This window comes from Aythya fuligula, chromosome 14 (assembly GCF_009819795.1).
Source record: "Aythya fuligula isolate bAytFul2 chromosome 14, bAytFul2.pri, whole genome shotgun sequence".
Lineage (NCBI taxonomy): Eukaryota > Metazoa > Chordata > Aves > Anseriformes > Anatidae > Aythya > Aythya fuligula.
Genome location: NC_045572.1, coordinates 12,782,051 through 12,919,461, shown reverse-complemented (window position 1 = coordinate 12,919,461; position 137,411 = coordinate 12,782,051). Strand labels below are relative to the sequence as shown.

At 50.5% G+C, this 137,411-nt stretch overlaps 5 protein-coding genes across 14 annotated transcripts; 3 read left to right on the top strand and 2 right to left on the bottom strand.

Annotated features, from left to right (window-relative positions):
• The first annotated feature begins 37,303 nt into the window (after positions 1-37,303).
• LARP1 (La ribonucleoprotein 1, translational regulator) lies at positions 37,304-76,173 on the top strand. 5 transcript variants are annotated; one of them, XM_032196770.1, is made up of 20 exons: positions 37,304-37,779; positions 52,584-52,610; positions 64,161-64,222; positions 65,495-65,560; positions 66,472-66,643; positions 67,375-67,506; positions 67,668-67,811; positions 68,568-68,730; positions 68,965-69,109; positions 69,329-69,503; positions 70,017-70,186; positions 70,350-70,709; positions 71,706-71,829; positions 72,381-72,586; positions 72,685-72,791; positions 73,170-73,321; positions 73,596-73,740; positions 73,882-73,991; positions 74,455-74,582; positions 75,625-76,173. In XM_032196770.1, exons 1-20 carry the CDS (start codon positions 37,365-37,367, stop codon positions 75,844-75,846), a joined length of 3,225 nt encoding a protein of 1,074 aa, XP_032052661.1. In that variant the 5' UTR covers positions 37,304-37,364; the 3' UTR covers positions 75,847-76,173. The 5 variants fall into 5 exon arrangements, with proteins under 5 accessions (XP_032052661.1, XP_032052662.1, XP_032052664.1 ...); XM_032196771.1 differs by lacking the exon at positions 37,304-37,779 and adding an exon at positions 38,381-38,688; XM_032196773.1 differs by lacking the exon at positions 37,304-37,779 and adding an exon at positions 38,663-38,681.
• Positions 76,174-82,205: 6,032 nt separating this feature from the next.
• On the bottom strand, positions 82,206-90,039 carry FAXDC2 (fatty acid hydroxylase domain containing 2). Its single transcript, XM_032196624.1, has 8 exons — positions 89,992-90,039; positions 87,121-87,212; positions 86,915-87,018; positions 86,054-86,175; positions 85,518-85,723; positions 84,708-84,813; positions 83,525-83,691; positions 82,206-82,362 (listed from the first exon to the last, which is right to left on the bottom strand). Exons 1-8 carry the CDS (start codon positions 90,037-90,039, stop codon positions 82,206-82,208), a joined length of 1,002 nt encoding a protein of 333 aa, XP_032052515.1.
• On the top strand, positions 82,705-102,165 carry CNOT8 (CCR4-NOT transcription complex subunit 8). 5 transcript variants are annotated; one of them, XM_032196622.1, is made up of 10 exons: positions 82,705-82,777; positions 82,860-82,918; positions 85,910-86,192; positions 87,081-87,239; positions 96,911-97,112; positions 98,347-98,540; positions 99,245-99,406; positions 99,627-99,771; positions 100,408-100,518; positions 100,841-102,165. In XM_032196622.1, exons 5-10 carry the CDS (start codon positions 96,996-96,998, stop codon positions 100,988-100,990), a joined length of 879 nt encoding a protein of 292 aa, XP_032052513.1. In that variant the 5' UTR covers positions 82,705-82,777; positions 82,860-82,918; positions 85,910-86,192; positions 87,081-87,239; positions 96,911-96,995; the 3' UTR covers positions 100,991-102,165. The 5 variants fall into 5 exon arrangements, with proteins under 5 accessions (XP_032052513.1, XP_032052512.1, XP_032052511.1 ...); XM_032196621.1 differs by lacking the exon at positions 85,910-86,192 and having other exon boundaries at positions 87,081-87,231; XM_032196620.1 differs by lacking the exon at positions 85,910-86,192 and having other exon boundaries at positions 87,081-87,235.
• A 1,188-nt stretch (positions 102,166-103,353) lies between these two features.
• On the bottom strand, positions 103,354-122,400 carry GEMIN5 (gem nuclear organelle associated protein 5). 2 transcript variants are annotated; one of them, XM_032196616.1, is made up of 28 exons: positions 122,233-122,400; positions 121,929-122,083; positions 121,112-121,293; positions 120,190-120,341; positions 119,848-119,967; positions 119,525-119,657; positions 118,909-119,068; positions 118,072-118,284; positions 117,288-117,373; positions 116,748-116,842; positions 115,988-116,121; positions 114,782-114,855; positions 114,207-114,388; positions 113,966-114,105; positions 113,242-113,413; positions 112,760-112,987; positions 112,148-112,258; positions 111,603-111,731; positions 110,883-110,978; positions 110,452-110,589; positions 109,765-109,912; positions 109,096-109,215; positions 108,038-108,248; positions 107,081-107,338; positions 106,264-106,426; positions 105,265-105,841; positions 104,722-104,818; positions 103,354-103,996 (listed from the first exon to the last, which is right to left on the bottom strand). In XM_032196616.1, exons 1-28 carry the CDS (start codon positions 122,387-122,389, stop codon positions 103,841-103,843), a joined length of 4,587 nt encoding a protein of 1,528 aa, XP_032052507.1. In that variant the 5' UTR covers positions 122,390-122,400; the 3' UTR covers positions 103,354-103,840. The 2 variants fall into 2 exon arrangements, with proteins under 2 accessions (XP_032052507.1, XP_032052508.1); XM_032196617.1 differs by having other exon boundaries at positions 119,848-119,964.
• An 85-nt stretch (positions 122,401-122,485) lies between these two features.
• Positions 122,486-131,216, top strand: MRPL22 (mitochondrial ribosomal protein L22). Its single transcript, XM_032196974.1, has 7 exons — positions 122,486-122,524; positions 122,627-122,672; positions 123,936-124,071; positions 125,998-126,063; positions 126,548-126,625; positions 127,413-127,482; positions 128,706-131,216. Exons 1-7 carry the CDS (start codon positions 122,497-122,499, stop codon positions 128,915-128,917), a joined length of 636 nt encoding a protein of 211 aa, XP_032052865.1. The 5' UTR covers positions 122,486-122,496; the 3' UTR covers positions 128,918-131,216.
• Positions 131,217-137,411: the final 6,195 nt, after the last annotated feature.

Below are 137,411 nucleotides of genomic sequence, written 5' to 3'. Positions count from 1 at the left end.
CACCACCCTCCTCACCGAGCCCCTCCCCAGCCCCAAAAAGCCCTGATTCAGCAAACCACCGGGCTGGGGGCTGCCCAAAAACCTCCCATCACCAGAGCCCGGCACTGCACAGCCTGCTGACAACCTCATCCTGCCGGAGCCAGGCGTTACAGCATCGCCTCGGCCCAGCAACACCAGAGGGAAGTGAGCCCAGCCCCAGCCGGGGCGTTATCTTGCTTTATCCCCCCCCAAAAAAGAGGTCCCCGCACCCTGTGCTTTTTGGAGGGGCTCAGCTGAGCAAATAGCGGGACCAGCGTGGTGCTTTTCCTTTGGAAAATCGTTCTAATCTTTTTGCGTTTTAATAAAATAATAAAACCGGAGCCCTTTTCACTCCAACACCTTCTAAATCAAACCAGACTGCCTTTGTCATGGCGTCCAAATTTAGCACGTCTCAAGCTTTTGGTGAGTTTCTTTAATTTCACGTCTCCCCGCTCGCGATTGGGGGGAAACGCCGAGCGTTTCGGATCGGGCGATTTACGGCTCGCATCGCGGAGGAGCCGGGTTTCTCTCCACCTGTTTTCCTTCAAATCCTTCCCGGGGAAAGGCTTCCTGCCCTCGCAGCCGGCCAGGGGCGAGGGGGCCGGTGCCACACATGGCCACGGGGGGAGGTTATCGAGGGTCTCTGCAGCCCCCGGCACCCCGGGAGCCGCCCCGCTCAGCTCCCATCACCTGCCCCATGCGGGGCTGCGGATTCGGCCCCAAACCCTCGGCCACCTCCTTATCAGCGCCCGGCGCGCGGCAGCGCAGGGTGTCCTGTGACTTTGACGCCAGCTCTGCTCCCCCCTCCCCTGCTCCCTTATCTAAATAGGAGCGTAAATCAGGGCCTTGGCAGATGCCCTGGCAGGACAGGGACTCCATAAAAAGGGGCTCTGCTCCAGCTCTGTTTACATTGCGGCCCCGTAAAATATTCCCCTTGTCTTCCCCGCTAGCGTCTCCCTGCAGGGGCGCCGCCGGGAAGGATCCGGCCCCGATGCCCCCCTCCCCATGGGGTTGTGCCCCCCACCCCGGGCAGGCCGTGCCCCCGGGTAGCTCCGCACCCAGCCGTGCCTCCGAGCCCCCCCTGCAGGAGCGGGGCTGAGCCCGGGGCAGCTGGGTTGTGTCTGAAGGTGCCCCCGGGTATTTATAGCACCGGCCTGGAATAATGCAATAATAATCACTCAGCACCTCCCAGCCTGGCTGCTCCTCCGGGCCTCGGGGAACGGCTGCAGAAGGCCTGGGGAAACTGAGGCAGGGCGGGCCGTGGTTCTGGGGAGGGTTTATGGGGTGGAGCGGGGCTGGCTCCAAGCGCTGCAGCTTTGAAACCCTGCCCGGGTGCACAGATGAGTGCTGGAGGCACGGGGGCTGCTTGCACCCAGGCGAGGTGCTGCAGCATCACAGCAGAGCACCGCACAGTCCTTGCAGAGCTGCTGCCTGTCCCTGCTCCGGCTCCAAACCTGCTGCTTGTGGCCCCGCTGCTGCTGTCACGGCACCGGTGAGGCCACCAGGACGTGCCCACACAGCTGGGCTTTTGGAAACGCAGGGCGAAGGACCTGGGGCACAGCACGGCTCTCCCAAAGCTGAACAGGCACAGCCACAGCCCCTCCTCGTCCCGCTGCCTTCCCAACCCCAAATTCTGTCCCTGAGTGCTTGCTGCAGCAAGGTGACAGCAGCACAGAGCTCTCGGCCTCCCTAGACTTCTGGAGAGGACTCCAAAAGGGTTTTCCTTTCCTTCCCAAACTATTAAGCGAGCGCGGGGACAGGCTGCTGCTTGCCAAAGCCCTGCCAAAGGAAAGGGGGGGGAATCTGGGGACAAACCCCGTGGCTCCTCACCCCCAGGCACATCCCGTTGCGGTGGCCGTGGCGTGCCGAGCCCGAGCCCCCCTGTTCCCAGCAGCTATCCCTGGCATCTCCTCTGTATACACGTCTCCCGCGCCTGCCCTCCCCGCCACATAAAGGATGACTGCAACCATTGCCTCTCGAGAAATACAATCTATTTATGGCCAAGCAGCCCCTGCCTTGTCTGGATAAATCAAAAGGAAAACAAAGCTTTATGGAAAAAAGATTATTAAATTTTCCATGTGCTCCTGAAGGGATGCGCCAGGCGCTCGGTGTTTATTTTTTTCCTCTCTCCTCGCGCGTACTGCAAATGACATCGTGTTTACAGAAGTTTTTATGTCATCAGAGCAAAGTCACAGCTCAGCTTCCTCTCCTGTGTATTTTATGTAGATGGATGTGTCTGTGAGGAACAGTCAAGCTAAACAGAGCGCTGGTTTATAGGAAAATGTATTTATTTGAAAAATCGTAACTCACAATTTCGGCAAAACCGGGCTCCACATTTATTGCCGCTAATGGGGTGTGGCGGCCATAAATTAACCTGGAAAATTGCTGCGGCCGTATCAACAACGGCTCATTGTGCTGACGGAGCAGGGCCGATCCCCAAAGACGTCCCGTGTCAATTTGCAGTTGCGTTTGGACGCAAACAATAGGCGGGAGGGGGATTTTGTGGCAGCCTCGGCTCTCCCTGCTATAACCCATCCCCAAATCTCTGCTCTGAGCTGGCGAGGGTGCCCCGAGTCTCGCTTCAGCCAGTGCCGTTCCCTGAGCTGATGCCTAATGAAATCGGTGGAAGGGGTCTCTACCTGCCACAGAGGGGATTTTCTCTTTATTTTCCATTACCTGTTACAGGCACATGGTTGAAAAATATGGAAAAAAGGATCTGTGAGCGCCAGGTCGTGGTACAGGTACCCTGTGCGCATGGAGAGCCGCTCTGGTCAGCTCCAAGTGGCCTGTCCTCATCCAGAAGGAACCTGAGCAATGAAGCAGGAGCCGTGCTGCTGCCCTAAATCCTCAGCCTCCCACCCAAATTCCCTGCTGAGACCTCACTGAGCCCCTCAGGGCAGCTGCAGGAGGTGCCCTGCAGTGGGTTTGGGGCCGCCTGTGGGTTTGGTGGCATCTCCCCGGCTGCAGGGAGAGGCGGCGAGGAGCCACGGGCTGGTGCAGGTCCCTGACAAAAACCAGCGCCCGCCCCTCCTCCGTACTCTTTCCACTCCTGAAGCAAATTTACAAGGGCTCTAAAATGTCATGCTCCAGGGCATAAGCCAACTGCTAATGGCTGGGGATTGGGAAAGACATTTCCTCCATGCGAGAAGGATTGCATAATCGCTTATTAAGGCAGCTCCTGGCGTCTTCGTCTCCAGCATCTGGTTTGGGGCATGGCTGGAGACAAGCTGCTGGATCCGGGTGGGTGAGAGCCGGGCCGGTGCCTCCAACTTTCCCTTCGTCCTGACGGGAGCGCAGGTTTGGGTTGCCTCGCCCGCATGTGCGTGGAAAAAGGCGAGGGGCTGCGGTGTGGGGAGCTTCTTCCCTTCTGTCTGCCCTCCTGGTGGTGCCAGGTGTCTTGCCCATGGTCCCCTAGGCTCAGAGCATTTCTGAGGATTGGGGCTTCCCACCCTCCTCTCCGTACCTAGCCACCGTGGTTTTCTACTACATTTGGACTAGAAGCAGCCTGGAGCAATTCCAGGTCCCTTCGCAGAGCTCCTGGTGCCATGATCTGGGCTAAGCCTTCCCAGCACTACACAGCAATAAGAACAATCTCTGTTTGGGGGCATTATTAGTGTGGATGCTCCTCTCTCCCTGGTGCGGGAATCGCTTCTCCGCTGTCCGGGGACAGAGGGGCTGCTTTCCTACAGGCAGCCCAGCCTCTCCACAACACCCCAAGCCCTGCTCCCTACCAAAATCTGCAGATTTGCCACGGCTGTGCGGCTCAGCTGCAGCCGCCTGCCTCAAATGATCCAGTTGCTGGGGATACTGATGGATGGGAACCAGTGCCCCCACATTAGACCAGCACTAGTGTTATGCCTCCTGATATAAACCCTTCTTGGAGCCTGGTTTATCCCTACAGCTCCTGGTGCAGTTTCACAAGAAGTGTAACAAGAATTGGCTTTATCAGCCCAAACGGACCCGTTCCCCTGCTGCTATCCCGTGAGTGTGAGCGGCTCGTGCGCCTCTTCAAATGTGGTGGGGGAAAAAATGCAGACGAAGCACCCTGCGTTAAGCAGAGAAAAGGCAGATGCCACAAATTTATTAAAGTGGTCAGGAGGCTCCAAAGCCGGAGGCAGGAAATGAAGCTGAGCAAAGATGAAAACCTGAAGGAAACTCGAGGTTTGGGGGGGCGAGATGTAGGGAAAAGGGGGAAAGAGGGGCTGGGATGGAGCTGGGGGTCGGGGAGCACGGGGACCCCGCTGTCCCCAGATTTGTACAGCCACCAGGCTGCTGTAAGGCTGCACCAAGTGGTGCAGGCTGGTTTTTCAAGACCAGGTTCATTTTCTGCCATTTGTGATGATTTTAAAAATTAACAAGCATCTGCTAAGACTTTTTCACAACTGAAAATTATTTGGGGGCTGGGGGTTTTAAATAATTTTAGTGCTTTTTTCCACCCTCCTTTCCCATTTCATAAGCGGGAGATGGCAGAAGCAGGAGCGCAGCCGGGATCAGACCAGGGCTGCAAATATTTTCCTTTTTAGGATGAAAAGCTTGGGGGGAGGAGATGGCGAAGGAGCTGGGGGTCAGTCAGTTTTGTTGTTTCTTTGAGTTTGGGTTTATGACTTAAAAAAATAAAAAATAAAAATGGGGAGAAGTAAAAATCTGGAGAGTTGCAAAGCAACTGTATCTTTGGTTAAAACATTTCAGCACAGAAAATTTGTGTTGATCACTGGTTGTACCCAAGCCTCTGCCTCGCCATCCCGGCTTTTATAGGTGCAAACCTGCACGATAAGGAGGGGGGCAGCAGGAGGGGCTGTCCCGGCTGCCTGGTTCATCCCCATCCCGTCGGAATGTGCTCCCAAAATACCCCATGGGAGAAGCATTGCAGACATGCTGGCCCCACACGGTGCCCAAGGAGGTGGTGAACGTGATGCTGTTATCTGCAGTGGGCAGCCACCCCAGCACCCCATGCATGGCTTTTGGGGTGTCCCAGCTGGGGATGTGCTGGGAATGGAAAAGTAAATCCAGAGCTGTGGAGAATAATGAGTACATTTATTGTATGTTGGTGTCTGAGCCCTCCTAACGTGCTCTGGAAAAAAAAAAAAAAAAAAAAAAAAAGCTTAAAATCTAGCTTATTGGGAGGAAAACACTTCTGTAAAAATGCTGATGTTCCCCACCCCACACTTCTCAAAAATGAAACAAAATACTTTGCTTTGAGCTGAAGATATTTCTGCTCTTGGCTCCTTGTTTCCCAGAAAGTGAACGTGAAGGGAAAACAAGCCATCCCCATTAAAATGTCTTTAATCGAAACTCCAGTTTTCTGTTAAACTTTGCTTGGAAACATTTGGGGCAGCTTCATGCAAACCAGTCCTCCCCTTTTGAGAAACCAGTAAAAGAAAAATAAAATAAATAAAAGCCATTTCTGCAGGAAGCATCTTGTTTGGGCGAAAGAAAGAGGTTTGTTTTACACTATAAATGCCCCGAAACCCGCCCTCTGTCTCGCCGGGGATGTTTTTACAGAATCCAGGCGAGGAGAGGGGCACTGGCGGCGTTTTGCCTTCTCCCTTGCTGCTGCCAGCGCTGGCAGAGGGCAGCAGGAGCCTGGCTCTGGGTTCAGCTGCGTTTGGGGCCTGATTCGTGGGCGAACAAGCAGCCTTTTCCAAGGAGGTGCCGTCAAGACCCCTTCGTAAAATCCTTGTTTTTAGATGATCCACTCCCAAAAAATCCCGGTAATTCCTAAGGCTGCAATTAAAACATCAACAATATCATATACATATATTATATATCTATATATATTGTAGGAATATATTTATATTAATATATATTAAAATATATTTTAATATATTAATATATATATATATTAATATATATTTTAATATATTAATATATATTAATATATATTAAAATACAGAGGGACAAGAACTCAGTTAGCTGGAGGGCCGCCCTCCCAGTGAGTGCCATCAGACCCCAATTTGGGCATAAATGCCTCTCTATGGGGTCTTTGGCTATGTTTGTCATGCAGCTGGCTCCCCAAAACCCAGCCTGATGGCTGAGCTCCCTGCCCTGCCGTCTGGCAAACACCATCAGCACGGATGGGGGCGAACCTGTCCAGCTATAAGGGTGCTGCTCCTCATGTCCCCTCGCCCGGGAGGAGGTGGGGGCCAGGCCTTGCTGCTGCCACATCTCCCTTTTGGAGGGTTGTTGTTGTTTTCTCGAGCCGAAACCGAAAGAAATATCATTTCTGAAGATGACAGGCCTAATTTACAGTGTCATTAACCAGAGCCGAAACCTTAGATGGGCTGGGTCTCCTGTGTGCGGCGGGTTTCCCTCGCATGCCGCAGCTGATCTTTCTCTGATTATGCCAGATAAAGGCCTCTGCCGGTCCCTTTCCCCTGCTCGGTCCTTGGCTTTCTTCATATGGATGTTATTATTCAGCATGTGGGACGAGGAAGCCATTTCTCCCCCTCTCTCACACACATCCCCACCGAATGAAGGTAACTTCCCCACAGCTTCCCGGTGAGCTCGCGCTGCCCCGATGTATTTGTAGGGGTACAAATAGGCACAGAAATGGAGGCCGGAGCAGTGGCTGGGAGCAAAACTGCTGGACACAGAATAAGGCCCCAATGGGCTGCACCAGGCCCACAGTCACTGGCGTTAAATCCAACTAGGATTTGGGGGAGAGCGGTCGCTCTGGGCCTGGAGCAGCAGGAGGCTTATGAGCGGTGCAGCTGAGCGTGCCGTGCTGAGGAAAAAACACCTCACCAGGCAAAGAAACTTCTATTTGCCCCTCTGCCCAAGTTCCTCCTGTGCTGATAATGAGCCCAGTCAGTCTCCCTAGAGCAGCAAGGACATTTTTTCCCCTCCTCCTGCCCTGGCGCCTGGCAGGACAGGGCTGGCCGCACGCCTCTGTCACCGCCGCCCCATGGGGAAATGCCCCGGAGCAGATCAGCCCCCAGCTGGCTGAGCCTCCCCCGGCCCCCTGTGGGAGCAGACAGGAGCTGTCTCCTCGCTAATCGCCCCCCTGCAGCCCTCTGGCCGAGCCCCTTGCTGCTATCTGGGGCCATCGCAGCCGCTGCGGGCTGACTCAGGCGAGATGCAGCCAGAGATGCTGCAGGGCCTGCAGAGCTGTGGTGTGAGGCCGGGGGAGGAAAATCCCAAATATATGTGTCAGAAATGGAGAGCTGGGGCACCGGCTGGTTTCCTGGATGTTGTTTCATGACCAACAATCAGAACCGGACCCCTTTGCTGCCCTGGGGACAGAGGGACAGCCGCCAGACCCGCTCCCGAGCTGCCATGACAAACCACACCTCGCTGAGCTGGGTCCTGGCCCGTCCTCCTCGCCCTGAGCAGCAAACGCCAGTGTTTTTCCTCTTCCTCTGTCAAATCCCCCATAAATTTCCCTTTGCCGGCTCCACCAGCGCCATGTTCCCGTTAAACTTCCAGGCTGATTCCATCCGTCAGTGTCACTGTCTGGAGCTGGAATGTGTCACCCTGCTCCAGAGGAGCCATTTATTTATACGTAGCAGAGCATTTCAGGACAAAGTGCTGGGCTGGATCACGTTGGGAAGGTTTTTTCTGCGGTTGTGAGCGCCGATCCATCTCGCGCAGCAGGAGGAAAGCGCCGCTGCTGGATTCTTTCCTATTTATTTTTCCTAAACAGAAGGCTGAGGAGGGGGAGAGTTGCCTACCGGCGGGATTCTGCGCTTCACAGAGTGCCCTAAGCAGAGTTTGGTTTGTAAAGGCTTCAAAATCCACAGGTCTGCAGGAGGAATTTCTTAGTGACCAGGCATTAGATGCAACCATCAGACCTCAAGGGCTGAAGAATGAAATGAAATGATGCTCCTGCCCTCAATAAGCATACAAACATGCAGCCGAACGGGGAAACCCTGGGTGCTGGGAAATGCTCTGTCCTTTCTACAGCATTCCCATCCCTGCCTGGTGTGTATTTGGGGGATCTGAGTGATGGAGGTGAGGAGCTGAAGGGACAGCTGGGCACTGGGAGGACAGCCACCCATCGGCACCATGTCATCCTCGTGGCAGCAGTGGAGGACTCAGCTGCCTTGTTTTGGACTACCAGGCCCTTAGGTAACAGCATGGCACCAGTAATAGGTTTCCCGTTGCTTTTTCCCAAGCTACCTGTGGTGGCTTCTGCCAGGGGCAGGCTCAGATGCGCTGGAAAAAGCCTCTCCTCGGGGTGCTGCCCGGTGACCTGCATATGGTAGGGGTGGAAGAGACAGTCAGTCTGTATTGCTTTGTTTATAAGAACATATTTGCAGTGATTGATGTCCAAGCTGTGGAAGTATGCTTGCAAGTGGGACTTTAAAACATGAATCAAACGATGTTTGGAATACGTATGCTGCTCTGTCAAACAATTCTCCGCGTTTGGAGTCTGCAGAGCCCGTGCATCCAGAGGTACCGATGCTTGTGCAGAGGTGTCTGGTGGGAGAGCGTCTGCCCTGAGCGTGAGCACGGGCATCCTCCTGCATCCTCCCTCATCCTCAAACATCCTCCTGCATCCTCCCACCCCAAGCATCCCCTCTCCACACTGGCCAAAACAGGCCAGGGAGGCTGCTGGGGCTGGCAGGGTGTGGGGATGCCACCGGGGACGGGGTTGGGGTTTGTGCCCCTGGCCTCTCTGCCGGGCGGTGCGTGCCGAGGTGTCCCATTAAGCCCTGTCCATCAGGGGACATTCCTTTCCACGACGCTCCTTACTGCCAAATCCTCCCTCGGGAACACCGAGGAATGAACATGGCCCTGGAGGACAGAGTCAGCTTTCAGGCTTCCTTCCCCTTTAGATAACCCGCGGAGAGAAGAAAGGTCTGGAAGAGGCGGGCGGTAGCCAGATGTGCACGGAGCGCATGGAGACCTCGGCCGGAGAAGCACATGCTTCAGGTTAAGCCCCTGAGCAGTCCCAGCTGCACTGGTATTAATGAAGTCTTTGCTTAATCGCATGCTGAACGCTCTCCTGATAAGGGCCAGGATGGTTCAGAGGGGATGGGGAAACTGCACGGAGCTTGGCTTTGCGTGTCCCACTCAGGATGTCCCACGTGGGGACGTGCACACGTGGCTGGGTGGCACCAAGCGATGTGCCAGGCTGAGACGAGAGCCCTACCCTGGCCTCCCGGTGTCAGACACCAAAACCACCCTTCCTGGGCAAGGCACTCGTGGGGGATGCCCAGAGGTGTTTGGGTGCCAGCTGGATGCTCTTCCCTAGCCGTAAATGACATTTCCAGTGCCAGATTCAGTGAGGGCATTTGGGACTGAGAGAGACACCAGAACCCAGGCATCCCTCCAGGATGGGCAGAATTTCCTCCCTCCAGGCTTTCTGCTGCCCCTCAGGGACACCGCATCCACCCGCCTCCTTCCTCCACCCATGACTTTTATTTTCCCCCCCCCAGGAGCCCTAAGAAAACCATCGGAAAGAGATTTCCAATCGATGAAAAACAGAAAGCCCTCTGTTCCTCCGCCCAAACGCGCTGCCCTTTCACGAAGCCTCTTTAAGTGCGTGCACGGAAAATGCATCCAGTTAGCAGATCCCCTTCCCTAGCAGGTCAGCTTTCTGTGCCTTTTAGCACAGGGGAGATTTATTCACTTCACGGGTATTTTTAAAAGGTATTTTCTTTATAGCTGGGCTTCTCCTGCTTAGGAGAGATTAGGAGATCGTATTTCATGACTTCTCATGGATTCCCTTTCTGAAGCTCTAATGAACTATGGGTGAGTGAACGCAGTAATCCAGTCTGCGCAGGAGCTTGTTAAAGTCGCTGATTCCATTATAATAACTAGCTGCATCTGATCAGATTACTCCTTTAAACCACCGATTACAGCGGCATATTAGTGCTCCCGGAGCGGTCAGCGGCAGCTGCAGGATGCAGGCGCTGCCCTGCACGGCGGTGGTCGCCCGACCCCTGCCCGCTTTCGTTCCTCATCGAAAGCAGGAGTGAGCAGCTCTGAAACCATCCAGAGCATAAAAAAAAAAAAAAAACAAAAAACAAAAACCAGCCGTGCCTGCAGCCAGACCCATCTGCCGGCGCACAGGCAGAAATGTTTCTTTGTCTTGGGAAGCGTCAGCAAAAGAAATTCCCTTTGAGGATCGGGTTGTGTTTGCAAGCCTTCAAACCCCTCATCTGGACAATAACAGCTTCTGTCTAAGGGAGCCAGTCCCGTAAGGCACCGGCCAAGCCCGCAGTATTATACTTTGGGAGGGTAATTAGGGCTCTGGTGCTGATAAGGCTGCAGACCTCAGCCACCTTCTGCTCTGGCCATGCCGGAGGGATGAGTGTGCGCGGGGCGGCTGCCGGCCGGGCTCCTGGCTGCACGGACAGCGGGGATGGGAGCAGCACAGGCAGGGCTCTGTCCCTATCTCTGCCTCCCAGGTCTCCAAAGCAGCCTCTCGAGCTCCTCCGGGGCTCGCAGAGGTTTCCGTGCTAGCGCCGCGCTGCCCGAGCTGCGGAGGAGGAGGCTGGATGCTCGGGCTCGCAGGGAAAGGCACGCCACCGGGGACTCCTGATGATCTCATTAACTCACGAGAACAGCAGAAAATAATTGCTCGCGGTTCAATGCAGTCCATCTGTGTGGGATTTTCTCGATAATAAGTGCATACGGCCTGGTTTTAATGGTTTTCAATGTTTTTAAACTGAAACATTTACTCGTGCCGGAGCCCGGGCAGAAATCAGTTCCAGCCATCGGTGCAGCGAGGGGATTTGGAGGCACAATTCTCAGGTTGACTTTTTAACAGGGTTCGTACAAACTATCCTGCCCGTAATGCTCGTGTAATTGATGCTTTTGAATACTCGGAGGAGGCCAAGGCCCTGTGAGACTTTGGAAGTATGTTTTACAGTATTTTCTGTTGTGATACATAAAAAAACCATGAGTCAGGCAAGCAAAGCTCCTGAGACCAACTTGAAATTATTTACACACACACAGACACACGTTTTTAAGTGATTGCACTTAAAGCTTTTCAAAATGTACTTTTTTTTTTTTTTTAACAAAAGCTGATTTTTCACATAATCACAGGACTCCAGCAGTTTTGGTGTAAATCCTGCCCTGCAGCCAGGGCTTGCAGCAAAGGCAGGAGGTGCTGGCCAGCCAGGGCTGACTGTGCTGTCCTGCAGCAGAAATGCTCCAAGGAGGAGCTGATTTGTCTAATTTCCCTGGAAATTGGGAAATACAGCAGCTGGCACAAAACAGTGAGGGGCTGCGGGGTGTTTTGGTGGTCAGGGTGGGCAGTGATGGGCTCGGTCCTTTCCAGAGCTGGTGTGTGAGCACCAAGCGGGTACTCGGAGCGATTTCCAGGGAAAAAGGAAACTTTGCAGGCATGTTGCAAACACACACTGACTTTCCTTAAAGTAAATCCTATTTAAATGACGCTCTGCCCCCTGCCAAAAACCTGTCCTAATACTCTCTCCATGTGGTGAAATGCTGGGTGTTTTCTTTGGTTTTACACTGCCACGCTCCCTGAGAACAGAGCACACTGGGGCTCAGCACCACTGGCATCCACTCTGCACCCGGCCAAAACCTTCTCTGGCACCTCCGGGGGGAAAATAACCCCCCTACACCCTTATCTTGTAGGCTTAATCCCTCCTTTAAGTGGCACTGGGTTAGGGGGCTCCTGTTCCAAGGCATTGCTGAGCCGCATCCCCAGGGGAGCGATGCTTTCCTCGGCCCCCTCCGCGCCTGGCCCGCCGCGATGCTCAGTGCTCGCTGCTCGGGTGCTGCCTCCCTGAGACAAAGCAGACCCCGTCCCGCTCGCTCCCGGCCGCTCTTGGAAACCTTGGAGTCCGAATCTGGCCCGAAGCATTTCAAATATGCCCCGTGCAGGCTGGAGCGCGGAGCCTGCCTTAAGTGGGCAAGGGATTTGGTAATCGCAGCCTCCCGCCGCCACCTCGGCCCCACCAAGGGCACGGCAGCCCGGCTCCAGCCTCTGCAAAATGCTGCTGGGAGGCTGGGTTTTGCGTGGTAATAACAGCTCATGTGCAGGGTGTCCCTAAAAATCGTTTAGGCTCGACGGAGCTGGTTTGTGGTGGGGAGTAATGCTGGGGTTATTTGGGTAAGGGCATTTATTTGTTTGCTTTGGAGATGTGCTTCCTTTCCTTTATGGGAACCCAAGAACTGCTGCAATATTCCCTGGGTTTAGCAGTCACAGAGAAAACTGTCATAAGGAAACTGCTGAGAAATAGGATTTTGAAAAAAATAACTCTGTCACAGGCTCCCAGAAGCAGCCCGGGGCTGCTGGGGCACTCTCCACCCACCGGTCTCTGCACAGGCACAATTTCCACACACCCCCGAAGGCCCTCATGGCAAAAGGGGCTGAGCTCGAGCTGCTGCACCTGCCTGAGCTGCAGATCTCCTGGGCACGGGGTTGCCAGGATTTGCAGGGCATGGGAGAGCCTGGGGCTTATCCGGTATTGGGATTACAAGGTCACGGTGCTAACGCCTGCGGAGCTGCTGCAGGTCTTGCATGTGCTCGTGCTGCAGCACCGTGTTCAGGGAAAGGGCCAAGAATTTGGTTTAAAGGTTGAGAAGTGCTGTGGGTGACTCCCGCAGGTTTTTGGTGTTCCAGTTTGGGTTTGGAGGAGCTGCTTTTCAGGTTTTAAATTTTTTTCCTTTTTTTGACCTAACTCCTTGAATTACAGAACGTGAATTCAGTGCAGGGAGGGAACATCTGGGCAAGAATAAAGCCATGTTTTAAATAGCTGAAATGAAGCACCTTGCCGCAATCCCCCCATGTCCCAGGCCTCCCCCTGGCCTCACCAAAGCTGTCTGGAGTTTGACCTGAATTTGTAAATCACTTTGTTTACCCCCAGGTTTACATTTTATTTTATTTTATTTTATTTTATTTTATTTTATTTTATTTTATTTTATTTTATTTTATTTTATTTTATTTTAATTTTATTTTATTTTATTTTATTTTTAATTTGTGAACATTCTTTTACAATCTTTGCTGTTGTTTATCAACGTGATCTTTGCTGGCCAGGCATGGATGGTGGAAATGAGCTGGTGGCAGTGGGGATTTCCCTTTTGCTAAGGCACAGGGACTCCGCAGATATTGATGATTTATCCCAGCACAGCCCAGCCAGCAGCCCTAGGGAATGGGGTGATCCATCCCCAAACAGGGTGACATGTGCAGGAAGGGGCACCGTGTCCTGCCACCGGGGTGACCCCCACCAGGAGGGGCCGACACCTGTCCCAGCCCAGCCACTGCAGGGTGGTTTTTGAGGGCTGGGTCCCAGTTCCTGAGGTTTTGGGAAGGTTTTGGAACATCTTGGCCATCACCGGTGTGTGCCCATGCAGGGCATCCCCGACGAGGAACAATGATGGACAGCGGGGCCGATGCTTTTTTTTACCCACAAACGATACCCGCCACCGGCACTCCGGCTTCGGCTAATGTCCTTTCACCGTGCATTATATAAATAATATAAATAACTCGTCCTCGGACTTCAAACATGCCACTTCAGATGTATGGCGGGAGATTACAGAGTTTGTTAAAGCTCAGGTCTTCAATCATCCGGGCAGCTTCGAAGCTGCTCACTAAAATACAGATCAATGCTTCAATTTTATGGGAGGCCTGTCCCATGTGACCAGACCCAAATCCCTTATTTTATGGCTTGCTTATACATTCCTGGTGAAAAACGGTTTACATTTTGGGCCCCGGGAGCTCTCCTAAATCAGCTGCCAGGTTTTTGCAGCTGGTAGTAAAGGGAAGCGCTGTCATCGGGCTGCCCGGAGGTGAACAAACGAGCCGCCAGGCACGGGACTGACGGCTCGCCCCGCGGCACAGCGGCTCCCAGGGATGCTACCGCGGCGAGGGCCGGGGTCTGGCGAGGGGCAGCACCCCGGGCACCCTCGACCATGCTGGTCCTGCAGCAGCATCTCGCCCCCCAGGAGTCCCCAAAGCTTTGGGGTTTTGGAGATGTGGATGAAAGGGTTAACGCCAGGCTGGACGGCTGGAAAGGGGAGCGCTGCTAATCCTCCGGCTCTGGCCCTGCTAATTATTTGCTGATTCAGCTGCCGAGCTGAGCCCAGCCCCAACGTGGGGCTTTGGCCCGCGCCTGCTATCAGCGCTGGGATGTTCTGGGCTCTGCGCTCGGCTTCGCCTGTTTTCTCTCTGGAGGCAAAGCCAAGCACAGCGCCCCGAGCTGCTGGTCTGCCTTGCATCACGAGCAGGTTTTGCAGGGAAACTGAGGCAGGGTAGGGGCATTCAGGTGGCTGGGCAGACCAAAGGAGTCTTGATCGCATCCTCCCACAGAGCTGCAGAGCTCCATCCTTCCCCATCAGCGCTGAGCAGGCACATGAGAAACAACTGAGGTGCTGTAGGGGGCAAGGGGATTCCCCCACAGCCCACTCAGAGCAGCCCTGGTGGCACGGGGTGCTGGGGAGGCTGCATTAGGGCAGGGAGCCTTTGCAATCCGCATCGCTTCCCTCGCTTAATGAGCAGAACGAGCATCCAGCCTTCTCCATACGACTCAGCGAGAGAAATCCCTGGGGGCACAGCTAACTAAGCCCACTCCAAAGTCCATAAACCCCCTGCTGCCGGCCACTACCCCACTGGGGCGGCCTCGGCGCTGAGTTATGGCCGGGAGGGCTCTCGCCGGCAGCGCGCAGTCGGTAGCAAGCGGTGGCCGTAACTCCTGGCCCTGCGAGCGCATGGGGCCGCCCCTCTCCAGGCTCCTGCCTGGTGGTACGGGACAGAAAGCAGCTGCTCGGCTGCTGGAAGCACCGCGGGCTGCGGCTGGATGAGGTGGAAGGAGCACGGCTGGAAGGAATACGGCAAATGAGGCGTGAACCCAAAGTGATGGTTGGATGTGGTACGTCAGGCACACGGCTTTTCTCCCTGGGTTCTGCTGGCTGAGGCTGCTGGCACGGGGAGCAGAGAGCCCAGCTTCCCTGCACAAGGGGTTTTGTCTCCCGTGGGGTTATTTGTTGCAGGATTTCCCTGATGCGGTCGTTCCCCTGGCCCTGCAGAGTGTGCATTGCCTGCAGCACCGCAGGAAGCAAAGAGAAGGAGCATTCGCTGGTACCCAAAGCTGTGACGGGACGTCTGAACAAGGCAGGTCTGAAATCCCACCGGGCTGAGCTCCTCTGCCTCCTGCCAAATCCACTTCAGTGATACCCCGGAGGCACTCCTACAAAACCCATTTATTGCAGTGACACCACCAATATCCCGCACGGAGGAGAAGTTTCGGGTTGCGTTTGTGCCTTTTGAAACAGCGGGCAGCACAGCTGGGGGGCACGGGGACCCCACAAATGGGGTCCCCCCAATTTGCCCACACAGTTGGCTGAGGGCTCTGAAGCTGCTCGTCAGGTGTTAATTAACAGCAGAGGGATGGAGTCACTCCTGCAGGGGCAGAGGCAGGAGCCAGGGCAAGGATGCTGCTGGAGCTGGATCCAGGCAGGGGCTGAAGCCAAGTTCTGGCCAGGGCAGGGCTTGCAGAGAAATGCCAGGTGATCCTATCGTGCCCTTACTAATCGAAGCTGAATTTCCATCTCAGGGAAAGCAGGCAGCATCCTTCCTCTACCTATTTAGGGGCTGGTTGTTTTTTTCTTTCACAGATGGGTAAGTTTGTTTAAAAAAATAAATAATAATAATAAAAAAGAAATAAAAATAAAAATATTCATCTTGCTTTGAAAACGCTGTAAATAAAGGAGTTCACTCGCAGGGCGAAGCTCTCCCTCTCTCTGCAGTTGCCTCCTGCCAGTGCTAATTGGAGCCAACAGGCACAGCACGAGGGGAGCAGCCCCCTTCGCAGGCAGCGCTGCAGCCCGGAGAGCTTGTTTGCAGCCCGATTTCAGAGCCGTAAGGAGGAGGGACCTGTCATAAACCCTGGCAGCTCTCGCCGAGCGAGCGGTGCTGCTAGAATATTTAAAACCCGGCGTTTGGGTGGAAAATATAGAAAACACGTGTGTTTCCATGCGAGCTCTGCTGCTGCTGCTCCGAGCCGGGGCGGCAGCGGGGGCAAGGGCTCGGCCCAGCTGGGGATGGGGACGGCGCTTTGGCAAGGTGAGAACTTGGGGTGGGGTGGGCACAGCAGGGCCTGGGGGCACTGACAGGGGCTGACGGCCCTAAGCAGCCTCAGCTGGGACCCTCACCCTGCCCACGGGCAGGATCCCTATAAGCTTAGTGTCTGTGTGGGCCCAGGCCCCCCTACAGGCTGTGCTTCTCCTTGTGGACCCCACAGCTCCACACCATGGCTCATCTCCAGCCCCATCTCCTCCAGGGACCTTGGGGAACACCCGAAGCCCCCCAGGGGAGTGGTGCTGCTCCTTGGGGTTTCATCTGGCAGGTGCTGGGGAGGGGAAGAAGTGATTTGGGGAAGGAGTCAGTGTTTCTTGTGGCCTTGCAGGTTTCGGGGAGAACTGTTCTCTGTGCTCATCCTAAAACGTGCCCTCAGGCTTCTGGGGTTCTTGGAGATAATGAGGTAGAAAATGCCTTTCCCAGTTAATGAAACTGGTATTTGTGTCCTTAAAAAATAAAATAAATGTCATGGGGAAATGCTGTAACTTAGTAAAGGTACTTCCAGGATTACTTTCATCAGAAGAAAACAAGAAGAGATTTCCTGCATTGAAGATGTCGGTAAGTTTTTCAGGGAAAAGCGTGGGGGCTGCTGACCTGATGCTGCTCGGGGTGAAGGACCGGTGCTTGGGGGTGTGGTGGGGGCAGCCTGGGGTTGTAGGGGCAGCGGGACCACCCTCAGCACCGGGATGTGGGATGGGCGGTGGGCATCCCACATGGCCTCACCCAACACCAGCATCTCCTCTGTCCCCCAGGGACAAGCTGAGCTCAAGGAACCCAAACCCCGGTGGGGTTGGGACCCCCGTGGGGGCACTGCAGGGAGCAGGAGGCTGGGGGGGCTCCGGCGAGGACTCGGCCATGCCCCAAAGTGGGGCGGCCGCCGGCTCCCCTAATCCCCCGGCTTGGGAGGAGCTGTTTGTTCTCCTCCGGCCTCGAGCGGCTTCAAAGGGGCTCCAGTCTAGACTGTGCCAAGAGAAATTACGGCCCCGCCGCGCTGACATAAAGCACGGGGGAAGGAGTCATTTGCTCTGATGTAATTAAAACAAGATAGCCCCCTGCGCGTCAGCGGGCTCCTCGGGGCTGGGGGCTTCAGCCCCACGCTTTAAGGGGTGCTGCCACGTCCCACCCCCAGCCCCGCCAGCCAGTAGGGTGGGCAGGGAGCCCTAACGTCACCCGCAGGGGTATAAAGGGGAGGGGGGAGCTGGGGGTCTTTGGAGGGGGACAGGGGTTGGGGCAGCCCTGTACAGCCCCGAGGTGAGGCAGAGCGGGCCTTGAAGTGCTTGGAAGTCTCCCGTTGGAGTGAGTCTGGGGGGAGCCTTCCTCCAAGGCTCCTGGGGAGCAAAACTTGGGAAAAGGGTCTTTTCTCCCCCAAAAAAGAACTATCTGAAATCACTGCTTCTTCATTCAGCTGCCATAGGACTCATTCGTCTGATGGTAAAAATAAAATCCTTCCCCTTTCCATTAGATGCAACTGAAATGGAAGATTGTTTCTATTACTGCCCTCACACCACACCTAAATTTTTTTTTTTTTTTTTTTTTTAATGAAAGTGGAGGGACAGGAAAGAAAAGATACAAGGACCAGATATTTAACTTGACTCAATTTCCATTTGCACAAATTTAAGCTAGCAATTCTAATTTTTGAGTGATCTTGTTGGCAAATGAAAGCAAGAGCTTCTGATCAGTACTCAGAATTTAAAAATTATTATTATATTAATATTTTTAAAGACTTTTTAAAAAGTCAGTGATCATTTATTTGTCAGCACGATGACATCCAAACAAAGCTCAATGAAATTTCCTATAAAGACAAGGAAGCAATTATCAGCAAAGCAATTCGAGGCTCTGCTTCAACAGCATTGTTACACTTCGATATGTGAATACAGCTGAGAGGGAACTTGTATAAGCTCTTACAACTGTTTTTTCCTGTTTATTCCCGAAGTGCTGTGCGGCTGCACCTGCCCCAGGGGAGCTCTGAGTGTGGAGGGACCCGATCCCAGCTGATGCTCATGGGGTGTTTCTGAGGCAGGTGGAGCACTTTGTGCCTGGGCTTCTCATTTCCCTGGCAGCAGCCCGAAATCTTCCACCCGGCAGCTGGTCGCTGAAGCTACTTTGGGATGGCTGCGTGTGGACAGCAAACGGCCTTGTTGCTGGTAAATCACTTGGAATAAATGTCTGTGGGAGCTTTGGGAGCCTGTGGGTGCAGGCAGCAGCACTGCCCCAGGGGTGCTCCCATGCAGAGCCATGGGGCATGATCCTGCCTGAAGCTTTTACTGGGTTGTGCCTGGTGCAGGACAACATCCTTCACCCCTTGCCAGCATCCCGATTACACCCCCAGAACTTATCCAAACCGTGGCTCTGCATACATGAACCACAGCAGCGCATCCTACCCGCATCCCCCCCCCAAACCCTGGAGGCTGCCCCCATCTTCCCAGCACCGGCACGGGCTCCGCAGCCACATAAATTTCAGCCGGGCGCTTTGAAGTCTCCGGCCGGGCCAGTTGTTTTTGTTTGTGGCGTGGCTTATCGCCCCGCTGCCTCCTGCCTGTCTCTCGCCGTGCGGCCCCGCTTGCCAGGGCCCGGCGGGCTGCCAGCGGGGCTGATAAGGATGATGGATGGCGAGGGCGCTGGCTCCAGCGCGGCCCGGACGCTTCCTGGGAGCCCCAACCGGCCCAGCTCTCCCCGGGGAATGTGGGTTCGAGGGATGCGGAGCTGCCCCAAGGATGGTGTTGGTGTGAGTGGTTTCCTTGCCCCAATAGCAGGTTTTGGTGCTGCTCGTGCACCAGCCCTGGGAGGGGGCAGGAGATGTCCCCCTGCTCTGCTCCATCACCTCCGGGGTGATGCTGGAGTCCAGCCTGGTCCCCTCCATGGGATGAGAGCAGGGGGTGGCTTTGGTTGGCTGCATTTTGGTTTATGTGGGGTTTTCTGGGGCAGGAGCTTTGCTTAGAGGATTCTGCAAGCCCTGGTCCATGTGGTGTGGTGGCTCCAACACTGAGAGCTCCCTGCTGCGGGGTGTGGGGCATCCCAGCTGGGACACGTTGCTGCATCACACCACTGACCCTTTGGGAAGCTCTCCGCAGTGCTTTTCGGAGCTGAGTGGCTGCTGCAGTACTCGCAGAACTCCCCCTGGGGTCGGCTCTAGTTCCCAACTCGATGCGAGCCAAGGGAAATATTTCCATGCTGCTACCGCAAGGACCACAGAGTCGTTTCTTTGTGGTGCTGTTCTTGCTTCTCTCCCTTGCTAGGATTTTCCTTTGCCTCCTTTTCACCTTCCTCCCTTTTGTATTTATTTCCTATCCCCTTGTTCCCTAACTGTGCCTTGGAGGACTGAAAGCCCCTGCTCCCAGATTTGAGCTGCACAAAGCAGGCATCCCGACCCTTTTACCTAGTAGGATTCTGGATTTGATCCCATCTAAGGGGCGGGTTAAAGCACCACTGTGAGCTCAGGAAGAGCCTGGGGTGTGGAGATTACCGCTAGCCCATTTCCCCAAAGCATCACGAACCGACCTGTGCCAAATGTGAACACGGGATAACACGTGCTAATCGCAGTGCCTCGGTCAGACAATGGAAAACTTGGGTGCCTTTCCACGCCAGCCTCATTACAAGGGTTTCTTAAATGGAGGCTGTGCTTGTAATTAAATAGCCATAGCTTGGCTCCCAAAGACAGGAGGAAAAGGCAATTTAAAAATGTATTAAAACAGGGGTTTTGGCAATTCTCCTGGATTTAGAACAATTCAAGGATTTAAATTGTTCCATTTCAAACATGTCAGCTTGCTTTCAATGGAATTAAATAAAGATGTGCAAGATGGAGGGAAGGCAGGACGCTTTCCTGGACGCTTTCCCTTCTCTGGCTACCAAGGGACAGAGTAAAGAGGGGCTCACAGAGCAGATTCCATAGCACTGGGTTTTCTGTGCTGCTCTGTGGCTGACTCTGCTGATAAGTCCTATTAATATCTAATTTTCCAACATTTTTTAGCCCAGCTTCTGGTTTTACCCTTGCCTCCTGCACTCCCTGTTGTGCACACCTTCCCCTGGAGGGACCGGCTCCGAGCATGAGCTGTGCCTTTCTGGGGATGGACAGAAACCTCTGCAGCTTCCTTTTCTTGCACTGATACCATATTTCAAAGGATGGTCTAAAGGTGGGTTTAAAAAAAAAAAAAAAAAAAAGAAGGCTCCCTGGATGCTGTGCCTTCACACACACCCTTCTGCCTGGCACACAAGGTGGGTAATATTATCATGCCACAACCTTCCACGTCTATAGGGAGAGATGCATCAAACATTTGAGAACCACACGAAAATCTACCACCACTTTTACTTTGGGAGAAAAAGATACAGCCCTTAGTTGCTCTTCAGATAGCAGCTGTTGTACTGGGGAGGCTTATCTCTGCGACAGCAGCCAAAGCTCCTTGCTTGGATACGGGTAGCTGCTGGGGAGGAAGGGTTGAGCAGCCAGCAGCACCCCAAAAACACCCCTAGTGCGTCAGTGGGCAGCTGAGAATGAGCGGGAGGTGCGCTAGGAGATGGCTTACTCAGAGAACAAGGAAATAGAGCAGAGGTTTGAATCCAGCCCAGCTCCTGATCTGCGAGGGCTTGACATAAGTATTTAAGCCTTTGCTCGGGATCTGGTGATAGAAGAGGGCTGGAAAGCACATTTCTTTTGTGGTTAAAGGTCCTTTTGTCGGTCCATAAATTCAGACCGAGGTCTGTTTATTCTGTTTACTGCAGTTACCTAACCTGTGAGCCTCCACATAAATCACGGCGAGCAGTGATTTAGAGGGGAGCTGCTCTCCCCGTGGCGTGTGCACCGCGTCCCCTGCCCAGACCCCCACGCAGCCATCCCACTCCTCCAGAAGCCGGCAGATAAGAGCAATAAAAGCCACAGCTCTCTCCAGCATCACTCCTGCTTAATTCTTTTGGCACGATCAAGCCACTAACTGATGGAAAGGGGAACCTGAGCTGCCTCTTTTTTTTTTTTTTTTTTTTTCCCCTTTATTTTTTAAAGGAAGCAGCAGCTGTATCCCTGGGTTCCTCAACTGCAATGTCCCATTTCCACCCCATCACCCCTGGGGATGTCCAGGCACTGCTATCTGATGGGGTTTTACTAGAAACGGGGCTGGCCAGGTGGATTCCCCTGCGGAGCAGCTCCTGACCAAGCCTCCCTCACCTGAGAGGTGCTGGCTCCCTGCAGCCAAAATGGGAGCCAGATAAGGGAGTGATGCCCAGATAACGGCACCGGCTGCTCCTTGCCAGCACCCCTGGGGAAACCAGTGATACCAGCTATCGGCAGAACGTGGCGGGGTTTGTGGGGGAGAGCAAGGTTTGGGCAACTGATGGGGGGAAAAATCACTTTTATTAGCCCAGCCCCCTGGCACTCCAGGCTCAGACCCTTTGGTGATAGAGGAGGGATGAGCCAGAGCTGCCAGCACACTTGGGAAGAAGGGGGTGAGGCCCCAGCGTGGGGAGATCCCCGCTTCCCACCGCCCAGGCTCCATCCTCTAAGTTCCCTTCAGCCCTTCCTCTGCCTCCTCCCACCCGCCTCACTCAAGCAGCCTCAGGATCCCCTTGGCCTTCCCCGTTGTGGCGTTGCTGCCAGGTTTGATGCTAACCATTGCGCTCCCCTCCCCGAGCCCCCCCGGTTTTCCTGCCTGAGCGGCGCAGAGCTGCATCCTCCGAGAGCCCCAGCTGTCTGCCTGCCCGAGACTCGCCTCCCCGGGGAGCGGGACGGGGGGATCAGCCCGGGTCCTCGCTGTTTAGTCTACCCATCAGCTTGGTGACAAGGAGTCTAGCAGCTGGCAGAAAGCGCTTTTATAATTGCCGGGATGCCGGCTTCGAGCTGTTTGCCCGGTGGCTCTTTCTTGCTTTAAATCATAAGAGAAGGGGGAAGGGGAGGCTGATTGGCAGGGGGTTGGATGAGAAATGCTACACCCCCGGTGTGGAAGTTTTGGCAGCTGGAGACAGCTCTCGGCTGACCCCAGAGGGATGCCGGGTGTTGGTGTTGGGGAAAATAAAGTCAAGAGGCAGCCGGGCAAGGCACAGCATCCTCCGGTCAGGGCATGTTGGCTCTGCCATGGCTGAGGCAAAGCCAACAGGAGAAGCATATCTGCCGTGAGGGCTGATCTTGTCTTATCCTAAAACCCCATTAAATCCCACTAGGGTGCCAATTTACAAAAAATCCTGTCGGCTTTGCTGCATGCGGTCTCAGAGAGAGATGCTCAGAGGCCAAAGGGTGAAGCTCTGATGACCAAAAATCACTCAAAATGTAAAGAGGACCAAGTGACCTGTGTTGGTCTTTGGGATGTGAGGTTTCCTGCCTTTAAGGGTGCCATCAATCCCGCTGCAGGGTCCTGCAGTGCTCTGGCGGATGCAGACGACTCAGAGGAGCCGGCGGAGCAGCAGGGATGACAAAGTGGACGGCACGACCTGGCCAAAGAGACGGGGTTTTGTTTTTCTTTGGCACAGCGAAGGAGGAGGACATGATAAGAGCCTCCCAAGACCTCTGAGATGACAGTGATCAATCGCTCTCCGGAGCTGGAGCTGGGCCAAGATGTAATCAACTTAATTTGCAAGGAGAAAGCTCAAAGGTTAGATATTAAGACAGATGTTTCATGCTCTGCAGGAGGACAGGGAAGCCCGGCCCGGGTTACATGAAGGTTATTCAAAACAAGCCGAGCAGGGCAGCGTGGGAGCAGTCAGGTGCAGACGTGGGGCTCACAAGGACATTAATTCCCTCAGCTCCAGGCAGGGGACATCCCTGTCCCACATCCCCGTTCCTGCAGCTCGCTCTGTCTCCACACTGGCCAGCCAATCTTGATCCCAGACATCTGTCCCCTTGGCCAGGATCCCACATCACAGCACGGCCTGGATCCTACAATGTCCCCACAGCAGCTCCTGCCCTGTGGTGGGACAGGGACCTGGGAGACCTTCCCCAGCCCACCCTCACCCCACTGCACCGCCCTGGAGGTGGCATTTCTGAGCCACAGAGAGGGAAGCCCGGAGGCTTTTAGACACTTACAAGCTATTTTACAGGAATTTTCTAAGCCTTGCTTTGGGCTGGTGCCTCTTGGCATTTTAAGGAGGAAAATTATGAGGGGGCTGAGGCCTATTAAAATCCAAAACTCGACCACTCCTGCAGAAACAACCCTGCTTGTTCCAGGCTGGGTTTTATAGCTGTTATGTGTATGTGATAAAAACTTGCTTGGGCTAGCATTAGAGCAGTGTGGCTATCGCCCTGTTCCAAACCGCATGTTCACGGGCGTGTTCCCGATTTGCTGAGGCGCTCCGAGTTTGGAAACTTTTCACTCCAACAAAGCGGGTGGGGAGCGGCGCCCATTTGGTGTTTTGGTGGTTCTTTCCAAGTGAAGTTAGATCTGGTTAAGAAGCTGTATGAATCGAGATGATGCGTGATTAAAAAGAAAAGCACTTTGCCTCCTTTTTTTTGGAGCTTCCACAAACAAACTGGTGGCTCTGAGGTGCCGGGGCAGCCCAGGCCTTGTGGGGTTTGCCTCTTTGGGCTTCGGGGGGCTGCAAGGATTGGTGCTGGTCCTGCTCTGCCCTTCCAGAGCTCACATCCCTCTTGCCCAAGGTGCTTCAAACAGCTTCCGAGCACCATGGGCCCCCCGGGGACCCCAAATCCTCCATCTCCCTGTCCTACGCCCCCTCCCGCATCCTTTTGGCTGGTGCCCGCCGCCTCCTGCTGAACACGGAGGTCAACCAGCCGGAGTGGCAGGGCTCGCAGCCAAGGTGCTGTGCTAGCCACGGCAGGATGAGGCCCAGAAGGGAAGGAAAATAAATCCCTTGCTATCCTCCTGCCTGCCCCACCAAACGCCGCCACCAGCAGGCCTGCGGGTAATGGCGGAGGAGCCCCGGCCCCGCGGCGCCCATCGCCCGCCTCGGGTCTGCTCCCACACCAGCCCTATTGGGAGCCTGAGGGGACGGCCCCGGCCCCGCAGCCGTCCCCAAAACTTCGGGGCTCAGGTGCAGGGAGCGAGGGGATCCGGCGGGCCGCTGGCACCATCTGTCGGCAGGCGGCTAGAGCAGGCAGCTCCCCTTCCAAGCGGCTGAGGGGGCTCGTGAGGCCACCCTGGGGCCAGCCCTTCAGCCTCCCGTGCCTCATTTTTCACAGAATCACAGAATCACAGAATTTCTAGGTTGGAAGAGACCTCAAGATCATCGAGTCCAACCTCTGACCTAACACTAACAGTCCCCACTTGTGGCACCATACACGGCTCTGCCCCCCATATGGCTTCCATCCCACGGCGATCTGTTTGAAGCTCTTCCCAGTCATGATATTTTTCTGGAAGGCAGGCGCTCCTTCCTCTCCAGCTGCCATTTACACCCTGTGTAACCTCCCTGATCCCCATCCCAGGGCAGGGGTCCATGTCTGGCTGTAGGGTGGGCACTGCTGTTTCTGCAGATCCCCCATTGCTCGTGGCACCGTGCTGGGGTGGACGGGTCCCTGCCGGGCACAGCCTGGCCGTGTCCTGCTCAGACACAGAAAGGACGAGCTGCAGGCTGGTGGCACAGCACTAGAGACACCTCTTCCCTGGCTAAGGGAGCTTTGATGGGAAAGGTCCTCTCTTTGCAGCCCTACATTTCCTTACAGGAGGAGCTGCCCATCCCTGCCCTGTCCGTGAGCCATCCCGCAGGGCACGGGTGCTGCAGACTGAGCTCTCGTGATCCAGGGCCACCCCCTTGGGCTCAGAGGACTGGGAGCCAGAACACCCCGCACCGATGGCCCTGCCCAGCTGGTGGCGGGGAGCCTCTGGCCTCCAGCACACGTCCAGAGTCATCAGCGACTGGGGAGCTCAAGGCTGAGTGCTCAAGGCCAGTGCTTCTGCAGCTTTGTCTTCTCACACATCCCTTAGCGCTCTCCAGTCATGCTGGGGATGCTGCAGAAATGTGACATTTCTCCAGCCTAGGCTGTTTCCATGCCCGCTCAAGCAAGTCATTGCCCCCCAGCTGCAAACTGCTGCTGGTCAGAGCCCCCAGACCCTGGACATGTAACACCATCGGCTCTCACCTCCTGGGACACCTCTCTTGGCTCCATAGCCAGCCAGAGGTGGGGTGAAGGCGGAGATGAAGGCTGCGAGGGGCTGGCTGCAGGGAGTGAAAAGCATTTTACACCCCTGGGACTCAGCGCCCTGCACCGCTTGGGTTGGTGCCAGTGGGGGGAGTTGAACTGAGACTGGGGGGAAGGAATCAGCTCACAACAGCCCTGAAGGCAGAGGACATGGAAACAGCAAAAATGCCTTTCTTGGGAACCCACTGCAAATGGGATTTTATACAAATTTATTGCACGTGTAGATTTATTTGCAGCCGTGTTCATATAAAGGCTGCATCTCTTGCTGAAATGGTGCTGTTGTGCTTGGCACCTGCGCTGTGTGATGCCTGCTCTGGTCGCTGAGATGCTATCTCGGGGACTTGCTGCCAGTCCCGGGCAGAGCCAGGGCGGCTCAACCTGTACTGTGCTGGGGACACCTTGCAGACGTCCGATGTGTTCCCGAGGTGGATTTCTGGGCTGGCGCCAGGCTGGAGGCTTTCTGCAGGTGCCTGCCGGCACACCGGGAGCTTTCCCTGCCCGGGGCTTGCTGCATTTCAAGTAAACCCTTAGTCCCTGCAGGTAAAATACGTCTCTCCTGAAAGAAGGAAAAGGCTTGTGTTCAACATTTTAGATCAGAGGGGATCCCCCGGCTGAGAAAAGCTCTTGGCTGGGTGTCTGACTGAGATGGGCGGCCCGGCTCGGCAGGCGGCAGATGGCAGCAAAGCCGGGCTCAGGCTGTGCCTCCCCTGCCTGAGGCTCCCAAATCCCCTCCTCGCTGTGTCCCGGGTCAGCAGCAGTATTTCTTTCCTAGCAGAGTGTCCTTCCAGGGAGAGGGGCCTTCAGCCAGCCTCTGCACACCCCCAGTGCTTTATCTGCGGGGACCCACGGCTGGGGCAGTGCTGGTGAATTCAGGCCCAAGCCGTATCCCAAAGCAGCCACCTCTGCTTTGCTGCGTCTCTGCAGGATGTGGGGAGGCACAGTCCCAAAACCTCCCTCCTTTACCTGTCCTGGGGTCTTTCCCCTTTGGGGAAGGATTAAACAACTCCCACTGTGCTCCCTGATGCTTTGCTGGGGGTTTCTGATCCCTCTCAAGGGAGATCCTGAGACCTAGAAGAGGGAGGAGCCCCCCCGAAATAAAATAAAATAAAATAAAATAAAATAAAATAAAATAAAATAAAATAAAATAAAATAAAATAAAATAAAATAAAATAAAATAAAATAAAATAAAATAAAATAAAATAAAATAAATAACAACAAAACCAGCAAAGCACCAGGTGGGGCAGCTGTATCAGGTTTGCAGTGTTTGTTCCTGCCCCCAGCCAGCACAGCCAGAGCCACGAGCCCCTCACAGGGTGACCAAGGCACCCCAGAGATGGGGTGAAGGCAGAGGAACAGCTGGGGGGGCGAGGAGACGCCTGTTTGGGGGATTTTGTTGAGTCATGGTTTGGGACTGGCAACCCTCCAGCACTTCACAACCAGCTGGAAGGAGTTTGGGGCTGTGCCACCCTGAAAGAAACAGGAGGGGAAACGAGCTACAGCCCTGACGGGGAGCTGGGAGCATCTTTTCCAGCCCGCCCAGCTCCCACAGCCCCCTGCTCGGTTAAAAGTAAATGGGGAGGGAGCAAAATCTGCTCTGCGGGCGTGCAGCCCCGCTTGTGGGGCAGCTGCCACCGGGAGGGTGGGCACAGGACAGGATCAGGCTGTGCCTGGAGGCATGGGGGGCTGCAAAGAGGCGACAGGCCCTGGCCGCATGATTTTAGGGAACTCAGCCTGTCCATAGGAGCGTAGAAAGGCTGCAGCAGACCTTGTTTGGCTCACTGCAAGCCCATTCTTTGCTAGCACCTGCCCTGGTGGGAAATTCTCCCTGCTCAGACACAGCCCCTCTCTGGGGCACGAGTTATCTCCGGCGCTTGGGTCCTGGGTGCTGGCATCACCCCACCCAGCCTGGCTCGCCTGAGATGCTGTTAAGAGCCAGGGCTGCCCTCTCCTGATTACACACGTGTGTGAAGCTGCGTTTATCGTGGGCAAAGCACTGCTGGCTCATTCATCCCCTCTGGCCGCCGCCTCCGCTGCCGAGAGCCCTGTGCTCGGACCCCGGCTGCGCTATCTCCCCTCTTCACGTGAACTGCACTATTTGCAGCCTGCCTATCTGAAAAGCAGCACCGAGCAGGACGGGGGCCCTGGCCTCTGCCCAAGGCAAGGTGCCATTTCCCACTGCCTGGGGACCTGGCTCCTGCAGGCAAGGACGGATCCTGATTGCTCCCTGCTGGTGCTGCGACCCCCTGGGGGCCAGCAGCTGCTCCTGGGGCAGAAAGACCTCCCAAGTGAGATGAAAAGGGTTAAAAAAAATAAAAAATAAAAAATAAAAATGTGAGCACTCAACCTCACTGCAGTTTCTTTGGGAGTTTTTCTGGTGCTTGGAAGCACCTTGCACTGGGTTGGGCAAGGTCGGTGGCATCCCAAGCGGTCCCCAAAGAGCAGCTGGGGTGCCTGCATCAGTCAGCAGATCCCCTGCTTGGAAAAGGGACAATGTGGAAGTGTTTGGTCCCCCAGTCCATTCAGAGATCATGGGGAGGGGGATGCAGGGACAGGTGCTGGAAGCTGTGGGGAGTTTTTCTCTGTATTTGTCTGAAGGTCACTCAGGTGTGCCTGGGTGCCCCGTGGTCAGCAGGAGCACAAGCAGATCAATGCCCCAGCCTCCACCAACATCGTCAGCTATCGTAGAGTGTTGTCACCATGCACAGAAAGGCAGGAGGCACCTTAACGAGGCTCACTAACGTGCATTAATTAATTAAGAAGTAAGGCAGTACCCAGAGAAATGGCCAGCACAGGAACCGCAGTGCCACATGGCACAGGATGGCTCGTGGCTCCCCAAGGGAGCACAGTGGGCAAAGCAGCCTCAGCACCACCGGGGTGAGAAAACGGAGATTTGGGGCTCTGCTGCTGCCGTGGTGTGGTCCCAGCGTGGCTTTTGGCTTTCCCTCACGTCGCACCAGCTGCAAGCAGCCCCTGCTGCTCCGCAGGCCCTGGCTGCCGGCCTGCTCCATGCTCCAGCTGCCTTCACATGTGCCTCCACGCTCAGATAAACTGCGGGGATGTTTTGGTTTGGCACAGGCTTCAGTTTTGCATCTTTAGGAGAGGAATTACAAAATAATAAGATAAGCCTGCAGACTAGAAACAAGCTCAAGAAAAGCCTTCTCGAGTGTAAAGAAGTCTCCGCTGCCCTGCGGACCTCTGGGGTGAGTGTGATTTGGGGCCATAAATTCCTGCAGAAGGTTTCTGAAAATCTGGAGAGACCTCAGCATTGCCCTGGGGTGGGACTGTGTCGAGCTCAAGCTGGCTGTGCTGAACAGAGAGAAGATTCTGCAGCAGGAGCAGCAGCTTGCAGGGGTGGAGAAGGGAAATATGGGCTTTTCCCCCTGTTTGTTGTCTGTTTGTTTTATTTCATAGGTAGGAGAGGAGAGAAAAGGTGAGGAGGGTGAGTGTGGCAGTGTCTGGCTCCTGGTGTCTCCACTCAGAAGCTCTGGCCCTGCTTGTTGTCAGATGAAAAAGGGTTTAGGAACAAAGGGGGTTAGCTAAGAAGCATGAAAATCTAACAGACTGAAACACCGGCAAGAAATCTTGGCTCTGACTGCACGCAGCCTCACGTTGCATTCATTTTGCTCATGATTTAACTTCAAAGTCTAACAAACACCCTGGCAGGAGGTTGGACTCTTACAAGCCAGCGCCGTCACTCACGCCGGATGATGAAAAGCCCTCAGATCACCACGAAAGCTGGCAAGCAACACAACAAAATCCACCTGCGAATTCTGCTCTTCTGAATCCAAACAGCAGGAAAAATCTTTGGCTGGTGCTGCCGTGTGAGCAGCACTGATCCACAAAGTGCCATGCGGTGAGGTGGCATCCAGAAGTGGCTCGCAGCCCTGTAGCCCCCATCACCTGGAAGAGGAGAGGTGCCACCACCTGGAAGAGGAGAGATGCCATCACTGGAAGGGGAGAGATGCTTCTCCGACGGTGCTGCTGGAGATTGTGAGCAGGGAGAGCCAAGGAGCTGCTTTAGTTGCATTTCTTCCTCTCTGGCAGGGAGAAGAGGCTGAAGCAGACTCCAGTGGGAAGTGTCGCTGCCTACCTGTGCTGTGTCCTCATTTGTCACCATGACGTGCTCAGGAAATCTTTCCCTCCTCTAAAGCAGAACTATTTTACCCAGCCCCTTCAGCATTCCCAGCGCTTACACAGAGGTCAGTGGGATGAACCCATTTTGCAGAGCAGGTAACAGAGGACAGCACCTGTCCTGTGCCCAGGTTCAGCTCCCCGGTGCTGGGAACATCTCCAGTCCCTGGACTGGGTGTCTTCTTCCCTTGTAGCTTGCTTGGCTGCCAAGAACCAGAGCTCGTTTGGAGGTGCAGGGGTAGAAGAGGCAAGGGCCAGAATCAAGGCATAAAACAGAACCTCTCGGCCTGGATTTGTGGTCCCTTCCCTGTGCCTGTGCCAGCTCTCCATGGGCAGTGGATGTAGGAGCCTCCTGGATGCTTTACAGGAGGGTGTCCATGAGCATCCCATGGTCTTGCTTGTCCCCTGGAGCCATGCCATATTCAGAGGCTAAGTAGAAGTGCTGCAGTTCGTGCCTTTGCAGCTCTTGAGGAGCCACCACTTAGGGCTGGCAGCAGTGACATCCGTAAGCCACTGACCAAGCAATCCCTTTCTCCCATCTTCAGGACCAAGTTGAGTTCTCCAGCCCTCCTGAGTGCCCCTGCACAGCCAAGGCATCCTCTACAGCCCCCTGTGCCCTGCAGCACCATTTTACACCCCCAACCCACATCCCTGCAGGCTGGGGAGCAGAGGGACGGCGGGTTTCCCATCGCCCAGCCCCATCCCACTTCGCACTCACCCAGCCACAGCTCGTTCCCATCCCCAGTGACCTCCCTGGGGACAGAGCATGAGCGTGCGCCCTCGTAGCTGTCCTGTTTGTATACACAGGCCCGCTGTTGACACAGATCTCTTAATCCCCCTCTCTGTCCCAGAGACTGTGCTGGTACAATGGGAACCGAGGCTGGGTGCTGGCACTGCACTTTGCTGAAACCCTTTTACCTCTGACTCGCTGATCAGCTGCTGACGAGGTGTTATCGGCAGCTGTGCCCACGTGCTGGCGAAGGGGCCTGTCCCCAGCTCAACTTGGTGGCACCGGGAAGAGGCTCAGTGCAGAAACCTCAGCTGTGGGCCGTGAGAGGAGACCCGAGCACCATGCAGGAACGCTGGATTTCTGCACTGCTTCGTGAGAGCAGGTGGCTCAGCCCCACGTTCAGGACAGATTTTCAGTCGGAATTCCTGTCCTGTTCTTGCGATGCCCATCAGAGCCCAAGTCATATGAACCTGAGGTGTTTGTGCCTGCTGCTGGAGTCAACGTGGCTGCAAAATGGAAACGAAAACGCAGTGGAAGGATGCTTGGTGTCCTTGAAATCCTGGGCCCAGAAGTCTGAACTCGCACACAAAATAATGGGAGAATTTTAACTTTCCACCTCCCTGTTTCCCAGTTCCCTAGCTGTCAAAGAGGGAGAACGGCACTGGCCGGGTCCGTACGCACTGGAGCAGCGCACAGCTCCCAGCACGCTGCCTGCCAGAGAAACACCCGGCAGCAATGTAATTATGTTGTGGTTCAGGGTAAGATTTGAAAGGCAAGGCCCAGGGCTTTGCTTTGACTGCAGAGGGGTAAAACAATATTTAAATAGCTACCAGCCTCTGAAAGCAGCAGGACTCCCATGGGAAAAGAGAGAATCTGCGGCCATGCGCTGCTGATGGGTTTGTCGCGAACACACAACCTGCAAGGGGGGAGAATGAAGCTGCTGGGAGCTGCCCCTGATTTAGTGTTTCATAAGGCTGATGGTCGACTCTGAGCCTTTCGGTTGTTAATTATCCCTAGGTGCTTAGAGAAAAAATATCCCAGGAATCCCAGTCGTAAATCTTATTGATTCTCACCTTGAGTCTTCGGGAGCTTTTAGGGCACCTGCACAAGCTGCCGCCACGTGAATTAACTGAGCTCCGTGGACCAGCTGCTGGCTGGTGTCTCCCTGCACATTGGGCACGAGGCAGCAAGATGCACGTCCCCAGCCAGCTCTAGCACGAGGTGCTTCTGGCAGGAGAAGCGCGGGCTCTTGGGACTCGCAGCCCATTTCCAGCCTGCTTTGTTTCTCGATGTGAATGGCACGTCCTGAGAGGGGGACGCAGGATGTCTCATCCGAAGCACAGAGACCTTGAGGCATTCTGAGAAATGATGGCAAAGCTTTTATAGCTCATCTCTGTTTGTGAAAGCGTCTGAAGGATTTTTGCTGAAATTTCTGAATGTGGAAGAGGTGCAGGGGGAGGAGGAGGCAGTGTCCTTGGCAGGTAAATATCCATTTCAGAAAATAGCAGCCTCAGTGGTCAACTTCGGCTGTGTTTGCCAAAGCACCTGGAAAGAGAAATCACTTAGGGGATAAGTTAAGGCAGCCTCAGGTTAATATATCCACAGCAAAGTATACAAGGTGGGAAATTCTCATCTAGAGGAGGTATGGCTTTCTGCAGCCCATATCATCAATAACAAGGCAGTGGGGGTGTTTTCACGATTCTTCTTGAATAGACAAAGTTATTCATTGACGTTAGTAGAGTGCCACAAGAACGCCGACTTTTGGAGCAAAAAGTTGTGACGATAAAAGCAGTCACCTACCAATAGATACATTTTCCCCACTCGATCTATTTATTAAAAACATGCAAAAGCTGCCGAGCAGCCTTCAGATGATTAATTCTGGGATTTTTACACCCATTTAAATCTCACTTTTTAACACCGGGAATAGACACACGGAGCATTGCCGACACAAACCTGTTTGCCAGGGCATTTTCCAGAGGACTGAAGATGCGCGTGAGCTGAAGAGGAGTTCGGCAGAGCAGATGTGAGCCGGTCTCTGTCCCACTGGTGGGGCACGGGGCCCGAGGAGCACAGTGCTGCCAGGCTGGTCTGCGAGCTCGAGCTGCTGAGCCAAGCCTGTGGGCTGCGGAGTCCTGCTAAGCAAAAGCACTTGGTAATGGGAATGTAATGGAACTCGTTAGTGTCTGCCATTTTATTAGGCGGGTTGAAAATTATTTATCGGTGCAGATGTGCTCAGTCTTCCTGCTGATCGCTCGTATGTTTTGCTAGAAGGGTACAAGCACATTTATCTCAGAGCCAGGGAGTCTCTCCTACCTCTCGGAATCACTTGGCCGCAGATATAAAGGGACCATGGGACTGTCTGGGAGCACTCAGCGTATTCTGATTAAATAGCAGAATAAAAGGTTTGGGGTGTTTCCTTTTAACATACTCAACTTCTTTGGGAATGGCTCCACACCAGCACACCACAGCGCGAGCTTTTTCCTTCACAAATAAGATCTTTGGAAAAATCTTGCCTCGGTGGATGTCAAAGGTAGCCCTGCAATTTGATCGATCATGCTGAATTTGCAAGTCTCAGGGGAGCAGAACAGATATGGCAAATATCTGGGACAGCTGAGCGAGTCAGAGGGCAGCAATGTGAAGGACTGCTGGAGAAGAATTTGCATAACCTTGAGTGTGTCGTCCCGCACAGCGTCCCTGCCCGGCAGAATTCACAGAGCAGCAACAACTACGTAAATAATTCAAAGCATATGACTCAGGATAGGAAGTTTGGGTTTTTCTTGGCAAAATCCCCTTTCTCTTTTCACAAGCTTTAAGGTGCCCGATCCTTAATGTTCTGCTGTTCATGTTTAAAGCATGGGCTTGCAGCTGGTGGCCTCACCAGGGGACAGAGCAATCACCACTCGCTGGTAGCCAGCAAGCGGGGTGAAGGTGCAGGGGAATGGCCACGAGATTCGCTTCGCAAGTGTGCTCCTGGTCCAAACAACCTGCGAGGTTGGCACAGCTTTGGGATGGAGGGAAAAAGGATGCGATGGAGAGCACACCCAGTGTGCTGCAGCTGCTCACGGGCACTGAGGAGCAGATTACAGCTAAAGCAAAACCCTGTAAAACACACTTCACGTTGCTCCTCCGTCTCCAGCGCCTGTCAGGCTCTGCTACTCACTAACGTAGCTGCTGTTGTTTTACGACCCGTGGTGTCTAGCTGGGCTCAGATCTGGTTTTCATGTTGCTGAGGAGGCAACTAGGGTTGGAGAAATGTTTCGTTTTTGCTGTTGTTGTTGTTTTTTTTTAATGTTAGTTATTTACAAACACATCTCTTTCAGGAGAAACATACTCCTGGTTTGGCCACAAATTGCTCGTGGGTGTTGATATCATCTTAAACACCAGGCAGTTCAAAAACTGTTAACATAAAGGTGGGTGTTTGGAGTACATCAGCTGAAAGGTTCAATGCATCAGGAGCTCGGTTTAAAACATCAGCCACCCTGCTGGACCCTTAGCAACTTGCTGTGGGTTTTTTGAGGGCTGGGGGAAAATTCATGGGGCTGAAGGGGAACAGCTCAAACTGCTCAACTCGGGTCAGAACCACACATGGTACTTGTATGAATATAGATAAAATCAGGCAATTGGAATATGCAAAAGGGGGCTGAGCAGGGGGCTCAGCTGGCAGGAACGGGATGGTGTAGCTAAGGGGTACGTCGGTCACGGCTGCTTGGCGCTTTCCCCATGCACACACCCTTAGCAGGAGGCCTAAGTGCTGCCACTGAATTAAAGTGAGTCCCAAAGTGAGGATCGCTGCCCCAGGCAAGGTCGTCAGCCTGGCAGATACAAAGCTGGGGATATTCAGGGTCAGGTGAGACTGAGAAGTGCTCGGAGAGGTTAACGGCCACCATCAAAGCACCTTTAAACCTACAGGCTGGTGTCAAAGCAGCCGAGGTGTCTGTGACAAATACGCAAGCCATGCTTCACTCAGGGAGCAAATAAGTAAGCTGTTGTACTCAGATCAAGGGAGGTTGGGAGCTTCTGCCCAAATCCCAGCTCTGCGGCTGCTGAGGCCGGCAGAGGAGTTTCCCCTGAGACTGCTTCCTCGGGGGCTGGCTGCGCTGCTGCGCTGAGGCGAGGAGCACAGGGCTGGGAGGCAGCCCCGCAGCCGCTCAGCGAGGTCAGGCAGGCACGGGGACACAGCCGGGGTGAAGGATTAGCTGGAGAGGCAGGCTTGGGGATGACGGCTTGGTGCTTTCATCGAATTTGGGGAAAGCGGAGCTGGATTCGTTCCCAGCGCCGCGGAAACGCAGTGACTTCTTGGCTGCTTCTCAGCGCGTCCCTGGAGCCTGGGAAGAGAAAATTCCAGCTACCGCCGCACTAAATGTTGCCTGGTGGGCAGAGGAGGGGGAGAGGGGTCTGGCAGAGGTGAGGACACCGAGGGAGAGCTGGGGTGCCTGAAATTGCTGGACATTGTCAGTCTGTTTAGGCTGACTCAAGTCTGCATGCACGGAGCACAGCCTGCTTGCAGAACTGGGCAGGAGCTTCCCTTCACGTAAGGCTGTCTGAGAGGTGGCCACCAAGGGCAGCAAGGCAATTTGTCCTCTTGGCTGCTGCGTAAAGGCTGTACCTAAGCCCGGCTGCTTGCGTGGATCCCTCTCGCCCATTAATTTATATTTTAGCATTTAAAACCATGACAGCGTTTGGTCTGGCTGGCCACGGGGTGAGCGTGGAGCACGAGACTCACCCGGCTCGCCCCTGCCTCGCAGCCCTTGAGCCACTTTGGCTCTCGCCCACCGCGGGCCGCTTGCTGCTCACGTGGCAGGCAGAGCCCAGGCTGTCATCTGCTGCCCAGCTGGGGCTGGCACCGCGTGTCCCAGGGGGACTGAGCTCAGTAACACTGCACCCGGCTGCGGGAAGGGGAAAGGGACCCCACCAGGCTGCTTGTCCCCCAAAGTGCAGCCAGATGAGGCTCCTCAACCAGCAACGGGTTGTGCTCACCGCCTGGGGACCCGCTCCTTGCAGAGGGCAAATGTGTGAGCCTGGCCCAAATGGCCAGGAGTTGTGTAGTCCCTGAGCTAAGCTCGTGAGAGAGTAGAAACCCCCTGGGAAACATGGGACGGGACTACCAGGAGTGTAGGACACGGCCTTGTTGTTGCAGCTCAGATATGACACCATCCGCTCTGGATCTTCAGCCTGGCAGCAAGGCCAGCAGCCACCTCTCCTAAAGTTATAATCAACTTACATAAATTTCCTTTTGCAATTTTACCGGGCAGATTCTTACACGGTATTTGGGGCCGTGGCACGTGCTGGTGATCCCTGAGGCTGCGGTACGTGGTGACGTTGTGTCACACAAGCGTGCTCTCTAACTCGAGGGTAACCAGGAGGATCCCAAGGGAGAAAACCCTTTTTAAAGCCTGTGTGGGAATGGAAGTTTCCTCAGGCTCCATCCTGGTTTCAGGGCTGGAAACATGAACTGGAGAACTAGGCAATGAGGTTATGGACCTGGAGCTGGCTATCAAGGGATGCAGGAGGCCAAAATGGCCTCAGAGGAGAGCCAAAGACCTCCTGTGGGGGTCTGTCAGACCTTTGATTCTGTCGCCCTCCTGAATGAGATGCTGAGCTACGTTCGCCTCTCCCCTCTCCTTTCCTTCTAATAGCTAAGCTGTGAAATCAGCTTTTCATCCTTCTCCACGCACCGTCAGCTGGAAGCTGCGTTCACGGAGCCTTGTCATGCTGTCAGTTTTCCCGAGGGGTCTGCACAGATGCCTCACTGGAGCTCTATTACAGCCAGGTTTCCCGGATGAGCATCTCCGGGTACGAGCGGAGCACGTGCTCTTTGTCGGAGAGAAGAGGCTGGGGCAAGGCTTGTTGTCAACCAAAGCGTCACCGAGAGGCACCGTGAATCAGGTCTTGCTACACGATAACAACAGCAGCGCAAGTTTGACATCACGCCTTGCTTTTTGTGGGGGGGTAATTTGTGTGTACCTACATGCAGGATTTGGCCTCCCTGCCCGGCCTGCTCTAAGTATTAAGGGATGAGGACTTGAGGACATCAGAGACAATCACGACCGAGCAACATTCCGTCCGCGGGAGATTAATCAGGCATTTTAACCTCCTCAAATGAAAGTGTGCAGGTTTTGCTGGGTACAAAAGCCAGTCCTTTAATCTCCTTCCATGAAACACATTGCATTCCCCAATCATCTTTGTAGTCCTTGCTCCATTTCATCATCCCTGAATGTGGATAACCACAATTACACACACTGCTCCGGAGGAAGGTTCATCAGTGCCGGCTGTAATGGGATAAAGAGCTTCTGATGCACTCGAGGCTCACGCTCGCCTTTTTCATGTCTTTTGACGTGGCGCAGTCAGCCTATGACAAGGACCAAGCCACTCTCCCCCGGTCACCCTCACCAACCGGTCTTTCTCATGGTCACATTGAACCCTCCTGGGCCAGGCGCTGTCCTCAAGGACCTCTGCCTTGTAACCTCTCCCTGACGGCCCCACAACCCGCTCCCATCCCATGCCAGGCCCCGTGTCACCGTGCGGGGTGCAGCCAGGAGCACACCCCTCTTGTGGTGTCAGGTGCAGAGCCCCATCCCAGAGACCCCTCTTATGGTGTCAGGCGTGTAGTCCCATCCTAGAGACCCTTCTTATGGTGTCAGTTGTGTAGTCCCAGCCCAGAGACCCCTCTTATGGTGTCAGGTGTGTAGTCACATCCTAGTGACCCCTCTTGTGGTGTCAGGCGTGGAGCCCCATTGTAGTGACCCCTCTTGTGGTGTCAGGCGCAGATCCCCATCCCAGAGACCTCTCTTATGGTGTCAGGTGTGTAATCCCATCCTAGAGACCCCTCTTATGGTGTCAGGCACGGAACCCCATCCCTGAGACCCCCCCTCTTCATCCTTCCTCCTCACCCCCCCCCCCAACACCCTCACCACCAGCAGCCCCCATTTTAGGGCCGGGCACCCCCAACCCACAGCGGGCGACCCCTTCCCACCTCCCCCAGCCCCACAACAGACACCTTCAGGTCCCTACCTCACCCCCCCCCCACACACCCCAAAAGGGCCCCTTTAAGCACCCCCCTCCCGCCCCCAGCCGTTGCATCAGGCACGTGCGCGCGGCCGGCCCCGCGGGGGCGCGCCCCGCCCCTCTCCTCTCCTCTCCCTCTCTCTCTCCCCGCCCCTCCCCTCCCCTCCCTTTCCCTTTAGCCGCCGGGCGGGCGCGCGCGCGCGCTCTCGGGCACGCGGAGGCCGGGCCGGGGCGGCGCGGTGCGCGCCCCCGCGGCTAGTCGCGTGGTCCCCGCGCGGCTCCATATTGCTGCGGCCGGCCGGGTAAAGGGGGGGGGGGGGGGTAAAAAGAGAGAGAAACCGGGTAATAGGAGCAGGAGCAGCAGCAGCAGCGCTCGGGGGCGCGTTCAGGGGAGTTCCCCCCGCGGGGGCGCGCAGATGGCGACGCAGGTGGAGGCGCTGCTGCCCGGCGCCCCGCTGCTGCCCGCCGAGGAGCGCGCCCTGGTGCTGAAGCCGCCGCAGGACGGCGGCCGGGAGAAGGGCGAGCAGCAGCAGCAGCAGCAGCCCCAAACCCAAACCCAAGCCCAAGCTCAGCCCATGGGCCCCGACGGCGGCCCCGCGGCTCCGCGGCCGCCCAGCGCCAAGCAGCAGAAGGAGGAGAGCAACAACCAGGAGAAGGAGAGCCTGCTGCGGGGCGCCGAGCCCGAGGAAGGAGCCGAGCCCCCCGGGGGAGGAGGAGGAGGAGGAGGAGGAGCGGGGGGGCGCAGGGAGTTCATCGAAGCCCCCCCGCCCAAGGTGAACCCCTGGACCAAGAACGCCGCCGCGCTGGCGGTCAACGGGCAGTCGCCTCCAGGTAGGGGATTTGGGGGTTAGAGGGGATTTGGTTTTTTTTTTTTGGGGGGTGGAGGGGTATGGAAGAGGGGGGGGGGTTGCAGCGCCGACCGCGCCCCGGCCGGCCGCGCCATGCGGCACAGCGTGGGGCCGGCCCCGCCGCGGCCTCCGGGGGGAAAGGGGGCGGCGGAGGGAAAGGGGAGAAAGCGAGGGGGGGAAATAGGGGGCTCAGGGGGAAAAAAGGGGGTCGGGGAGGGTGCCGGGGGTTGGATTTTGGGGGTGCCCGGCGGGGTTGGGGCCGGGCACGCGGCGGCGGCCTCCCCTTCCCAGCATTCCGCCGCCGCGCAGGCAACGTGGTTGCTGCCCCGGCTGGCGGCGAGCATGTGATTTCCCCGAGAGCGCGGCCTCCCTCCTCCTCCTCTTCCTCCTCTTCCTCATCCTCACCCCCCTCCTCTACCCTCACACCCCCCCCTCTCCCAGAGTGGGGCTCCCCGCCCGGCCCTCCCCACGTGCGCGGCTCCTTTCTCTGCCCACCCGCCCCCTCCTCCTCCTTTTTATCCCCCCCCCCCCCTTTCCCCTTCCTCCTTTTTTTTTTTTTTTTTTTTTCCTCCTCCCGGTATTGTGGGGGCCGGGCGCTGCCTCCCAGCCACCATCAGGACCCCCCTCGGGAGCCTTCCTCCCATTTCCACGGCTTCCCCGAGCCCCGGCAGCAGGGCCCTGGCGCGGGGCTGGGATTGCAGAACTCCATTTTCCTCCACGGGCGTCGCCTCCACCGCCGCCACCGCCGCCTCCATCGCTCGCCCCTGCCGAAATCGCCGCCGTTTGAAGCAGGGTGGCGAGCCTGAAGTTTGCACTTTTTCATTCTCCTCGGCCTCCCCGCGAGGCTGCCGGCCAGATCTGACATCAGGCTCCCCGCCGTGTTGGGTAGGGGGTGGGTTATTATTTTTTATTTATTTTCTGCAAGAGCGGCGCGCGGGGCTCGGCCGCGCTGATTCATCGGGAGGGGATCGATCCCCGCCGGGCGCTCGGCGGCTTCCAGCCGGAAAGCTGGCGGCGTAATGGTGGCGAGGAGGAGAAGTTCGGTGTGCCAGGTAAAGGTCTGGGTTTGTCGCCGGCCTGGTGCGCCGTGACACGCAGCTGGCCGCATCGCTCCTTTGTGTGGGAGCCGGGCCCCGCCGCGCTCCCTGGAAATCAACCCGAAGCTGTAGGGACGCAAGAAAAGGTCCCTCAAAATCCCGTGCAGGCGGCTGCAGGCCCTTCGGAGGTCAGGGCTTCGGGGTGGAAGCCAGCACTGTGGTGGCTTTGTGGTCCTCCAGGTGATTTTTGTTGTGGTAGGGTGAGGGGCTGATCCCGCAGCGCACGGGGTTTTGTTGGGCCCGGCCTGATTGTGCCGCTGTTCCCGGAGGTGTTTCAATAATGGAATTGGTTTTGTGACGCTTGGCAGCAGTGCCTGGTTCGTGTGGTGCCCCAGACGCTGCCGTTTGGCTCTCCCGCACTCGGGGCATTGTTTCTTCGGCCGCCTGCTTCGTTAGCAGAGGAGAAGACGTGTCAGGCGAGCACGGCTGGCTTGCTCCCACGAGAGGCAGGGTAACGTAGTGGCCTTTTACCCAAGTGCCTTCTTGGAGGGTTTGCGGGCCCTTGCCAGGTCTGCGTTGCTTTGGGCGGAGGGTTTCTGACAGCAGATATTTGTAAAAAGAGACTCGGACATGAGTTTTTGCAGGAGATGTGCTGGTGAGGTGAGCTCTGGTCTTTCAGTGACCTCCAGGAGATCACCCAAGAAACGTGACTTCTCTGTATGCTTGAAACAGGTTGGGTGCTCATAAATTGTGGAAGGGCATTACTGAATGGTTTTGGTTTTTAAGCATCACATGGAGAACCATGGGTTGTGATCTCTGCACTCCCAGTGCAGTGCTTGTGTGCCGAGATCCGAAATGTTTCCAACCCTGATCCTGCCAGGGGTAGCAAGGAGACCTAGGAGCCAGCGAGTATCAGGTCAGCTCTGTAAAGATGCGGAGATCCCTCTGTGACTCGTTTTACAGGCTTGGAAAGCCCTAATTTTTTTATAATGATTGTATTAATCATAGGCCTGTAGAGCAGATTCAATGGACGAGACATGCTCCTGAAGGTGTTCACCCGATGTGTGTTGGAAGTAGTGCTTGTAAAAGTGAAAGGATGGAGCTCTGCCGTGTTCAAGATCATCCTGAGCTGCTGCTGCCCGTGTCTGAACACAGATGTGGAAAAGCTTGGAAGTCCATGGGATTGTGCAGGTTTCTGAGCCGCTTGACTCCCTGCTGCTGAATGCCACCGGGGAAGGTTGGCTGCACGGCGGGGGCTGATGCTGGGGAGCTGTCTGGATTCGGTGGGCCAGGCTTGATCCTCGGAGTCGGGTGGCTCGCGTACCAAGTCTTGGGGTACGCCGAGGGCTGGCAGCGAGGTCTGCAGTGGGAAGTTGGAGTTAACCTTCCTGCCTGCTCAGGGAGGTGGACTGCTGAAGCGAAGCCTCTCCTCGCTGCTTAGCCCCTCCTCCCAAAAGCACGGCAGCGTGGCGTTAAGTGGAGCAACCATTAGGTCGGGTTAGGCAGCAGCGATACTGCTGATGCTGGAAGCTCGGGCGCTGGTGGAGAGGAGCACCAGGAAAGCTCCCTGGTGCTCGGCAAGGTGCGCGCCGCCTTGGTGAGCTTGGGGTGGGAAGGGGGGGTCCTTGGAGCTGGACACGTGGACATGGCACACAGGAACACGGCCAAAGAAGCAAGGCTTGCGTTAGCATGTGCTGCTCGTGAGGGACGCTGACAAGGCTGGTGATGACTCCTCATTTTTGCTCACTGATGATCAGGTGGCGAGGGCTGTGTGACCGTCCCCTGGCTGAGCGTTCCCTTATCACATAAAGCAGCCAGAGCCCGACGTGTGAAGGCAGGACGGCAGGGAGGGTGCGCGCAATAGCAAAGGAAGCCTTTTCTGACAAAAACAGCTTTGTGCTTTTGGCTATAAACCAAACTTGAAATATTTTCTCCAAATCCTTCTATAGAGGAGGAGAAGTGTGGCTTGCAGTTGAGACAGCTCGACCTTCTGGAACATTTTGTGCTCCTCCGTTGTGCCCAGCACCAGCGCTGGCGGTGACGCAAGCGTTGGTGCAGGCAGGTGTTAACAGCACCCCGTTTTGAAAACCTCCTGGATTTCTTTCAAGAAACGTTGCATCAAGGCACTTGGCACTTAATTTTTAAAGCCGTTTCACATCTTGGAAGGAAGAACACCCAGGTTTTAATGGCTGGCACCGCCAGCTCTGGCTGCGCTGACTCCTATGCAGTTTCTCCTCCTGGTTGCAGACGCTCTGCCGTGAGAAAGCAGCACCCGGTATCTCCTAGCGGAGGTGCAGGAGGTGCTCTAGCTTCTTGAAGAGAGTTTGTTGCCTGCCATTTGGCAGATGCACGGGGAGGATAAGCAGCGCCTTGCGGAGGGCACACCTCGGTTCCTAGCAGCAGGCACCGGGGGTGAGCTGACTTCAGAGAGCGCCTGGTGGTTTATGGCTGGTACCGAGGAGAGGGCAGGGAAAGAACGATCCGGGCGCTGCTCACCCCTCGGTGACTAACTCCCCAAAGGGCTTTCCTTGAAACCAGCCTCCAGTACAGGAGATAAGCTGTATGGGAAGCTTGTTTTACCCCTGGCATTTCTTCACATTCGGAGCAGACACGCACATCTGCCTGCCTGGGTATCCAGCAGGGCAGAGCTGCACACACCTATTTCCAAAGTGTTGGGCAATTCTTGCTCTGTCGTGGCACGTAATTGTGGAGCTCTTGGGGCTGTTGGTTGCAACAGAGCTGCTATCGCAGCAGGAGTCCTCCCCCCGTCGCCCCCAAGTTTCCTCTCTGCCATACGGTTTTGTTCCGATCCCGCAACTCGCCTTTGAGTAACGCTTCCCGTTTCAGTGGGGAGCACGAGGGCGGCTGGAACTCCCTGCTCCCAAAACGTGAAGGCAGGTTGGTGCTTTCCCTCCCCCGCATGCCTTTGCCCTTCAGCTTCGTGCTGGACCTTTGCCCTGTTGTGCACTGTTTGTTTCGGGAAGGCTGGGGAGCGCGGCGCGGCTGCTGGAGAGCTGACTCATGGGCTGTGGTTGCTGGGATTTGGAGCTTTTTTTCTACCTGGACCTCTGCTTCCCGACTGCCAGCCACGAGGTATCTCCGGGTGATCCTCACCAGCCTTCTTTCACCCCCACCGCCCTTCCTTTAGGGGTTTTATTGCCTGTGATACCATGGGGGGGGTTGTGCTGGGATCGTGGGGCTGGGCAGAGGGAGGGCGCAAAAAGGGCTGGGAATCGGGGCACCGGGCTGTAGTGCTCTGCTCTGGCTCCCAAATTATGACACCTGATCCTTTCACTACGCTCAAATAGTGTGAAATTGTCCTCAGGGGAATGCCAAATGCCGGCTTGGATAGAGTTAGGTTTCTCCTTGCATGCTTGAAACTACTCTGTAAGGAATCTCCGATCCCACCTCAGCGGTAGCTCGTTTGGCTAAATAAGGAATGGGCGTTTGAGTAGAAAGCCGTGCTCTCTAGACCAGATTAGATATTGTAATCCTCACAGTTACCGCAGCTGCAAACAGCAAGTGTTAAAAATATAATCACCTTAATGAAAACCTAAATACACTTGCACGCTGCCGGAGGATTGCGGTGTCCTTTGTGACCATGCAGCTCTCGGAGGAGCCCTGCTCCCAGCTCAGCAACCAGGTAAACCGAGGTGCAGCTGCCTCGCTCGCTGTGGGGCTCGTAGATAACCAGAGGCAGAGCTGGGAAGGCTTTTTGCTCTGCCCTCTCAGTCTGATTGGGAGCGGTGAGCTTTGTTCCTTCCCAGCCGTGATGCACGTTTCCATGATGGCCTTTGAAATGTTATTTATCTGGTCGTTTTGGCACTGGAGCCTGAACTGATGTGCTACCGGCGGCTTAAATCTGTGTGCCGTGTGGTCTCCGGCGTGGCCAGCTCTGCTTTTGTTGCTGTCTTCGGTCCCAAACTCGTTCTGTAGGGCCTGGATCTTGTCACGTGGGGCTGGGAGATTTTTCTCCATGCACTGAGATAAAAGTGGCTGATGTGAAGCTCCAGTAGCAAGTGGTCGAGCTGCGTGGCTTCAGGTAAGAGGAGAGAAAGGAAGGCTTCTTAGAAGTCAGCGCGGTGTTACAAGAACTTAGCGCAGCGGTTTGTGTATTTAGGCAACGCTGGTTGGTGACCAGAACAAATGGGAACCGAATTTGCCCTTGAATAAATCAATTATCGGGGCTGTTTGTCGGAAGAGTCCCGGGTCAGGGTCAGGCTGGGGTGGCTGGAGGGGGTGCACGGGGGGTGCTGCAGCAGCGAGTGCGACCTGGCGCGAGGCGTTTGGAACAAAGCGGGTTTGGTGGCAGCTTTAGTGCTGCACGAGACGTACGTTTTTTTGGGAAGGGCTGTGGAAAGCGTGGCCAAGTACAGTGTCACTGTGTTTCCAAACACAGGCTCATCCTGTAACCGCAGGTTCCCAGAAAGCCCTCCTGCCTGACCTTCCTCTATCGGGGCACGTGTTTGTACAGCGCTGCTGGGGGGCTCCTGGGGGCAGGGCGCGTTGCCTTTGCCCAGCAAATTGCCGCTGGGCACGGGGTCGCTCTGCCAAACCCAGGATCCCAGCGGGCTGCTGATGGAATCGCAGAAGCCATCCCCAGCGCCCAGCTCAGGTGTGAAGCTCGCTGTGTTTTTTGCTGGGGTCAGGAGCTCTCCGTGCGCTCGAGGACGTTTCTCCGTGACTTGCACGGAGAGGGAGGAAGGGCCGTGAGTTGCTGGACTAATGCCTGCATTAACAGTGCTTTACCTTCAGCGTCCTTCTGGGGCAAAGCTGACTTAGGAGCAGCCGCTTGCCTCGACACTTTTGGGGTCGTAGCGCTGTGTGGGAACACGTGGCAGGCGGTGCTTCCCGGCGGGTGCGAGGTGTTGTTTTCTTTTTTGGTGTTGTGTTTTGAGCCAGCCTATTTCTTTCCATGGTCACAAGTCGGAAGGACTGGCGGAGATCTCAGCTGCAGATAGCCTGGTGCTGACGGGCTGTGGGAGGTGACGGTGGCAGCCCTGGGTCAGCTGGGAGCTGCCGTTTGTTTCGGAGATGGCCGAGCCCTGGCTGAGCCTCTGACGAGGCCCAGGAGCAGAGTCCCTGCCCCAGGAGGGTGATCGGGGAGGAGAAGCATCTCTGCTGCTCCACAGCATTTTATTTTTATTTTTTTCAATTTTGGTGCAGAGAGAGCCCTTGGAGGGGGTGACAGCGCTAGCCAGGGAGGTCCTTGGGGCACCTGGAAGAGCCGTGGGGCTCAGATGGAGCTCGCCAATATCGCTCACATCCTCACCACGCCAGCAGCGACAGGAGAGCTGGGCAGGGAGGGTGGAAACACGCGGCGAGAGGGCTCGGCACACACGTGCTCCGTGCCGGTGCCGATCCAAATCCACAGACCTGAGCCCATCCCCAGCTTTGGCAGCCACAGGGGAACATCCCCGAGGGTCTCTGCAGGGCGGGGGGCTCGGAGGAAGCAGCATTGGTGTCCCCGGCACGGTGCCGAGCGCGTTGTTCCAGCCGAGCGGCGGCGGCGCTCCCGCAGAGTGACTCTGCAGTCTGCAGGGCATGGCTGCATGGCGGGGAGCAGCAGGAGCAGCAGCAGCCCCTCTGGCAGCAGGCGGCAGGGCACGGGGACGGCCTCGCTTCTCCTCCTCCTCCTTTCCCAACACCCTTTGGGTTGGGTTTTTTTCTCCCCCGCTCGCCGGTCGGGTGATAGGTGGAGAGAACGGGGCGTGGGGGGGGGATCAGGGTTAGATTTGGGAGGTAGGAGTCGGTCTGAACCGCTGAGAAAAGAGGTGAGTTTTTCCTGCCTGAAGTATGCGGGGAAACGAGTATCAGATTGGAAAAGCCACAAAAATGAGGGGAGGGGAAGGGAGGGGAGGCTTCGGGCGGTGGGAAAGGGAGAGGAAGGTGCGTGGGGAGGAGGACCGGAGAGGTTTGGGGGTGGTGCCGGACCTGCCCGCTAACTCGGAGGTGCCGGATGGGGGGTACGGTGTTAAATCCCTCCAGCTGGCTTGTTTGCAACATCTTTTCAGCCTGCTTCCTTCCTCCCCCTCCTAACCCTGCCTCTGGAAGAGCCTGGTTAGGGAGCAAATGAGCGATTACTGATGTGCCAAATGTTGGTTACCAAACTGCCTGGGTTGCACGCTTACAGATGAAAGAGGCTGGTGAACAAACGGAATCGAATTTATAATTAAGCAAGATTTAACGATTGATAAGCCAACGCTCGCGTTATGCTACAGGAAATTAGTTTCTTCAGATTCTTCAAGGTCAGATCTTCCTTTTTTTTTGTACGGAATGTCGCAAAAGCGGCGCTGAATTTATTCCTGCAAGGCCGTTCAGATTCTCATTACAAGGATCTTCTACCTTTTGCTGGAGCCCTTGTGGATATTTGCGCAGTCAGCACAGTGCAGGAACAAGGTCCGTTTCTGTCAACCCCCCTGAACCCACCGAGCAAGCCTCCTGAAAATAAAGACCCTAATACCAAATTCCTGCGTGCCTGTGGATGGCAATGCCCTTGGTCTCGTCTAGCACAGGGCGAGATTTAAAGGGGTGACCGAGGTGCTTGGCTGTGTCTGGGTGCCGACAGGCGGCCACAAAGGGGAAAACAGAGCAAAGGAAGTGTGAGGATTGATACCGGTACACACTAACCCAGAGAAATGATGTGGCCGTAGCAGCAGGTACAGAAATGTGGAAAAATGAATCCTAAAAACGCTGCTAGGAGGTTTTACTCTGACTGGAAGAGAAGCGATAGGGTGTTTGTGCTGGAGATCCCACCCAGTAGGACAGGAAGCGAATCACGGAGGTGGCTCCGCCATGTGCTCGGATGACAAAGCATGAGGCTTTCCTGGCTGTAATCACGTTAAATTGCAGTTTCCAATTCCCTGCTAAACCTTGAAAGCTCGGGGGAGTACCTAATGGGATCTGATGCAGCTGGGTGCGCGGGAAGCCACTGCACAGGGTCTTGCACTGAGCTGAGCAAAAGGGGGACTGGTTCCTTTTGGCTTCCCAATCCCAAGTGAACTGTTACACTGCTGTTTTTTTTGTTGTTGGTGGTGTTTTTTATTTTATTTTTTTCAAATCAGAGGACGGTGGGTGTGACACTTGCACTCTGAGCAGGGAGGAATTTGATGCAAGCGACCCTCCTCTTTAAAGCACAGAATTAAACCTGGAAGCACAACTTTGAAGAAGATGTGGAAGGGACGTACCAGATTACGGCAGCCAGCTCAAGTGCTTCACTTGGCGTTGACATCTACATTAAGCTAATTAACAGCAGAGAAGTGGAACCAAGGAAGGACAAAGGTGGAGGGTGATCAGGAAAGCTCTGAGTTTAATTAAAACCAACCAGGTAGCCTGGACCGGAGCGGGGAATGTCTCAAATAGGCTGTGAGCCTGAGGTTTTCTAATTCAGTTAAGGATTTTAATTGTTGTCTTTACTGTGCTGCCTCCTGCACCCTATAGACCCCTTGCTTGACCCTCTACCTGCAGCACCGAGGTGAGAGCCTTGGATTTCAGTCCTGGGGCTTTCATGGGGATTTATGGCATCCCTGCCTGGTGTCATGGGCATATCTCTGATCCTGGGGCTGTTGGGGGATGAATTTCTGACTACTGTTTGCCCACTGGGGTGGGAGAGGGATTCTCCTTCTCCATGGGGAGAAGGATGTGCCTCGCTCACCATTTATTGCGCTGTCCTTAGGCAAAACTTTGCTGTTGTGTGTTGGAGCACTGCCTGCCCTCGTGTGCGCGCAGAGCAAGCAGCGGGGCAGTGTGCAACAAGCCTGTTATAGGGAAACCCCATCCTTTATCAGTTGCTATAGGGTGGGATCCAGCTGGCTTCTGGGCTACGCCAAAATGGCTCCTGTAGCTCAACGAGAGTCTCTTCAAGCCCCTTAATTTTGCCTGGTCATGCCTGAAACTTCACTGCCCGTTCGACATCCAGTAGCTTCAAGAACAATTTGGGGAGGGTGACTCTGCCTGTGCCGGACCCAGGCTGGTGTAGGCTCCTTCTGGGCTGATCTGGAGGGCTGGAGGCTTCCAGCAGTGTCACTCCAGGCTTACAGGTGATTAAGGGCCACGAAGCAGAGTGCTGGGTCACCAGCTGCTTCATGGGAATGGCAATCGGACTTCTCTCTTGCTCCTTCCCTGAAGGTGCCGCCTGCTTTCTCCACGGCTCCTTGTCTGATGCGTGAGTGGAGGGGTTGGGGCTGTAAGCACCGTGCTGCTTACCCGTTTGGGGAGAGGGGAGAAGGGGTTAATGGCAGGGAACATCAGTGTTTGTTCTCTCCAGTACAAGCACTGATAAGTGGATGGGAGAAAAAACAGCCGTGACCTTACAGTTATTTTCTGTGTGTCTGCGCAGATGTGAGCGGTGGGTCCGCGGGGCTGTTTGTTTGGAGAGCTCTCGGTTTCTGTGGTCAGGCTGACCAGGCACATTCCTCCGAACCCCTCTGGCATCGCTGACACCTGGTGAGGAGACCTGGGCCCTTCTTTCGAGCAGGTCCCCAAAAGGTGCTTTGGCCAGGTCCCACCGGTGGCTGTGCTCGGGTCCGTGCCGCACGGCATCAGTGGGCTCCTCTCCCCTGCAGTCAGGAAAAGGCTCACAGTCAGCAAAAGGCACCAATTCAACGAGGTGCATGGTGTGATTCAAAAGCTAGGGAGCTCTCTCAGATAATAATGCTCTCATTTTGCAGCAGGGGACTTCTTCAGGGGGTGTTCCCCTCGCAGCTCGCTGAGGCTGGAGCTCTCCGTCCCTTTCCAAGCACATGAAGTTAGCTGGGGAGCCCCAGGTGAGCTCCGCCAAGGCCTCAGTCATTTCTGCACTGAAAACCCATTGCAGTTTGTGGGAGATCAGTGCCAGAGCTCACCCTGCCTGCAGCTCATCAGCCTCAGCACAGGCAACTGGGGCGTCCCCTGGTAGTGGCCCACCTGTGAGAGAAGGAACCGAGCCTCTGCTCTGGATGGAGATCAGAAAACACTTCAGAGGGTCTAACAGCCTGGTCTAACCCTTACAAAGAAGGGATTTGGGAGCTGACGAGTGCTTCTGCATTTTTTTTTCCCTTCCATCTTTTATTTGAACTGACCTTTGAGGTGCCTTCGGGCCTGACCGCCGTTGGTGAGCAAGACCTTTTATCTGGGTTGCATCTTCCACCCAGCTCCAGCTTCTGCTTCCCTTTGCGGGGGTGAGGAGCCTCCTCCTTCCTGGCGTTGTTAGGAGGTGCTGGAGCTGGCAGCGGGGCAGGGTGGGGAAGAGCAGGACCCTCCCCGAGCAGGCTCAGCAGGTAAGGAAGGAGGGGAGCAGGAAGCGAGATCTCAGCAGGGACCTAATTGGCCTTGCTAATCTCCGGGCTTTGGGTTTCTTGCTTTGCTGCTTTTTCCTAGCAGACCTCGCCCCCTTCCCTGCTGCTTTGAAGTGGCCGGTAACTGTCTCAGGAACCTGTGCGGGCACCGTGTGGGCCTGCGAGGGGACGCCAGGGGGTGGGATCCGAGCTGAGAAGTCGCCTGGGGATGGAGAAGAGATTGAAGGAACGCCGGTCTCTGCAGCAGATGCTGGACTGCGTAACTGGGACCTCTTCCCTACCAGTGCTGTTAGCATCGGGAGGATTGCCTGCGTAGCCAGAGGAGCAGAAGTGGAATTTCCCCAGCGGGTGGAAGCTCTGGTCTGGGGGAGATGCCCCCAGTGGTCCTGCCGTCCACCAACATTTCCCTGCCCCGTCCCTCTCCTGGGCAGCCAGAGCAGCCTCTGAGCCATTATGACCAAGCTCTGGTCACGGCTCTGCTGCCGAGTCCCTGTGTGACCTTGGAGAGGTCATTTTTGTGCTCGCATCCCAGTCTTTCATCTGCAAACTGTGAGGAGTGAGTTAGTTGCAACTTCCACGGCCTGAAGCTGGGACAAATCAGCCGATGCCTTCCCGTAGCTGGGAAGAAGCGGTGAAGGATGCGGGCTGCCCAGCTGCTCGTGGGGAGGCAGGGGCAGCAGGGATGGATCCTGTGTCCTGCTGGGGATGACTGAGGACGCTGCCGTGGTGGCACGAGGTGCTGGGGCTTTCCTGGGGTGCACGGGGCTGGTCCTCAGCCTGCAGCCGTGGCTGTGGCTTGGGTGGTGGAGCAGGGGGGAGGCTCTGAAGGAGTTGAGGGTGTCTGAATTTAGCACTCGGGCATATCTGGAGAGTAGGGGCTCGGAGGGTGCAGCAGGGGGAGATGTGGGCTCCTAAATAATGGGCTAGCCTGCCTGGAGCTGTCCCAGATACCTGGATGGCAGCGGTGGGCAATTAGCCCCCGGGGAGGGGGGTTTGTGTGTGCACGCAGCAGCGTCTCTCTGTAAATGCCCCAGTTTAACACGCGGTCTCCTCCTCTGTTTAAAAATACCACCAGGCAAAAACTGTGATGCCGTATTCCCCCCTCCAACCCCCTGCGCACCTAAAATAGGAAGGACTGGCCTCAATTCGGTTACATTTCTTGGGCTTCCAGTGCTGCAGCTCTGGGTGGTGGTGTTCAGAGCTGGTACCCCCGCGCTGTGCCCGCGCCCTGGTGTGCCGGTGCTGCACGGGATGCTCGGCGCCCTCCCAAACATCCTGCCGGCTGCCACGCATCCTTGACCTCTTTCTGCTCTCGCCTTTCCTCCACCCCCTGCACTGATAGCAGGGAGAGGCACAAAACTTGGCTTCCCCCGAGATGCAGGCGGCGAGGGTAATGCGTGGAGCCAAGCGGGACGTTCACGTGCTGGGGAAACACCTGGCTCGGTGGAGATGGGCGCTGTGACAGAGAGATCTCCACCGCCTGCTGGAATTATAATCCTCCTGCTGAGGCACCGGCTCTTGGCCTTCCTGGGTTTTTTTTGGGCCCAGGGTGAGAAACGAAAGAGCCTGCCTGCGAGAAGGGGAAGGAAACGCGAGACCACAGGGCCTGAGTTCTCTCGCATCGCGATAGCGGTGCCGTCTCGCCCCTTCCCGTGGGGTTGCCTGGGGATGGTTTGGCGTTGAGCTGGCACGGTGAGGCTGGGCGTAGTGAGGTGCCGTGGGGCAGCAGGGCCTTCCCTGCCTCCCCTGTGTGGGGAAACCTCCATCGAGTGGTGTGGAGCTGCTCCAGAGCATCGTCCCCTGGCCTGCGGTAGGGCGCCTGCCTTGGGAGCCTTGGAGGGAAGCGGGTGGGGAAACGCTGCTGGAGAAATCCTTGGGGCTGGTGGGTTTCAACACTGAGGCTTTGCTTGAGCAAAAAGCTGTGTGGTCACTGTGTTTGGGTCCTCTGTGCTTGATATATAACCTTCAGGGACTGAACGGGGCAGGCAGCTTTGGTTCTGAAGTCTCAAAGGAGCCCCTTTAACACGCAGCCCCAGTGAGCTGTCTGTGGCCTGTTGGCCACGCGTGTTTGTGCCTCCTTCCCCCCCCTCCGTGGCTTTTCTGGGGAAGAAAGCACTGCCCGATTTAGGCTTCTCTTGGGCACACCAGGTGCTGCCTCTAATTGGCAGGCTAATTTCTAATCTAGTCACTTGTGCTTGCAGGGAAGGAGGCGTCCCAAAGGGATGTTGTGCCTGGCAGTCCCTGCCGAGCCCTGCCTTGTGCACATCCTCCGAGCACCTCTGTGTTTCAGAAAAGCGAGTCCCAGGGACAGATTGCTCCGTGCTCCTTCCTTGCAGGGTGAGGAGCTGCCTGCGAGTCCAGCAGTCTGGGTCTGCACATGGATTTAGACCTGCCCCAGCCACTGGTGTGATGAGTTGGGTGGGCTCAGCTCAGCCTCCCCTTGCCATGAGGGCTGAGGGCTGGAGGACACGCGAGCCCCATTCCTCAACAGGGGTCACGCTGGCACCTCTGGGGGAGAACACGAGCTTTATCTGCCCCTGGCCAGCACGCGTGGCCCCTCGTTTTTTAGTGCCATAAGGCACTGAGGTGTTCCCACCCCTTCTTACGTTGTGATGGCCGGGTGAGCCTTGGTGTCCTTGAGCCCAGGGTTTGGCTGCGAGCTGAGCAGCGCCTGCTTTGCTTCGGGGTGGTGGCACAGCTGGTAGGGAACATCCCAAGGGGACCTGGCAGCAGTTGTGGCTTCTGGAAGGGGCATCCTGGGCCTCTCGTGGGCTCTGCAGTGTCTGGCTGGGCTGAAGGTGCCTCTGGTGAAGAGTTGGTGGGCCGGTCTGCCAGGAACACAGGCTGGAGAGCTGTGTCTGGCAGGGCCGCACCGAGGGGATTGTGTGCCAAGGCCTGCAGTCACTGGCTGGCACAGAGGAGTTCCTCTCCTCAACCAGTATTTTTCAGTATTATTTTCTCAATTGTTCATCTTTTTGGTGGTACCCAGTGCCCCCAGCTGACCCAAGTGGGTGGGATGTGCGGTAACCACCGCTTCCATCCCGGTCTTCCTCGGAGAACTCGGCTGGGGGTTGCCCAAGCAGGGGAATAGAGAAATGGCCTCTGCTTTGGGACCTGATGGCTGGAGCACATGGTGTTCCTCCTGGTTGTTGTGGGAGCCCTGAGCTCATCAGCAGTCCTCACAGAAGTGCAAACTGTTCGGATGTGCCTGGGTGAAGCGCTGTGGGAGGGCTGCAGCAGCACCTGCAGTCTGCACGGGCTCCAGCCTGGTGCTTGGAGGCTTTTCTGGACCCTTTGGCATTTACCCAAGCATGGCCATGAGCCCTCTGCACGATGACAGAGGGATTTTTGATTTTTTTGCCACTTGCTTCTGCTCCCCCCAAGTGGGATGGAAGCATCCCTGCCCGAGGACGCCTTGAACTGTGCTTTTTGGGGGCAGAGAAGCAGCAGCTCGCGGCTGGGGGTGTGTTTCGGCTGCTTCTGCATTGGCTGAGCCCTGGCCAGAAAGCAGCGCCCTGCCGGGGGGAGTCCTTGCAGCAACTGCTGTGACTTTCCAGCTGAATGTGTGTTTTGGGCCGCTGATAAGCTGGAGCCAGGGGCCTGCCCCCTGTCCTAGGAGGACCTTGGCTTGCTGGCAGCCTCCCTTCCCCCTATTCTTCCGAGTTCCTTGAAGAAAATATAACGTATTGCTCCCAAAAATATGCTGTTTTCGTAGCTTCTTAGGAAGCCTTTATCTACAGGGTTTCTCCACATGTGGTGCCTGCCCTGCCTGCATCTCCAGAGAATAGATCTTACCTCTGATCCTCCCCAGCTGTTCAGTACACGTTGTCCTTCCAGTGACAAATAGGCTCCGTTAGGAGACTCCTTTTTTGTGTTTGCTTCTAACTGGGAATTGCCCGGGGGTGGGAGGGGTGAGTAGGCTGTTATTTTGGGGCCTGAACCCCTCCAGATCCCAGTACCTCTGCTCCAAGGGCTGTGCCTGCTGAGAGCCATCTGAAATGGGAAGGCGATTGCCCAGGGCCACGTGTGATGCTCCCCTGGCACCCTGGGGGTGCTGAGGTGGGTGCCAGCTCTGGATTTGGCTGCCCCCTGCCCTCCCCTGGCTGGTCACAGCATTGTGCTCTGTGCAGGTCTCTGTTCGGTAATGCTGGGCAGGGGGCTGTCACCAGCTAGCTCGTGGTGTGGGACTTTGGACATCTCCCGAGCTTTTTATTCCTCACTAGAAGCCAACACAGAAGGTTATTAATGAGAGCAATACACTCAAGTAAACACTAACTTCTTCAAAATCTTTCTCGCAACAAGTGGTTGAATTGAGGTGGGTTCCAAGCAAGATTGATATTTAACTTGGGATACTAAGAAAATACTTCCTCTGTTTAGCTAAAGCAAACAAATCAAGAGAGGAGGGACCTTTTAAATGTGATTTGCACTCCAGCTGCAACCAATACTGATATTTTCTTTTTTTCTTTCTTTTGCAGATATATTTCCAGCTGACGGCCAGTCTGGTATGTATTAATTAAAAATGGAGTTCTTCAGCCCTCCCTCTCCCCTGCCTTTCCTGCGCTTCTCCTTCTGCAGAGTCAGCATTAACCAAATCTAGATGACTGGTAGAGGAATATGCAACAGATGTTATTTAAAAAAAAAAAGAAGGGGGGGGGAACCTACAATTTTGTTATTTCTGTATGGCAAGTGGCATCTTCATGCTTTCTTGTAGTGATGGTCTCGGGCTCTTCCTCCAGGCTGTGATACCATTGTGGTGCCAGGACTGACAGTGGGGTTTTGTTTTACCCAGTGATAGCACTGGGGCAGATTCTGTGATCCCAGGAGCTGTAATGCCTTTTGGATGTCCCATAGCAAAGGCATTGGGAGTTGGGGCAGTTTGTGAAGTGGCCTTGTGTGACCACGATCGCATCACTGTGTCCACCTCCTGCCCACGTTTCAGGCTTTGCAGTGGGATCCCATTTTCCAAGTTCCCAGCAATAGCAGGAGGATAAATGGCTGCTGATGGTGAAGCACTGCATGATCGGGGTTTGGAAGTACAGAAATCGGCTCCGTTGCCTTAAAGCTGGTTTCAGTAAAAAAAAAAAAAACAAAAAACAAACAAAAAAAAAACTATTTTTGAGGGGTCTGGTGTGTCATCAGAGACAACTTGGTTCATGAACTGCACAGAGGGTCGGGAGTTGTGCACGTGGATTTGTTTCTAGAGCTCTAGCTAGCTAACGGGGCCGTCACACACAACTAGATCCCCTGGAGTTGCTGAAGATGCCTCTCTGGGTTTCAGAAAAGCTTACAAATGCTTGGGTTGCTTTTCACAATTTTAATCACTTTCAGAACACGCTTGAAAGTGAAATATTAAGCACGGTGCAGAAGGAGGAAAGGGGTCTATCCATGCATTGAGTACAGCAGGTCTGAAGCCAGGACGCAGCAATGACTGCACAGAAAAATTCCCATGACTTAGAGGTTTTTTCCTCCCTCCCCTCGTAAGATGCTTTCCTCCGCCCTGCCTTCATCGGGTGTTGTGCTCTGTCTGCCCATGCTGCAGACTCAGATGGCCTTTGGCTGGCACCTCTCCATGCTCTGCAGCTGCTGGGGACCTTCACAGCTGGCTCTGGGGTGGAGCCCAGGCGTGCGGCTGCGGCCGGCGATAGCGTGCGGCGTGCTCTGTGTGTCAGGAGGGTCGAAGAAAACATTGCCTGCAGAGCCAGGGGACACCCCTCTGTATTTTTAAGTAGATAAATGGAGGCTGAAGCAGGATTTCTCTTAATGATAGCTTTAACACCGCACAGTTCTTTCTCATTTCTTCTCGAGAGCAGCCTTAAAGCTGGTGCTGCGCCGCTTCTTGCCATGCGCCCTGGGAGCCCCGATGGCTCCACGCTCAGTGGATACACTGAGGGCAGGGTGGTGCAGCCAGCAGGGTGCTCCCGGATCAGAATCTGGTGTCCTTTAGCCCAAGGAAGCGTTTAGCACAGTGACCGAAGGTGCTGGGTTGTGGTAAAAGGGTTGGGACCTGCATGGGCGAGGAGCCTGAGCCGAAACACCGGCCATTTTGTAGGCACGGCAGCAGGAGCGTGCCCCAGAGCGTGCGGCTGCTTGTTGGTGTGAGGCTGCTGGAGGCGTTGTGCCCTCAGCCTGGTGTCACGGGCAAGCACAATGGAGGTGGAAAGGGAGCAGCATTTGCATCCTGGTTACCTAACAGCATTTGGAAATGAAGCTGCTCCCTCGGAGAGACTACCGGGGGCCTGCCTCGTGTCTGGCACAGCCATTCCCAGGCCTCTCCCACGCTCAGCAGCCAGGCTCCAGTTGCTTTTCAGAAGAAGCCACTTGAGACCTCGTGATCCAGAGTTGAGGTGAACCTCGGAGAGATCTCAGTACCCTTGAGAAACGCGTGCTGGGCTCGTTTGTGTGTTGGCAAAGCAGAAGGAAAGGCTTCCTCCCACTCGGGCTCCCCACTTCTGCTGTCAGAGGAGGGCCTTGAGGATGTTTCTGCTCTGTGGATGTGTCAGCCTTGAACATCTAACCCCCCACGAGGCTGCCCACCTCTCAGGCCGTGTTGTGCAGGAGGTGTTGAAGTTTGCTGCCTGCTGTTCAACGAAGAACTTCTGCTTGCTCCGAGCACATCTACCAGCTTCATGTGATGCTCCCGCTGCCGGTTTGTCAGGGGATGCCTTCCTGACATCGCTGCAATCAGCCCATCTCCCTCAGCAGTGGAGAGCCCCAGCCTTTTTGGTCACACCTCCTAAGGGCTGCTTCTGCTCAATTGAATTCCTCTGTACACCCGTAACACTGCTGTGCCCTTGTTGAAATGCAGAGACCAGACCTGACTGCGGGGTTCGGTTTCATACAGCAGCAAGTGATGCTCTTTGTCTCATTTTCACTACTCCTGATGATTTTTTTTGGTCGTCTCCATCCTGAGCTGATCACTGGAGAACTGTCAGCAGGGCCTGATCCACCTTCCCTGAATTATAAACGCCACTTTGAATTGAACGCTCTTGAAGCTCTTTCATAAAGAGATGTGGGTGATGCTCCCGCTGCAAGGAAGCGGTTTTTAGTCCTTTATAAAGAAAAGGAGGGGAGACGGATCTCTAAATTGGCACAGAAAGTGCTGTGCTGCGCTCCCTTCTGTGGCCGGCTGCTCTCAGCTTCCTTCGGGAAGGCTTGCTCTGATTAAGGGCTTTTTGCTCTTTTTACTTTTTTGTGCCTTAAGAAAGGAGAGGCAGCCGCCTGCGGCGCTGGAATCGCCTGGATGGGCGAGCGTGGTTTGTGTAGCAGGATGCACGGGGCTGTGAGCCCTGGAAAGAAATAGTGTTTGTTACAGCAGGTTACTGAGAGGCTTGGATTGCACTGCTTGAGGTGGGGGCTCGAGTGAGGGTGTTTTATTCCATGCCTGGAGAGCGTACCCTGAAATCAGCTCAGCTGATTTCTGGAGAAACACTGCTTAGAGGGAGACCTAGGTCTGGCCTCCCCAAATCTCAGTGTTTGCTGTTCCAACCACTCCAGGACAACTGCTTTCCCCTGCCCCCAGAGACGGGGCTGCGTTTCTGCCTGGTGGTGCCATTGTCATCCTGGTCCCCCAAGCTGAGCTGCTGCTGTTACACGGACTCGGGGAGGTAGATCTGCAGCTGGTTTGATGCAGGCTTCGAGCACAAGGTCTGGTGGCTGCTTTGTGAGTGCCCGGTGCCCAAGGGAGGCGGCTGGTCCCGCGGGGAGGGCTCTGCAGGAGCAGGGCTGGGCAGAGGAATCACAGCAAGGAAAGACTTAAGAGCGATGTTATTTGGATTACCTCAGTCTCCTTTCTAAAAACGCGGCCTCTGGATCTCCTCTTTGAGGTGACAGCTCCTCCAGAGGTGTGCTTTGTGTCAAGTTTGCACCTTTTCCTTGCGCGACCCCCTCGCCTCCCTGGGCTGCTGCCTGCGGTGGGAACCGGGCGGTCCCTGCTGCAAGGGGGCTGGCGGCAGCGCCCGGCTCTCGCTCCCTGTCTGATCCCTGTTAAATATTTACAGTGAGACGTACCAGATGCTTCTGAGGAAGGCTTTTTGTCAGCTTCCAAGTCCCCGGTCGCAGCTGCGGCGAGGCTGACGGCCATTAAAGGGCTTGCATCTGTGCGGGGCTGCGGCACGGTGACCTCGTGCTGCTCACGCCGCGGGCCCCGCCGCTTGTGCTGTCTCATCGGCTGCAGCGGGCTGCGGGTGGAGAACACCCCTCTGCGGATGACAAGAGATTAATGATGTCTGGTCCTCGGGCTTTTTTTTTCTTTGAAGCTCCTCCACTGCAGCGGGAGGGGGAGCGGGCGCTGCTCTCGCAGGACCGGCCTTTTGTTGCCGTGCACCTTTCTTCTGGGGCTGGCTCCGCATGGCAACAGCACATGCCTGACCCCCGCACGGCTGCTTCTGCCCCCTTTTTGTTCCAGGCACGGCCTTGTCTGCCTCCTTGGCTTCCACAGGAGGAGGAACAGGCTGATCCAAGCGAGGCAGAGCTCCCACTGCCAGCTCCGAGCATCGCCACCCTCCTGCCACCCAGGGCTGGACCCCGCAGCAGAGCCCCGCTTCTCGCTGCCAGCCCAGCAGCTGCAGCCTTTCTGCCCAGTACCCCCCCTTCCCCGTGCTGGTCACACACTGGTCAGCTTCCCGGCATACCTCCTGCTTTCAAGATAAGCTCCAGGACCTTGGGCTGGGCCCTGTTTGCTGCTCTTGCTGCTTATCAGCTCTCGGCCGCTGACAAGGTGACCTGCGGCACCAAGGACCGGGCGGGAGGGAAGGTCTCCCCAACCCGTGCCGTGCTTTGGGATGGCACCGCTGGGACCCACAGCACATCTGTGTGTGTCTGCGTGTGTCTGTGTGACCACGTGCACCCCGCATCACTCGTGTGCTGAGCACCCCGGTCCTGGTGCCAGGACCCGGCTGGATGCAGGGCTTGCAGCGCGCCGCGGAGGTCGGCTCCTCGGGAGGGGCGGCCTCGCTGGGTCATCGTTTTTCAAACTAAATATAGTTGCCTGCGCTTTCATAAGGCTGGGATTTTGGCGTCACGTGATTTGTCTTATCCCTCCTGGCCGGCAGTCAGTCAGAGTAGGGGATCTTGTGTCGGAATGGGTAATAATTAACTGTTAACTAGCTTTTCATTAGGGGCTGGCAGAACAGGCAGAGCGGTGCTGCGGAGGAGGGAAGCAGGAGCGGAGGAAACCCCTCTGGGTCTGTCCTGGAGGGTGGAGGCCGGTGCTGGTAGGACACCCCCCTTTAATTTGCAAATCAGCAGCCCCCAAAGGTGGGTGGGTTGGTTTTTCTTGCACCTTTTACGAGTAGTCGGAGTCCTGCCGTGTCCTGCGCGTCTGTCCTTGCCGTCCTGTACTTCCTGCTCGTCGCCCCTCCCTCTCCCCAGCCGCTGACTTTTTTTTTTTTCAGGTCACGATCTATCAGCTGGGCTCCGGGCTGCCCTGGAGGAGAGCCTGACCCCCAGCTCCTCCATGACTTGGCTCCTCTTTCTGCCTGCCCTCATTCTCCCCTGGGCCCCTGCGGCCTCGTCTCGGTCGCGCCGCGGCGTCCTCCCCTCCCCGCCCCGCCGCGGAGGTGCCCTTGCTGTGCCTCGGCTCCCCGAGCAGCAGCAGCTGAAGCCACTCGCCTCTTTTCTCAGGGCTCGGCCTCTGCAGCCCCAGCCTGCCCCTGACGGACATCCACAGGTTGCAGGACCCGTGTGGCATCTGCTGCGGGCGCCGCCGGCTTTCCCAGCCCTCTCCATTAACTGTTTAATCCGCCGGGGAGCATTCGCAGATGTCCTCGGAGGCATGGGGGTGGCTGGCGTCGCTCTCCCGCGGGATGACAGGGGAATTGCTGGCTCCGTGCTCTGCCGGCCAGGGACGTGCCTGTGCCAGGGAAGCCGGGTCAGGAGCTGGGGCTGGAGCTGTGTGGTAGCGTGGGCGCTGCTCCCCTCACCCAGGGACAGCGAGGGGGCTCCGGATTGCGCCCTGGTTGTGAGCTGGGCAGCCCTGGCTGAGTCCCCACCGCAGTTTGGAAGCCACCAGCTCCCAAACTCCACCAGTTCTTGCAGCAAAGACCATGGGAAAAGTCAGCTTTCTGTAGAAAACTTGGGAATTTCTTGTTGTCTCCTCCTGTGCGACCCAGGGATCGGTGCAGGGCGTGCGTGTTTGTCGTCGGTAGTGAAAGTTTCCTAGAAATCCTCTTGGGGGAAGGACGTCACTTGAAAAAGTGGTTGAAAGATGTCACTTGCCCTACAGATGGTTCATTTGCTACCTTTAATAGCAGTCAGCTGTGCCAGGAAAAATCCACGGTGTCCTCAGTGGTGCTGTTCCCGGTGGCGTTTTCCGTACCTGCTCCTTCCTGATGGCAGCTTGGCTGTGAGCTGCGGGGCTCCTGCCCTGAGCTGGAGGGCTGCGGGAGAGGTTTGGGCAGCACTGGTAAATCCACACCGGTCCTGGAAGCAAACTGGAGTCAGACGCTGCGGATATGTGTGTGCAGGAGCTTGTAGCTCAGTTACAGGCATCAGCCAAGGGATGCAAGATGTTGTGGAGCCGGGAACACAGCTCCGGTGCCGTGCTCCCAGCCCGGGGCTCTGGCTCCGTCCCGCTGCCTCCCATCACCCTGCCCTCAGCCTGCCCCTCTGCATCTCCCCGGGGCCAGCCCCCGTGCTCCGGGATCCTGCTTTAGGACACGCAGGTAGGAGCGTTGCTGTGCTCTCTGCAGCGCTGTCAGATGCCCTTTTTGAAGTTATTTTTAGCCGGTGATCTTTGCAGCCGTCGCAGAGCTTCCATTGCGGAGAAGTGTAGGCAGCTCCTCGCTTCCTTCCCTGTGACAGCAGGGCTTGCGAGGTGGAGCTGGCTGCCGAGGAGCTGCAGAAAATTGCTGGGAAGGCTTTGAGCCGTGGTGCCTGCAGCTTGTCTGGCTCCTGCTGAATGTGCTTCCCACGTGCTTTGCGGGATCCTGCTCCGCTCTGCAGTTTGATGTCTTTTGCTTGATCCTTGCCCGTTGCACAGCAGCTTTTTTTCCACGTGTGAGAAGCTTCTCAGTTGCAGGGCTGTTGAAATTATCCCTCCTAGCACCTGGCCCTGGCCATGAAGGTGTGCTGGGAGCTGTGTGACCGCTGCCCTGGGCAGCGTGGTGCTGGCTGCAGCCACTTCCCTGCAGTCCTGGAGCAGGAGATGCCAGCTGCCAACAGCTGGAACATTTCCTTGCGGCAGCATCTGGTTTAAAACTCCTGCCGAGCTCTGTTCTGGTGCTCCCTTGATTTTCCACGCTCATGCACAGCTACAGCTGAGGTTCGGTGCAGGCAGAGCAGCGCTGTGAACCTGGAGGAGGTGCCTTCTCTGTCCCAGTTTGCCCTGAACCGTGCGGGTTTCGTGCACCTGATGGTGTCCCCAACAAAATATGGGCACGCGAAGCCAGCTGCTGCTGTAAGTCCCGGAATTTCCCTTTGTGTGCAGAGCTTTGGGACAAGTGTCACAGCACTTGTAACGCTGGGAAGGGGAAGGCTGCTGTCAGCTTGCAGGGCACGTGTGCCCTGCAGGACTGATCCTATAAACCTCTCCAGAGGAGGCGTGGTGCTGGTGGGCACAAAGATCACCGGCTGTGGCCTCTGGCGCCTGGGCTCGGTCAGGCTCCTGCACCAAGCTGGGCTTGGCCCTGGCTGGATCCCTGCTGGATCCCTGCTTCTTGTGGGAACTGCTCTGCGGGTCTGCCCTGCACCTCGTGTCCCCGGAGGGACTCGTGCCCTGCTCCAAAAGGCTCTGAAGGTGTTGGCTGCCGCCAGAGCAAGCAGCTTACCCCCAGGCTGCTGTTCTGTGCCTGCACGATGAGTCTGCAGAAAAACGGAGGGATGGAGCAGTGAAGTAGCATCCTGCACAGCTTGGGAAGGAGGGAGGCTGCTCCGGGGAATCCGGGGCTTCCAGCTCGTCGCCTCCACCCCGGCAGGATCCGCAGCACGGAGCCGTGCCCCTGCCTCAGCCTCTGCAGCACAAAGTCCGAGCTCTTGGCTGAAAATCCACCCGCATCAGCAGTTTTCCCTAGATGCCAGCCCGCGGACTAGCAAGGCTCTGGGGCAGGCCTGCTCCCTTCGGGGGGACTTGAGTCCTGGTGACTTGGATCCAGGGGAAGGAAGGATGTGCTGTGTCAGGGCTGGGGCACGTGCAGAGCCCCAGGACTCCGCATTTCTGCAAGCATCAGCTGCCTTTGAGAGGCTGGAGCGGGGTGCCAGGAGCAGGCAGGACAGTCACTTGCTGGAGACGTGGATATTTCTGCTGCATAATGCCCCAGCCCTGCAGATCTGTTCCCCCTCTCCATCTGCCTTTTCTAAATATTCTTCACAAGGCGCAGTGGATGTAAGGGGTGGCTGGAAAGCAGGCTGGCTGCTGGAGGGGTTGATTTCCCCAGGTAAGGCGGCTCCTAGGCTGCGTGCAGTGGTCCTGCAGCACCTCCCTCGCAGGGGAGCACCCTCAGGTGCAGAGCTGCTGTGCTGGCTCCTGGTCCTTGTTCTGCTCCCAGCTGCCAGGGGTTTGCTCGCCTGGATGCTCCCTTCCTGCCTTGAGGCTTCCGAAAACAGCTGGGAGGATGATCCCATCCCCCCTCGGTGCCACAGACAGCAGCAGGCACAGCCTGGGGGGCTCAGTTTTGGCAGCCTGGCTGCTGAGGATGAGCAGGGAGGAGGCAGGAGGCTGCAGGCAGCGGTCGGGATCAAAACTTGGGACCTGCTTTCTATTTCTGGTTGCCCTCGCATCTGCTCTTTGACCTCAGGCTCCCTTCTCTGGTCTCTGTCTCCTTGCCAGGCTTGCACAGCTAAAACAGGGGCTCCCTCTGCAACCATCCTGCCCATCCCCTTGCAAAGGGGCACCCTGGTCTTTGTGTAGGTTTCCAGGCAGTGCTAATGCAACTGAACCTTACTGCAACCCAATAAACACAACAGGAGACGTGGGGTGTGCTGGGGCACAAACCTCCTGGGTCGATGTCCTGCAAGTATTCACAGCAGTCAAAACCTGCAGGCTCTGCACGCCCTGGGAAGGGGAAGGAGGATGGTTTGTCTCCTTCCAAGGCTCCCCTGGGTGCTCAGGCAGGTTTTCAGCAGAGCCATTGACTGCACGCAGTCCCCCTGCTCTGCTCAGCAAGGAGCTGGTGCCCTGAGCATCCATCTGAGATGGATGAGGTGCCCCCAGCTTGGCCTCCAGGGCTGTCTGTCAGTGCCTGCAGGGTGCCTGGGGGGGTGGTCGCTCTGCACCCTCACTGCCCCTGCTCTCCCCTGCTCCCTGGCACTGCTGCTGCCTTGGATGGGGTCAGTGTGGCCCCAAATACCTGCAGGGGTGTCCCGCCAGTCCTTTACGTGGTCCCAAGCACCAAAAGGGAAGTGTCCTTTTTTTTTCCTGATTTCTTTCATTTTAAGTTTTTGGCCTGGATGCCATACACCCCGTTGCTCCCCATTTGCCCAGCTGAGCAGTGACAGAGGGCAGCAGGATTTCCTCAGCATGGTTCAGCAGGGGCCCTCCCAGCCGTGTGCCACGCGCCGCGCCGCTGTCCTTGGGGGAAGGTTTGCTTCTCTTTTCCTAGCGTGAGTGCGTGGCTTAGCCTTGTCTGCCTGCCTGCCAGCACGGTCACACCCCCTCTGTCTCCTGCCTTTGTGTGAGCAGCTCTGATCCCATCCTGATCCCGTCAGAGATCTCGATGGGTCTCAGCTCCATCCTCGCTGGCCTGGCTGCGCTCCCTGGATCGATCCCTCCATAGGGCTGCAGTGCCCACGCTGCTGCAGTGCTGTGCTCGGCGTGTTTTGTCTTCCCCAGCGCTCTGCACACGCTAATGAGTCCTCCCAGCGCCTCTCAGCTAGATAAGGGCTCCCTGTGCCTATCTGGCTGATAAAAACGAGTTCTGCTGCTTGCCTTAAATCTGCTCCTCTCTCCCCCGCAAAGATGCTGAAGTCCGGGGCACCCACCCCTCTGCGCTGCCTCCCTCTGTCCTGGCACGGGGTGAGGGGGCTCTGGGGCCACAAAAGGGCATCTTGCCCCCAAAGATGCTCAAAAATATCCCTGCCTGCGAAGCTCTGGAGCTGAAACAACTGGAGAAGAGGGCAGGGGGCTGTCCCCATCGCCACGGGGCTGCAGTGGGGTGGGAGCAGGCGTCCAGCAGGAGGTTTGCAGTGGGCTGGGGAGTCCTGCTGCCCCCCAGCCCTGTACTGCGGACCCCCAAGGCTGCAGACTGACTTCAGTCATTATTTTATATTTTTTTTCAGTAGTGCCAGGTCCCTTGGCGCTCGTGTCAGAGCGGGCAGGTGCTCCCTACCTGCGGAAAGCCGGGCTGGCTGCGGGTTTGTGCCGTAGCGCTCGGCGCCTTTTGAAGCTATATTTAGTTGGTGACATCTGTGGGCGGCGAGTGGAAGATTTTTCGGGGCTGGTTTGGAAGCGCTCTTTCTTCCTACGCCGGTAGGGAAGTTTTAAAAGTCTCGTGGCAGGCTTTGCGCCGCGGAGCCGGGATTTTCATTGAGGTGCACGTGGAATAAGTGAGGCGCACGTGGGATCGCCGCTGCTGGGTGGCGGGGGCAGTGCCAGCGGGTTGTGCTGTTCCTGGGGGAAAGGGAAAGGATTTGGGGACCCAGCTGGGAGCTCAGGCCCTCCCTGGGGTGAAATCACCATGTGGGAGCCTTATGAAAGGGGGCTGGGGAGTGGGAGCATGGATGGCTCTGTACTTCGATGCCTGACTCGGCCTTAGTGACACTTCAAAGCCTCCAGCGCGGAGCAAGGCAGGGCCAGCGGGATGAATCACACGTTTTGAGGCAAGGAAGGGGACCGGTTTTGATCATCTAGGCAAAGTTGACCTGGCTTATGCAGCAGACCAAAGCCAGCTTTGAATGGAGCTGGGTAGGCTATCCGGGGTGGGTCCCGGGGTGTCCCCGGATAGCCCCAGCAATTCCTCGGGGCTCTTTTCCTCACCTTCCCCTCTATGCCCTGCTCTGGAGCGCTTTTGTTTCGAACAAAGCTGGCGGAGTTGGTGCTGCAGGGCTGCTGGCACTGTGCAGAAACGCTCCCTGCTGCCAGCGGGATGGCCCCGGGCTGAGCAGTGGCACCGCCAACAGCAGGTGCCTGGCACCTTGCTCAGGCTGCCCCTCGAAGCCCCTCAGCCCTGCTGCTGCTCAGAGACCTTCAGCCAAAAGCAGGAGGCAGGAGAGGAGTTTTTTTCCTGGTTTTGGGAAGGTGGTGCCTGAACAGGGGCTGGGAAAGGGCACAGAGGGGCTGGTGCTGAGCTCCCTCCCCCGTCCTGCCAGGGCCCAGGGGAGACACCGTGCCTGGAACAAAACTTGGGTGAAAAGCTGCGGAGGCCGAGCCTCACTCTGAGCCTCCTTCCAGCCTTTTTGGGACCGGTGCCGCCGCCTGACCTCGTGCCGTTCTGGCAGGGTCAGTTCCGACAGCAGTTTCCACGCCAGGCTTTTAGGCTACGAACCTCAAAGCACCCCAGAGGCGCTCGGCTACCTAATTGCTCCTGGCTGCGGCAGGGCTGAGGAGCTTCTCAGATCCGGCTCCTTCTCCAGCCGTTCCCTCTCGTGAACTCGCTGCCCCGTGCTGGGACGCACCGGAGATCAAAGCGGGGCACGAGGCGAGCGGCGTCCGCGTGCTGCGGGCTGGGCCACGTGGCTGCAGGCACGGGGAAGGCCGGTGGTGCCGGGGAGACGCCTCGCCTGGTCAAGGGCATGTTTGTTTGGCTGCACCCAGCAGCACATCGGGCTCTGCGTGGAGCAGCCTCAACTCCTCACCACCTCTCTTCCCTGCCTGGCAGGGCTGAGCTGAGCGTGGGGTGCCCAGGGCCTCACTCAAGGCCCCGTCTGCTCGGGGAATCGGCCACCTGGGTGAAGCAGGAGGGGCAGCTTAGGCTGACGGGCTCACCCCGAACCTCTGTAGCAAGATTGTGTGCTGGGCGCCTTCCCTTCATCCTGACGGGCCCTTCTGAAGCTCTCCTTGCTGTTCGCCTTTCTGTTCGGAGCCCTCCTGTGCTGAAGGGGGAGGTGGCTCGCTTTCCCCCTGCCTGCTTCCACAGCCCTCGGCTGGGTGTTAACACTTCTCTCTTCTCCTCCTTTTGCAGAGCAAACAACTCCTGCGAAAGTGGTGAGGGCTGCCAACCCCAGGCAGCGGAAGGGAAGCAAGGTAAGTGTGTGCCTGCTGCCTCCAGCTCCTGCTGCGGGTGTCGGTGCTGTGTGAGCACCTCGGGGGGCTGGCAAGGAGACCCCTTCCAGTTGTGGAGGGGTTAATATGCTCACCGGGCTGTTAGCAAGCAGGAGAACGTCCTCACTCTCCACCTCTTAAGCATTTTAGCATCTTGCACAACATGGACTGGTTCCTTCCCACCTGGGCTGGGGGAGAGCTGTTCGTGTCCCCTCTTGAAGGGAGCACTCAGCGCGTGGTGCTGGATGTGGGAAGGCTGTGTCTGCAGGCCTGCTTTCATCCCTCTCCAGTTTGTTCTTTACTGGTACACAGAGAGCTAGGGAAATTGAGCAACAAAGCAACTGCTCTGGAAGAAGCAGGGCGATCTGTTCCAGAGGCTCGACGTGTGGTGGAGGAACAGTTGCTCCTTGAGAGCACTGCGTGCAGCTGGGGCACAGCTAGGGAACCTGCCTCCCGGGGAGACAAGCGTGGCACCTGGATGGAGAGCCGTGGTCTTACGGGCAATTTGGTGACTCCAAATGAAATTAGAAATAATAGGCCCCTCAAGGGCGAGGAGGAGTTTCTGTGCCCAGATCATTGTGAATTCAGTGCCCAGCTGTGATTCATTGCATACCCCGGCAGCTGTTCTTAGGCCCTGTCCTTGTGCAGCTCTTTATCTCTATCCTGCTTCCAGCAGCATGTTTCTTCCGAAAACTGGGGGAGGTGGAAATGGTGATGGTGGCCTGGTCGTTCTGCTGCCAGATCCCTTTGCTTTGCTGTTGCCAACACGTGGTTGCAGCTGGGCGCTTAAATGAAGCTAAGCCTGGCTGTAACCTGCCACCAGGTGGAGACAGCTGCTTTGGTGGGATGCCAGGGCTTCAGGTGGATTAAGGATGCTGAAAGTTGCGTGCTTTCCCTGTCCGAGGGACAAGGACTACGATGAGTTACCTTGGGCAGCTTGGTGCCTTAAGCTCTTGCTGAGGCAAAAAGCTTGGTGGGAGCTGGAAGCTCACAGGGCTGGTGGCAGCCCCATAGCAATCCGTGATGGGCATAACCTTACCTGCAGCTATCGGGGATTAATTTGGGTGTTACGTGGGTGGGGAGAGAGGTTTGTGCAGTTTGGGTGTGATGCCCAAACCTCCAGGGGACAGCTGTTTGCGGGACACCGGTGGGTGATGGCAATGGCAGCGTGTCTGGGAGGGCTTCTGGCTGCTGATCCCAGGGAATGGCACCCGCAGGTTGTGTACTAACGAGACCTTTCTCTTTGGATGCAAGGTTGGTGACTTTGGTGATGCTACAAATTGGCCTACGCCTGGAGAAATAGCCCACAAGAGCGTGCAGGTGAGAACACACAACCCTCAGCTGGTGTCTGACCGAGCTCCAGTATTTCGCTCCCCTTGTAGTGTTGCCCAGGGAGGCTGCGTGCTTGGCAGGCGCCTCTGCACGCTGATCCTCCAACACAGCAGCACCAGGAACTTGCTCAGCTGAGCAGGATCAGGCCCTTACAGACCTCCCTGTCCCTCTGTGGCACTGGGAACTCTGCTGAGCCGGGCTGCTTGGGGTGCTTAGTGCCAGCGTGGAGGCATCCAGGAATAGCTGGGTGCAGGGGATTGCCTTTTAGGGCTGCCCGGCGCATCGGGCTCCTTCCCTGGGCGCTATTCTGGGAGCACGGAGCCCAGTCTAAAGCCCTGGGCTTGGCAGAGCAGGTAGGGCAGCTCCCAGACCCGCTCTCCTTGGGGCTGCTCAGTGCAAAAGGGGGCCTGGGCAGTAGCTGCGACTTGCAGTGGGGAAACTGGAAAGAGCTGTGAGAAAGGGATTGGGGCACAGGGAGAGGGGGAGCTTTCCTACTGCAGACACGGGTGGTGTTGAAACCTTTCTATTTTGGGATGCTGCTTCGCCAGCTCCTGGTCGTGTGTCAGGGCACGAGGGTCACTCACCCTCTTGCCCCTGTCACTGTCTGGTCCCTTCTAGGAACCACCTGTCTGGGAGCACCAGGCTTTCCTGGCAGCCCTTCTCTGTAACATCTGTGCCTGGGACTTGTGCCTCTGCTTGGGCACTTCCCAGCATCCGTGGGGCACCTTGCTCTGCTCAGACATGAGCCCTTCCCCAGGAACAGGATAGCTCTGGGGAGCATGAATCTGGGGTGCCCCTAGCCTAGGGGAAGGTCCTCCTGTTCCTGCTCTGACCAGGATTGCTGGGCTCTGCCTCCAGCTTCTCGCACCCCTCACATTTTTCCTGTATTGATATCTCAGCAGCCACACAAAGCTCCTTCCCTCCGGAAACTGCCTGTCAAGAAAGACATGAAAGAACAGGAGAAAGGAGATGGGAGCGATGGCAAAGAGAGCCTGAAAACCAAATCGGATGAGTCTGGGGAGGAGAAGAATGGTGACGACGACAACCAGAAGTCGGCCCAGAAGAAGAAAGGTAACACAGGACGATGCAGACTCCTGACACAGACCGGCCCTGGGCTTAGCCTGCCTCCCCCCTCTGCAGCCCAAAGCCAGCTGGAAGTGTCTGCTGCTTACCCTGTGGGCTCAGGGTTATGGTCTCAGTGCAGGGATAGCTGTGGTGGGAAGGTGTTTGCAGGTTTTAGCAGAGCCAAGTGCTGTTTCGGTGACTGGAGAGGCTCAGGCAGGTGCTGAGGGCTCGGATGGCTGCGTGGGGTGGCGGTGAGTACAGGTCTGGGGTGGTCTGGCCTGTTCAGCACCCTGTTGCAGGGGAGCAGGGCCCAGTAGGTACATCTGTGTCTATTTGGGGAGCAGGGCAGCAGTGTCTGCCTTCTCGTGTGTGTTCCACGGTGGCACAGAAAAGCCTCTGGCTTTGGGTTGCATCACCTGTGGTTGACACTTGGGCTTGGTTTAGCCTGAGCTTCCTCGAGTGGAAAGGAGGGGAGGAAGGACAAGTGCTACAAAGCCACAGCGGAGTCTTGTACCATGCTGCTCCAAGCCTGAGAGCCCCAGCTGGAGCCTTTCAGCATCCTCGTGGTGCCCCACGTACAGTTTTGGTGACAGCAAGGCCCTGAGGGATGTTGAAGGAAAGATTTGGTTCGAATGGCCCTGCTGCTCCCCACACTGTGCGTGTGGAGGAAAGGGTCTGTGGGGTAGAAGCGTCCGCTTTCTGAACCTGTGTCACACCCAAATTCTGTCCTTTTGCAGGCAACAAACACAAGTGGGTCCCTTTGCAGATAGACATGAAGTCAGAGGTGCCTCGGGACAAAACGGCCTCGCGGAACAACCGGCAGAACGAGCAGCACAGGCACCCCTCCAACAACCGCGGCGAGCTGAAAGGTGGGCGCTCGGGCTGGGACCCCACTCTCCTTCCCCGGCCACGGGGAGGGACCCAAACTTTTTTGTGCATCCAGAGAGCTCCGAGAGCAGCTGGCTTGATCCGGGGAGCTGCCTTCCCCCTGTAACACCCCTCCTGCCTCTCTGTTCCCCGTCTGCTGCAGGCTGGCACCCGGACAACAAGCACGAGCGCAGCTGGCAGGATCATGACGAGACCTCCAGCGTGAAGAGCGAGGGGGGAGCCGTGCGAGGAGCCTTCCGCGGCCGAGGCAGGGGCCGTGGCAGGGGCCGGGGCCGCGGCAGAGGAGGTACTTGCTGTTTGTGCTGCTTTGTGGCAGAGAGAGAGAGCAGGACACGTGCCGAAGCGTGCAGGGCTGTGCGTGTGAGCCGGGCTCTGAAGCAGGCTGGGAGGGCAGGGCGCTGCGGGGGGCAGAGCAGTGCTGAGGCAGGTCATCCCCGCTGGGCAGCGAGCTGCTGTTCCCTGGCCAAGGAGGGCTCTAGATGTGAGATCCCCCGCGAGGAGCTCCGTGCTGCTGCGGAGGCGGCATCCTGCTGAGCTGATTTTACTAACAGCGAATTATTCCTGTTAGTATTTTAATAAAGGCAAACGTCTTTCCATTACTCGGGCCAAGCTCCTCCACCTGTTTTCTGCCCTGTGCAGCGGTTAAAGCATGCTGGTGCTCTGCACGGGCTTTGTCACGTTGAGAGCCGAGCAGGAGGCGCTGCTTTTATGGGGAAGAGCGTCTGCAGCGGCGTTTGGTAGGGCTGTGCCTGTGCAAACCCTGACAGAGCTTCAGCGCAGAGCCTTGCTGTGTTATCTAGGCGAGCCAGGTGCCCTTGGATGAGAGGGTAAATGGCCTCCCTGCGTTATGGTGAGGCTTTGCGGGGATCCCTTCTGCAGCAAAGGCTGAGGGATGGGGCAGCAGTGCCCTGTTCTGTGCTGTCACGGGGACCCAGGGATGGTGCTGAGGGAGCTGTTGGTGCAGGAGCCTGGCCCCACGTAGCAGCTGGCAGGTCCTGGGCCCTGTGCTGACCGGGGGGCTTCCCTCGTTGCTGTTTTGCAGCGCACTTCGACTACCAGTATGGGTACCGGAAATTTGAGGGCTCGGACGGCTCCCGCACCCAGAAGTACGCAAGCAACATCACTTACTACTTCGACAACATCAGCAGCACCGAGCTCTACAGCGTGGACCAGGAACTGCTCAAGGACTACATCAAGCGCCAGATGTAAGCGCCGCCTCTCCTCGTGGGGACGTTGTTTGGGGGGGGGGGGGGGGTTGTTCGCTGCCCTCCCTCGAGGCTGTGGCTGATCCCTGGGGCAGGGTTGGGGCCGAGGGGTGTTTGCTCTCTGCCATGGGCTGTCTCTGTTCAGCCTCGAGCAGGTGTGGGAGGGATTGTCCCCATGGGGGTGGCCCGAGGAAGGTAGCTGGAGTGCCTCTCACTGATGTGTTGTCCGTGCAGAGAATATTACTTCAGTGTGGACAACCTGGAGCGAGATTTCTTCCTGCGCCGCAAGATGGACTCGGACGGCTTCCTGCCCATCACCCTGATTGCCAGCTTCCACCGGGTGCAGGCGCTCACCACTGACATCAGCCTCATCATCAAGGTGAGGGCAAGGACAGCTGAATTTCTGCCTTCTTTGGCTTCTTACTGTCCCTGTCAGAACTGTTTTCCAGCTGGGTCATGGGTGAGATCTGAGTGGCACCTTCCCTTGTCCTTCACCTGCTCCCTACTCCTCCCGGACCACCTAGGGAGGAAAGGCTGGGGCTGAGCCTCTGCGGGCCAAAGCAGGGCCTTGAGTTAACTCGGTGTCACTTCCTTGCAGGCCCTGAAGGACAGCAAGGTGGTGGAAATCGTGGACCAGAAGATCAGAAGAAAAGAGCAGCCAGAAAAATGGGCTCTGCCTGGCCCTCCCATGGCAGACTACACACAGACGGACTTCTCGCAGTTCATCAACTGTCCTGAGTTTGTGCCCCGGCAAAGCTTCCAGAAGGAGACAGGTGAGTGCAGGGGGAAGTGTGGGACCAGCATTGGTGACACGGCCGATGGGAGAGACTGAGCCATGAGTGTTCCCCGAGGCAGGGCTCTGCTGTTTGGTTTCAGGGTCTGGGCTTGAGAGGCCAAGCAGGGGATCTGCTTGGTGGTGTTGTAAGAGTTGGTTTTGGCAGGAGATCTGTTAGATCTGGTCTCACTGGCTCCAGGCTGTCACAGGAAGGTTTCCCTGGGAGCAACAAAGTCACCACCTGCTTTAGGGCTCTGCATTTCTGGGAAACCCACGCCCGCAGAGTTCTGTGGTCACCACCAGCATCACAGCCTTAACCAGAGTTTGTTTTTCTGCACTCTGGGGCAATGCGCTAGTAAGCAGGGCTGATCCTGCCTTGGCTGCTGGATGTTGACGTGTCCCACAAGCTGTGCTGTCAAAATAACCCCATCTAGGTCGGGTGCTTTAAGTATACAGCTCCCCAGGCTCTCTGCCTCCTCCTAAAACATCTCGTGGCTCTTCTCAACTCCAGAGTCTGCTCCTGGCTCCCCGCGTCCTGCCAGCCCGGTGCCCACCAAGACGGAGGAGGTCAGTAACCTGAAGACGATGCCCAAGGGCCTGTCCGCCAGCCTGCCCGACCTGGATTCAGAGACGTGGATCGAAGTGAAGAAGAGGCCTCGGCCCTCTCCCGCCAGGCCCAAGGTGTGTAGTGGCTGTTGGGGTGGGGGCTGCCAGTTGTCTGAGTGACTTTAGCTGCAGGCAAGCAGCAGTTTTCACACAGCATGACGTCTGTTGGTCATGGGAGCGATGTCCTGGTCTCTCCAGTCCCCACTCACTGCATCCCCATTGCCTCCCCCACCTACAGAAACCAGAGGAGTCGAAAACCCCGCAGCAGCAGAAGCAAAAGGACCAAGATGAACCCGAGGAGTTGGATTTCCTCTTCGACGAGGAGATGGAGCAGATGGACGGCCGCAAGAACACGTTCACCGACTGGTCAGACGAGGATTCGGATTATGAAATCGACGATCGGGATGTGAACAAGATCCTCATCGTGACGCAGACGCCTCCTTACCTGCGCCGGCATCCTGGCGGGGACCGGACTGGCAACCATACATCCAGGGCTAAAATGAGCTCAGAGCTGGCCAAGGTGATCAACGACGGGCTGTACTACTACGAGCAAGACCTGTGGACGGAGCAGTTTGAGCCAGAGTACTCGCAGATCAAGGTGAGGGCGGCTTATCCGGGGAATGGAGCTCGTGGCTCCTCGCAGGGAGCCTTGTGTGCAGCGCCTTGGCCTTGGTGGCAGCTCGGGGTGATAGAGCAGGTCCCAGCCTGAGCGTAGGGTAGAGCTCAGCTGGGATTAATCCTCTCGCAGAGCTCAGGATTCCTGGCTCCCAGTGTCATGCTCTGCTATGCGGAGGATAAATACAGCTCAGCAAAGTGCTGTAAGGCTGCAGCCAGTTAGACGAGGTGCTGGTAACGAGGTGACCTGGAAAATGTGCAGTCTGCCAGGGTCAGGGCTGTTGGAGACCAGCAGCTAGCGTGCAGGCAGTGCCAGCCTGCTGGAGGGAGCCGGCTGTCTGTAGTGCCCAGCGCTTGATGACACAGTCCCTTGAGACCTCGCTGACTGGGGATGTGTTCATTGACGACTGGGCCACGCTTGGCTCCTCGTCTTCCCCGGTTTTCTGCCAGTTTCCATAGACTTGGGCTTTTTATAGAAAGCCCATCTGCTTCTCTGAAATACTCGAGTCCCAGGTTGGTGGCACTCGCAGTCAGGGACTTGCCTAGCCTGCAGGGACCGTGGTTATTTGGCCACGAGGTGGAATGGCCTGTGGGAGCTTCCAGCTGGGCTCCGTGTCCCCGTGTTGGTCCCTGGCACACTGCTGAAGCCGTGCTGCTCCTGGGGGTGGCTGACGCTGCGGGTACAAGGGGAGCAAGTGACAACGGCTGCTGTGAGGGTGCTTCAGAGAAATGAGAGCCTGGGCCTAATGGGAGAAGCAAGCAGCTCGGATATGGTCCGTGCAGGGCCCTGTTGTGTGTCCACTGTTTCCTCTTAACCTCTGAGCAACGTGGCACCCTCCTGGGCACCCGGGCCCCGTTGCTGCGTTTTGTGCTCAGCGTTGCGGCTGTTGCACAAGCAGAGCGGTGGTCACGAAGAGCTGTTGAGATGAGGGGAGAAGAGGGCAGTTGGTTGCTTCATCGTCTTCCTCTTCCAATGCAGCAAGAGGTGGAGAACTTCAAGAAGGTGAACATGATCAGCAGGGAGCAGTTCGACACCCTGACCCCAGAGCCCCCCGTGGATCCAAACCAGGAGGTCCCTCCTGGCCCCCCCAGGTTCCAGCAAGGTAAGAGACAGCGGGACAAGAACAAGTAGGGCTGAATTTGTCTCCTCCTTCCTTCAACAGCAGCTGGGGGGAGGAAGGAAGCAAGCAGGGCCACAGGGTACTTCTGGGCAAGGGAACCATCCTTCCCAGAGCAGTCCCAGCTGAACATTTTGGAGTTCCAAAAGCAGGAGCGTCCCCACTGCGTGAGGAAACGTGGGCACACCTCCATGTAACACCAGGGATGTGACTTCCCTCTTGGACCCTCCCATCGCACTTCCCTCGCTGGGTTACCCGATCTGCTGGGCCTTGCTTGACCCTGCATGGGGCCCGGTGCCCAGGCGGAGCTGCTGGCCTGCCCTTCTCCTAGAAAATACCTTGGATGGGCCCTGAAAGCTCAGGTTTTGGGCTGTCTGGCCAGGCTGGTCACAGACTGGGTGTCAAGTTGCTTGTTGCAGGAGGGTTGGGATGTGCCCGTGAGTTCCTGTCCCCCCCCAAAACTCCCGTTCCTTTGCTGTGGTGGTGCTCTTGTGCTCAGAGCTCCGTCTGACACGGCGGGGGGTTTATCCCTGCAGTACCCACAGACGCGCTGGCTAACAAGTTGTTTGGAGTCCCCGAACCTTCCACCATCGCCCGGTCTTTGCCTACGACCGTACCAGAATCACCCAACTACCGCAACGCCAGGACCCCCCGGACCCCTCGCACGCCGCAGCTGAAGGACCCGACCCAGACCCCCCGGTTCTACCCGGTGGTGAAGGAGGGCAGGACAATAGATGCCAAGGTGGGGCCAGGGCTGGGAGGCTGGGGCTGGGAGGCTGGGGCTCTCAGGTGGGGCCTGGAGAGGCAGGGGACGCGTTCCTGATGCCCTTCGTCTTGCAGACCCCACGGAAGAGGAAGACGAGGCACAGCTCAAACCCCCCGATGGAGTGCCACGTGGGCTGGGTGATGGACTCGCGGGAGCATAGGCCCCGAACCGCCTCTATCAGGTACTGGAGATAGGTTCCTCCACGACCCCATGGCTCCTGAAACAAGAAAGGGAGGGAGCAGGGGAAGGAAGGGAAAGGGCAGCGTTTGGTCTAGCAGGGGAGATCTGTTAGGCTCTAGACGGGGTTGGACCTGTTGTGTTCTTCCTGGAGGGAGCTGAGGGAAGTCTGAGGCTTTGCAATAACAGTAAGAAACTCGTTTGGGAACACTGGTTCCAGTCCTAATAGGATCCCCATTAGCTTAGGTCCCAAACCCAGAGCAGAAGCAGTCACAGGGAGCTGGTGGGAACAACAAAGGAGTGCAGCGGGGGTGGAGCAGGATCCTGCTGTGCTGCTGGCTGGGTGCAAGGAAAGGGCTTGACCGGGGTCTTTTATGCACAGCTCCAGCCCCTCAGAGGGCACCCCAGCTGTCGGAAGCTACGGCTGCACCCCGCAGTCCCTGCCCAAGTTCCAACACCCTTCCCACGAGCTGCTCAAGGAGAACGGCTTCACGCAACACGTCTACCACAAGTACCGTCGGCGCTGCCTTAACGGTAGGTGTGGGATGCCGGCACCACTGGGTTTGGGGCCAGGTGCCTTTGATTTGCTGCGCTGGGGCGCAGGGTTTGGCAGCAGAGTTTGCACACAGAGGTAAATGGGGTCCTACAGGACAGCCCTGCTGGTAGCTCGTGTTTCCTCATTGCCTAGAAAAGCGAGCTGTGGCTCGGGGTGTCCAACAACAGGGGCTGGGTGTAGTCCCAGAGCCCTCCAGTGTGCGAGCCCCCGTGCACTGATCTGTTTTCTCATGAGTCCCTCTCCCCGAAACAGAGCGGAAACGACTGGGCATTGGTCAGTCCCAGGAGATGAACACACTCTTCCGATTCTGGTCCTTCTTCCTACGAGATCACTTCAACAAGAAAATGTACGAGGAGTTCAAGCAGCTGGCTGTGGAGGATGGAAAGGAGGGATACAGGTAGGAGAGGAGGGACAGAGTGGCCTTTCTTGGGAGGGGAGTGAGGGAAAAGAGGTGTGGTTTTGTTTTTTTGTGATACACAGCAGGACCCAGGTGTTCTGTGCACCCGTGTCTGAGCACCGCATGTTCTCCCATTCCCAGGTACGGTCTGGAGTGCCTTTTCAGATACTACAGCTATGGGCTGGAGAAGAAATTCCGGCCAGACATATTTAAGGACTTTCAAGAAGAGACCATCAAGGATTACGAAGCTGGTAAGTGCCTCCTTTGGCTTCTGCTGTGCCTAGCAGTGACGTAGCCCGGATGTGTGGCTGCCCCGTGCCTCCTTTCCTGCCTTTATGGCAGCCACGGAGTGCTGGGTGATGTGTGAAGTGACGGGCTGTCCCTCAGCATTGCTGGTGGTGAGAAATGCTCCTGTGCAGAGCTCTGAGAAGGAATGGGGGGTGTTCAGTGGCCTGAAGGCTCTTGGGGGTATGTATGGAGGTAGATAATGGAAAGCTGTGGCTTTTGCACAGCTCATCACGATCACCTACCCAGTCCCAGAGCCTGGGGACACCCCCGTCGAGAGGGCTCCCAGTGCCTGTGTAGGTTGCTTTGCTCCAGGTTCTCTGCATTGCCTTGGTTGTGCCAGCCAGTGGGACAGGAGGGCCTGTGGGGCGAGCAGTAAGCCTCAAGGAGAGAGCTCTGACTCCTGGTTTGATTTTCTCCCCCCTTCAGGTCAGCTCTACGGGCTGGAAAAGTTCTGGGCCTTCCTAAAATATTCCAAAGCCAAAAACCTGGACATCAACAGCAAACTGCAAGAATACCTCAGCAAGTTCAAGCGCCTCGAGGACTTCCGAGTGGACGTGAGTAGAAGCAATGCCCGCACCACTCTGAAAGCCCCCATGAACACCCTGCAGCCCCTGCGAGGACAGAGGGCTTCAGGGGCCCGGTCCCCAGCAGTGCTGGCCAGGGGGTGGGTGACACCTAGTGTCGTGCCCCATCACTGCAGCTGGGCCAGGAACCAGCAGCCTCAGCTGAATCCTGTCATTCCTCAGCAGCTTCATTGCTGAGACAGCGATGTTCAGCCCTGCTTAGCCCTTGGGATTTCTTTTTTTCAAGCAGCCCTGCGTGGTTTCCTTTCCCCAGGGCCTTTCCATGTGCCGTGGCGGGGCAGTGAGTGAGGCTGGGCATGGCAGGGTTGTGCTGACGTTTCTGATCAGGTGCTGAGGCTCGCACAGCATCCATGGAGCACAGGGACATGAGCAGACAAGGGTGAAGGTTAGGAGAGGTGACAGATGGGGGCAGAAAACCATTCGGTGGGGGAAGGAGGATGCCTGTTGGTTGGGATGGAGCAGCAGAGCAGCACGTGCTGCCCGTGCTGACACGCTGGGTCTCTTCCTGCTGCTCCTTGGGTCTTTCGGATGCTGCCTGAGCCATCGGTCACTGCTGCCTCGCTGTCTCTAAAGCAAAGCAGTTGAATATTCAAGGTCTGAATATTGCCCATCCACTTCAGGGCAGCTCTCTGGGGAAAGGATGAGTGCATCTTCCCTGATGAGCTGGAGAGAGAGGAAGAAAGCGAGCCTTAATGGCTTGAGTGAAGCCAGCCTCGTGCAGACTTCGGCTCCCAGACTTCTGGATCGTGCCCCTTTTGTGGAGGAGGGAGGTGCCTAAGAGCAAGGTGCCCCCCTTGTGCTTTCTTGGAAGGCTGGCTGCCAGCAAATGTGGCAGTGGGAGATGTGGAGAGGAGGGGCAGCTGTCCCAGTCCTGTGTGCGTGGGGTGGGCACGCGTGATCCCTGTGGGCCAGAGAGGCTGCAGACAGGCTTCCAGCAGGGCTGCCTTCTAATCCGGGGGGAGGAAATGCGTTCGGAGGCGGCTGTGCTGATACCGGGGTGCTTCCATTCCAGCCACCCATGGGAGAGGAAGGTGGACACAAGAGATACCCGACGACATCGGGGGGAGACGGCAGGAAGCGCTACCCATCCCAGTCTTCCAGCAAAACGGTCAGCCAGTGCCCAGCCAGCCAAGCCCACGCCTCGCCCAGCCAGCCTGCACAAGAGGATGCCAAAAACCTGAGCCAGCAAGTCCCTGCCCCTGCAGCCGCAGAATTGCAGACAGTGGGGAAGTAGAGGGGCTGCAGCTTCGGCTTCCCTCGGGGAGACGGGGTGGGGTGGTGGGGGACTGGCTCGGAGAAGGGGAGCCCCGAGGGGTGGGACAGGAAGGGAGTTGGAATGTGGGTGCCCAGGAATAGGCTGCTGGGGAGAAATTTCAACGCACACGATTTTTTTTTCTCTTGTGGCTGGAAAGCAAAGACGATCCGCATCTAAAACACCGTTTTGCTATTACAAACCTGACCAGAGCCAGACCTACCCCCACCAGGCCCACCCTCTGCTTTTCTTTACCGCCCCCCTTCCCTCTCGTGCACACACTCATGTCTTAGTGTCTTTAAAAAAAAACAAAAACAAATGTTCTGGCTGGGTTGGAAAGGGGAGATTTTTTTATTATTATATATATATATCAAGTTTTAAATTATTGCTAGAAGTTTGTCCAGATTTACCAAAACAAGTCTGCTCTCTGCGGCCCCGACGACTCCCCTCTGTGTCCCCCCCCTCGGACCGCTGGCAGCCCGATCAGGAAGCTCGGAGGAGCGAGGTTCCCCGCCGGGGACCGAAGCCGCAGCGCGTCGTGGTGCTGCGGAGCCTCTGATCTCCGTGACCCCGCCGTCGGCTCCCCTTCCACGCACGGCGCTGCCTCGGGACCGACCACCGCAGAAGGAACGCGTCCTCTTCGTCCTCCCCGTCCCTCCTCCTCCTCCCTGGTGTCTTCGTCTCCATCCTTCCCCGGGGTCTGGCTCTCCCTCCGCCCGCCTCTCCCTTCCATCACGGACGTTTTGAAGCAACCAAAGGACCTTTGCCAAGGATGGGTTTGTTCTGACTCCTTCCTGCGAGGATGGCTTGGGGGGGGCCAGCAGGCGCCTGGACTCGAGCCTGCATGGACAGTGCGCCTCCCCGGGGCTGCTCATCGCACGCAAAGACAGGACTTTGCCGAAGGAGGCTTTCTCTTCCTTTTCCCTTGGAAAAATGAAACAACCAAGAAAAAAAAAAAACAAACACATAACCCCCCCCTAAAACAACAAAAAAAAAACTTTGAAAAGACACATCTCCCTTTGCTTTCTTCCTTGGAAATATTAATTGAAGAAAAAAAAAAACAACAAAACAAACAAAAAAAAACACAAAAAAAAATACAAAAAAGAAAAAAGAAAACAACAACAAAAAAACAAAAAAAAAAGTTGCCTTACGGTGGAGCTGGAACAGGGAGGCTCGCTGGCTTCCTGCACCCCAGGGTGCGCTGGGTGCTCTCCCCGCCCGCCCAGAGACTCCTCACGGCCCCGCTGCCGAGCTTCCCCGCGGCCTCTCCTCCGCCCCGCACTCGCTCGGACCTCGCTCAGCTGCACCCTGCTGTGGAGAACCCCCTCCGCTGGCCCTGCTCCTGCAGGGGAAGGTGCTGAGGGCTGTCAAACCCAAGACTTGTGCTCGGGCCGTAGCTGAAGCCGCTCCGTTGTGTATATACCGTTGTAGCATCCTCCCCGCCACGGTGACTGCGTTCGGGGCCTCGCTCAGCCTCCTGCGGGCAGCCTCGGGGGGCGAGCAGGGACATCCAGCGGGCACCCTGGGGACTCCTTGCCCTGTCTGTAGCCTGATAAATGGCGCGGCTCCTGTGGCTGGGGCGCTGCTAGTGGGACTCGCTGCGGGGACCTCTTGCCTGGGGTTCATCACACATCTTGTCTCAGCGGGAGGCTGTGCTGAGCCCTCTGAGGGCTGTGACAACGCCCTGCTGCTGCCCCTTGCTCGGCTGAGGCGAGGGGGTGCTCACAGAGCTGCTGCGCCGTGTCCTGGGCTCCTCCGTGCGGCACCAGGGGGGATTCGGCCGGCAAATCCCTCCCGAGCTGTGCTCCCCCGAAAGCGCGTGGCTGAGGGGGCGAGTTCCAGGGTGAAATCTGTGCCCAGGGTCCAGAAGCAGCGCTGGGAGGTTGTGTGCCTGCTGCGAGGGTGGAAGCCCCTCTTCAGCGAGCTGTGCTGGCCTCGCTGCTGCTGCTGTGCTGTCTCCTGGGTTGGGATGTGTGCTTTGCAGCTGGCTCGGTTGTGGCTCTGGTGTGCTGGCCTCATGTACCACGAGCGTGCTCCTGTGCGTGGTGGCTACTGGAAGATGCAGCTCGTCGCGTTACCCTCGGCAAAATCCAAAGCTGGTAACGAACAGCATCTTCCTCGAGTATCCGCTCGATACGGTGCTGCAGCTGGTAGCTGGAGGAAGGAGTCATCCCTCCAGGGCTGCCTCCGTACGGCTGCGGGGCTGGTGGACAAGAGCAGCCGGGAGCAGAACTTGGGGTGCTGAGCGTGGGCACGTTGGCCAGAGCGGCCAGCGGGGAGCCGGAGGTCAGGGGTGGCTGCGGATGCTGGCTGGGCCCTGTTATCACCTTCCCGAACTGCCTCTGCACCGAGCAGGTGGGAAGGGAGAGGAGCGGGGCTGGGCCGCGTGGAGCAGCTTCGTGACCTGCTGCTAGTAACTGAAAGCACAGCTTGGGTTTGAGCGAGGCTGGGTAGCTGCTACTTCGCCATTTCCTCCTAGTGTGATCCCGTTCTGGTCCGTCTGCCCCTACCACGCCATCCCGCGGCTCGGTACCGCTCGGAGGCCCCGTTCAGGGCACGAAGGTGCCCAAGCCATCGGCGTGCTCCGAATCCGCAGCAGCGCTCCGGGGGCTCGGAGCGGTACCCGGCCCGGGCTGGCGAGTAATGTCTGTACAGCGCTGCGGCCTTGACTGTTACCTCCAAATTTCTCTTCTCTTGTGAGCCGGAGTCAGATCTCTCACGTTACGGACCTGGCAGGGTTCGGCCCTGATTTGGGAAGGAGGCACCTCGGAGGCTGAAGCCGGGGGTTGGCCGAGGGCGTTGGAGATGTTTTGCTGGTTGTTGGCAAGTGGAAGCGGGTTCGAATGTGCCACAGGTGGTCCTTGCTGCTGTGTTCCCTGTATTCCTCTCGTTGGTGCGCGTTCTCTTTGGAAGCCAGTGGTCTGCTTTTGAGCAGCAAACGAAATAGGAAAGGAGGAGAAGCGAGCTCCCGCTGCGGAGCTGTTCCTTGTGGAGCAGGCTGGGGAATTGCCGGGGTGGTAGAGAAGGCTAAGGAACGTCCCAGAGAATTTCCCAAATCCTGAATTGATTTTAAATTATTCTTCCTTTAATTTCGAAGGCCGAGACTGTGTAGTCTAGGCACAGAAGACCTTTCCCCCCCCCTCATAGTCAGTGGTTTGTTGCATCAATGTGGCTGAGGGCCCTGGGGAGTGCCTGTCAGCGCTGCCGGCTGGGTTTGTGTGCCAGTGGCCTGGGTGAGCGGCCACGTGCTGCCATGCGCCTCGCTCGGCCCTCTGTGGGACAGCAGCGGCTGCAGGGAGCCACGGGGAGGTGGAAAGAAGGGAAAGAAGCAGCCCCAGGCGGCTGTAGCTGGCTCCCGGGGCAGTAGGGCCTGCAGGCCGCCACCGAGCAGGGCTGCGGTGCCTGCCGGGCCCAGCCCCACACAGGGCTGGCTCTGTGAGCCCCATGGCACGTGGACACCTCATGGGGCCAGGACTGCTGTGGTGTGGTCAGGGCCGGGCTGTGGGGCTGCAGAGGTGTTTGGCCTCCCTCACAAAACGTGCTGGTGCCACACATCGGGCAGCACACGCCGCTTGCTGCACTGCGCCCCCAGGGAAGGCGGGCAGCTGTCCGGAGAGGGGTTTGCTTTCGAGGAAGCTTTGCCCTCCAGCTGAGGAAGGAGTTTGGCCTTGCTTTTAGCTTGGATGCTTCGCCACAATCATATTTCATGATTATTATTATTATTTTTTTTTAATTTTAATGGCCTGGGTGATCAGGCATGCTTATTGCCGGGACTGCAACGCCGCTTGTGGTGGCAGCACCAGGCTGGTGCCCAGCTCCCAGCACGGCCGGAGGGAGCCCTGGCTGCTGGTGCAAAGTTTGGGGCAGCCAGGGGAGCGTGTCCTGTCTCCCCCTGGCTGCTGTGTGAGCCCTCTCCTCACTGAGGTCCTGTACATCCACCCCCCTTCGGGGCCCAGGCACCTGGGACAGGTCCAGACCTCTGGCACGGGTCAGTGGAGGAGGTGGGCGGTGTGTTTCAGAGGAGGCTTCGTTGCTTAGCCACGCTCATTTGAAAAAGGAAAAAAAAATAATAATAATGCTGCTGATGCTCCATTTGCTTGTCTGTCCTGCTCCCTGCTGTGTCCCTCGGACCCCTCCCCGTCGGCAGCCTTGCCCTGCAGCCCCTGGGTTCCCTCGAGTTTTGGCAACTGCTCGTTTGGCTTCGGCCAGGTCGCCCGGGGTGAGGCGTTAACCCCGGTGTCCTGCCACGTGTCTGCGCGCTCAGCATCATGGTGCGGAGGGGGCCTTTTAGCTGTTAATGCCTTTCCAGTTATTTTAACAAAAGGAAAAAAAAAAAAAAAAAAAGGAAAAAAAAAAGGAAAACTGTAAATGTAGCAAGCTGTGTTTGCAATGCTTCTTTTCTCCTGTCTCTCCTCTGAGACTGGTTATGTCACTTTGTCACTGTTTTGAAATGGATGCTAGGCTCTTCTTCAGAGAGGGTTGCTACACTTGATGTTAAATGCCTCACTGACTTACTTTTTTTTTTTTCCTCTAAATGAAAATTCTCATCTCAGTGGCGTGGAGTGGGTGGATGGATGGAGGGCAGTGTTTCAATGAGTAGTTTACAGTTTCACTTTCTGCAGACACTTGAACATAGGACCGATGTATCTGTGACAAGCACATCCCCTCGGTGGGAAGCTCCAGAAGAGCGTGGACTGGCCCGGGTGTCAGCCACCCCCTTGCAGTGTTTGGGCTAACCCCAAAGTCCCCCTGCTGTCCCTCTGGCTCCCTCTCCTGTCCCCATCTCCACCACATCAGCCCCACACGTGGGCTGGCAGGGACGGTGACACCCATGCCGGGATGGGGTTTGGCAGCCCTTGGTCCCCCCCGAGCTTCATGTGCCTGCAGGGACGGCAGCCACCCCGCTCCCCCTTCCTCTCCCAGCCTGGCCCGCTCCCGTTGGGGTTGGAAATCCTCAGATCTGTGACTCGGAAGCAAGCGCTGGTGGCGGTGTGCTCCGAGCTGCTCGGGTGGTGTGGGTTAGAGCTCGGCCTTCGGTAGCTCAGCTGGAGCAACAGGGGTGATGGTTCGATGTGCTGGCCCTTCTCAAACTGTGTGTGTCCCAACCTCAGCCTTCTGTTCCCAAAACTAGAAAGTGTGTGCAACCTTCTTCAGCTGCATTTATCGTAGAGACAAACTTAAAATGACTCATCACAGACCATTTATCACTTGGGAGGAAAATCTTGTTAATATGGCCCGCTGTACATGATCCATCTTCTGTTGATAGTACATAATCTTTGACCCATGTGCTAGGATCATCATCACATATAAAAGGAAAAGAGACAAATGTAAAATACTTGAATGAGAGCTTGTATTATAACATTAATATTATTCAGAGTATCTGCTTTCTAGGCTGATGTGATTCATTATTCTAGTAATGCTTTAGTCCTTTGTAATTTGTGGTAATTATGCTTTTTCCTTTTTAATACAAAAAAAAATGTATAAAAATAAAAACTTCAAAAGACAATGCAGTCTGGGCTGTCTGTTCTGCTAACTGATGTGCCCTCCCCAGAGGGCTGTGGGTTGGACGGATGGGCTGGGTTGATGCAGGTGCAGTTGAAGGAACTGGAGGAGGGTGGAGGAAGAGACTTGGCTTCCATGGGCTGACAGCAGGTAAGTGCAGAGCAGGTCAGCTCTACAAAAAATTTTGCAGCATATCTTGATTTTTATTGTATGGGTACTTGTGGATCTGCATAAAGGGGTGAGTGCTGTTTGTGTTGGTTTGTGGAGTGGCCATGAGGACGAGACAGCCCTGACCTCAGATGCACTTCTATCTTGCATAATGAAAAACTGCTGAGGGCAAATCAGGCCTGTGTGCGTGTGTAAGGGAGTATTTCTAGAGCCATGGCTTCACTGACTTTTTGTAAGGCCCACATGCCGTCTGAGGTTGGGTAACACTAAGTCTCAGAGGAGCAGTGGTTGTAATTCCTACAGTATGTAGCCGTAGTGATCTTCCTGGTATGTCCACACAATGCTGCTGAAAGAGGCCAAAATGTGATCTGTGTTATAACCTTAATGAGGATTCAGTAACCCCCAAAATCATGTGGCTTATGTGCAGGCGGCTAAAACCAAGAAACAATACAAGTTTAAAAATAGCTTTCTAGAGCAGTTTTTTCACGCTTTAGGTAGAAAATAACAGGCGGTGACTGTGGTCATCTCAAGTTGCATGTTTCAGTTCAGTTTTGGGAACTGTCACTCGTGCCCAGTAACTTGTTTCCCAATTAAGGTACTATTTGGCATGAATTGTCCCCAGCTCTCCTTGTCGCTGGGCTCTGCAAGAATGCAGGCTGCAGGGTTGGAGGTCACTCTGCCCTCTTGGGTGTCTCCGGGATGCTTTCTGAGAGAGGTGTGAGGCTGAGGAGGACCCTGTGCCTCTCGTAGGCTTTGGTTTGTCTGAACACCGTGTCTGTTCCGTGCAGATAATCCAGTACTCCCAGGACACCATAACACTGGTTGAACCTGGAAACCAAACAGAATAAACAGCACTGGAAGTTACTGAGGTTACCTTGCCCGTCCTATTTCTATCTTCTTTCAGGGCCCTGATAAGCCATCCGTGTGATTGCTGCTGCTGTACCAGTTTCCCTCGCAGCCCTAATGAAACCTGGGTGAAACCTATGCAGCTCCCCTCCTGCTGCTTCGTTATCCAGGTACGGTGACGCCGAACAACACCAGTCCCTGCCCACAGCAGCTTGGAGCTGTGGGAGCAGTGGGGCAGCCACCTCGCCATGTCTGTGCATCCAGCCCAGGCTGCCCAGAGACGTGGAGCTGACGCGCTTCCAGCACTGCAGACGCTGGCACAGCTCTGCCCAGACAGCAGCTGAGCTCTGCAGCGATCCGTGTCCTGACATGAGCCGAGCTGCAGAGGAAATGACTGGTAACAAGAACTGGCTCCATGTTCTGGGTGTTGCCCTGCGCTTAGGTTGCAACAGAACGATCCCCATTTTCTATTTCTGCAGGAGAAGCAAATTGCGTTCGAAGAAGTACGGCAGATGGGGACAACTCTTCCACGATTTTGGTATGTATCCCTGAACAACCTACTGAAACGATACTCCTGTGTAAAAGGGGGCTGGGAGTCTTTGCCAGGAAGGGTTAATTGAGATTGTTTGTGCAAGGTGTTATCTGATCACTGTTGCTAATCCCTGTGTATAGGAAAGGGACAGACAGGGAGGCTCCTGCAGCAGATTTGGTTTTGCTATGTGATTTGTCCTTGCTGCCTTGAATCTAGATCATATGCGGTGTCTTCTGAGCTTCCAGGAAGAGCCTTGCAGAGAACTGTCTGCACTTGTGCTGGGGGAAGTCCAGCACTGTCTGCTTCCCTCCCATGTCACTTTGGGAAACCTGAACCACCCAGCCTCAGCTGTGCGTTTGTGCTTTGGAGGTCTCCAAGTCAGCTGATGGAGAAGCACAGAAGTCAGCGAGGTGGCTGGCAGTCGGGTGGGAAGTCAGCAGGAACCCGGTGAGACCAAAGCTCCGTTTAACTGCTCTGAGAACTGATTTTGGTCTGCCAGCAGGTGAGCTGCACAGGCTTCTCTGCTTATACACAAATCATGCTCCAAAAGGAGCTTTGCCTGTCGGCAGTGACAGGGCGCAGGAAGGAGGGGGAAGGGGAGCGGGGACCTACTTGAGGTGGTGGAAGTCGTGGAACTCCGGCGACGGCAGGAAGGGCAGGTGGTAGCCGCAGTGCGAAATGCTGGTTGTTACAAGAGCAAGGGAGAACCACGCTGCGATTGAAACAATGTGGGACCCCATGATCATCGGGCCAGTCATGACAGGCAGCGTGTTGGAGAGCTGGAAATGAGAAGCAAACTGCCTTGTTAATGGGTCCACAACAAGCAGGTTCTTGCCTAGGAGCCAAATTGTTTCGCTGGGGTGCATTAGTTCTCTGCAAACAGCACAAAGGGCATATCCCTCTGCAAACATCTTGCTAAAAGTACATAATTAGCACCAAAGAAATAATTTTGCTCTGAGCCAACTGAGTTTTACTCACTCTGAAACATAGTCACAGTACAAGCTCCCCAAACTAGTAGTAAAACTTGGACATGAGAGCAAACTAGGGGCGTGAGGGCAGCATGGTTCTAGTACCTCACCCTGGAGTCAGAAGTGAGAATTTCAGCAGCTTCTTGGAAAAAAGCTGAAGCTGCTCTAGGGAAACCTAGCTGTAAAGGGGCACTGGCCTATGGACGATAGCAGACAAGAGTAGTGGTGTGATGATCCCAGGTGCAGCACTTCATTGTGTCCTACCAGTGCTACTGGTAGCTGCTATGGCCCAGATGAGGCTTACTGCACCGATGGGGCTCAGCTTGACTCCTGGATTTAACAAGCTCCTCTGCTACCCAAAGGCTGCCAGTTAGGGAGATTCACAGAGCTGAAGCTGCAGCCCAGTCCTGTTATTAACAGGAGGTGGTATTTAGAGGTATTTAGAGGAATCTTCTGAAGGCGGGATGCGTTTTTGTGAGAAGTCTTGGCTGGAGCAAGGCTGGGAGACACTCAAGGGGGGTTTGCAAGCACTGATTCCAGCCACCAGCATGAAAATAATGACAGAATTGAGTCCATGCAGTAACCTAGCCTGTGTAAATGTTACGTTTCTTGCTGAAAGCACAGTCTGTGTTCCCAGCTCTTTCTCTATTCTTAAAGCTAATAGAGTCTGGTATAAACAGGCACTGCAATACTTCCACAGCCAGGCTTCTTCTCAGAAAGAAGATTCTAAGGAAGCATTTGATTTTTGTCTCTTACCACTCCTCTTCCTCCCATGGAACTCACACTCCATGCAGGAAGTGGAAGGTGACCATGAGGAGATCACTTACTATGTGCTCTAACGGGTGAGCGTAAATGGAGACCACGCCAATGGGGGCTGTCCATTCGTGGTGCTTCTTGTGAATGTGCTTGTACAGGAGGGGAAGATGAACAAGCCTAAGTAGAGAAAACAGAAATGTAGGTTTTGAGCCCCCTGAGAAAGGCACATAGAGTAACGTAACAACTTTTCCTCAGGCCGGTCTCATGTCTCCTCTTGAAAATGGATTTTAGAACAGCTGGGAATGAGTGCAGGACTCCTGGCTTCTCTCTTTCTTCATCATTAAGTCCTTGTTCAATGGATTCAATGTCTGTTGGTTGATGTTGAACTTAGGTTCAAGTACATCCCATAAATCCAAGTCTCTGAAAGACTGATTCACTCAAACCTTCCCCTTAGGGGAAGACTCACTATATTTTTTGCTGTTTTGACTTTTCCTACTGGCAACTATTAGAGAAAGAATAGTAAATGGCCCTCCTTTTTTTTTTTTTTTTTTTTTTTTTTTGTGCCTTTGTCCAAATGCTTTTTTTTTTTAACAGCTTTTGTATAAAGCTGTTTAGTTTATTCCTGAATCTCTAACCTGTTCCACATTTGTAGTTTTTATCCGTTTCTGCTTACTGTAGCAGCATTGCAGCAGCCAAGCCTCATGTAGTATGGATGTTCCCTAGTATAGGAATTTATAAGTAAGCTCCAGGACCTGAGTTTTCCATACAAATACAAGGTTGTTGGAAGAGGGTGGCCTAGGACTATTGCTGTTTCAAGAGAGGGGTATAACCTTAAAGGCAGAGGGACAAACCACCGAGTCCCGTTCCAGTGCTCAGCTCACCTGTGTGAATAATAGAAGAGAATTTCCTCAGTTACGGTAAAGATGCTCAGCTCGACAAGAAACCACTGGAAGGTGGGTAATTCCTCGCTGAAGGTGTTGCCCCACCATTTCATGACGTGGAACATGGGCACAAGCATGGGCAAGGAGATAAAGAACTGATTAAACAGCGCTGTGTAGATGGCTTGTCGCAATTTTTTTGTGTCCACCTGCAAAAAAGAAGTCAGGATTTGAGGCTACATCAGAAGCACTGGGTCCTTGATTAGGGACAATAAAGAGCTTTTAGATTTATAGGATGTTTTTGTATTAGTTAGTTTAGGGGTCAACTTTTTAACAAGCAATCTATCAAGATCTGATCCGTAGCCTAATTACAAGAACATTTTTCCCCTCTGCAGTGGATATACAAGACTCAGCTTGACTCTCCTTGAATCCTATCTGGTTGGAAGAGAAAAGCATAACTGGTTCTTCTCCCCTCTCCTAACCTAAGAGACTCCAGGAAGTGTTTAGCCAGCAGAAGACGCATGGTGACAATTACTTACAGGATCATTCTTGCCCAGCTGAATGCGATACCGAGTAATGAAAGTTGGCTTTCCTGTTACATCAGCCACCATAAGGATTCCATTGAAGCACCAGAAGGCAAGGGCAGGAACCAACGCAGCCCCTGTGACATGAGGAAAGGTCAGAGATGTGTGAATACATTGAGAGCTGTGGCTAAATCAGAAAAAATGTACAGTGGATTAGTATCCAGAGAACCTTGCTTGGACCTAAGTACACCAGGTGCATAATCCCTGCCCTGTGATGCTTTAAAATGGAATATGGGTAGGTTCTGGCACCCAAGTAAGATCTAGGGAATGGTGAGGAGGTTAAACTGCGCAAATGCCCCATAGGCTAAAACCTGCCACAACATGCTAAGAAAAGATTTTTCTAGGAGGTTGGGGAACCTATATCACGAGTTATTTTTAAATACACATCGGATAAGATCAAGTTGATTCCTGGGACCTTGCAACATCCCTACCGAGCCTGTTCACCAACTGCTAATCACAGACAGAGTAGGGTTGTACACTACAGCGAGCGTAAAATTTACTAATTTAACTTTAATTTTCAGTAATTAGTTCTACTGAGTCATTCATTTCTCACAGGAGCAGAGAGTATGTTTACACAGGGAAGCTGTTCTGTACTTTCAGAAGCAGCAAAAAGATCAGGTTTTTAATCCCTGTAGTAGGTCTAATGAGGAGCCACTCCAGAGGCGGCACTGTTGCACTGTCACTTACAGCTGGCTTTGAAGCCAATGTGTGCTTTTCAGCAGGAAAGCGGGCAGTTTGGGATGGAACATCCATGTCCCATTTTAAATACAATATGTGCCCTTGTACAGCAAAGGGTTGTTAATCTGAGTAACTCACCAAAGAGGAAGAGTGACCATTCGTTTCCCTCAAACAGGTTGTAAAGATTTAGCCATGCTGTTTGCCAGAAATTGCCTGAAGTCTCCCAGATCTTCTGTACATACCTGTGGGAGTAAGTGTTGTTAGTGACTTATCTTTTCACAATCTGCTTATCCCCTCTCCACAGAAATGCTTCTCCTCAAGCCCCCTTGTTCTAACAATCTCACCAAGAAGCAGAGTTCACAAAGGCAGTGAATATGAGCAGGCCTGTACCAAGGACCATGGCAGAGGTCTTCACGGCGTCCCAGAGCTTCTCTTCCTGTGAGCAAGCAACAAGAGTAAGTAAGTATGTGCTGTGGGGCCCCGTGCTAGGCTTTCTTGTATTTGAAATGCATGGGTTAGAGGTGGTCCCATGGTGGTCTGTTTTGCTTTACAGATTCTAAAGAACACGGTAACCAGGCTGTTCTGGGATAGTGTGTGTAACTGGGGGGGAGAGTTCACCCACATCCACCTGATGTCTTCACAGAGCCCTGAAGTGTCACTGACGTGGAATTTCTCTGGTGTAATCAAAGGGAGAGGATGGGCCACTGATCTTTCCCTCCCCATTTTTATTGGGTATATTTCTGAGTACCTGGAGGACTGTAATATAAAGGGCTTCTGGATAACTCAGAACAGTAGCAATGGAAGACCTGGGGGTAAGGAACCGTGCTCCATCTCAACATCTCCCTCACTCTGCCAGTTTATTCTCCCTCCCAGTATCCAATACGCTATCCTCTAGCAGTAATGAAGAACTGTTATGGTCAGGTGATCTGATTAATAGCTCCAGTTAATTCAGAACCACTTCTCTCAACTTTTTTCTTAGCTTTGAAGAGTGCTTCTGAAGAAGCTTAGCCTTTTTTTTTTTCCCCTCTAACTGTAACAGAGGTCTAACAGAGGATAATACTTTGCCTTGCAGATACAGCCCATCACAGATACAATTTGATTCTAGTACTGGGAGTACAACTTGTCTAGAAGGTACCATGTGTGATCTGTACAGAATAACTGCCCTATAACAAGAAGTTAAAATACACAACTTCAGAGAAGTATGAAGTTCACTACATTCCTGTTCTCAGTCATGGAAGTGTTACCTACTAAACAAATATCCCCATGTACAGCATAATGGCACCTGTGGTGTTAACAGGACTCCTAGGACAGTACGGATTTTAACCACACAAAGCAATCAGACCAGTGTGACTTTTTGATTCTAGGAATAAGAATATTCAAAAAGCAGTATTTGATATATTTGAACAATTAAATATGCAAAAATGATTATCAATTATATGACAAATATATAATGAACTGTCTTAACATAGCCCAGATTGGTTGTGCAGTTCAGAAATCTTAGTTTGAGTTTTCTTGGGTGAATACATGTTATATTTACCTGCAGGATGATTTAAAAAGAAATTATAATTCTAAAATACTATAGCATAATAACCAGCTAGTGTTTTGTTCTGTCCTTCCTGGTTTTTTTTAACTGTGTTGTTTAGCTGCAAAAGCAGACTGGAGTAAAAATAGCATGATTCATAGTTGCTGTCCTGTTTGTCTCCTGTCAGAGAGGCCAAATGAGAGACAGCTCACTAATGCATACTAATGCATGTTGAATGCAGGTGTGTGTAGGGCAATGCAATACAGGGAAACCCTCTCGACATAGCTTTCAGTGTGAAGAGTTTTTTTAAGATTCTGTAACAGCTACAGAATATTAATCATTGCCCAGAACTTGTCAGCAGTGTTTATCTGTCCCAGGACAGAACTTTGCTCATTAGCACTGAAACTTTCCTCATTAAAACAAACATTTGTTCCTATCGTTTCAGTTTTTATCACATTAGCAACTGGGGAGAAAGTAATTTACAGGACTCTTGCCCTACAGCTTCATGTTTGTGAACCCTGTAGGCTTGTATTTGAAGCAATACATTCAGTTGCCAGCGTTATGGCTAGGTGTACTCAACTGAAAATGCAAGGCTGGTGAAAGAGCCATCTATTCCAGCTTCAGATAGTACATGCTCAATTTTGGGCTGGAGGTTTGCCCTCAAGTTTCAGACTTCCAGTTGTATCCATGTTACGCCTAATGTATACTGATATAAGATAAGGATTTCTTAATATTTAAACCCTGGCATACCGTCTAGGTATTCTTTAGAAAGAAATATTAAAAGCTATAAACGTTTCTGAGCCTTTTAACAGAATTGTATCCTTTAAATCCTTCTTTTTCATAGGATGACAAAAGAATATACCAAAGAAAAACTCTGAAGTCAGAATTTTTAGTTAGACCAAATAATATTTCAGATTCTTTAGCATCCTCCAGCCAGAAGATCTCAAATCATTTCAAATATTAATAACTTCTAATACACATCAGAGACCATGTATGCCCTGCTTTAAGACAGCAGCCACAGCTCTGCACTCTTTAAGCAATTTTAAAAGCCATTTGGACAGAAACTGTCTTGTTTTGAGACTGTGCTTTTATTGCACGTGAGGAAGTAATTACGTGAATGAAGCCCACACAGTATAATTACATGAGCTGTAGAAGCAGAGAAGTTTACATTAAAAAAAAATCTTGTTCATCAGGTCCAAGTGCTAACACCCTGTTTCTCTTCATGCCAGCGGCTCCGGCACAGCGGTTTCCAAATTCTGCTCCACTGATCGCCTGAGACGTTGCCCTTAAAGGGCTTGTACAAGGTGACAAATTCCTTAAGTGCAGAGCAGGGTTGCTGCCTGCAAGGTAAAAGAGAAGGAGGTGCACCAGCTGGCAAAGACTGCTCAGCTGGCCCACCACACTGGGCCTGGTTAGGTAGCAGAGCTGCTGGCTACAGCAGAGGGTTGTGGTCTCCTGCCATACAAGCAGAGGTAACAGGCCCTTCACCACATAGTGCTGTAGCCACAGTGCACTGGAAGTGAAAAAATGTGAAAATGTTGCTGTAGTGATGAGCAATGAACTCCTAGTTGTGTTAAAGCAATTGGAGTGTTGATATCTGTCTGTCACTTCTCTTAGGAGGTTATTCAACACATCCAGCTTTCCAAAGCACCTGCATAACACTTCTTTTAAAAGGTGAACTTTGAGTCTTTACCTTTTTCTGCTGTGCAGCCATGGTGGAGTATCCAGAGTCTGTCTTCATCTGAAATAAGAAGTGATACAAGTGAACTTTGTACAGCTGGAGGGTGGAAGAACACAATGCTGACCGTAGCAAATCACTTCAAGCTCAGTTGCAAAACTGTACAATAGTTACCCTCTATGCTCTGTCCCTCCTTCATTTTTGTCCATGGCACAAAACCGAGCTCTTTAAGTCTTACAGTCCCCACACCTCCCATATTTCCCAATGTGTATTAGTATTTTATGAACAGAACACATCAAGTCTAATAGTGTAAGTGACAGCTTACTGAGGACTGCAGAATTTAATCTATTTTGCTTTTCATAGTTGGAAGAATATTCAAACACAGGCACACTGTGTTACCTAAGGTAACAAAGGAAAGTGGAGAGAAGGTACAAAGGCACCTGTCTAAGGTACAATGAAAATCAGAAAATGATTCATTAGACAGATGATATTCTATTACCTTTACGATGATAGTAGGCCTCCTGGGAGCGCTCCTCTTGCAGCTTGTCAGAAAGGGGGAATGCACTGCCAAAAAGAAACCATCATAGGAGCAGAGGGATTAGTGATAGCTTTCAGGGTACAGTCTTCCAAATGCAGTTCTGTTTATTTACAAGCATTTCCAGCTTTGTTTCCCTACAACGTGCTAGTGTGCAGGTCAATGGGCAGGAGACAGAAAAATTGGACACTTTCTTCCTGCTTGGGTTCCTGCTTACTCATGGACAGAAAAAGGTGAGGCCTTTTCTGTGTACTACTGATGTTAAACAGTTCTGGGAAGACAAAAGAAATCAGACAAAAAGTGATTTGACACTGGAAACCACAAGCCCCAACTCCCAGCCCTCTATGTCAACACTAGGGTTGCAAATACTCCAAGGGGAAATGCTAATTTTTGGTAGCAACCTTAAAACAAACAACTTCATGTTGTCTCCCTTTGCCAATAAATAAAAAAAATAAATAAATGGGTGAGAGGTGCTATTGCTTAAAATCAGAATGCGTTAGGGAAGTCCCCATGTCCTAGTACATCTTGTCATTCCCCAGATCGAGAGCTCCTCTATCAGACTTTGTGAGCTACTAGAGCCAGACTGTGAGATCTTTTTTGTATGTTTTTTCCCCATTATATCTAGTTTCCCAGCCACAATCTTACTAATAAAATATCGTGGGACTCTAACATATCTGATGCAGAATGCCTAAGAGTTACAGTAACAAGCAACCTGCTAGTCTGAATAGAGCAGGGTAAATAATTTGCCACCGGACAAACTGAGCTTATCTTCATTTGCAAAGACCTCCTGATCATGATGAAGCAGTCTGTTATGCAATGTGCAGTGTGTTCCCATCTTGTCACACAGGTCCTCTCGGTGCAGGTGTGCCTGCTGTCTCTATGAAAACACTGCTAATAGTTGTAATAAGTCAAATAATCCATTACTTCTTGGGCACCTTGCTCTATTCCAGGCCCTGTTTTAACACTCATTATTCTTCAAGGATGCTCTACCTCACTACTTAAAATCACAACATCAGTTGGAAATAACTTCTGGACCCCTTGGTCCAACCCCTTGCTCAGTATGGGGCCAAGTCCAAAGTTAGATCAGGTTGTTTGGAGCCTTGAACTGTTGACCTTTGAGTACATACATGGAGATGTTACAGCTTCTCCAAGAAATGTGTTGTAGTGTTTGTAGTGTTACCTTTACTGTCATTTTTTTTCCTAATATCTCATCAGAATTTCCCCTGTTATAACTTGCATCCCTCGTCCTTTTGCTGTTCACCTCCCTGTCTTCCCTACAACCACCCAGCAGGGAGCTGAAAACAGCATCACTGAATTATTCTGCTACAACAGTACAGAAAATAGTATTGGCTGTAGTTATCTGTGATAAAAGAGATTATTCTACTCCTAGATAATCTCGTAATAGATGTTAGATCTTAGAGAGGTGGATATCTCAGTTACTATTTGCAGCACCATACAGCAGTGCTGATTCAATCCCTGCTGAATCTTTGCATGTCAAAGGCTAAAGAGCAGAGCACAGGTGAGAGCATGACTCTGCTTTGAGTTCCTGGGAAGAGAAAGAGCCAGTGCTTGACTGAGTCTCACATGGTGTGAGTTTGGGAAGGAGTTAAAATTGTAATTGCATTTCTAGTCCTCCTCCTTTTTAAAATAATCAGATTATGATAGAAGTCTTTGTTGGGCAAAGCCTTCTAGTTTGAAATGTATTTGCATAACCTTCCTCTCCCCCAAATCTCAGTCAGCTACCTTTACTGTCACATTTACAGAATAAAATTTTACATTACTTATATTAAAACAAGACAAATTTTGATGGACCATATCTTTTTTTTGATGGACCAGCATCTCATTGCCTACCCCTTTTTTCACTGGATAATATCTTTTCTGATTCAGAATACACCAAGTACATAAACAAAAGCATTCATGTCACCACGGCTGTTTCAGCAAACAAAAAAAACCCTTCCAAGTACTTGGCACTGATCTCTTTTGGCATATTACACAGCCCCGAAGCAAACAGTGAGGACCTCAGCTGCCTGCAGTTATTTGCTAGCATTAGATAGAACTGGTGCTATGTAAAATAAAGGCTCTGTTTATTTTTTTTCAATCTAGTTAACACAAAATCTGATCAAACCAAATTCTAAATCCTGCAGTAAATGTAATTGTTTTTCTGATCATGCTCTTAATGGCAAAAGGGAAACAGGCACCAGGCAGTAAAGAATTCCAATACAAACTTTTTTTTTATTTCTATGTATTTTATCATTTCTCCAACAACTGTGTATCAGATCTGCTTTCACTGTATTTTCCATTTCAACTATCAGAAAAGGCTAGTTTGTCTAAGTCATGTTTTAAAATCCATAAAATAATCTGGAATAAAATAAACAGTTACACAGCTTTAATAAAGGAACTGCCATACTTTTTACATTTGTTTTAAAGTTTACATTATTATTCAAGTCCCATCTTTGCTGTCCCCTTCCAGTTCCTGATGCCCAGATAGTCCCAAGTTGAGACTGCACAAGCGCCTGCTTCTCCTTGTACTGTACCCAGTCTCCTATTGCATCGCATCCTTCTGACACCAGCTAAGTCCTGCTGCTGTCAGGTACAGCTGGATAACTGTCTGCAGTGATGGAGTGGCTGCCAACCCCGTTGTTTGGTATTTTTTTCCTTCCTGCTTGAAACTTCTACTTTAGAACTTCATTGGAATCAACCTTTGTAGTACATAGACAGCGGAAATGTTGCCCGGGAGAAATAAGAGTACGACTGTGAAAGTACAAAACCTATAGAGAGGAGAAAAGTAAGGACAACCTACCTGGTCACCCCTGAAGTTGCATATCAGCCACGCTGTATGGAGAGAGATAAGACTAGATGTGTCTGGTGGGGCTCCTACCGTGCCAAGCAGTGCACAGATTTGAAGGCAACTACCGTTCCTATTTTAAATGTACATATGACACTGCCTTTTAATTATTTCTTCAGAGTTTCAATCATATATTTTCCAGCCACTATGCCCCTGAGCTCTGGCTGCCCGCTCTTTGCTTACCTCCTGCTAAGTGTAGCCTAGGAGAGGTCCTTTGTGTTTATCCAGAGCCCAGAGTTCAACTCCTCACCTTTCACTACTGCCGCGGAAACTTTATGAGGGTTTAGGCAAAGGAGTTGGGGGTGTGTTTCCAGGCAGGAGTTGGCTGTCCCCTCCCAGACAAGTCATGTGAAGCCAGGGCCATGTCACTGGCAGTACTGGCAGCATTCCCTGCACATGCTGTCACTCGGTTCAGCATTCAGAATACATCTCTGCAGGTAAGGGTTTTTCACCAAGAGATAATGACTGTGTCTGAGAATAAAGAAGGCAGATACACCTTAAAAATAAATAGTTTTTGCAATGCCCTAACTCATGTTTTAAGCACAAAATAGCTAATGCCAGTGCAACTGAATGAGTCAAAGGTGTATTTGTTAAAAGCATAAGGGTTACTGCGGATCATGGCCAAAAACAGCAGTCCAAGATTTCGTTGTGTTGGCCTAACTACAGATTTCACCATGAGTTGCTGCATAGTGTCTTCAGTCAGTTGCAGGTACTGGTTCTATCTGTAAGGATGAGACGCAAATAGGTTAGAATGTGCTTGGGCTCAGTTGTGTTTAAATATGCTTACAGACCGTAAAGTCTGTAATTACAGTATTGCAAGATGTAATTTGCAGTAGTATTTGTCTTTATTATGCAGATGTGGCCCTAATCTACTACTTATCTAATATATAGTGTCCTATTATGAACTAAACTCTGAGAATCACGGAATCATTAAGGTCGGAAAAGACCTCCAAGATCATCTAGTCCAACCGAAGAAGTGAGGGTGTTACTTGACATACATTACCAGATTTATTTTTCCACTCAAGGAAAGACAAGGACCATCTCCTCTCCCTCACGGTTAGCTTTGCAAGGCCATACATGTGTGAAGCAATATATGCTGTTGTAAGCAACATCTCAAGCTAGCAGTAGTTAATGCTGCATAGCACAATAGTAGATCTGCAAGCACGAATAGTGGTGGTGCCTTGTTGTCTCTGCCTGACTTCTTGCACCTACCATTATATCTATATTTTTATCAATTAACTTTTTCTTGAAGGAATATTCCTGAACTCCCCCTCCCTCAACCAGTGCTGTGTGTCATCAGTATGGTACACGTTTGCTGCTGTTTCATTTCAGATTTAGAAGCTTTGCTGTTTTCATCGCCACTTTCTCTTGACTCATAGCATCAATTCCCTGGTGGGGAGTTTTTTTAGTTCTCAGCTGTTGCTACTAATTGTTATTTACTGTAGACAGCAGACTCAACAGGGAGCAACGCAATTCCTCCAAACTATTTGCACATGTACCGAGGAGGAAGTGGGAATTGGCATCTCAGGAGAATGAACGCTGTCCCGTCCTTTTTTTGGACTTGATCTTGCACTGGGAGGGCTGTTCATCCAATATGCTAAAGACTGTGATAAGCCCGTGAATTTCACAGACCTCAGTGTTCTTTTTTAACCTCTGTTCTATTCAGACACGGGTTATATCTGAAAGATTTATGCCCAGTAGTAACAGACAGATTAGAGCATTAGTCATAAGGATGTAAACTTAATTTACCTGCTGCAGCAAGTCTGGGTCTAGTGCAGGTCAGCAGTAACCTGAAAGCTGCTTCTGTTGGTTAGCCTGGGCCCTAAACTGGTACCGTCACCAGAAACCCTCCAGTTAATGCAATCCCTGCCAAGGCTCAGCTCTGAGGAATGCACAAAATCTGATTTTCTCTTAGTAGAAATGCTTTTTTTGATCAGACACTTCATAAAATAACTTCTCTCTGTTAAAGGTGATAACTTTCTGCCAATTTAGCATGTTGCGTGACTTGCACAACCTGAGTGAAGTTCTGAGCTGAGGAGGCAAAATGGGAACTATCGCCTACAGAGATAAACGTGGCATCAAAACAGAGCTCAGAAGATGCTGACAGCATCAAGGTCGCTTGATAGAGAGCAGTGTCCAGAAAAAACCCTCTCCTTTTACATCTACGTTTCTGCTGAGGCATGAATGCTAAATCTGGGAGACTGAACTGTGCCTGGAGTGCGAGAGATACCAAGATTTATGTATTTTTTCCAGGTACTTTTATTTATCTGATTGGTAAGCAGGCAGCTGAGTCAGTGAAGGCTTCCAGCTGACCCCGAATGGTGGGCAGAAGTAATTCTGCAGCACTATGACGAGTGTAATCTGTTTTTAACAGATGCAACCCTGCCCGGGGAGGCTGGCAGCCTGAGGGTGAGGCAATACGATGGCAGCGCTGTGACCAGAGAACCTTCCAGATCAATCACGGATCTGCCATCAGACCGCAGAGCAACGGTGCTGGCACCTGCGTGACACCAGAAGCCGTGTCGGGCTGTTTTGGGGAAGTTTTGGTGTTAATGGGACTTAAATAACGTGTCTGGGGCAGAAGCAGCTGAGTGCTGCCACACGGGGCCGGAGCAGAGACCGCTGAGGCGAGGCGGCGCTGGCAGGGCAGGGCCGGGCCGGGTGACAAAGGCCCGCACCCCTCTGCCCCCCCCCCGCCCGCACCCTTTGGACTCGCCCGGCGCTCACAGAGCGCGGAGCTTGGGCGAGTCCATCGCCAGCCTGAGGGGGAGGAATCACGGCATCGCCTCAACCCAAGGGCAGCGGCTTTGCGCATGCGCACAGCTCCCCGCGCGGCGCTCCTCCCTCCCAACTCCCCTCCCCTGCAGGCGCGCGCGGCGGGCGCGCGGCACAGGGCACGTTGCGGCGCGCGCGCTCCCGCTCCCCTCGGCTTTCCCCAGCGCTTCTCGCGAGACGCGGCGGCAGGGCGAGGCGGAAATCCCGCCTTAAAGCCCCGGCGGGAGGCCCTGAGTGCGCCTGCGCGGGGCGCCACAGGCCCGGCCCCGGCTTCCGGGCAGGTAGCGGCGGGGGGAGGGGGGGTCGGGACCCCTCAGAGCGCCTCAGGGACCCCTCGGAGCCCCCCCGGCCCTGCCCGAGCTCCCCGCAGCGTCCCCGGGCCTGTCCCGGGACCCCACCCCGGGCCCGGGCCGGTGGCGCGGGGCCGCCCCGAGGCGCTCCCGGGGCCGTAACCGGGCTGTGGGGGCGGCAGGGCCCGTTTGGGACCCGGCTCTGCCTCAGGGTGAGGCCGGGCCTCGCCCAGCGGCCTGCCAGGTGCCTCAGCCCGGGGTGGGTTGGGGTGAGGGGCTCCGGAAGCTGCGCTGTTACCTGTGCGCCCCGCGGGTTTTACCTCAGCTTCTCCTTCGCCGTGTCTCCAGGCTCCTAAAATCCCCCAAATCCTCTAATAAACTTCACGCGGGCTATCTGGAGGTGCAAACAGAGCCGTGAGCTGCTCTGCCGGATCGCTCCTTCCTTCACGTAGATCTTCATGTGAAACACCGTTTCTTGTTCCTATTTAGCACAGCACGCTGATCAGACCGCACAGCTTGCAGCTCTGCCCTGCCATCGGAGCTCGTCAGCTGTCCTTGCCCTGGTTGCTGCAAGATGCCAGCAGCCCCTGCAGAGAACAGCCAGGTTATCTGCGAAGTATGGGCAAACAACCTGGAAGAGGAGATGAGGAAGATTCGAGAGATCGTGCTAAGTTACAGCTACATCGCGATGGTAAATGTTTCATACTTGACCTATTTGTCTCAGCGAAGGGATTTTGGGTGGGGAAGGGGAATAAGCTGGTTCTTGGGCAAGAAATGATTTCCCCTGTTCCTCATCAAGCTAAGCTAGAAGTGGTGAAAAAACAGAAAGCTGTTTATGTTCATTTCCAGAATGTGGTGCATGTGCAGTGTTCCGTTCAGCTTGATTGATAGGCAGGGAAGAGAGAGAGCACCTGAAACAACTGAATTAATTTAATATTTAGTCATTCAGTGTGTGTTAGTTTATGGAACAGAAAGTGGAATGGGTCAGATGTACAAAGTCTTTAGTGTTCTGCTGCCCTATTTGTCCTTTGAATTTCCTTCCCCTTTTGGCTATGGAAACTGACGCAGAACTGTAGGACAAGAAACCTGCCAGTGACAGCGCGTTAGCAGGAGTGCCTCTTCTTGGTGTGGTCAGATGTTGGTTCTTGTGGAAGAAAAATGTTCTGGTTGTAGATAGGATGGTGTGTTCCAGGAAGTTTTATTTAAGAAGGCCAGAATATCCTCCAGTTGTGAGGAATCTCCGCTCTTAATAGCCTCTGTTCACTTGGCAGGAGCTGGTTAGTTACATACATGTTCTTAGTTATGGTACCCTAAGTTATACTACCTTTGATTGGGGATACTGAACTTAAAGACGTGACAAGTCCCTTATAAAAGTGTGGCATAAAAATACACCTCAGAGTCTGTAGAATCCAATGTAGATCAAAGTTGTGCAAATAAATAGAATCTTTTGGTGCCATACACTGATAGGAAATGAGCTTTCACTTCAATTGTTGTTCTGTTTCATCTCATTGAGAGTGTTCATCGCCTGTTTTATTAGCTGTGTTGTAGGAGTGGACACAAAAAGATGTTGGGCAAGAGAGAAATGTTGTAAGATATGCAGGACTGTGTTCTTTATGAAAGCTTTTGCGTATGCTGTAGAAGTTATGTGATGTAATCTAAGAGTAAAGATAGTCTAAAAGTTTGGGTTTCAGCAAAGATAGCAGACAATCACTGCCTTAAAAAAAATAATGGTTTTATATAGTAGGTGGAAATGATAGAACACTTGTAACAGTTTAATATCTATAATAGAATATGAAACAGGATTAAAAAATAAGTGATTTTTATAGAAGAAGTCACAGAATGCAGCGTTTGAGACCTGCAAGTGTGGAATTGAACATAGTCCTAGTGGAACAAGTGATGAAATAAGATTTGCTTTTCTTTCCCAGGACACGGAGTTTCCGGGGGTTGTTGTAAGGCCGATTGGTGAATTCCGCAGCTCCATCGATTATCAGTATCAGCTCCTTCGGTGCAATGTTGACCTTCTGAAAATTATCCAGCTGGGCCTCACTTTCACAAATGAGAAAGGAGAATATCCTTCTGGGATCAACACCTGGCAGTTTAACTTCAAATTCAACCTCACGTGAGTCTTCTAGGGAGTAGTCTGCTCTCTGCTGCTGAAGTGGTGCTTGTCTTTGGGAAATGCAGAAGCCTGTATGTTCGTCATCAGTGGTTGGTTCTGGGCAATAACAATTCAGATGCTAATACTGATTTTATGGGACCCTATTTTGGCATGGCAGGAGTTGCAATATTTCTGGAAGTCAAAGCCATGCTAAAATGCTGTCCTTAACACCCTTTCCCTTGTTAAATAGCCTGTGCCCAGTAATTCTGTGTGCCTTAAGCTTTGTATGCTTTCTGTATCTACCTGTCTCTATATATTATATAATCATTTAAACAATTAAATCTATCTCTTTCTGCTAAAAAGACATGGATATACTGTTTGCAGCAAAAAGGAAAATCTCTCTCTTTGCAGATCCATGCTAAAATATAAACTGGCATCTAAAGAAAAAACAGTGGAATTGTCACATCTGTTAAAGGGAATGAATCTTGTTAAAGGGAGTGTAAATCTCAACTGCAATCCAGTTAAGATTGCAGATTACCTTGTTACATATTTAGGAGGGTGCAGTGATGATATTGAAAGTGATGTGATACGAATTGTCTAGAGACACAGGTATGGAGAGACAGCCTAATGGTCACTCCAGTTTTTCAAAATGCAGTGAGTGGGGAATTTTTCTGTAAGGGCTGACCTGTTAGTACTTTAAGTGCAAAGCTGCTTTTCTCCTTCAGGGAAGATATGTACTCTCAGGATTCCATAGACCTCCTCGCAAGCTCTGGGCTGCAGTTCCAGAAGCACGAAGAAGAAGGGATCGATACCCTGCATTTTGCTGAGTTGCTCATGACTTCAGGGGTCGTCCTTAGTGACAGTGTGAAATGGCTGTCGTTTCACAGGTAGGTTGGAGGTGATCAGTGATGCTCAGAGGGTTTTCTGCTTTTCCATGTTGCCTGGAGTTTTATGAATATCAGATTATGTTAAGGTTTGAAAACTATAGGATATTAGAAAGCAAACTCCAAACTACTGAAAACTACTTTATTGTGAAAAATGTGGTATTGGTACTGATGAGTACAGGTGCTGCCTGTTTATCTAGGTCCTGTATGTTTTTGGTTTCAGTGGTTATGACTTTGGCTACATGGTGAAGCTGTTGACAGATTCCAGGTTGCCAGAAGAGGAACACGAGTTTTTCCATATCTTGAACCTTTTCTTTCCATCTATCTACGATGTGAAGTACTTAATGAAGAGCTGCAAAAACCTCAAGGTACTTGTATCTCCCCAGCAAACGAGTGATGGATAGATAGATAGCAGTGCTGCAAATGGGGAATAAGGCAAATGACAGAACTGCTACGCGTATCATCGCTAAACTGGAGTGCGTATCAAAGCAAATAGCCACGCATACACACCTAGGCTAAGTTCGTATCTAGCAGATGCTGCCTTCCCAGTTTTAAGCATACCAGTATGTTTATCATGTAGGGGACTTTTGCATAACCTTCTGTATCTAATTTCAGAGGACAGCTGTAATTCAGTATCCTTTATTCTTTCCTATGCAAGGTGGGGCATTTTGTTTTGTGTGACCTGCATGACTTCATTATCTGGTAGACACTCAGAGGGTAGAAAGTAATTTATCTACTGAATCACAGCCTTGTTTCAGGAAAGGGTGGGAAAGGTGCAGCATTTGTAATCTCTGAATATATACCCACAGTCATCTCGAGTATCTGCAGCAGGAAAGCAAGGTACCTAAATCTAGGCAGAGTTTTTTACATTCTTTAATGGTTGTCACCATTTGAGTTCACTCACAGTTGGCATGTGTGTTGCTGGAAATTTGTGTTTTGGAGAAGTGTGGCGATTTTGGTAAGACAGGGCTTGTACAAAACAGTCTGGTCTGTTTTCACTGCAGGGCGGCCTTCAAGAGGTGGCAGATCAGCTGGATTTGCAGCGAATTGGACGACAGCACCAGGCAGGATCGGATTCTCTTCTCACAGGAATGGCATTCTTCAGAATGAAGGAGGTAGTGCGTTATTCTTCTTTCTGGTTCTTCTTCCAGTCCCTATCCACCAGTGCCAGTACAATTGATGTCGTTGGCGTTCTTGGTTTTTGTTTGAGCCTTGTGGCTGGCACACTTCAAAATGTCAGTAACAGGAAATGTTGATATTGGCACACACTTTTTCCGTTCATGCTTCTTTCCAGTCCTTATTTTACTTCCCTAGCTGAATCCTAGAGGTGGCTGACTTCAGACAAACTCCTTGATTAAGGCTAGGTGCTTTCCAGTTTAGGAAGAAATAGGAACTGTTTAATTGTGCCTCTTTTTTTTTTTTTCCTCCCCTCTGCAGTTGTTTTTTGAGGATACAATCGATGATGCAAAGTATTGTGGGCGATTGTATGGCCTTGGCACAGGAGTGGCTCAGAAACAAAATGAAGATGTGGACTCAGCCCAAGAAAAAATGAGTATTTTGGCTATTATCAACAACATGCAGCCATGACAAGTGGGTACCCCTCAGCAGGACATGGTTACTGTATTGGCAGCTGCTGTCCTCAACTATTTTCCCTAAGCGTGTTTCAAAGGGCATCTAAAGTACACAGTCTGCAGAAGACCTTCAGTTTTGCTGAATGAAGAGCTGCATCTTCATTTGAAAACCAGAAGGAGAGAGTTGACTGAATTCCTAATGCCAGCATTTGTGATTTGCCATCTTTTTAATACGAAGGGCAAAAGACACCAACTACTGTGTATACCTCTTTTTTTTCCCTCTTTATACTGTACAGAATCTGCAAGGAGGACTTCAGAGTAGAATATCCAGTAAAGCTAAGGGTCTGGAAATCCAATGAAATCGGACACAGACATGCACATGAATTTGCAAGTTGTGCTTTAGAAAGCTTATTTTAAAACTTCTGCATGTTGTGAGGGTCACAGCTTCACCTCATGGTTCGCTTCTTTTATCTTTGTATAGCCTGTGGAAATTGTTCCCTTTGATCACTGCGGAGGTTTCGGAAAGGATAACATTAAAAATGATCCTTGCAGCTAAAACTATTCAGAGATTTGCTTTAACAACACTGGGGATGGATATTACTGGAATTGATTTGATCTGCTCCATAGTTTCTAATTCTGTATGGTACAGGTTTGACTCATGCTGGGCTTTGGCTTAGTTCTTACAGGCATTAATAAACTGTTCTGGAAGTAGATCAAGTTAACCTTTGCTCGAGGACCTCTTGACAGGACCAATATTGTGACTTCAGTCTTCTTCAGCTAGACCTACAAATTTTATTCTTGTTCTACCACAGCTAGTTCAGCACGTGGGTAAACACTTGTCCCTCTTCTCCCCTACTCCTCCAGTCCCCAGTTTTACTATATGCTTAACAAGTGACAAAGTAGTTTCCTTCCTTTTCATTATAAACAGCTGAAAAGCAGCTAGAGGATGGAAGAAGAGTATGGGATTCTGACTTTTAAAACGCAAGCCATTCTATAATAGTTTTTTCTTCCCCAACAGCTCTGTAATGGCATTTCTTTTTTTTAAAAAATCTTTTGAACATGATAAACGTAAAATGCATTTTAAACAAGCTTAACTCTTACTTAGGAGTGACGGTTTAGAGCTGGTATTTAAAATGCTTGTAAATAGTACTTGTTTTTAACTTTTGTAAAATAAATTTTTTTAAAACAGGCTTTGTTTTGGATTTTCCATCAAGTACTAAAATTCCTCAGAATTGAGGATTTGTAAGCTGAATTAGTGCTACCTGCATCCTAAAGAGGGAAGATGCTCAAGTTTCTTCCTTCTTTGACTCTTTATGATATGCTACCGCAGTAGTTCTTAATAAAATCGGCTTTTAACTTTTGTCAGCTACTATACAGTAATTTTGAGTTTAAATGTACTCATTCCCTTTTTACTCTTCTGTCAGCACAGGAAGCAGTATTATGGCCTATTTCAGCACAGCTTAGCCACTTGAAGTGACAAATCCATTTTGCTCTCGTGAAGTTCTACTGCTTCATCTCGACTACTTGTTTTGCTTAATAGGAGAGCTGTTTGGTTAAGCAGTAGCTCCCCCTCCTGGTTTTTAAGTGCATGGTAGAGAGAATTTAAGCAAATTCTGCAGGTGGATTAATCTTTTTTTCGTATAACCCCTTTTATCTACTGCTATTTGAACTGTTTTGATGCTGTACTTGCCTTGAAGCAGGAAATGTATCAGTGTCAAGTCTGTGTTCTGACTACGTAAATCTAGAACAGTTCCTGATCGTAATTTTTTTTTTTTAAGAGAAATCTTTGTGCTTACCAACTTTCTAAATCTATGTCCTCTTATACTGTGACTTTTTTTTCTGCTGTACTTAAGTTGCTTCTAGAAAATACTAAGATGCTATATTCACTAAGGCTTTCACAGGCTTGCTTTGTCAGGAAGAGTTAGTTTTTATGTTAAGATGGGAGAAGCCTTAAGTAGGCTCTAAGACTGGTCAAAATGTTGCATGTTCAAGACTCCATAATCTGGGATATTGCTTTAGACACGTAAGTTAAAGCACCTTTACAGAACTTACTAGCACCTTACTTTACCCTTGCTATAGTTGGGGGAAAAAAAAGTTTAGGCACAAACAGTTTCAGGAACAGGTACTTCTGCTTTTCCTGACCTGGAAAAGTCCCTTATCTCTTGCCAGTTATGCTGGAATCAACTGTAACAACTCTTGCCTTCCCTTTTAACTTGTATACTTGGCTTCATTCCACACGGTTTAAGTCATAGCACACAATACTCGCTCTATCTAGCATGTTCAATTTATGCTGTACTTAAAACAACAAAAAGACTTGTTTTTAAATGCACTCACCCTTGATTGACATCAATTTATATTCATCAAATTAAATGCCAATTCCTGCTTGTAGAAGACTTTATTTAGAGGAGGGAAAATAAATTCACAATGCTCTTAAGAACAATACTGGTTGGAGGGTCAGACTACTTAAAGGAACCATTATTTTTTTCTGGAGGGTGGCTCCTATTCTTCCTCTGCTGAAAGACTGATATAGCTGCTCAAAACTGTTTATCTTAAACATAAATTCCAAGAGCTTTCCTTGGCTTAACTTCCAACAAATAAAAAAAGATAATACAAAAATCCTCTATACCATTTCAAGGCCATAGTCTACTGCTTTTCAGTTCTCTAACAGTCTCTTTAATAGTAGTCGATGACCATGAGTGTCTGTATATAAACCTGATTTTTTTTGTATTTTTTTCCAAAACCGTAGTCATAAATAACCACATCCATAGAAACAAACCTTCGGTTGAAGGAAGAACAGCCTTGGCGGTGTTAACTGGTGTTAAGCAATTGAGGGTAGCTCTAAGGAGCTGTGCCTGGTCTCACAACGTCATGTCAAGAATTTCCCACCAGCCTTCTTGTAAACATTAGCACTACCGTGTTTCCGGAGGAGATCCAATGCCTGTTCACGGAGTTCAGGAGAACACTGGGATCCGATGTGAAGGAGTACAAGGCAACACTCCAGCACATCAGGGAAGGGATAGAACTGGAAGAAAAAGAAAAAGGTAAAGTGATGTCTGCTCTTTCGGTTAGAATAGTTCAATACATTCAAGCAGCCAGCTCTAAAAACTGCTTTACAGTAGCCTTGTAAGAGACAGTCAGGAGTCAGATGGATTTTTTTTCCTGTTCTTCTAGGATATTAGCATGTTTAAGCGAGTTTGTTGCCCCATGTGCTATCACTGTGGTTACCTTTAGTTATCTTACAGACTAGAGAAGAGAGGGGACAAGGCAGACTAGGAGACATGATTTTGCAGCACATGGTGTGGTTACATCAGTTTCTGATCAGTACAGATCATTTTATACTTGACATTCACAACTCAACTATCAAACCTGTTTTTGCAAACATAGTAAGTATCAAGGGATTACTTTTAAAAGACATCAGAAAGTTTCAGTCAGGATATCCCATTGAGAAGCTTTATCTGCATTCTCCACCAGCATGGAGACCTGTTAACTCTCAAAGCTGCCGTAGCATCAATTCAGTGAAAAGGAGGATGATCCTGCTCATGTATGTGAGCCAGCCTGTATTTACACTGCTAGCACCAAGACAGCAGAGTAAGACACCTTTATCTTACAAATCTGGAGTGCAACCATGGCACGAAGTCACTGCTCCTTACCTTATGTTAAAAAAGGGGGGGAGGATTATATGATGAGACTGCCCTTATGAGAAGACTGTCTTCTTTCAGAACCATACTACTTCTTCTGAAAACTTACCTTTAAACTGTCTGGAAATTCTGCTAGTTTCTGCTTTGCTTCTAGAAGTCGCTTCGTTAGCTCAGGGAGGGTAATCGTTTCCTTTGCTTCATCTTTACTGTCAAGAAAAGAGCAGGTGTAATGTAATGAATTACTGTTTGGCTTAAATGACCACACAGCCTCCCTACTGTAGTCAGAGCACAGGAGGGTTAGACAAGCGTTACGCACACCCTTCTTTCTTGCTGAAGTCCCAAATAATTGTTCAGCAAAGAGACAGCACTGTTAGATCATGGTTTGTCCTTTTCATTATCCTCCCCTTTTCAAGTTGCCCTGCTTACTCACTGTATCAACACAGCCTGTGCATCAGAAAGTTGTTGAGCTGTGTTAAATTCATGCATGTGGTGGTGCCCCTGGGATATGCAAAACCTCTGAGCAGTAGTATGTTAAAGTGTCCCTGGGCAATGAGCTTGAGATCAGAGGGCATCTGAGCTAAATAAGAAACCCGCTGCACAAACAAAAAAAGCAACACCTTTCAAACCCTTTGTTCATGTTCTGAAAGCTTACCCGTTTATCTGGCTCTTGTCAGAGCTTGGTTTATCTGATTCATTCTCTGAACTCTGCGGCACGTTGCCTTCCTGGATGCTTCCATTTGTGCTTTCCTGGAGATTGTTCCTCTGCTGCTGATGCTGGTGTATCATGTCTGCTAAAATCTGCTGGACCTCAGCTATATCTCTCTGCGTGTTCTGTAAAGCAGCAGTCGCTTCTGAAAGAAGCACTTTGCAGCCATTCAGTTTTGACTGTCTGTCTACCAAATCGACTGAGCTAGTTCTCGAGTCACTTTCTGGCTCACATCTCTGAAATTCAGTTGTACTGCTGAGATTTTCATCCATCTTAGTTGCAGTTTGATCAGGAGTATCTTCAGGAGAGGAGGGAGCTGATACGGAACTCTGCTCAAGAGCTGGCTGCTCACTGGGACACAGCACAGGATCCAAACCAGTCTTTTGCAAGACGGTGGAATCGTTGGGTGGGTTCCACCACAGGTCATACAGCAGTCCGTAAGCTGCGAAGCCCTCTAAACTTCTGCAAGCAGCCATGCTTTGAGAATTTGTGCTGTCCAGTTTGTCTCTCAGGTTCTCACAGCCTAGTAATGACCAAAAAAAAGGATTACAAATAGATCAAGAGCTGCAGGATAAATGCATGACATGCTCTGGAGGAGAAAGAGAAGAACGGTCCAGATGATTTGTAACTATGAGAGGAACACAGCTTTCTAGTGTGCCCATCTCCCTTACAAATCAGAGTGTGCTGGATTTCTAACATCACCAACACTGAGTGACGTTGCTGAGCTTCCTTCCAGTCAGGAATTTTCAGAGGCCTTGAATCACCCTGATTCCATAGACAATTAAATGAACTCAGCATGGGAGCTGTACACTTCCGAAAGTCACAGGTTTCTTTATATATAGGAATATTTTACTCCTGATACTGTGCCTAGTAATAAAAATGGGCACATAGCTCTGAAGGTCCCCTTGTTCCTCAGTGCCAGGAGGTGTACCAGAAAAGCCTTACCTTCAGGAAGGAAGATACTGCAAAGCTCTTGCATCAAAGTAAAATTGCCAGCATCGTAGCTGCGGGTCACAGCACCAAGAATACCTTTCACTGCTTCATCCCAAGCAGCAGCCTGATAGCTCAGTGCTGCAAGGGTCAGGTCATGGGAGATGTGGAAAAGCACCTAGAGGAAGCAGCAGAAAGCACAATGAATAATTTTACTGCTAAGCACGAATGACTCACTGGTTAAAACTATTACAGAAAAGTCCAGAAGCACATGACTGACTCAAAAGCAATTTTCACAATGATGCAATTTACATAGTTTCCTTTATGTAGGAAATCAGAGCGCTTTTACATGACTTGCCACTGTAATAATCAGCAACTGTGCTTGCATGTGTCCTACTAATTTGTACATCAAAAGTCAGTGACTCGCTGAGGTCAGAGAGCTGCAGGAGCACCAGTTTATGACCAGACTTTCTGAACTCCAGGATATTTTGACAAGCACTCCTGCTTCTCCTGACAGTTCTACACAAAACCCCGTATCACTGCTGAGAATAGTCAGCTATGCCAGTCAGTCCCACCCAGCCAGCACGTCAGTGCTCTCAGTGCTCATCACTGACGCCATACATGAGTTCTTACGCTGTGCAGAAACAAATTGGTAGATATGGAAGCTGCCCCAGATGCCTCTCATCTACCTCTTTCTGACTATAACCTCATCTTGTAGCAGGATGCAGAAAGCAGTCCCCTGGAAACAGCTCACACAGCACCACAATATGTCTGTGTTTTACTGCACATGCTGTAGTGAGGCTTAGTGTGTATACAGATCCAGTCCAATTACCTGCTTTGGGTGGGTGTTGCTGGTAGAAGGAGGATGCTCAATACTCCGTAGCTGCTCCTGTGCACACGTGGCTTTTTCAGTGGTGTTCATGCCCAGCTCCTTCTGCCACACTTCTATCACCATGTCAAAAAATGAGGCGTCTCTGTTCAGCTCCCAGCTGTGGTAACAGGGAGGCACAGGGCTCTTTCGGTTACAGGGATTTCTTTCACTAAGGCACTTGCAAAGCAGTTCGTTGAGGCAGAAAACAAGTCTTTGCCCCTTTAAAAAGAGGAAAAAAAAAGCACTGAGCTGTTGCAAAATGAAAAACAATCCCTTACTGACTACAAAAGTGGTCAAAGTTAAAAACGTGGCTAGTAGCAGCTTGCTGGTGATGATGCTTCACAACAGCAGCTACCAAAGAAAAGTACTGACAGACTGAGAGGCTCTAAGGTCAGAAGGAAGCCTCATAACGAGTTAAAGTAACCTTCTGCTTCACAATCCATACGACAATGAATTCCTGGATTAAACCTGTAATAGCAGATGGAGTTACAGCGAGTGTGTTCATTCTGAATGACTTGAATGACAATAAACACCTTCTTTTACCTTTTTTCTGATTAGTATTATGTACTGATAATAAATAAATTAAAATGAATCTGAGTAAGAAAATGCAATACATCATTGACAAAAAAAAAAAAAGAAAGAAAAAAAAACACAGAAAAACCTCCACTACCTCTCTTACATACCTAATATGCACAGAGCCTACGTGCCTCTCCACCACATATCCTTTTCCTCTGCAAATATGCGTTTATTTATTTATTTAAGTATTATCGCACAAATTTTTAGCAAAATATTTTGAGGCAAAACCCATTCAGGACTTCCTGTGGATTGTTAATATATGTGCAGAGGTGCAAAGTTCATCAAGGTAATCTGGAGAGAGACAATGCTAAAATGAAGTAGAAAGGAAAGAACCAGACTCACAAATAACGTTTTCTGTTGTTGAAGGACCTCCTGAGCTCCAACCCAGTTTCTGGATAACAGCAGCTCTTGGGCACATCTGAAAGACAAACTTGCCGACAATTCCTCCTCTCCAGATATCAGAGCAAGCTCAGCAGCAGCTTTAAGGGATGTCACATCCCCCTTTTTTGCCAACACCTTAACTGCATCATAGGGTGAGGAAGCTCCCAAATAACTGAAGAGATACAAGCAAATTGATCTCAGGTTAGTACTAAGATACCACTTAGAAATTGTATTGCAATAGTTCTAGCACAAACTTACAAATGAAGATAAACTTTTATTTTCTACAAGGAGTCAGAGTTCTCATCACTTTGCTTTAAAAAAGGTTGCTAGAGACAGAGGTGCCTGATCCAATGCAAGCTCCAGAGGGAAAGTGACACAGCCTACTAGTCTGGATGGTGGTACACACGCCATGCATGGCTTAGAAGAGTAATACAATAAACAGATTCAAGAGACAAAAATTAGTGCATTTTTCCAGATTCCAGGTGAATCTTTTCAGAAGTGTAAACACTCCAAAAATGCCAGAGCTCCAATCAACATCAAGCAAATCCACTACAGTAGTCAAAGCCAATATATTTCAAACATAGTTAGTAATTTTGGTAGTCACAAATTTGAAATATTCTAATTAGATAAGGGAGACCCACTGATTAGGATGTTAGCTAAGGCAACAAGAAACTCAAGTCAATTGTTGCACTGCACATTTCCAGTGGAAAGGTTAGAACGTTCACACAGATTTTTTGTGTACATCTTAATTTTAGTTTTGGCTAGACGAGTTTTCCAAGACTTCCACTAATGTCTCTGAGAAGAGGTGGCTGCACTATAGCATGGAATTTGGGCCTTCTGCTCTGAACTGCCCTCTGGTGCTTCTTTTCATACTGCACTACAGGGAGTCAGTCTAGTGAGATCAGCCTCAGAAAGCACCTTAGACAAATAACGAACAGGCCAGTCATCAGATCCTACTGCTAAAAAGTCAGGTGTTTCAGGTATTAAACCAATTCTGTCTTCTTACCAGTAACACTTACCATTTGGCAGCCATGGAATAATGACCATCTTTCTCTAACAGAGCTGCCCAGCTGGTGTAGAGATCCTTCAGAATTGGATCTTCTGGACGCAACCTGGCCTTAGCAATTACAATTGCTTCCCTAATGCACATAAGAGAAACCAGACAGAAAAGTTGATTGACTGTATAAAAACCAAATAACTCCTCCTTTTGTAAGGGAAGTTTATCTTGCACTTAAAAAGAAACTGCCTCAAGTATTTTATGTCCAAGAACAAAAAAGAAAACTGGTCTCATTAGATCAGAAAACCAATGCCATTACATCTGAGATCCTATCTCTTATTTAAAAAGCACCCAACACTTTGAGAAGCTCCAGAACACTAATACCTGTATCTGGCTACACAATCCACCATGGGGAACATTCTACAGAAAACGTTTTAATTCAGAGTAAACAAGAATAATGTTGTTTTATTCTATTCTTTTTCAGTTATTGTGTCTTAAGCATTAATATGTAGCACAGCAGGTAATTTTTTTTACATCATACTTGTATGTAGAGTTGGTAACTTCTCTGTAAATACTCTCATGCAGCTCCCACAGTGCAGATGTTACAGCACAATGGCTGTAACCCACAGCCATCAAAGGAAATCTACCCCACTAGAAAGTAACAAAAATCTAAACATAAATATACAACAACCTGTAAAAATGATTCACTTTCAGGAGCTCAATAGCCTCATATACTTTATGGATGGACAGGAGATGGGAGGCAGCTTTCACATATTGCTCCTGAAAGCACAGCTGCTTCGCGAAGGCTTCTACTGTCCAAACCCAAGCCTGATATCCAACTGCAAAAGAAAAGGCAATACAATTTACATGCAAAGTTTTAAGACTGAAAGAATTCCTGCAAGATTGACATAATCACTAGTTTCTTCAACATGTAACTCTTCTCTGTCCCATATTAGTGTTTTTGTTGTTGTTTTTTAATCATTCTAATACAAACTACTGAGGAAACAGGACAGGGAAAAGCTTGGACTTGAACACAACTGTAAGACTTCAATATCACAAAAAGGTATTTAAACCAACAGCAAGCCAGAGGGACTGCTACATATATCAAAGTACCAACTTTATCCTTGTAAGTAATGCCTGCTCCTCTGAGAAGTCCCAAAGGAAATAACTTTATTTTCTGCTACAGCAACCTAAGGGTGCTTGTGGGAACATCCAGGTCTTTTCCTCTGTCATAAGCAGGATTTGTGTTTGACTTTTGTCATCATGCAATTAAAGAAGCAACTTCTTTCCAATCCAGAAAAAACATGAGTTTCCAACTCATGAAATCATAATGCAGTGACTGATTCAACATACTTATGTGTTACAAGAACAAACATACCCATAGGCGAGATTGCTACCAGCTGGTCTGTCAGCTCTCCCCTCTCAGCAGCAGCCTGGAGGACGCCCTTCATATCTCCTTTCCACAACATGAGCTGCTGATAGAGCTCAGGATGTCCATTCTCCAAGTGATATTTTCCTGTTTGAAGTAAACACACTTCCTAGTTACCTATCAGCGTGAGTGCAACAGTGTTATTCACCATGGCAAAATACATTGGCAAAAATGGATTTGTTCTGGCGTAAGACATTGCAGATTTGCATCTGAAAGCCATAAAAACTGTTTGGGAAAAGCAAGTCTTTTGTTCTCTTCACAAAGACCTGCATTCTCAAACCTACACTGTGCTCTGCAGTAAATTCAAGCGTTTTTCCTAATCTGTTTTCTCCTTGAATGTCACGGTGACAGTGTCAAATTGGTCTCATTATTCCATTTACCTTCCACATCAATCATGTTGTGCAGAGAAGCTCTGTCTGCGAAGAGCCCCAGGTGGATACGATCCCCGAGGTCAGGGGACACTTCTTCATTATGATCTAACACAGATAAAGAGAATGAACATTCAAGATTTGATACAACACAGGGAACTAGGACCTGCCAAGTCACTGTTCTGCTCCACTACACTCAACTATAGCAAATATCCGTGTCTTCCACTTTCTTACACATACAGGGATTTAACACGTGCTCACATTCACAGATCATTACTCAGAATTTGTGCCTGAGCTTGATTAGAAGGACTATGTGTGAGCAGAACGTTTATTCCAAATCAAACGTAGCAAGTTCCCTTGCATTCGCTGAGTCTAAGGAATCCGTGAGAATAAAAACATCTCCCACATGGCTTATTTTCTCCTGCACATGTCGTGCTTCTGAAGGTGAAAAAGATCTTTGCAGCTCTACAGACAATTTTACCCCTACCTCCACTACACAGGATCCTACACAAAACTTGTCTGGAGCGTCTACAGAATGCTGAAACACTTCAGGAGAAGCGAGATAGGAGGCTATAAAGCCTCCTTGCACAAAGGCCAAAATATCCAAAATTTAATGCCTAGTGGTCCAAATCAAGTCCTTAGACACTTACTTCTGAATACTTTGGAGCAGTCACCCCCTAAGTATTTTACCCAGTTGATCATATGGAGGAAGCTGCAGTTTAAGATCAATACCTTTGGTTTTCAGACATGTAGCCAGCCTCAAGCAGTCCTGATGCAATTCATCTTTTGATCTGTGATCCATGGATGTGGTGAAGGGTAGAATAGAGCGAGGCTTCTTCTTCTTCAGAGAGGCATCAAAAACTGAAAAATCAGTCACATTTTAGTCACTGCTGCACAGTTACAAGTCCACAGCAGAGCTCTCAGAAATACTCAACAACAGCCCTGTTCCTTAAATATGAAAATAAAAAGCGGATTCTCAAATGCCACCTGCATCTCTTTTATGACAATTCTAACATTTCAACACTGATCATTTTGCATATTTTTCCGCCCATCTTGCCTGGACAAGAACTAGCAGCTACAAGGCAGGATCTCAGCCCACATTAAACACCAACTGACCTGACAAACAGGGAAAATAAAAGAAGAAAACTGAAACATTACAGAGATTTTAAGAGATTCTCTCTTTCTCCATCACTTATTTGGTGTCTTATTAAGAAGGGAAGATACAGCCAAACTCCATTCTAGCAGTCCCACATCAAAGCAATCTGAAACATACTAACTTGGTTTCTCTTTAGGTGGATCTTTTTTCATGGGAGTAGCTTTCTGGGTAACAAAAGGCTTTGACAAACTGAATGGAGATTCAGATGCAGATGAAGATATATCCTTGGATGCTGTGGAGTTAAGTGATTAAAAAGTGATTAAAAAAGGAAAAACCCATAGCAAGATACCTGACATACACATTCTGTAACAATAATATAAAAATACAAAGAAAATAAGCTTTGCTTTGCCATAGAACTTAATAGTATTTTAGGGAAAGTAAATAAGAAGAAAATGTTACAGAACTGTCAGAATGCTAAGGAAGACGTCAGAAGGCACTAATGAAGGTCTATCATTACAAGACTTATCATCAGAAGGCAACACTGACCAAAAATGATGCTTTTTCAAGACATGGTTAATTTTGTTCACTAGTCCAGAATCTCTTAGTTAAAGACACATAGTCCCAAACTAGTTTATAAAATTATGATTTCAGAACACCTTTCCTATTTCCTTCAAGTGGACTACTTCAATAAAACAACATCATGAGAAAATCCTGCATCAAAGTACTAAGCTTGCTGATGCCCTGAAGGCTGAGCAGTCTGGGAACCATTAAACTAAGACAATTTAATTATTACCAGGTGCGGAAACTTTATCAGGCAACTCCATCTCCCGAGCTTCTTTTTCTCCTTCATGGTCTGACACTCCATTTTCCTCTAGCAACACATCCTTCATGCTCTCATCTCCATTCACGACATCACTTAGATCCTGTTTGGCTGGACTCTTTCCTATAGGCTTTTTCTTCTTCTTGGCTTTGACTTTTGGTTGGATACTTCTTTTTTTCTCTAATTCTATACTTTTTTTGCCTATGAAGGTCACAAAAATTACTTTCATATTATTTGTAGAGATTTTTAGTGTACAAGCTGTCTGCCTCCCAAAATCAACATTTAGTTTTCCAATAGAGATACGACTCTATTTAAAACTGGAAAGTTTATCCCTGAAGGGGTAGCAGGCAGGCTTGAATTTAACATAAAAACTTTACTACTATTTCATAGCAACCCTCTATTTCCCAGCTCCCCCATCCTCTTCAGGAAAGGATCTTTTGTTTGAATATACTTACCCTGAGGTGGCCGTGTATGTTCCTGCTTTGAGATGCACCACTTGTGAACATAAAAGTCATCAGCTCCAGTATAAACAGAATCTGAATCCACTGGTGACCATTGTACACACAGTAGCCGGCCCTGGTGCCCTCGATAGTTGCAGAGTGGCTCTTCCTTCATAACATCCCATACCTTATGAACCAGAAAGAAACCCAATTACTCAAGAAGTCTCATCTTCCTTTAAAACCCTGCATTTCCTCTTCAGTGATTTGCATTTTATGATCTTCTCTATTAGTGAGCTTGCAGATATATTTCAATTACCGATAGGTAAATGGAGAAAACTCAAGAGCTTGCTTTGTTTGCAGTGATAGATCTGTGTAATATCTTTCTTTTTTAAAAGATCCAAAAATGCTAATATGAAAACAGAAACAACTGGACTTAAAAATCAGTTTGTGAGGCACAAAAACACATTCACTGACCAGCTTCTCTCTACAAATTCTCATAGGTCTGCACTAAAAGCCTTTGCAACATTCTCATTTGTGCAGTGTGTAGGAAAACCAGAAATAAACATAAGGCAAAATGTATCTCTCATTTTCAGCTATCCAGAATGAGATTGTTGCCAGGGGAAAATATGCAGTCATTAAGCAAGTTAAGTTCACAAAAGCTTTGTTGGTTCTAAAATACTGCAGAATGGATGATTTGAAAGCAAAACAAATACACTTCTGAGTGGCTGTAGAGCAATACCTGTGCAGTGCCATCATAACAAGCTGATACCAATCTGCCCTCATGGTGGGGACTCCAAGAAAGACTTGTGATTTTAGCTGTGTGCCCCGACAGAGTTCGAAAAGGCTCTGTTATTGTCAAAGGACTTTCTGAAGTGTTCTCTGAAAGAAGAATGAAAATGATAAAGTATGGCTGGCAATAGAAACCAGGAATAGAGCAAAACAAGATGCCAAGATTTGGAATATAATCTGCAATCTATTACCTACGACACTCTTCAGATTATGCACATAAATAGTGGCATTGACTGAGCCTGAAGCTATCAAGTAACTCAGCTCTGGCTGGCTCCCATGCTCGTGATGCCATCGAATAGCGTTAATCAGTTTATGATGCTGCTGGATAGTGCAGAGCAGCTTCAAGCTTGGAGCCTGAAATATTTCAATTGACCTGAAATGTAAGAACAGCAACATAAGAAATTTATGTCAGTGAAAATGAGATTTTTTTTCTTGTTGTTATCCTGCATAAAAATGACAATCCATGAAAAAGAATAGCTGAATGAGTTTTTCTTTTCCAGATTCAAGTCACACCCTGGTTTAATATACAGGAAAGCGTGTTTCAGTCAGAGTAGATCCTTGTAAAAATGACCTAACGTGATGTTGTGGATTCTCAATGTCACAAGCAACTAAACTAAACATCAGCAAAGAATGCTGTATTATCACAATTCAGGCACACTGGCAATGAAACGAGACAAACCAGGATAACAAAAATACTTTTGCTTCACTAGAGTGACTCGACTCAGGATCAGCACATACGCAACCTTAACCTACAAGCAAAACATACCCATCTTCATTGCCAAGAGCCAAGAGTTTTCCATCTGGTTTCCAGCTAATCTCTGTACGTGCAGGCAGTTTGTGCTGTGGAAATAAGACACAACTATTACCAACAATCACACAAACTCTTAAGTCTCTTTTGGATGCATTCAACAGAAGACTGGCCACTGGACAGAATTACGATTACTCTGCAAAATGAAAGTCACAAAACTGCTGGTTGAGTGATGTAGCAGTGACATAAACTCGAACAATTAAGAAGGACTGCAAAATGATGCAAGAACCAGTGACTATTTTTATCAGTTCAGTGAAATGTCTCAAAGGAAGTCTGTCTGGATTCCAATAAGACATTAACGCTCAATTCTCCTTATGCTCCCTAGAAAGCCCCAGACTTTCTAAGAAAATTCTACTACCCTTCAAAAGAAATCAATGTTTACTGTAATTCTTCCTATTCTTTCTAGTTTGGATGCAAGTGACTTGCAATACAACTATGATTTAGATGCCTAAAAATGATTATTTCATTCCTTATGACATTAATCTCTTAACTTCCAGCTAGTCTTTTACTCAAGCATGAAGCTACAACCTAGCTGACATAAATCAATATAGTCTGACTGACTTCAGCCGAATTATGCTGTCTTACAGCAACTGAAGACTTAACCCACTTCACTTCCTTTATCCTTTCAACTAAGAAATGACTGAATCATACCAAAGAACTAGTTATGGTCAGCTATCACCAACTGCTCTGCATTAGCAGAAGTGTAACAGGAAATAGACTCCTGCAGAATCATGAATGCCTTTACTTACTGCTATGTTTATTTTAAAAAATGAAAAAGTCAATGTTTGCAACAAAAGAACCAGAGAAACTGAGGTAGTTAACCCATGCATGCCCACCACGCAGTCTAAGCTATGACATCACTCAGGATATTACTTCAGCTGTGTTGAAACTGGAAAGCTCTGTATAAATCAATTATTTTAAAGAGCCATGTACAGCTTTATAAAAGAAAAATAGAAAGGTAAGTAACTCATTCCAGGAACAGATGTGCCATGTTGACACTGGGGAAGAGAAGACTCTTTCAGTGGCAAACACAAACTGTCTAAAGTGTTTCACGGGTAGAGATTAAGGGTTTTATTTATTTTTTGTTACAGATTCGTCACGGAGGCTACAAAAACTATGACACGGTTACTGCAGATCCATAGAAAAAGACAAAATCATACTCACTTTGATTGAATTAGTGTCTCTAATGACCTTGTTGATGTCATTTGCCTCCCCACTAAGCTTCCAAGGGTTGTGTTGAAAAACAATACCTTCTCCAGCACAGCTATATAAAGTTACAGAGGGTTGTTCACCTTCTCCTGTTCAACAGAGGAAATGACTAAATATATTATGTTGTTCATTCGTCTTAGCAAAAGCAATTACTCCCACTATAAATCAAATGTTATTTTAAAAAGCTGTATAAGTGCTTTGATTGCCTGAGATGTGGCAGCAACAAATTCTCACAATAGAATCCTCTGAAATGACCTCTAATTTCTAGATATCTCCATAGTACAATCGCTTCACATATTTACACTTCCTTTAAAGCCTGGTCAGTGGAAAAAAGAAACAAGCTGTATAAGAGTAGCTACTGGCACTGTTCTGTTTAGTCTGAATGCTAGAAACATTCCTATGGAGCTACAGAACCCATATCTGACCCTAAACAATTACAACAGAGAGCCCATGCAGTTACTTGTTTGTAATACCCCGAGATAAATGCAGAGGTGCTGTACTCTACTCCCACTTACTTCCTTTAAAGCTACCGGAATTCAAAAACTAGAACAGATTGTTTTGCTCCCTTGCAAAACTATTAACGATTCCTCTAGCAGAACACACCCTAAGTGGCTTGAAAGGATGGCTACCAAGCAAAGGATGGTGTGCCAATTTCATGGCATCTGTGGGCTCTGTGCAGATGTCCTACTCTGTCACGAGACATTGCAAGACTCACCAGAAGACAGAGGTGGAGTTGGAGGCCCCCAGGCTAGTGTGTACACAGTCTTCTTGTGGTAAGTACTGGAGATCTGAGGTGGCTTGTTCTTTGCACTGGGCAGGAATATAAGGAAGAAGGGGTAATCAAATTTCAAAGGGAAATACAGATGAAAATAAAATAAATCAAAGCACTGTATTCCAGTGGTGAAAATGGACACCACCTTCTGTAGGACAGTACTAGAAACAGAACAAAACTGTCTTGATGAACTGCACCTGCATGTTGCTCTTCATTTTCTGATAACATCTGTTTAGTTAAAGTTTTCCTTGACCGATGACCTCCAAGAGGTGATGGTTATGCAATTTGAGCAAGGTTACTTAAGAGCTACCAGACATAATGAAGAGATGAAAAGATACACTGAAAATCCATCTGACTGCTTTTCATTTAATCCTATCTCTTACCTAATAGCAAACATATACCTCAGGAATGACCACATCACCTAATGCATAGTGACACACCAGCAAGATCTGACACTACTGAACTAGAAAGCTTCTTTCTTACCTGCTGGAAAAGGTGTCAAATATGCCAACTTTTCCATCATCTGTTCCAAAAGCCAAGCAACCTTCCTTAGTTGGATGCCACGATAACTGCAAGAAAATGAGAAAGGGACCCAAAATTACACAAGCCACAGACAATTTATTTCTAAGTAATAAACAAAAAGTTAAACATTGAAACTGATAAGCAAGCACTGTCCCTTATATCCACTCTTCCAACTATAGCCACTTGATTTGATCACTCCACAATGAGTATCAAAGACTCTCCCCATATCAGTTATTGGGATGAGACGAAAGGTACTAAAATCATTAAAATACTACTTGATATCTACATTACAGAATAGAAATGGGGGATACTGTAGGACCATGAGAAATCTTTTGGCACAAACAAGAACTACCACCATGTTTTAAGGCTGCTGCCCTTTACCACACATTAGCCTCTGGCGAATCACTAGTCATACCCAACCTGAAGATACCCATGTCGGGCTTTGGGCAGGTCATAAACCTCCCAGCAGAGCGAGAACCATGGATGAAGCAAGAAACAATCACAAAGGTGCATAAAAACAAAAAAGCGAGGAAGTTTCTAGAGCTGTTAAAAGGTCTAAAAGAATGTTGCTTGATTCCAAAATGTATTGTATACCAGAATAATTGAGCACAAAATGCATAAATTAGCTTTATATGCATTTGGTTGGGAAAAACCTTTTTCAGAGTGAAAGACATTCTTCAATGAGAAAAACAGAGTAAGAGGAAGAAAAGAGACAAGAAAAAAAGGGAATCAAAAGCACACTTACTGCTGTAACCTTGGATTTTATGCTTTGCCAGAAGGTTTTAACGTCATAGATATTGCTCATGGACAAAGTATTCCAGACACGGATCATGCTGTCCCCAACACCGATGGCAAGGCAGCCTGGGTCCACAGGGGAGAAGGCAAGACTATAGACAAATCCCCCAAGCGAGGGCATTGTCCAGCTACAATCAAGAGTTGATAGGTCCCAGCACTTCACCTACAGAATATTTAAGAAAGAATAAATGGTAAATGCAGTGACCGGTATGACAAGGGAAAAACAAAGTGAGAGGAAGTGAGGGGAAGAGTCAGAGGGTCAAATTCAAGACAATGTATGCCATTTCCACCCAGGGGAGTACATCACAAACGGCTGTAATAATTGGAAGACTGTAATGGAACAGACAAAATGACTGTGCTTTAATAATATGGTCCTCTTTTGACCTCAAAACAGGAGGCTCTCTGCTGCTTGTAAAAGGCAAACAAAAACAACAACAAAAAAAACAACTTCAGTTTGTACAAGTCAGTACTATAAATAAATTTAAGAAGGAAAATAAAGCCACATTAAAGTGGCATACACAGAAAGACCATGGTAAGCTCTCATGATTTAATGTTTACCATTCAAGTCCAGAAGGGGATAATCATTCGGTCCATGATGGTAAAAGCTTGATCTTACAAACTAACAAAAACACACAGTCTGTGCTCAGAACAAATTTTAAGCTACGTTATAAAATGCTGAGATAAACCCACTTTAAGAGAAAATATACAGCCAGAAAAGGAGCAGTTGCACTCAGTCATACTGTATAGCCACTGCTATTTTTACGTTAATTTCAAAATGGGTTCTTACATCTCTATCCATTGAAATGGAAAAAAGCAGCTCTTTGTCTTGATGCTTCACGGAACACAGATTGAACACAATACGGGAGTGATTTTGTCCTTCTGAAGATCCTAAAAGCGTCCACTTGCGTTTTCCAGGTTGGGTCAAATCCCAGAGCAGCAGTTCTCCTCTGTAAAATTTAAAGTGTACACTTCATTATTCTCTTCAGAAGAATAACACAGGTTGATGATGGTAACACGTGAACATGCTACAAGAGTAAAAGTAATGCCATACTAACTCTAGACACACATGCACTACATGTCCCTATACACAGATATACAAGACCCTATAGATACCCATACTTAACCACACTGAAGACTGACATGTTATTTTCTCCCATTATATGGGCAAAACCACTATCAGTACCGTTAGCAGTTGATACTCAGATAAGATAAATAATGGGACAAATAATACTATTCTAGAAGTCTGAACTCCCACTTTAACTCTTGGCCCGTCCTGTCTCCAGCTAGATCAACAAAGGAAAAAGATGGGAGAGTCAGTGTTTCCTACCCAGTTCTTCCTTCAGTATTGAATAGATTAACCTACAGTTACTGTCTGTACCCAAACTGCTGTGTGTCCTACTTACCCAAAGGAGCTGGATACAATTTCTGTGGAACGACCGCAAGGCCAGTGAACAGTCAGCCAAATACGCTCTTTGACAGCAGGATCAATAGCTCCACCTCTTCTCTTTGTCGGTGGCAACTTCAAAGTCATAACACCTATGAAACCAAAAGGGATCATCTAGACCTTGTACGTCAAAATCTGACAGAAAAAGAAGTCCTGTAAACCTGAAGCTTTAAGTACACTCCCCACGCTTTAAGCTATTGGGTTACAAATGAAACCTGAACTTAGAGAGGAGCTCTTCCCCCATATTGCTATTGTTTATCTCACAGTATTAATCGTACTTACTTCTGCCTCTAGTACAGCTCCATATTCGTATGGTCTGATCTTTGCTTCCTGAAGCCAGGTAACAACCTTTCTTCGTGGTTGCATCTTGACTCAGCTCCCCGTTTGGAACTTCACCTGCTTCTGAAGGAAATACCACAGAAGTGAAATTATTATACTCTAAAATTCAAAGCTCTGTAAAAATTACCTGAAAATACATTGCTCTGTATCAGAAAATAATTGAACTCAGCAGTTGCCTCTGATTAGCTACTTACTGACTTTCTATGGATAAGGAATTCAGTCCTCTAGGAGGACATCTAAGTGAACTAAAAAGCACTTCACAAACTATTAATCACTTCTACGTACCTTGGAGTTCATCTTGCCAAGCAGGTAACCTTTCTTCACCTGGCACAGGGCACCAGGCCAGACAATGTATTTCATCGTCATGACCTCTTAGCCTATGAAGAATTTCTTTTTTCCTGCTGATGTCAATTACAATCACCATGCCATCCTTGTAGCTAAAAACAGAGATTTCAATTAAAAACTAGACTCTTGGATCCTTGTGGAATATCATCTAACCTGACTGCAAGCTATTTAACAGGATCACTATCTCCGTATTACAAAAAGAGATGTCATTTCACAAGCAAAATGAGAATAGCTGTCAACTCTGGCTTAAGCAGAGCACTGGCATACATACAGCTGCCTTCTCTTCAAGACGTGCAACCACACAGTACATTTGGCTTCAAGAATGACACCAATTCAGTAGCAATACAGCTCTCAGAAATTTAAAAATTAACAGTGGCTTTTATAAAACGAACATGTTTTCTTTACCACAAGTTACTTCCATTCCCTTACTTCTCTTGTGTTTGTTATCCCTCAAGAGAACTGTATGAAGTCTAAAGGGCTTTCAGGTTCCATATAGTCTCAGGTTTGCCTGAGGGACAGGAATTGCAATGGTTGACAATGGCCTAATAAAAACTACACAACTCTATTCAGATAGTAAGCTACAGATAGTTCAGAAGTAAGCTACAATAGGATAAACACCAGTGAAGTCTATTCAAGAAAGATGAGTTTTCAGTAACTTCAGGGATTCAAACCAAACCTGGTCCTGTGAATTGTTACAGAATTCTACATCTTGCACATTTGCTAATCAAAATGTTATTTCTAAGTTGTTGTATGCCAGAAGAAAAAAACAGCCAACAAAACCTCTTAAAAATAACCTTACAATTGTGCAGCAAAATATCCAAACAAGAATCTTTCAGGAGAATGGGAAGCAAAGCATATTTACCCGACAGCCACGAGGTTTTCATTATGAGGAGAACAAGTGAGACAAAAAATTGTCCGAGGCTCTGGGAAGAATTGCTGGCTGTCGCTTCTGCTATGCCAGTAACAAACAATTATCCCTTTTTCATCACCGGATACAACCAAATCTTTCACAAGGGGTGACCAGTGCAACGCTGAAACTGCATTCTGAAGAAAGACAAATGAATACATTTAAAGCTGTCTTGTATGCTTGGCCACTGAATTTATTTTGTAGGTTCTTTAAAGAATTAAAGCACAGAATAAAACAAAGTGCATTTAGCAGTGGTTTCTTTTGGATAGAAAACAGACAACGATACTCTAACAGCCTGCCTTCATTCACGACCTAGAAATTGTGTAACAGTGAAGAACTAGCAGAAAATACTGTGAGCGCTCCCCAGTATCAGTTGGGTTAGCTCTAAACTTTTTCAATTATTTTGGGCTTTTGCACATTTGACTGATTTGCCAGCATCCTGAGACACAACAGCTGTCCATGTGTACGTTCTTACCCCAGTCCTGTGCGGGATGATAACTTGATGGAAAGATTTGAGGCAGGCAGGGTCTGGATGAGTGGCATTGAGCACGTGCTACAAGCACAGGCATGCTCCCAAAGCTCTGATGACTGCTTGTGAGGGTGTTATAACAACACACAGACCTAAGGCTAGGACAAAAACCTGCCCAGGAGCGTTCACTCACCCCTTCTAACTTCACCACTTGGGGATTCTCCCTCGGGTTTGGGTGAGACCCTGACCTTTAGCGTGAGACCTGAGGTATAAAAGGGCGGGTTTGGGCCTCTTAATTCTTACCTGGTGCAGATCGTGCTCCGCCAGCGGGCCCAGGCTGTCGGCGTCCCACAGCTGCACGCTGCCGTCGTCGGAGCCGCTGGCGCAGAGGCCGCCGTGCGCGGGGTGCCGGCAGAAGGCGAAGGCGGCCACCCTGTCCGTGTGCCCGAGCAGCTCCCCTGCAGCGACACCGAGGCGAGCCGCGTGAGCACCCCGAGCCTCCCCGGTCCCCCCTCATTCCCCTCCCCAAACCCCCTCACCCCGTGAGGCGAGGCGAGGCGGCGGGGGGGGGGGAGCAGCGAAGCCCTCCGCCGCTTCACCACGGTACCGTAAAAGGCGGGCGCGGCGGGGCTGCTGACATCCAGCAGGCAGATGCGGTGCCTGGCGGCGAAGCCGAAGAAGCGGCCGTCGGCGCTGGTGTCGCTGCAGCGGCTGCAGTACCAGTTGGGCGAGGCGGGCAGCACCCTGCCCGCCGCCGCCGCCATCTCGCCCCCGCCGCCGCTCCCCTCAGGCCGGGGGCGCTGCCGTCGGGCGCCGCGCCGCGAAGCGTCGCGAAATGCCCGCCCCTCGCCTGCAAAGCGCGGCCGGGAAGATGGCGGCGGGCAGGGCGCTGGGTGCCGGTGAGCGGGGTTGGGGTTTCTCCTCTCTAGCCCCGGGCTCCTTTGGTGTTCTCGGGGCTCTCAGGGCTCTTCCCCGTCTCACCCCGCTGCTTTCTCTTGCAGGTGGCTCCTGGCTGCGTGGGCTCCTGGGCTGGGCGCGGCCGGAGAGGTGAGTGCGGGTGCCCGGGGCTCGTTCGGGACTGCCCTCGCTTCTTACTTGTGTATGAGTCGTCCTATAAAGCCTTACACATAAAGCATAAAATATATTTTTAAAAACCCCTACGTGTGAAGTATAGAAACTTTTGCTTGTTACTTTCTTCTTGTAACGCGTTTGTGTCCTCTTCCCTCTCCAAAAATAAATAGAGTTGCTCTCCACATGCGGCTGGGCCGCCTTAAGGCACGGAATGCGGAATTCCTCAGGCCGTCAGGCGCATTCGTGCCTTCTGCTGAGGCATGAAGGGCAGCACTTACCGTTGGTTACGTTGTTAAACTGCGAAATGACGTTCATGTACTCGTCAAGTATTTTTCTGCGTTGATAGGTGATGTTATATTTGGTGCTGCTAAATAGTTGTTTCGATAATAAGTGAAAAAAATAACCCATAACGTTTACATTTACATAGTGTCCTACTCCCTACTGATGCAATGTGAGAGCTTTCCAATTTGTACAATGCCTTCTTGAAATTAACAATTTGTGTTCTGCTTGTCAGTCTCTTTTTAAAATGCTTTACACCGTTTGGCAACCCAGACAAAGCTGCTCAAGCCTCAGTAGAGCTCAGTGTCTTCTCTTGATCTCGGCTATTTCTTGGCATTGTGAGGGGCTGCCTGGTGCTGCCCTGTCCGGTCAGCAGGGGGCAAAATGCAGCTTGGTCTCTGAGGTGAGCAAATGGAGTGAAAACTGTAGAAGTATTTTTGAGGTCAGCTATCTTACAGTGATTTCCTTGCATTTTGAAAGCAGTTGAGGTTTTCCCTTTCAAATTTCAGATAGGGTGAATGCTTAAACACTTCTAATATTGTTGGTACTTAGTCCCTTGAAAAAGGTAGAAATGTTTACTGTTAAAATGTTGTTAGAAGTTAAATAAGTATTGGTTAGTCTTGGAAAACTGAAGATGTGAATTGTTTGTGAGTCAGGAACTCCTCGCAAGACCAGAAAGGTAATGGTGTCTTAGTATGATGAACAGGGGACATTAACTGTAGAATCTTATGCTGCACAAATGCATTTAAGGTTCCTGGCATACTTTAGGAATCCTAAAGCTTTCTGTTGAATTAAAAAGCCTTTGCTGTGCGAACCATGAAGAACTTGAGCAGTTTTATTTGAAAGTATTCAAATGTGACAGTTCTCTTCATCGTGACGGGTAAGTTTGCAATTTTCCAGATAAAATGAACAGCAAGAACGTTTCTGTTCAGCAGGAAAGACTCTGTTTTTGTCTTGCAGGTGGTTAGCATCCAGTAGTGTTTTCCCTCTGTCATGCATCCACACAAGTGCATGTCTACAGAAAGTTGGGAAGTGGGAGAAAAAGAACAGGATCGTTTACCCTCCGCAGCTGCCTGGAGAACCTCGCAGACCAGCTGTAAGGATACACCTGTGAATTTCTTTACCTGTTCATATTTAGCAGTTCCAGAGCAGATTGTCTCTGCATATATTCACAAGGCACTATTCTGGTAGTTTATTCATTTGTTTCTTTTAAACATTTCAGTTTGTTTGGCATGTTGATATTGGAAAAATTAACATCTCTCTGGATGTTCTCCATTTCTAAATTATATTAGAACTGCAAGTTGCTGTGCAGCTTATCGCTTACTTAATGTGTTGCTCATGACAAAGATGCCACCTTCCTCTGCTTGTAAAATTTCTCTGAACTACAAAGAGATGAAAGTTGTCGGGGATGTATCACTATAAACTTGTCCTGTACATAACATCAGCAGTTAACTAGGGCAGAAGACAGCTGGATTGTTGCTTCTGCACCAAACTATAAACGTGACTTTCTTCAGTAGTGGAACTAATGGTGCCTCTTTACTGTTAGTAAAATAGTGTACGCTGTCCATTTCTTTTTTGTTTGTTTTTCCTGCTTTATAAATTTTGAGGTCTGATGCTTCCCTCTTACTGCGGCCTGTCTCTTAATGGAGCTGTTTGTAGGTTGTCTGCTCTCACAGTAGTTGCTTCATTTGCTTGATATGGTCTGGAGGGTTCTGAAGTTGTGTGGGGATGGACGTGTGAGTCAAGCATAACGTCTTTTTTTTTTTTTGCAGAAGTCTTTTTTTCCTTAGGAAACCACTTTGTAAACACAATACAGTGGGGCTGTTGCTCTTCCATCCGTTGCACAGCAACTTGTGTTTGCTAAACCATAAAAGGAAGCAAAGAATCTAAAATCCTTTTGTTACCTGTATCCTCAATAAAGGCCTTTTGCTGGTCATGCAAGAGAATTTTTGGAAAAGTCAGCTTTTGATGGGATTGGGTTTTGGTAACATCAAGTTTATGCAGTTTCTCCATGTCTCCTCTTCCTGGTCCTTTTAAAACTGCGAAGTACAATTAAGTGTGAATAGAAGCAAGTCCTTTGAGTCATTCATGAAAGTTAAGTGTTGCGCCTTTGGAGGGAATAAGCAATGCTGCTTTCTCTGTACATCAACCTGGCAGAGTTTTAGGTGAATTACTCAGTATTTCATCATTCCTGAAAGCTGATGGTTTTTATTTCCATTTTCATAATCGTACTTCATTGGGAAGTAATCTCTTTTGTCCTGTGCTAGGCATACTGCTCAGCAAAATAAAGTATTTACATCTCAACAGATTTTTTTCTTTCTGATGTGCTTTGTGGACCATGAGCACCTGTCACTTCTATCAACATTATGGCCTAGAACTTAGAAATACATGCTGTGAACTTTAGTGACTAATGCAATATATATGAAAAGAGTTATCAACCAACTCAAATCAAATTCTTTCTGTGAAGAAAGCCACATCCTTCAAATTTGTATTGCTGTTAAATTTTACTAGCTGCTTTTGTTCCCTGTTGGTACAGTAACAATGTTAAATGGCTCTTTGGAGACAACTCTCAATGCCAGTCAAACTTGAAACCCTCCTCACTTCTGAAGAGCTAATTAGTTTCATTCTGGTAATAGTGCTTTGTTGCTATCCCAGTAAGTTCACTTGATGTCAGAGTAATAAAGACTGTATGGGCACGTGAGTTTTAGACTGCTTCAAAAGGTGGGGAGGAGGAGAGGAAAAGATGATGAAAAATCTGACTAGGCTTTTCAGGGACCTCTGTTTATAACCTAGTTTAATTCTTACAAGGTTGTATTAAAATTCACTGTGTGCTATTTTTTTGTATAATGCTTTCAGGTTAAAATGGCAAAGGTACGCCTGACTTGGTGTCTCCATGGTATAGTAGGGAGAGCCATGATTCTTTTATTCCTAGAATGAGCATATGTTGCAGAGTGAATGCATGCTTCATTCTTGTTTTCACAGCAAAATTACCAGTCCTCTAACTTTTTTTTTTTTCACCTAGGAAATATATCACTGTCGGAGGGACATAAAATACAGCAAAGATAAGATGTGGTATCTGGCAAAACTGGTAAGCAAAAGTACAATTAAATTTTGTATTCTGAAATTCAGTATTTGCCATACCTGCCTAGTTTAGTTGGAGTAATCACCATCTTAATAACAGAGTCCTGAGGAAGAGCATGCACTAGTGCAGGCAAGCAGCTGTTCGTAATTTTGTTTAGCTTTGTTTATCTTAGTATGCTCTCAGTGCATATCCAGGATCATACACAGTTCATGTGCTGTGGAAGAATTATCATGTTAATTTCGGCATAGCAGTAGATGGCAAGGGGAACTTTGAAACAGTAATGGGCTGGTTTTTTCACTTAAAAAAATTAAATATTTGGTTGAGAAGTACTGTATATAAGGTATTGCATTGAAGAGATGATGATAATTAAGGAAGCTAAAGTCTTCTGACTTGCTCTTTTTAGTGGTAAAGTAATTTAGATACTGTTTTCTGAGTAAGAGAATGGAAATATTTGTAATTGCAAAAGTTAACTAATGCTTTATAATTGCAGATAAAAGGAATGTCCATTGATCAGGCTCTTGCTCAGTTGGAGTTTAATGATAAAAAGGGAGCAAAGGTGATCAAAGAGGTATGCAGTAGTATTCTCTAACCCTCCTAATTTCAAGAAAACTTTTAAATCAATAAATATTACCAGAGATTTGGAGATATTTCTATTAAGTCTACTGGGAACACATTCAAACCACATTCATGTAATGTGACAAAGATATACAGAAGTAGTTTGTGCTGAATGTTTTATTTTGTAATGATAACAAATAACATGTGGGTATCATCTTCTCTGTAATGATGCTTGATAAGTTTGTAGTAAATAATGCAGAATCTGTCACTGTCCACTATATCAACGTGTTTTGGTTCTTCAAAGGTTCTTCAAAATCAGACGATGAGGGATAGTGTCAGGGAAACGACCGAGTTCTGTAAAGGCATAAAAGTTTTTCTTACACAGTAGTTAGGAGTCTCAAATTACTTGTTTGCTGGCATAATAAGAACAAAGAAGAATCAAACATTAGCTGAAAGTATTGAATAGCATATGTTGATTTTTTTTTGGTCTACCTTGAAGTTTGTTTTTAGTCTGATGTCTAATTAGATGAAGGTCCATGAATGGAATACTGATAATTGCTCGTGGGAGCCATCTTCCCCATGTCCTCTCCTCCCCGAAAGTGTAATAATTGTCCTGAAGCTTTTCAATCTGTGTGCAGAGAACATATTTATGTAAGGGATGTCTATTTTCTAATAGTTTTGATGTCTCTAGAATACTTTCCTGTAACTGACTTAAACTTGCAATTTCCTCCATCTTATCCAGAGATAAGAAACAGCATTGCTTCAGTTTCTGCTCATACTTCTATCTCTTCTTGTTACAGGTTCTGTTAGAAGCTCAAGAAATGGCAGTAAAAAATCACAATGTGGAATTCAAATCAAATTTACATATAGGTAAGTTTTCTCGTATTTCTGTACAGAAAAATACCATCTTACGTGTACTTGATGAAACGGTTTATTCTTAAAGGTTCTGTTGCTTCAAATCAGTAGAAGTGGATGGATAGTTTCTGTTAAACATATCTTCAGCGAAACATTAAAGGCATGTGCTCCCTATTTTAAGCAGAGCTGAAGTTAATGTGGTTGTTGGTTTTCTGACCATCAGTTTCTCATAGTTGGTTTCTGACAAGTGGTGTTCTGGCACTGACTAGATGCATTGTTTTTAAAGATACTCATCTGTGAATGGAATTTCTGTTCCCAGTGTGGAAACAGTCCCAAAGAGGAAGCTGCTTGACATGAGTATAAAAGACTAGATAGCAGGAAGTAAGCTGGTATTACTTCTTAATGCAGCCAGTGAACATAGGTCATGGAAATTTGTCCTGGAATAGTACTACTGCCTTTGAAGAATCAGAAATTTAGGCTTCTCTTAGAAACATTGTGTGCAGGTAAATGGATATTGACAGGAGACTTCTTAATAATAAGACAGATAATTATGGAATAAGGTTATAAAAACTACCACGTTTTCTTGCCTAGAAACATGAGAAATACTTACGTATAGGTGTTTTCAGTCTCAAAGAAAAAAAAAATCTGCTATCTTGCCAAATATGATGTGTTATCAAATTCACCTCATCAGCTTAAAGAAACCTGGATTGTAGAGATTTGATTAGAATTCTTTGGACCCTTCCAGGCCTCTGCCATAAAGACAGCTTATTTGCTAGTGCAGGACTGGATGTGTAGATAATGAAAATACTTATAATGAATGCAATATTGGTCAAGCGGAGGAAAAATAAAGTCTATTAAGACTTTTCCAGGAATAGATGGGACAAAGTACTGAAAAGCAATTGAATTAGTACCACATTTGTAAGAGCTATATAAGCTAGCAAGCTTTCTGTCTAACTATGTAGCTTTGCTTGGTTTTCTTGTTTACTATATATTCATGTGAATGCTTTCTAAATACAGTTTTTTGGTGCTTCTGAAGAGTGTAAACTCAACCCTTGGATTTCTCTGTAGCAGTATCTGCTAAAAGTAATGTAAGCTGGAGGGGAGAATCATGAATGGAAATAACTTTTCCTATACAATCATGAAAAATACACTGAGACAATGTTTTAATTGCAGATATGTAGTAGTTTATTCTGAGACTTAAATAGTCTTTTCTCTCCCTCCCCCTTTTTTTCTTTCAGCTGAGTCATTAACAGGCAGAGGCCAATACACGAAACGGATCCGTTACCATGGTAAAGGCATGTTTGGCATCATGAAATTAGTCAGGTGCCACTACTTTGTGAAGCTGGTGGAAGGTCCTCCTCCTCCTCCAGAGCCACGAAAGACTGGTTTTGATCAAGCAAAAGAATATGTGCAACAGCTCCGAAATAGAACACTTGTTCATACACTGTGACAAACTCTCGTGACTGTATTGGTACTCCTTGTTTGACAGTGTAGTTATATAAAATAATAATTAAAATCATGTGTTGGGTGTATTTTAAGTGCTGCTGAAGCTGGATTCTGCAAGAATGACCGTAGTTTTTTTCTTAATTTTCAAGCAATAGAGAAAAATCTTGGAAAAGCAGCAACAGATCTTGAGTTACTTGGACCACAGCATTCAAACTTGTCCGGGCTATCAAATCTAGAGCATACAGGGCACCTACACAATTTCTCAGGAACTTTGGTTGTCACAAAACTGATGCAGCTATCTTTTTGTTATATACATTTGGGTCTTTTGTTGTAAAAATGTACAATGGACAGCTTGCAAGGTCAAGATTTTGAGTAAAATGATCAGAATTGAACATCTCAGAGTAACTACAACATTTCAACAAAGCTGGCAACAATCGTAGATTATCATGCATCACTTTCAGATTCCTTTATCTGGGCTGCATTGCTGATTCCTTACTGTCTGTTATGTGTCTTAGGCATTGTGTCTGGCAGTAAGTAAAAAATGTAAAGTTCAGGTTTTGACAGTGTCAGTAGGTGGCATTGTTTAGTTTGTCTGAGAGGGACATGGCAGTGAAAACTTTCAGCATGTTGAAACTGTTCTTGATTCTTACCATGGCATTAATAGTCTGATATGTATTTGGAGCTCAAGCTGTTCTCTGTAGAAACTCAATAAGAGTAGCAGGCATTATAGGGAGGAAAGCTTATCTTGGTGAAGAGTGAGCTAATTATTCTGTGGTGTCTGGGAACAAATTGCTTTTGTAATGCTGAGGCAAGTAAAATGCTGTATGGATTCAATATGGAATAGCTTGTTGCATATATGAACCAAGCTTTCAGTTCTCTGAAAACAACCTAATTTTTATGATCTGAAAAAGGGGGCAAAAAAAGGTCAGTAGGGAGAAGTCTGTCTTTACCCAGTCAAATTTTCAACCTAGATGGCCAGAGATCATGAACATGAGCATAAAAACAGAATGAGTAGTTGCTTGTTTATGAAAATAATCTGGTATTTAGACCTTTTCCATTCTGGGAACATTAGAGTGGGAGATGAATTGCTTACATCGTTTGGATCATTTTACCACACTGACTAGTGGTGGCTTTTCTACATTCAAGTAGTAGTGAAAATAAAGCCATATTTTCACCACGACTTGAATGATGGTCAAGGGACAGTTCCCACAAGGAAACAAATTCTTTGTCTTAATGAAGGTGTCATACAGCTGATTCTTTGGGCTACCAAAGAAAAGGGAGTGCTAGGGGATTGTGAAGTTACAAAAGAAGTACATGCATAGATCATACCACTAATGGGTGCTTACTTGCACTCTTTTTCTGTAGTGCACTTACAGAAGCATTACTTGTTTTATTGCAGGGATTTAGTAACTTTTATCTAAAAGGTGTGTCTGAAAGATGGAAGAAACTTCTGTAGGTCCTGATGCGTTTAAGGAACTGTTTTTGGTACACTATAATAACTGTGCTTTGCTCTGCCAGCTGCCCTTACCTCTTTTGCCATATTGACTCTTAAAAGTTGTATTTACTTTTTACTTGAATTACTTTTATTTTGGAGGGCTGTGGGAAGCCAGTGATTTGGGAAAACGTTAAAGAATTGCAAAATAATTGATGTTTAACAGTGCTTGTCATCTAAGCATGTAAAACGTGGCTCCTGGATACTTTATCCCATTGCTTCTTTCTACTGCATACTGTAGATTTCCCTTCAGATCCCTTCTTGACCTCCAGACAAGATTGAATCTATACATGGATATGCATTACTCTAGTTTTCTCTAAAAACTGAAACAGAATTGAGAATGTGACTGTCCTTTCCAGCTTCATGATACAGCAGGTGGCCCTGACGCTCCTTTAATCAAACGGTTTTGGTCTTCTAAACATTTTCAGGCAGAAGGCAGGATGCTTGCATTCTAGTTTGGCTGCTTGTCATTCCTGTTTTCCTCAAAACAAAAAGTAGGAGGATTCATTTTTGACATACTTTTCAGCCCCCACCTTACATCTTAGTACCCTTCCTTCTTAAAGGTGTGTGACCCACAGTGGATTCTTAGGGTATTGGCTAAAGAAGCTCCACAACTTTGGCTGTAACAGTACAATGGGAGATTTGCGAGATAAGGAGCTTGAACTGACTTGATCCCTGCCTTTCACTTATAGGAGGGTAAGAGTGTCTGAAGTGTTTTCAGTGATGGGTGTACCAGAGCATGGGTATGGGAACCTGCCTGAATCTGTTTAAAAAATCAGTAAAATCTAGTAATAAAACTTTATACCATCAAGTTTTCTATGGAAATGTTTTTTTGATTCTACTGTGTTTTCTTAGTAATTAGTATGTCTACACTTAAGTTAGATTTTTTTTTTTATATGGTTTCAGAAAGAAAGACTTGTTGCAGTTAACAGTACTTCACCAGAAGATAAATGTTTTTATTACTGTGCCCTCCAATAAGAGGTTATTCTTAAATGAGCTGTCACCAGACACGAGGAGGAGAGGGACCTAGGCCTCTACTTGATGCTAATTTTGGTGGTAACATCTGGGGGCAGTGTAAACTCACCACTTGTGTGTATGTGCTGACACTGCAGAAATAGGAGGAGGAGCAAGTATGCGTGAAGGTGTAGTAATGCTTCAGGGAAATCTGAAGAGAGCAGAACTTTGAGCTGTGCTCAGCAATGTGAGATTTAATTGAGGAAAACTTAACCTGCTGTTGGGCTTGTTCATAAACATTTTAAAGTATTTAGTGAGAAAGTCAAAGTACTTCAGTCAACCTGATGTCTTTCTGCATGTGTTGTATGTGGTTTGTTTTCCTTTTTAGAACTCCAGAGCAATTACTGAGGAGATTATTAATGGATCTTCCTAAATCTACTTTTGAACTTACTTAAAAAGTGTTCATCAGCCTTCTCAAGACCTCCTCAAGAACGTGGAAGATAAAGATGAGAGTGATAAACAGTGACTGGACCCTGATCTTCGACAGTGTTAGGGCTCGAAGGGTAAATGGGCAGCCAGGCCTGTTCTGCCTGGTGTTAACAACAGCTGTGTTGCAGTACCTGACATGAATTTGGCTAGACCAAGGTCGTGCAACGTAGATCTTCTGATTAGCTCTGCTTACACAAATACGAGAGCTGTGCTAGCAGTACTGCCACCTCAGCATTGCAGAGATGCTTGGGGAAATCCTTCACTCACTGGAGCATAGGAACAATAGGAATTGCTCTTTGCCTTCTGTCAATCCCCATGAAAACCCATCAATGGGATGTTGGAAGGTCACTTGCAAACAGAATTCTCCTCTAAATGGGAATAAGGTTACTCCTAATATCCTCAATGAACCATGTAAACAAAGTGACATTCTTCACCATATGATCTATTGTTCTCTTGAAAATGACCTTATTTCTCACTTTTCAATGAATGAGTCTTTATTGCTGAATGACAGCTATCCAGCTGTATTTCAGCCTTGTAATTTAAAATAATTACTAATTAAATGAAATAGGAGACCGTAATAGCAATAATAATCACACATGTTACTGTGTGCTGGAGCCTTACCTAGGGAAAATAACTTCAAAGGAAGGGAAAGTTTCAGGAACAAGATATCTCTTGGGATTAGTCAGCAAATGCAGAGCTAATTTTATATTTGCTCTATACCATCAATGCTCTCTTGTTGTTTCAAGGAAGTTGTACGCTAATAGAGAGGGCAGGCTGCCATTGAGGAGAACAAGCCAAGGAGAGTGTAGCTTTATATTGGGCAAATTATGTGTCCACCTCAGAGTATTAACCGGGGAAATGAACCTGAAAGTATGAAATACACTTGAAGAACCGAGCATTCTTGCAATTAAAGGCAACTTGGGGCAGAGCATCTGATTAACTAGCACATGTGTGGGTGCTGCTGCTGTGTATTGCTTAGTAGTAAAACTGTTGGGTTTTGTGTGGTAGAATTAATTTTGTCATGCATGAACCTAGATTTTTTTCCCTTTTTCCCTTCACCAAAAATAATGAATTGGAGCCTTAAACTGTAGATTTATGTGATAATTTATTTTAAATTACCTTGGAGTGGGACCATTGTCAACACTACATCAGGTCACCTATGCCTTTGTCTAACAACACTGGAAAACCTGCAAAAATTGAAATCCCTCTGCCACTTGGTAGCCTGTACTGATACTGTGCTATTCTCCCTATGCAAACTTCATGCACAGCTCAGCCTGAATCTCCCAAGCTGTACTTTGTTGCTGTCCTTTGTTCTGTTGCCTGGTGTTACTGTGACATGGTTGACTCTCCCATTGTGACTGTCCTGTTGCTATTGGTGTTGACCTTTGTGGCAGATGAACGCGCCTAGCTTCAGCCTCTCCTCATAAACCCAGCTCTCTGGGCCTCATACCCGTACGCTTTCCAGTTTCCCCCACTCTGTTGCAGTTGGGAGTCCAAAACCAAGTCCTTCACCAGCATTGACTTTTCTCAGTGTGCTGGCCGTGCTTCTGATGGAGCCAAGTACGCAGTTTGCTCTATCTGTGACGGGAGAGTGGTGTTGGCTCACATTCAACCTGATGTTCATGCAACTCCCAGCTCCTTTTTAGGTTGCTCATCAAAATTGCAGTAAGTACCTTTGGCACCTGTGTTCCAGCTCTCATTGCTTTGCTGTATACACTAATGAGGACTCCTTTACTACCAGGAAATTGTTTTGTTTTGTGGACGATGATCTTTCTTTCTCTCCCAATAGAAGAGTTGCAAAACAGTTTTCTGGCTTCTGTTATTAATCAAACTCCTAGGCTAGCTAAGAGTGGAATAAAAGCATTTGTACACGCTATTGTGGTTAACCTCTATCAATGTATGCAGCTAAGAAGCAGTGAAACGTGTCTACATCTCTCCTATCGATTATCTTCTTCAGAGGAAGACAAACATAGGCCCTTACTGTATGCTGGCCATGTAAATTAAAGCTTTAATTAAAAGAAAACAGAGTGGACTGTGAGGCACACTGCACGGGGCCATTAAAGTATTGCTGTTCAAAACCAGCTCTTCTAGATGTCCCCGACTCCTTGCCTTAGTTTTCCCCGCTTAAAATTCCCCATAGTGCATTAAGATGAACTCAGTAGTTAGTAAATTTTCCCCTGTGTAGTTTACAAGCTCAAGGTTATGGGCTAGAACAAGTAGTGTCATGCTATAAATCAGGTGTAATGGAACAGCTGGAGAGCATGCACATAAGTCCTGTTTCCCCTTACACAGCGTGTGTCCTAAAACTCCGAAGGTAGTGTTGGCACAAACAGAGAACCCCCACAAATGGCTAATTAAGTTATTAATAATGAGCTTTGTCCTGCTACCATCTCTCCTGGAGTAAAGAGTACTGGGAAGTTCTTACAGGGCTGTAAATCAGGAAAGAAGCTCTCAACAGAAAGAGGATGCAGCTGAGCTCCGTGGTGGTGCAGAATGGAGGATGGGATATCTGCTTCTCAGGAGATCTTTTTCCAGCAATTAATTTTTTTTTATCATAGTGTTTTGTCATAACTTAAGTGGATTTAGCTTTCAGCTCTCCCTTACGGTTCTTGTTCTTAAAAAGTGCTTTTTTTTTTTTTTTTTTTTTTTTTTCCCCTAGGCCTGGAACGTGCTGGAATGTTGCAGTTCAGTGAGCCTGAATGTTGCTCTGTCTTCAAGCAAGAACTTTCCTTATGCAGGGTGGGATTGTCTGAAGGTCCATGGATGAGTTCACATTGTTCTCTCAGCTCAGAGCACTGGCAGCAAGCAGCAACCTGCAGCCCTCTGTGTTGTGACAGACGTGCCCTGAACCTGTGGCATGGTTCTTGCAAGAAGAAGACGAATGGGAATATTGAACCTTAAGTTGGAAAGGTTCAGTCACTGGGGAAGAGCTCTGTGTAGAGGTTATATTAGAGTAGCAGAACTATGTTAGAATAGTGTAATTGTGCCTATGCTCTAGCTATGTATTGTCTGCCCTGTTCATGTGAATTGTGGAAGCATCCAGAGATCTGCTGGCAGTGACCTTTTTAAAAAACAAAACAAACAAAAAACAAAAACCAACCCCCCCCCCTTTTGTTTTTAAATTAAATTTTAAATAAAATAAAATATTTTTTAAAAAAATACTCTGTTCCTTAGTTTTTTAACCTAGTGTGGCCAGGGCATTAGGTAAATGTAGAAATGTGGTTGCAGACATTTGAATGAGGGAAGACAAATGGCACCTTCTCGACCAAGAGATTCCTGGAGTCATTTGCATGTAAAACAACTGGAAATGTAGTGCCCTTAAAAGGGGAAGGTGACTTCAAAGTCAGCAAAGGGTGGTAGGGATAAAATGATGAGAAACTTGGGTTTACCATGGGCTGCCTGGAGTCAAGAATAAGGGGAAGAGGTGTGGTACAGTTACACCTTTCTTACCTACAAAAGTCTGTGGCAATTTCTACTGGAGAACAAGGCAATACCAGCTAAACTACTGGCTAAATAGCTACAAAGGTCTGTAGCATGTCACGTTTCAATGCAGAGATTCCCACTTGTTCTCAAGTCACAGAATTTTCAAAGATGCTCTTAATTTTTATTTTTCTTTTGCTATCCGTCTCTTTTGCTATGCTCTCTACTTTTGTGGGGATGGATGCTTGGAAAGCAGTTAGTGTTCATCTTCTCCACCTGTTCTGATTCTGGCTATGTCTGCCTTTTTGAAGATTTTCTGAGTCTGTGCTGGGAATGCATTTCTTTTGCTAGTGTTGAGAGATTTATATTTTTAATGGGTATTTGTTTTATCTATCTCTGCTAGATTTATTCATTTGATAATCTTAATGTCTCAGCAACGTAGGCAATCTTCTCATGTCCTGATCTAGCATGCAGGGATTTTATAAATTTAACAGTTTGGCTTTTGGATCAGATAGTCAGCAGAGGTAAATCCTGCAATGTGCTGAGTATGTTCAACACCACTGAAACTGAGAGTATTGGTAACTTGCAGGGCGCCTGCAGCATCTTTGAGGATTGTGTTCTTAGTATCTTTCTTTACACGTGAAGCATGTGAATAAGTTACTCTGCAGTGCACGTCTTTCCTTGCTAGACTCTGTCCTTTAATATGATTTCTCTCTAGTAAGTTACTTTTAAAATATTTCTCGTTCTTTGATACAGAAACTACTGACTTATTGCTACATTAAAAAAATAATATTTTAATACTTAAAAAAAATAATTCAGATCCTTTATCAGAGAGCATAATACCTCCACTTTTTAAAACTAAGTTTGAGATGTTATATTTGGGGCCAAAATTCTAGGTTTCGGAAGGAGGCCAATAATATATTTTCCCGATGTCATGCCTGGAACAGCAGGGGAATAGGGACAGTGATCCAGGGGTGCATCATATACCTACAAGGTGAAATGCAACAGCAGACCCAGCAGCAGGCTTGGCAGAGCTCTGACTTTGGCAGGCCAGCACACTCGTGGCACTGACAGCACAAACATTTTGTGGCAACTGTGCAAAGCAGGCAGCCAATTATTTTACTAATGATTGCTTCTCAGTGCTCTCCTCCTTCATCTGCCCTAGAGAGGAAAACTTTCTCCCCTGTATTCTGTCCTCTTGGATAATGGCCTAAATGGATTATTTCTGTAAAGATGTGGTGATAACACCGCAGTGGTCTGTGCTGTGTGGGACTCAGCTATGTAATTACATTTCTTCTCTAAATTCCCTCCTTTTCTAGACTTTATTTGTAGACCCAGTCAGTGACCATAATAATTGTAGCAGGAATAGTCTGAAAGCTTATATGCATGCTGAATCCTCTCTGAGCTGCTCAGCCGCTTTCTGCCAACCAAAGTGATAGGAAACTTAATGCTTAGAACGTTTCTAAAATTCTTTGCCTCAGAGCATCACAGTTAATACTTTGCATAAGAAGGTGGTGACCTTCTGCTGACTCATTTGCACAGCTGGTCCAGGTTGACTCCAGGAGTTTCAACTGAGGAACTCAAAAAGAGGTTTCTGCGCCTATTGAATTCTCAGAGTAGTCATGCCCATGGGGAAGTTTAAGCCTAAAACAGCATATACGTGGATACAAAGGAAGAAAATGTTTAGTGTGGTATGTGAGTATGCCAGGAAGAGTGGTAATTCTTCCTGCTTGAAGGTATGTTCTTGATCAGTGAGCTGAAGGTTAGCTGTTATGCTTTAAACAGGAGTAGGATGGCAGGAATCCCAACTTAAAGAGCTGTTTCTCTTTGCTGAAGTCCAGGGTTTTGCTCCGTGTTTGGCGATTCCTATAGGTTAATTCTGAGTCTTTAAGTTATAAAGCAGAAAAAGCTCAGCCAGTTTCTGGATAGCCTACTGAAAAACTTCTCAGCTTCCTTAGCAGTCACACAGTACTATCTTCTCAAGCAGAATCTTTGAGGATTCCTGGGCAATACGACCGTGACATCACTGTGACCTTAATTCTGATAAATACAGTGATAAATACAAGCTGAGCTGCATCCTGCTGGTGCTAGACTGCTACTGGCCTCTGAGCTAGCTAGATTAGAGCTAGTTGGAGTGTTCTGC

Coding starts and splice junctions, on each gene's coding strand:
- GEMIN5 (XM_032196616.1), bottom strand. CDS start 122,389: ATGGCGGCGGCGGCGGGCAGGGTGCTGCCCGCCTCGCCCAACTGGTAC. Junction 114,106..114,206: donor TAATCTGAAGAGTGTCGTAG/GTAATAGATTGC, acceptor TTCTTCTTTCAG/AGAACACTTCAGAAAGTCCT. Junction 107,339..108,037: donor AACAACAGAAAACGTTATTT/GTGAGTCTGGTT, acceptor CTCTTTTTAAAG/GGGCAAAGACTTGTTTTCTG.
- MRPL22 (XM_032196974.1), top strand. CDS start 122,497: ATGGCGGCGGGCAGGGCGCTGGGTGCCG. Junction 122,525..122,626: donor GGGCAGGGCGCTGGGTGCCG/GTGAGCGGGGTT, acceptor TTTCTCTTGCAG/GTGGCTCCTGGCTGCGTGGG. Junction 126,064..126,547: donor TGTGGTATCTGGCAAAACTG/GTAAGCAAAAGT, acceptor TTATAATTGCAG/ATAAAAGGAATGTCCATTGA.
- CNOT8 (XM_032196621.1), top strand. CDS start 96,996: ATGCCAGCAGCCCCTGCAGAGAACAGCCAGGTTATCTGCGAAGTATGG. Junction 97,113..98,346: donor GTTACAGCTACATCGCGATG/GTAAATGTTTCA, acceptor TTTCTTTCCCAG/GACACGGAGTTTCCGGGGGT. Junction 99,407..99,626: donor AAATGGCTGTCGTTTCACAG/GTAGGTTGGAGG, acceptor TTTTGGTTTCAG/TGGTTATGACTTTGGCTACA.
- LARP1 (XM_032196770.1), top strand. CDS start 37,365: ATGGCGACGCAGGTGGAGGCGCTGCTGCCCGGCGCCCCGCTGCTGCCC. Junction 68,731..68,964: donor GACTACATCAAGCGCCAGAT/GTAAGCGCCGCC, acceptor TTGTCCGTGCAG/AGAATATTACTTCAGTGTGG. Junction 70,710..71,705: donor CAGAGTACTCGCAGATCAAG/GTGAGGGCGGCT, acceptor CTTCCAATGCAG/CAAGAGGTGGAGAACTTCAA.
- FAXDC2 (XM_032196624.1), bottom strand. CDS start 90,039: ATGAAGACAGACTCTGGATACTCCACCATGGCTGCACAGCAGAAAAAG. Junction 85,724..86,053: donor AGCTGGGCAAGAATGATCCT/GTAAGTAATTGT, acceptor TCTTTTTTGCAG/GTGGACACAAAAAAATTGCG. Junction 84,814..85,517: donor CTCTTCTATTATTCACACAG/GTGAGCTGAGCA, acceptor TTCTCTACTTAG/GCTTGTTCATCTTCCCCTCC.